This window comes from Lepidochelys kempii, chromosome 1 (assembly GCF_965140285.1).
Source record: "Lepidochelys kempii isolate rLepKem1 chromosome 1, rLepKem1.hap1, whole genome shotgun sequence".
NCBI classification, from domain to species: Eukaryota; Metazoa; Chordata; order Testudines; family Cheloniidae; genus Lepidochelys; species Lepidochelys kempii.
In genome coordinates this window covers 219,859,085-219,980,521 of record NC_136380.1, presented here as the reverse complement: position 1 = coordinate 219,980,521, position 121,437 = coordinate 219,859,085, and the positions used below count along the sequence as shown (strand labels likewise).

The following is a 121,437-nucleotide window of genomic DNA, read 5'->3' as shown; positions in this document are numbered from 1 at the left end:
GTGAGCAACAATAGGGTGTTCTCTACTCTGTTTATATATAAACATTATGACACATTCAGGAACTTGACCTGTTCTTCTTGTACTGCGTGCACTGAGTTTAATCAAAATCAAGTGGAAGATGTTGGCCAAGATTTTAAAAAGTAGCTAGTGATTTTGGGTGCCTCAACTTTGGTGTGTCCAACCTGAGCAATCCTAAAGTGGCCTGATTTTCAGAAGGTGGGCACTCAGCACTAGTCACTTTTGGAAAATCTTGGCCAGTGTAAGTATTTGCCAGTCCTGATAATGTCTGTTACCTACCCAACAAATAGAAATGAATTATGGGAGGGTTTTGACTTTGGACGGGGATGATGAATGAAAATTGATCCCGAAACCGATTGTTCATATTACATTTTGGAAAGCATAAGGGGACACTGTCATTCTAGAATGCCATATATTGAATTCTTTCAATGTTACTAATAACACTGACCCTGCAAGTCCCTCTGTAACAACTGGCAGAGGGCACACCATTTTGTAACTCACATCAGGCCTGACATACTTATTGCCCCAACACACTGTTGTCAGGATAGTCATTTAAAAGGTGTCATATCATATGAAAACTAAACACCACACTGGTCATTACTGCCACTGTGAAATGTATGTAACAATACTGTTATGTGAAATTATGGCTACTCTCTGTTTACAGATCCCAAACAATGTCAGACAAAAGAGGTGAAACAGGTTTTTTCTTAGACAAGGAATGTGTATTTACTTGTCTGACCAGTATGCAAGTATATTTTTATATAAGGTAAACAAGGAGCCATCAAGCTAACAGGCAGGCCAGACCACTTAACAGTTGTGATGGGGAACAGAATCTGCACCCCCAGAAGCCTTCCTGGTCCTTGAGACAGAAACAATGAACTTTGGGGAAACAAGCAAAAAGCCATTTGGGTTATCTATCACCTGGGAGAACAAAGAAGCCAGTGCTTTGTCTTTATGAAAGATGGTTCTCCTGCTAACGTAGTCAGAGAATGCTGACAACTTGGTGTAAAAAATTGTATTAGGCAAAGCTACATCTTGCTAGAATTAAGTTTTAGACACTAGAAAGTGTTTGTTTTGTTTGTACCCTTTCATATTTCTTTCACTCTTGTGTGAAACCACTGGAATCAATGTTCTTATTCCTAGTTTTACTACAAACTATTTGAGTGCTCTTTATGAAGGTTGAGTGTATAGCCCCAGTTTAGTTAACAAGCTGTGGTGTGTTCCGGCTCTTTGGAGACAGCAGACATGATGTTACTGCTGTGTGTGTCCAGTAGGAGGGACTGGACGCAGCAGGGGAGATAGTTTTGGGGAGACTTGGGACCAGAAGAGTTGTTGGGGTCTCTGTACAAGGAGTGACTGGGCTGGTGGAAGCCAGGGTGAGGCCATTGTGCTGTGAGCAGGCTGCTGGTGTCAGGGCTCTGATCCAAAGCTGCGCAGCATCGAAGCACCCAAGGTTACAGGGCAGGTGGTGACAGACCCCTCCTCCCCAAAGTGTCACAAATATCTTTGACTATTAACCCATAGGACTGAGCGTCCTTGTCCTCTGGAATTTTACTGAGGATAAGGAGGTATTCTCAGTACCTTTCTGTCCCGCCCTTTGCACCTGTGCGCTGTGTGTTCTCCAGCTTACTTCTAGCTGTACTGTCAGACATCCAGACCTTCCCGAGGCCTCCCTGTTATGTACATGTAAAGAGTCCCTTCTGACTGGGCCTCAACCCTTAGTCTTCCAGAAGCCTGGTTCTTTGGCTACATATAACCTTCCCCTACTGCTTCAGGCTTGTCTAAACAGCTATGTTAGTGTGCCATAAGCGAGGGTGTGAATTTATAGTGCACTAGCTTCTCTGCACCAGCTCCCCCCATGGACGCTCTTACTGCCCACAAACACTGGAAACTTTGAAGTGTGAGTGTGGCCACGTGCAAGCGCTGGGAGAGAGCTCTCCCAGCACTCCTAGTACTCCACCTCCACGAGGGGATTAGCTCCGAGCTCCAGGAGCCTGTCTACACTAGCGCTTTAAAGCGCTCTGACTTGCTGTGCTCAGGGGGGTGATTTTTCACACCCCTGAGGCAGCAAGTTAGAGCGCTATAAAATGTAAGTGTAGCCAAGCCCTAAGTGTGTCCTCTGGTGGCGTAGCTTAATGCACTGCCGGTGCACACTAAGCTGTTGCACACAAAGGCACTCTTAAGGTATGTCTACACTTCGAAAAAAAAAAAAGAGTGGCAGCAAGTTTCAGAGCCTGGGTCAACTGACTTGGGCTCACGGGGGCATGCGCTATCGGGCCAAAAATAGCAGTGTTAAGCACTGCTGCTCTGAAACCTGGTGAGGAGGGTGGGTCTCCGAGCCTGAGCTCCAGCCCAAGCAGGAAGCTCTAACGCTGCTATTATTAGCCACCTAGCACAAACCCAAGTCAGTTGACCCAGGCCCTGAGACTTGCAGCTGCTTGGTTTCTTTTTTGCTATGTGGACGTACCTGTTTGCACGGTCAGTGTGTCTACATGAGCAGTTAGTGTACATAAACTACTGTGGGCTTTTCCCCATGTAAAAAACCCCTTCCAAGGACAACATTTTCAGGGAGGTAGCACACGATTCCCATAGAATTTCACTAGGATCTGAACATCTCGCTCTCTCAGGATCTTTTAAAAATCCCCTAGCCCAACAATCCAATGACAGGATTGTAATAGATGCAAGGGAATATCTAAATCCAAGCAAAACAAAGCCAAAAATCATAGACAAATCTGCAAAAAAAAAACAACCCTCTATTAACATTTAAACTTTGGCTTTACAAAATCTAACTACTGCACCAGGTGGCAACTTTCCTTGTTTGCAACTTTCCTTGTTTGCTAATGCACTTGGAACAATATGGTTCAACTGATAATTTTTCCTTTGCTTTTAAAATAAATGTAAATGTTTTCTTTAGGCATTATACTGAAACAGTTCATAGCTGGTGGCTCTTAGATATGGAATTACCCTTAGTGAATGCAGGTAAGCCTTGGCAACTGCCTTTGCCCCATACATGTACATTGTAGGTTATTACTCCTTCTGGAAACTATTGAACAATTCTGAACTGTTAAAGGAGAGTGAGGGAGAGAGCAATGGCAAAAATCAGTAGGGTAGTTATGTTAATGGTCACTAGACTAGGACTTAAGTGACCTGGGTTTAATTCCTAGCTCTTCCATGACTTTGCTGGGTGCCCTGGGTCAAGTCATGTCTCCCTGTGCTTTGGTCTCCTCACCTGTAAAATGAGAATAATGCTACTGGCATACTGATATCTCAAAGATGAAAAGTGCTAAGTTTCTATTATCAGATATTTTGTTATTTGCTGTGAAAGTCATTCATTGTTGTAAGTAAGGGCATAATGAATGACAAAGAGGTGATTAACTGAAACAGTAATAAGAAGCCTAATGCTAAAAATACTTCTCTGACTTCCCTGTGTTAACTATTAAGATAGATCTCTATTAATAGCCAACTCAAAATTGATAGGCTCTTATGCTTCCTTAATAAGGTCATAATTAAAATTAAAATATTAAAACCACATTTTGGGGCATAATTTGTTCTAGGTAGAGATGGAGGAAATGAGGTGAGGCCAAGCCACACTATTGCAATCAGGATTGCAAACACAACCTTTAGAGCTGTGATGTTCTAGAGAACTGGTTCTCAACCAGGGGTACACGTACCCCTGGGGGTTCGTGGAAGTCTTCCAGGGGTTACATCAAGTCATCTAGATATTTGCCTCATTTTACAACAGGTGACATAAAAAGCACTAGCAAAGTCTGCACAAACTAAAATTTCATACAGACAATGACTTGTTTACACTGTTCTATGTACTATACATTGAAATGTAAAAGCAATATTTATATTCCAATTGATTTATTTTATCATTATGTGGTAAAAATGAGAAAGGGAGCAATTTTTCAGTAACAGTGTGCTGTGACACGTTTGTATTTTTATGTCTGATTTTGTAAACAAGTAGTTTTTAAGTGAGGTGAAACTTGTGGGTACACAAAACAAATCAGACTCCTGCAAGGGGTACAGTAGTCTGGAAAAGTTAAGAGCCACTGTACTAGTGGGTGCTCTTGTGCTCTGTTAAAATGTTGCTATCGAATTGAGGGGAAGGCTTCAGGATAATTTATCTGCCTGTGACGGAGGAGTTTGCCTCCTGTCTGAATACATCACACCCACCAGATTACTTTTCACGTGGGTTCCTACAAATACTTCTCAGGAGCCAATCTTTTGCCTTTGGAATGAACCACTGCATTGAATGAAAATGGCATTTTGTTTCTCTCCCCTCAAATATTGCAATGGATGAGAATCACCTGCAAAAAGATTCCTTACAAAGTCTTCATCCCGCCTGTCTCCAGTTCCAGGCACACTCCTAGGGCATTGAGACGAACATAGTTTTCAGCATAGTTTTCATAAACAATTGCAGGAAACATTTGTTTTCCCAGTTGTGTTGCCTCCCTACGTGGTTATTTTTATGCAAACAAAACCATTTTCTCAGTCACACCCCCAGCTCTCTATAACCTTATGCATCACTGAGTACATTGCAGGCTATGTTGAGGAAGTTTTGCAGGAGTCCCTTATTATATTTTCTTTATAGCTCTTCCCTCTGTTTCAGGTTGGGGAGGGACTAGGCAGAGCCTGGGCCACATCCAGCATGCGGGACCGTCCTGCCCGGCCCTTGAGCTCCCGGCTGGGGAAGCTAGCCCCCAGCCCCTCCGCTGCTGTCCCTTCTCCCCCACAGCCACTCCACCGTGCAGGGAGCACAGCTTGCGTCCGCCCACCTCCCACACTTTCCAATAACCCAGTCCTGCCGCTCTGAGCGGCATGGTAAGGTGGCGGGAAGCAGAGGAGGCTAGATAAGGGGCAGGAGGTCCCGGGGGGTGGTCAGGGGACAGGGAGCAGGGGGGGTTGGGTAGGGGGTGGGGTCCCAGGGGAGCGGTTAGGGGCGGGGGGTCCTGGGAGGGGGCGGTCAGGGGATGGGGAACAGGGGTCCCCAGGGGGCAGTTAGGGGCAGGGGGTCCCGAGAGGAGGCGGTCAGGGGTCAAGGAGCAGGGGGGGTTGGATGGGTCGGGAGTTCTGAGGGGGGAAGTCAGGGGGCAGGAAGTGGGAGGGGGTGGATGGGGCAGGGGCCAGGCTGTTTGGGGAGGCACAGTTTTGCACTCCAATGTGGCCCTTGGGCCAAAAAGTTTGCCCAGCCATGGACTACGGCATGATCCAAACCCACTGGAGTAAATGCAAAGACACCTATTGCATTCAAGGAGCTTTGGATCAGGTGCTTAATAAAGAGAGGGGGGTCACTTGTATTTAGGTCTGGATTGCAAATCAATAAACCTGTCCCAAAGTCCAATGAGGATGCTAAGACCCAAGGTTTTGTATTGTGCTCCTCCCTAGCTTGTAATTAAAGAAATAAAACAAAGTTCTATTTGTCCAGAGCAGGCTTCAGAGTGATAAGCTATCAATGTTTATAATGGTGTGAAAGGAATTATCATGGTAATCCAAGACTTGGCCTTGCTGTCCAATTCCCCCAGCGTGTGTGCTTTCATAGGCAATTAAAAGAGGTGCATCAGCATGGGAAGCAAAAGCAGAGGGGTTACTTAACAACCTAGCACTTAGAGAAGAAGCTGCACTCTTGCAGCCCGGCACTATGATGGTTCTCAAGATTAAGATAAGCAGCTGTCACAATGAATAAACTGTGAATGTGGTGAGTCTTTATTGAAGGAATTTTTTTTATTGCACTTGGCATTCTTGAGTGGAGTGCTGCAGGCCACTCTCTCTTAAAACCTGCTACTGTTTTTGGCTCTGGCATTGTCATTACCCAGCAGAAGAGACAGTCAGCCAGCTTCCAACTTGCATTAATATTAGTGCGACAGTCAGAAGCAAGCTCCAGTGTTTAGGTAGCAGGTTCAGCTTTTCAGGGTGAGATTTTCAAAAAACCTCAGAGAAGACAATGGAGTTTTTACCCTTGACTTCTGTGGGAGCAGAGTTAGGCCAATACAGAGCACTTTTGAAAATCCCACCCTTTGTATTTAATATGAAAATGTGAGGGGCTTACATGCTTATGTAAAAATGGCCCCTTCTCATTCAACAGACCCCTTCCTCCTTTTTGCAGTTAGATTCATAGCCTCTGACTTCACCGATTAAGAGAAATTTTTATTGCAACTCATTCCTGTTAGCCAGTGCAGTAGGGGAAAGGGAGTTGGGCTCTTTCTGGCTTTTGTGTCATTAACAGAGTTGTGACTGCAGAATCTTTAATGTCAAGTTCTTCCTGGCTCAGGCATCGCCAACTTGACTCTCAGATCTCAAAGGGTATAAAGGCTTGGTAGTTAGTTTTCCTTGAAAAATGAGCATAGCTCAGGAGTGTTGCCGGCACCCAGTGCCGAGAGGCTGAACAACAGCTTGAGTGGTTCGTTACCCGGTGTGCTACACCCAATAATCACAACGGGGTGGAGAAGCAGAAAAGTTTATTTGCAGCTGCAAAAAGGTACAGGGAGAATAAAATCTCAAATCCTGCACACAGAGCAGGAAGTTACACAGGCTTTTATACATTCTTTTTTTAGCATACTTATCCAATAGCAAGCTGCCCCAAGTATCCATATAGCCAGCCAATCCAGTTCCCAGCTAGTTCCCTGATTCTCTGTATCATTTGTTAAACTATACATAAAGCTGCTTTATTCAGCATTGTTTTTCCATATCTCCCCTGTTTGGCCTTGCTTAGTTTCAGGCAGTCTGACTCTGCAACATATTGTTGCAGATCCTCAGCATAACTGCTGTGTGTGCCTCCAGGCGGGGGGGGCCAAGAACACTTGGGCCTAGTACGCAGAGCTGCTGCGAGTGCCTCCAGGCGGGGGGGGGGGGGGGCAAGGACACCTGGGCCTAGTGCGAGGGGGCTTCATCGACACTCGTGGTCTTCCATCCCCTCGAGTTACCTAGTGGCCATGCCCCAGTGTCCCCAACAGGAGCACACGATCAGGAGTTGCTGAGAGAATAAATACTGAGCCTCTTGATGCCCATTAAGGATTCACTTTTCAGAGCAGAACCATTTTTTAAACATTAAACTCTTTATTCAGTCTTTTAGGCTGGGATATTCAAAGGAGGCGAAGGGAGTTAAATGCTCCTCTCCCACTGAATTTCAGTGGGATTGGATGTCTGACTCCCATAGTTTCCTTTGAAAATCCCAGCCTTAAACTATATATGAAAGGTGGGAAAATTGCTTTTTTCAGTGACTCCCCTCTGTGTCTCCCTTGGGGTTTGCTGTGCCTTGACCCTGGCAGCTAGCTACAAACAGATCTCATATGGGAGGGGTGGTAGGATACTGTTTCTGGTTCCTTTGTGTCCTCCTCTCTGTGAATACTGTAAGGACATGGAAATTCTTGTCACTGGCTTTCTAGTAACTGCAGGAGCAGGAAGCACAAGTCTCACAGTCCAGAGTAGGATGGACCCCAGTTGTTCAGATAGCGCCCTGTTCTTTTTGCTGGCTTAAGAAGGGCCAGTGGCCCCAGTTGACTGCTCTGGGACTCCACCAATAGGATGTCAGGGGCCAGCCTCAAACTACGGTGGGCTTCCTGGGTCATCGGTTGTTAGCAGGCTGCCAAGCAGAGAGTGTTGAAGCACGGCTGCTTCTGTGGAGCTGGGTTCAAGACCTGTGGGTCATAACACCCACTCATCACAAACCTTCCTTTGACTCCATTGTATTTACATATCCTAACATCCAAGTGCATTAACACTGTGTCTAAGACAGTGCATTCAGGATCTGATGTCCTTTTGTCCCTTGCAAGTTTGCCTGGCATTTCTTTCCTCCTCCAAGATCATTTCTCTTTGAACTGCATGGATATTCCAAATGTTTCAGCCTGTGAAGCAGCAGCTTCCTTCCACGTAACAAACCCACAGGACTCATTCCAATAACGCGTTTAGAAGACCATCAAGTTAACCATAAGCTGTTTGAATGTCAAGATGCAGACTCTGGAATTTTTTGCTCACGTTAATTTTTGAGAAGATAGTAAACCACATCTCAGCAAAACAAGGGGAGAAAAGAAAAACTCTGAAATGTTTGTTTGCCAAGCTATCATCTTTCAAATTAGGCAATGGCAGAAGCTTGTGTGATGCCTTAAATCTCACTTAAAGCATCAAAAACATGCTCAACCTGATTTTGTGGTGGACAGATTGTCTCTACCATGGCTGATCATCTTGTCGTGCTTTGGTATTTTAAAGTAATGCTGATTTGCTTCAACGCATCCCACCAACTAGTGGAAGTGGTAAATAGGGTATATAATCTCTGAACAATTCAAAAAAATAGAACAACTTATGGAACTACCATTGCAGCAGCTTCTCCAACAAGATTTAGTGAGTGGGCAGCACATGAGATGATAGATGCATATTAATTCACCTGCTGAATTCGATTTTGAGTACCTTTGTATGCTGTGGCCATGTTATTGGCCATCTGTTGTCATAGCTCTGTCCCCTGCAAACAGCTGCATCTAACCTGTCCTTTTTCAGCTTCTCTAAAATAGCCTCCATAATTCCCCGCCCTGGTTTGCTGTGGATATCAATGAACTCCTCTACAAAGCACTCAACAACCTTTGTGCCATCTGTGATGCTGGCAGCCCAGATGCCAGCTCATGTTGAAGGCCCCACGTCGCAACGGAACACTGACAAATACAGAGCTGGAATCAGTCTGGCTCAACTGTGTTAGTATTGTTAAAACAGCTGTTAGAATGATAAAGATGTGTTTAGACCTTGATGAATGCTTGTGAGTTACTGCATAAATTAATCTCACTTGTAACGTCTGTGTCCTATAGTGTAAGGTAATATTTGAGCAGTTGTCTTGTGAGCCGCTGTGACTGTGTAAAGCACCAGACAGGAAAGAGGCCTTAATTAGCGTGAAATGCTGATCTGTAACAGAAGGTGTTATGTCATGCCCAACAGGAAAGGTTCTCTGACACTAGATGGACTATTGTGGGACATTAAAAGGGACAAAAGATATTTGTTTTTCTTCATGGGAGAGACGGGGAGAGCAGATGAGCCAGGCAAGCAGATTCCTTTGGTCAGCTGAGCTTGCAGCTCAGAGCACCTGGCAGCAGGGGGATAACACCCCCTCTCTCCCAAAAAAGGAACTAGGGATTACTATGCTACTACTAGGGATTAAGTGCTACTAGGGATTAAGGTTATGCCTGTATTCCATAGTGTAAGGTAATATTTGAGCAGCTATATTGTGAGCCTCTGTGACTATGTAAATCACTAGACAGGAGAGAGACATTAATTATTGTTAAGTGCTGATCTGCAACAGATGTTGTTATGTCCTGCCTGAATAAAAGGTCCATCAACACCAGATGAACCACTGTGGGTCATTAAAGAGGACACAATACATCTGTTATTCTGCTCTCCCTGCCTCATCTCATGAAGATGAGCCAGGCAAATGGATTCCTCCCATCAGCTGAGCTTGCAGCTCAGAGCACCTGGCAGCAGGGGGACAAAAACCCGAAAGAAAAAGAACTAAGGGTCTCTATGCAGCTTGGACTCTGGAAGGGAAGATTTCTAGATATAAGCAAGAGATTCCCCAGCTGCTTAGCCTGAGTTAGCCCTAAAGGACATATAGAACTTGCTGAATGTAGAGGCTTCTATTACCTTTTGAAAATTAAATTGTAACTCATTTGTGTATCTATGTTTATCTTGTAAATAACTCTGTTTCCTTTTCCTATTTAATGAATCTTCATGTATTTTATTATCAGACTGGCTACAAATGCTGTCTTTGGTGTGAGATCTAAGGTGCAATTGACCTGGGGTAAGTGACTGATTTTGGGGACTGTGAGTAACCTGAATATTGCTGTGGTTCTTTGTGTAAGGGACTATCTATCACAAAGCTACACTCACCTGGGTGGCAAGATAGGAGTACCCAAGGGGACAGTCTGTGACTCCATTGTTAAGCTATTATAGTGCCTGAGGAGTTTACACTTGATACTTGGTTGGTGAAATCTAAGTATAGAACTTACAAGCAATGTGGAGTTTGTGCCCTGCTTCCTAACAGTCTGGCCTGAGATTGGTACGCAGGCTCTGGAGTCACTGCAGGTATGGTTACACTGTCTTTCAAAACCTCAACCTACCTTAACACCTGAGACATTTGTCCCACTTGATAGAGGTCTGGAGTGCAATCAAACATAATAGAGAAGTATTTAGCTTTCATACTTTTACAAAAATAGTCTGCTGTACTTTTATTATGATCTTACTGATAAATTCATTTTAAATTTGGTTTGATAAATAGCTTTGTGGTACAGGCCTTAATAGTTTCCACATGATATCATGGAACACTATCATACCTTGCAAGCAAGTCAAGTGAGCCCTAACATTTATTATTACAAGGTGTCACGGGGCAGAGGTATGAAACCTTTGGGTGCCCTGCTAATGAGCTGGCTTCCCCCTGCTTCCCTGTAGGGTGGCCAGGTGTATGGGCCAGGACCCTTAGCAGGGAGCCCAGCTGCAGGCCCTAATGAGGACAGGCTCAGTGTGATCTGCTGAGCCTAGTGGAACCAGTTGGGTTGATGACTGGGCAGGCATATAAAGCCAGGGAAGAGCTCAGGAAGGGGGCAAGCCAGGCAGGAAGATAGGAAAGTTGAAGCTCTGTCTCTGCTGTCTGATACAAGCCTCAAAGGCCAGAGGACCCAGTGAGGGATCGGAGGGGGGACAGGTGTTGTGGGAATTGGGACTGTACTGCCCCTGTAAATAAAAGAACACAGGTGAAGCACCTGCAAGGGGTGTCTCAGACCCTTTCTTTGGCCAACCCAAGCACTGAGCGCAGGGCCTAGGGGAAGGAAATCTGTGCCACCCTGTGACACAAGGGCTATCTAATTTCTTGTCTGAACCTCTCAAACCTGTCATCTAAGTACAGCAAAATAGCCTAGATGACACAAAATATTATGCCACACATCCTTCTGCATCTGATAGCAGGTCTGCATACCTTTATTCATCATGCAACTCTTTTTCAATCATTCTGCAAGTTCCATCCAGCAAGTGATTGCCTCCATGTGTTCCTTTGAATGTTCGTATTGGTATATTCATGTGCTAAAGTACAAAACCTTCGTGAATTTCAGTTTTACGCTTTGCAAAGGAAGATGAGGCATTTCACTGAAAAAGAAAAGAAATGAAACAGAATAAGGAAGCAAGAATCAAACTGTACATCAACTAAATTCACTGGTATAATCCCCCATTAGGAGTTTGGATGAAGAACCATGATTTAATACTTGCTTTCCTTTGCATTCATTAAGTGAAACATCTTGTTTTAAATTAACAATTGTACCATATTCCATCCACAAACAGTCAACACAATCTGGCTCTTGTGGCCTAGTAGCTGGATCTGTCTTGTCAAAGTCAAAATTCTTCCCCACGCTTTTAATAACTGAACTGCTTTCAGCATCCATGTCTATAAAAATTGCACTAGCAAACAACAGGCAATCTTCTGTCCTAGATTCAGAGATTCCAGCACACAGCAATTCAACACCAAGCCGAGCTCTGTATCAGAATCATACTCTGGCACCCAACAAGCTTGATAAACCCAAATCAATGTCCTTTCCAGCTAAGGAAGGCTAAGAAGCATGAATAGCAGAATCGTCCATGGATTGTGCAACAGGAACACTGTCGAATTTCGCATGTTTCAGGAAACTTTGTAGACCACTTGCACTTTTCTGATCTTTTTTCATGGGTCTGCTGCAGTGTGTGCTTTTGAGCATCACTCTTGTGCTTGAAGGTTGTCATGACAGAAATCATGGTTGACCATAAGAATTCACCCACCAAGTTCTTCATGCATGAATTGCTAGATTTGGAATGATTGCTGTAGTGGGTGAAAGCGCTAACTAATATCTCTATGAAACTGAGAGAAATCAGATGAAAGGTCATAATATCTCTGTGAAATTCAGAGCTATAGCCAGTGGTCAAAGTGTATGTGGGGGGATGTGTCACAGACCCTCCCCCCCCATTCTTTTTGAAGCTCAAGAAGGATCTGCACAGAACTTCTTATAGAACTACTGCTTCAAACAGCTCCCAGGGCTCCTGCTGCTTCCTCATACAGCTTCCCAGAGTCCACTCTATTCCCCCATGGGCAAGCACTGTCTATTCATAGACCTGCCCATCAGTGTACAGGGAGTGGGTGGTGCCTGTGTCCATGGAGGAGTGGAGCAGAGCCCAGGACTGAGAGATGCAGCAGCAGCCCAGGGAGTGGCAGATGTAGCAGCTGCGGGGGAGCAGGAGCACAGCCTAGAAGCTAGGGAGCGGCCAGGAGAAGCCACAGGGAGCATGGTTCCTCCTTCACTGGCGACCCAGCACCTTGTAGGGACAGGCTCAGAGCTGAGCAAGCAGGGAGCAATGGGGCGGGGCAGGGCAGGGAACAGCAGGGACAGAAGGGCAGAGGCGGCAGCCCTGGCATGGGTCCCAGGGACTCAGAAAACCATCCCCGTGGTCACTGCTCTCCCAGCTCCAAAGAGACCCTCTCCTGTTTGGTTTGGATATCAATGATGTAAGCAGGGTCTGAATGAATTCTTCCCTGACAGCTAGCTGGGAGGTGGGAGACTTCAGAAGCAAACTGTATTGACATGAATACACCTACTCTGCTTAGATATATAGCAGATAGAGCAGTGTTGCTCAAAATAATCAGCTTTGGATAGTGTTGGGTTTCAAATCACTGAAGTACTGAATGTAGGGGTAGTGAAATGCTGTTACCAATGTTGTCATTATTGTATGAAAACGGAAGCAGCAGCAGGACTGTGCTTAACCTGTCCCAAATGAGGGGGTCACCCTCAGCTGAAAGGACCTCGTTAAGCCAGGGGCTTGAATGCCAGAGCCCCCTGTGAAAGTAAGGGAGGGGACAGGTGTTCCAGCCAGGACGAGTGGACTCTCTCTAAGGGTCCTGGTTTAACCTGTTCTTCCCCACTGTTCAAAGAAAGAGCTCCATAGGCTTCATTAAGGGCCTCTTTGTTATGTTAAAATGCTCAAATGAGAGCTGAAATCACTTAGGATGGGGCAGTGTTTCTGCCCAGCCTGCAGAGAACTGAAAATTACTAATGCCCTGTCTACACTGGCAAGTTTCTGCACAGTAAAGCAGCTTTCTGTGTTATAACTCCTGAGGTGCACACACTGCCAAGCCACATAATGCGCAGAAACTGCGCAGTTGCCGTGCTGTAAAAATAACACCCCGACGAGAGGCGTAGAGCTTTCTGCGCTGGGGGTACAGCGCTGTGGTGCCACTGTAGACACCCTGGTCGATTACAGCACTGTGATTGGCCTCCGGGAGGTGTCCCACAATGCCTATTCTCACCTCTCTGGTCATCAGTTTGAACTCTACTGCCCTGCCCCCAGGTGACCAACTGGCAGCCCCACCTGTAAGTTCCTTTGGAATTTTGAAAGTCCCCTTCCTGTTTGCTTGGTGATGTGTGCAGTGGTCTCAGTGTATCTTTCCAGATGGCCATGCCTGCTCCACACACCAGGTGATCTCCCACTTGGAGCAATGCCGAGCTGCTGGACCTCATCAGCATTTGGGGAGAGGAAGCTGTCCAGTCCTAGCTGCGCTCCAGCCATAGGAATTATGATACCTACAGACAGATTTCATGATGCATGACAGAAAGGGGCCATGACTGGGACACATTGCAGTGAGGGGTCAAAGTGAAGGAGCTGTGGAATGCCTACCACAAGTGTTGCACCCACAAGCTGCCGGTTCTACAAAGAGCTGAACGTGATACTCAGTGGCGACCCCACCTCCACTGCGAAGACTACTGTGGATACTTTGGTGGCTCGTGTGCCAGTCGAGAGTGGACTGAGCTAGGAGGAGGAAATCTTAAATGAGGGTCTGAAGGGGGGACGGACCCGAGGCAGAGGATGACTCAGCGATCAGAGATGCATGCAACCAGCAGCTCTTTTCTACCCCAGAGGGGGCTAGCCAGTCACAGCAGTTGGAGCTGCTGATATTTTTTTTTGTTTGACTCTTTCCTCTGGTTGTTGTTTTTTAATAAAATAATTGTATTGGTTTGAAAGCAATCTTTATTCTATTAATTGAAAGCAAACAGAGCCCTGCAAAGCAACAGACAATTATGTTAAACCTTGACATTGCATCATCTGCACCAATCACAATCACCTCCTAGTATTAGAAGCACTGCACTCCCGAGCATAACAACAAATATTAGTGGCTTTCAGCTTCAAATTGCTGCCTCAAGGCATCCCTGATCCTTATGTGCCCCTCTAATAGCCCTGGTCTCTGGCTATTCAAACTCAGCCTCCAGGTGCCGAGCCTCTGCAGTCCAGCCCTGAGTGAAGCTTTCACCCTTCCCTTCACAAATATTATGGAGCGTACTGCACACAGCTATAAGCATAGGAATATTGTCATCGGCCAGGTCCAGCTTGCCGTAGAGGCAGCGCCAGCGGGCCTTTAAATGGCCAAAAGCACACTCAACAGTCATTCTGCACTTGCTCAACCTGTTGTTGAACTGCTCCTTGCTGCTGTCAAGTCGCCCCATATATGGCTTCATAAGCCACGACATTAAGGGGTAGGCGGGGTCTCCGAGGATCACAATGGGCATTTTGACTTCCCCTACAGTGATCTTCTGGTCGGGGAAGAAAGTGCCTGCCTGCAGCTTCCTGAAGAGGCCAGTGTTCTGAAACATGCGTGCGTCATGCACCTTTCCGGACCAGCCTGTGTTAATGTCTGTGAAACACCTACAGTGATCCACAAGTGCCTGGAGAACCATTGAGAAATACCTCTTGCGATTAATGTACTCTGTAGCTAGGTGGTCTGGAGCCAGAATTGGAATATGTGTGCCATCTATCACCCCTCTGCAGTTAGGGAAGCCCATTTGTGCAAAGCCATCCACAATGTCACGCACTTTGCCCAGAGTCACGGTCTTTCAGAGCAGGATGTGACTAATGGCCCTGCACATTTCCATCAACATGAGGCCAACTGTTGTCTTTCCCACTCCAAACTGGTTAGCGACCGATGATAGCAGTCTGGAATAGCCACGTTCCACAGTGCAATCAGCTCGCGCTTCTCCAACGGCAGGGCAGCTCTCATTCTCGTGTCCTTGTGCCACAGGGCTGGCGCGAGCTCATCATACAGTCCCATGAATGTGGCTTTCCTCATCCAAAAGTTCTGCAGTCACTGCTTGTTATCCCGAACATCCATCATGATGTGAGCCCACCACTCAGTGCTTGTTTCTCAAGCCCAAAAGTGGCGTTCCACTGTAGTCAGCACCTCTGTGAGTGCCACAAGCATTTTCGTGTCATAGCTACTACGTGTGGTGAGATCAATGTCACGCTCCTCTTACCTTTGTAGTTTAAGGAATAACTCCACTACCACTCGTGTTGTGTTAGTCAGAGCGAGCAGCATACTGCTCAACAGTTTGGCATACATTTCTGCAGACTGAAGAGGCAGAGCGTGCAGTACACAAACCGTTGTAAATGGTGCCAAATGCAGATGGAAGCACAGGGATTGCTGGGATGAGAAGCAATGCATCATGGGGCATTGGGACAGGACCCACGATGACCCGTGACCCCCTCCACCTTCCCACAACTCTTAGTGGCAGAAGAGGAAGAGATGCTCTGTGGGATAGCTGCCCAGAGTGCACTGTTCTGAATACCATTGCAAGTGTCACAAGTGTGAATACGCTATTGCGCAGGCATCTGACAGTGTGAACACACAATAGAGGTTTCCCTTCAGCGCTCTCTGAGCAGTGCTGTAACTGCCGATGCTGTAAATCTGCCAGTGTAGACATAGAGACTGATGTGCAGAGGTCGCAGCAGAGAGGCTGGTGGGAGCAGAAGGTGACTGACAGTCAGCCGGCAAATGAGTGGCTAGCAAGGCCGTGAGCAGAACGAGCAGCTGGTGATGCAACAAGTGGCTGGCGAGGCGGTGAGGAACCACAGCTGACAGGGCGGCCAGCAGAGAGGAACTGCGGCTGGCGGGGCGGCCAGGTGACGAGGAGCAGTGGCGGGCAGGGCGGCCAGGCAGAGCAAACGCAAGCAAGGTGCCTTCTTGCCCAAGTGGGAGGTGAGCTCACACAGATGCACCTCTGAACCCTGGGTCCTCACTGACCAAGGACAATTACTGTGAGTGGGGTGTGGTGAGGGAGCAGAGAGGGGCACAGAAAAGGAACCTTTGGTTGTAGAACTCAAGAAGATGAGGTGGAAGGCACTGCCCCTCGCACGCTGGGGTGGGTGTCCTGCTCACAGTTTTATGATTATGAATCCTGCTTGTGGCATTTTCCCTAATTAATGTCGGGTGACTTCCCTCCATTCATTAAAAGGTTCTTTTCTCACTCAGCCTCTGTGCTTGTGAGTGGGGAAGTCTTGCCTCTCAGAGGCACCCCAGGGTGGTGTGTAATGTTCCCAGGTTACTGGGTGGGGGCTTGAGCTGGTTCTTTGTTGTATTGCTGAATTGAACCCTAGCTATTGAACCCGGCCCTGGTTGCTGCCGGCCCCACCTGGCAGAAGGGTTACAATGATATCTATAAAGCAGTAAGCAGGGCCCTGAATACACCCTTCAGCACTAAGCAGGCCACTAAATAGGGACATTAAAGGGGCCCCTGCATACACCTTTTGGAGAACTAAATGGGGCCCTGAATCGTCCATTTGAGACCCTAAACAGGGCACCGAATACAACATTTGGGGCACTAAACAGCCCAGAGTACGTCGTCTGGGGCTCTGAATAGGGCCCCCTACACACCAGACCCCAAAATATAACATTTGGGGCACTAAACAGAGAAGGCTAGAGTCCCACCATAGAAGCAAAGAGTGAGAGAGTGGGGGAAAAAAGACAGGAGAGGCTCTTTATGGGCCTCTGACAGGCCTGGGTCCAGCTTCCCAGGAATTGTTTGAAACCCCCTCCCTCCCCGCCCCGCTGGTTCACACAGCCCAGCTTCCATTAACCTTAGCTTTACCCTTTCCAGTCTGCATTGTTTTCTTCTTGCTTGGCTGAGACCCTCAGAAATGGCTGTGCTCCCTTCAGAAGTGCGGGTACTCTCGCGCCTTGCTCAAAAGAAGCCACTGCAGACAGCACCTGCAGACAGCACTGGGGATATTGCCAGTGTTGGATTAAACCTGAATAACTAAATACTGATTTTAATTGTCCAAACCCCACCTCACCCTGCCATAGGGCCTGAGGGCTGGACAATAAAATAACTACAAGGGTAATATAATAGTCTAATAAAACACTGCCCTCCCCACCCCCCAAGACCTAAAAATACCTGAAGGGAATCCCCTCAGGGAAGGGTTTGAGAGGGAAGGCAATGAATATTGGCTTGAGGGTTTCTTTTGGTGGCTCCCCCTTAGGATGGGGGATTTTGCTCCCTCCTTCAAGTTGTTGTGGCTTGACAGAGCTGTCTCATGCTGGAGCGCTGAAGAGCAGTGCATAAAATGAAACCAACCCTGCTGCAAAACCACACACGCTAAAGGGAGGTCTGGGTGTGGGTGCCGTGAGGAAGAAGAGGTAGAACGGGTTAGACGTGCTCCAGTCCCGCCCCCTGACTTCACTGTGTTCTCCTTTCCACCTGATTATGCCACAGATGCCTCAGCAAAGTCTGAGATGTGTTGAGCTGTCTGCTCTCTTCCTCTCTCTTCAGCTACAGCTGGGTGGGAAAGGCCATTTGGGACCTGCACGGCCTCTTTGCATGGGCATCTGTGGACACAGGCCGAGGAGAAGTAACAGCGGACCAGCTGCTGGGTGAAAGTAGCCAGGGGGACTGCAGAGGAAACATCCCCTGGAACAAAGTTGTTTGCAGAAATAAATACCAGGTAACAACTTAAACAAGTGTTCAAGGAAGGGTGCAGTGTCTCAATAAGTAGCTCCTCTTCCTCTCTTCTCAGTGTGTTGCAATGCAGCAGCCAGCATGCTTCCGGTGGTGACTGAATTCTGTGGGGACTGTCTTTTTAGACAGCAGTGTTGTTTAGGCACTGCCCTGTGAAGGATGGCACCACTGCAAGGGGGCCTGGCAGCTGGCTGGCCTGGCATCAAAAGATTCTGCTAGGGGCTAAGGATGAGAGAGTGTTAAACAGGGGCTGTGTGTCATCCAGGAGACTACTATATCAGAGAACTGTGTCTGCGTTTGTGTGCGTGCACACACGTATAAAACACCTGCTCAGGGTTTAAATTGTGTGTGTCTAGTCTGCGTGTTGGGGGGGGAAGGGAGGGTGCTAGAAGTAGAGGAAGAGTTTCCTGTTCACCCCTGACAGGAGGGGAAAATGTTTCTCCCAAACTCCCTGTTCCTTGGCTGTTGTGATGAGAGTTCAGCACGCTGTTTCAATCTACTTAACCACTCTGTGTGTGTGTGTGTCCATCGATTTCACTGTGTGTGTGTGTGTGTGTGTGTGTGTACATATCTCTCTCTATGTGTGTATGTGCATACACATATGTTTCCTAGTCAGGACTCTAATCACCAGACAGTGCTGTCTGACTTTCATATTATGAGGCAATACTATCTAGTGTTTAGAGGAGGACTGGCAGACTTCATTCTGTTCTTGGCTTTGCCGCTGATTCACCATAAAAATGTGCAAAAAGAACAGGAGGACTTGTGGCACCTTAGAGACTAACCAATTTATTTGAGCATAAGCTTTCGTGAGCTACAGCTCACTTCATCGGATGCATGTGGGCGACTCAATTAACCTGTCTGTGCTCCACCTTTCCTGGCTGTAAAACAGTGATACTAATACTGTTGAAAAGTTATGTGAGATACTTGGATGGAAAACGCCATGTAAGAGCAAAATAGCATTATAATGGTCTGCAAAATGCTTTTTGGCGCTTTCTGGATAAAGGGTGTTTTACAAGTGTCTGTACCAACAGCACTGTAACTAATATTGTTATTTAATGGGTTTTATTTATGAGCCAAATGTTTCTGTCATGCTAAGATCCAGATAAATATGGTCCTAGTGAAATCACTATTCTGTGCCTTTCTTTGCTGATTTAGTTTTAGGATTGTGTAGCTGTTTTTCTCTGTGCACCTTCTACTCATGGATGAGACATTAACTTAGATTACAGGCTGTTTACTGTGGTCAGTATAGTGGCTGACCGGCAGAGTACCCAATGTACCCAACAGCAGTGCTAACACTGATGCTTGCAAAAAGGTATTTGTCTAGTCCCCTTAACATTTTGGGGCCAGAGTTGCACTCCTGTATCACTGGTATGGCACTGTCCTAAAGTCAGCTTCCCTTCTGGTTGCCTCAGTCTTTTGAACGGAGCAGATAGTAATTTTGAATGTTTTTCTGATTGTAGAGTCAAGATACAGGAAGACCCCATTTACCATCAAAATATGACATGTTTCTCACTGCAACATCAATAGGAATTTGGCTGCTTAAAATGAAGTTTATATAATTTCTCAGTCCAGTCAGTGATCTGACCCCTCTGTAACTGTCCTTGTCAGTATTTTTAATCTTCAGTGGGTCTTTCATCTAAAGACATACTTTCATCTTTTTGATGAGTTTAACATAATTTTTTTTGTGGTTAACAATGTTATCATCTATATCAGTAGACCGTGCATTACTTTCGCTTTAATAATGGGGCTTGTCCCATTTGAAGTAGATTAAATTATTATGTTCTACAATACAGGTAAACTCCAGCTATTCAAAGGTCTCAGGAGATGTCCAAAACCTCAGATAATGGGAGGTTTGGGTTATTGGGGACTTGCCTTGCTATTTTTTAACTGCAGGCTAGTTAAAGGGTGTAAATTAAATGTCTACCTTCCAAAAACAGCTTAGGATCAAAGCAAAAAACTAAGCAAATAAAAAAAATCACCCTTACGTCAACATTTTAAGAGCAAGGCATCATACAAAGCAGCCCTGCCTGAAAGACCTTACAATCTTGGTAATAATATATGCAAATTGCTGGTAACTGAATAGGTAGTGATATTCGTTGGTGATGGAATAATGGTCATTCACTAGTCTTTCATGTCTGGGTTCACTACTGACTTTAGTCACCAGTGAAAGAAGTATACTGGTCTTGGGCAGAGTCCTCTCCTTTTGTGGCTCTGGGGTGGAGAATCATAGGAAAGAGCAGGACTTAATGCACAATGCAGCACTATCTGCAGACTTTTCTTGTGGCTTATTTTCAGTTTGCAAGGTGAGCGAGCAACTTGCTGAGGGTTTTCTCCGGCTCTTCGCCCTCCCACTCTGGCCCCACTGACATTTTCTCTTACATTTTGCTGAGTGGAGGACTGGTAGCTACATAGAGGAGTGAAGAACATGCTGCTTAGCCAGTCTTCCCCTCCATGTGGTCCCAGTGTAGCTTTTTCCCTGGCACTGCACAGTGGTTGGGGACATCTGACCTTTTTTAAAATTTTGTTTTGATTGTAAAAGCAGCCTAGTTAAACCTGAATAACAGACATAACCAGGGACATCCAATTTCATAACACCGATAATAAGCTAAACTCTTAGGTCCTGTTTTCAGGAAGAATTCATCTTATAACGCCTTGTAAAGAGAAGCAGAGAACGCCATGTGGCTGCTTCATGAACTGAAATATATCAGAGGCTGGCTCCAGAATCTCAAGAACTTAATGTGCCCTCCAATTTGCATGCGTGCCAGGTGGTTGCAGTGGAGCATGCGGTCAGACAAGGTTCTGTTGGAGACAACACAACCTAGTGTGTTGGTGTGAAAAGGGGACAAGATATGGGTGTACTTCTTAAAGGCTTCAGTCAATTCCTTGCAAAGCCCTAGGGACCTTTTTACATCATGTTAATGGAGAAGGACCTCATCAAGATTGGCATGTAGGTGTGGCAAAAAAAAGATGGCAGGATGAATGAATGCGGAATTCTTCTTGAAGGGCCTCGCACCACCTTAAGAAGAAGGGTCTATAAGTCACTAGGGAAGCTCACACCCTGCCCTGCCCTCAGGAGCTGCTAGTGGTTTCATCCAACAACAGACCCAGTGCCATACTGCTTGATTTAACAGCTATGAAGGGCATGAGTCCCACTCATGGTAGCAACTGGAAGGTCCCTCAGTACATAGGTCCAGTGTGAGGAAAAACCGGTTGAAACTCAGCTAGAGATGACAAGGCTATCTCTAGACACAGATCTGCCCCCTTGGAAACAGCCATTCCAGGACAAATCTGATTAATTTTATCCACAAAGAAGTTAGAAAACTCATCACAGTGATTAATATTTGACTATGTTTCCAGGCAACCTCAGCCAGTCCTGGCCAGATTGTACATCACCCAGAACAATCCCCCTGGATGACATTTTGAAAACACTACTTTACTTCCATGACAGGCATGCCCCAGGTTTTTGTAAGCTATCGTCTCCTGCTCATGCTGATTCCAATTACTCTCTCTCCATTACTCTCTTCCCTCATTACTTCTCCATCCAACTCTATTCCTCTCTTCCGCATCAAGTAGCCATTAACCACCACTTTTCTGATTCCCCTGCATCCACCTTCCTTTTTGGTTTTGACACCTGTCTGCCCCTGTTGCTCTATTCAGAACCACCCTCCATTTTCAGTGTGGTCTCAGATGCCACATTGCTATCTTGCCTAATCTTTCAGTCTCCCATCACCTCCCTATCACTGCCTTGTTTGAAATTCAGCCCCAGATCAATTCTCCCACTTGCTAAAATGGCCTCTCACTTGTCCTCTTCTTTATTAAACACTGTTTCCTCTCTGATCTCTCAGCTGAGTTCTCTTTTTGGCCACCGGTACCTCTCCTTCACCATCACCCAACTGCCCTCTGGCCCTCCACCCAGTGCTCCTACAATCTCAGATCAATGTCCACGACTTATCTGTCACTCCCACCGCTCTTTGTCCTGCTGTCTACTCCATAGACCTGGTTGTCAGTTCACTCCAGTCCACTCTTTCCACTGTCAGAATATTCTTCAGCCCTGTGTCCCACCATAAAGTCTGTCCCACCTACTCTAACTTCACTTCATGTGGTGTTGGGCACCTCTGGAGAAAATCCCATATCTTCACAGAGTTTCTCCACTGTAAATCATTCTTTCTTCCTTCATTTTTGCCATCCTCCTGGTCAAGCAACTTCACTTCTCCACCCTAACTGAATCCCACACCTGCAATCCCAGATACTTATTCATGGCCCACTATCTGAAATCCTCTTGGGCTATTATTTAGAATCTTTCTTCATTTTCACTCAGTTTTATAAAGAAGTAAATGATTTGCCCTCTCATGTGTATCTGATGGCACATGGACACGTGTGATGCAACTTCCCCATTCCAGTAACTAGTCAGCTAAATTAATGTTTTCTATTCTCATTATAAGGTTTTTTTCCAGGTGTGAATAATTTTTCATCTTCTGCCCGTCTCCAATGTCATTTTAATGGAAAATTGTGACCAAAAATTCTTTCATGATATTTAAACACCCAAACAAGGCAATGTTGATAAACAAGATCAGAGACAGAGGCCTGAAAATGAAGTGAAGAATTATATACAGTAAGCAAAATTTTTTGATTTTTTTTTAGAAACATCTTGATCATTAGCACTTCCTCAGGAAAAGATGTGAAGATGCACGCATTGCTGAACTCTGACACTTGGGAATACCTCTATTGATCATTTTCCAGAATAAAACTGTAACCATGTTTAATGAACTCGCGTGCCAAGAAGTGCTGAGCTGCTATAAATGTATTACAGACTTCTGTATCAGACAAGAAAATGCAAACTATATGTTAGATAAACTTAAAAGATATTGAGTGATGAGGACTGGGTATTTTAGGAACTGGTACTAGGATATGCAGACTTTCACCACAAGGTTATTCATTTGAATATGGTCCAGATTGGTAGTGAATTAATATTGTTACCATCTGATAGATGTTGTTGCCCCTTGGGCAGTTTAGGGGGCCTTGCTGGGTTGTTTCCATATTGAGGGGAAATTGATAACGAGTCAAGTCTTTCTTGGGTGCAATCCTGCTTACTTACAAAGATGTACAGAAAAGTCCTGTTTCCCCTAAACAGTAGAAACAAACAGGAGGTGGTTTCTTTGTTTCAAAGTCCTCGGCTGCATTCCAGCCAGTTTTGTGCCCCAAAAGAAGCTCTTTCTTTTGGCTTCCAGGGCTACAGTCACCAGTACTTCTCTTTCTTTCTCCTGGCTTTCTGGTCACTTCCTGTTTCTGACACACCCAGACACACCAATCAATGCCCCAGCCCCTGCATTTGCAATCAGGGAAACCTCTCTTATTCTCCCTGAGCTAGTTCTTGCTTGGGCCTTCCCAAATGTCCCAGTGCCTTGGGTGGCTTCTATTACTTCAGCTGTTTTATTCCATAAAGGAGCTTAATTGCGTCTTCCATTTAGCCTGAATGAAAGGTGGATAGCATGCTCGACAACAAGATCTGTGATTGCCCATTGATCAAAATACATGCTTGCTAGTAGCCACCTACACCGGGCAGCACAATATTCAGTGGCAGCTGCAATATGAATAAGGGTTTAGATTGAGTAATTGAGTGTTTCTTAACTACTTACAGCTAGCAGTCCCAGTCCATTTCCTAGTGGTCAGGAGTCAACATCACCCAAGAAAGCCACCAACCCATGATAGTAACCCTGCTATCAGCTTCTTCAGAGACAAGGGTCCAGGTTTTCAGAATTGGTCGGCCCCCATTAAGCCACTGAACTTCAGTCACCAGCTTTTCAAAAGTGCATGGCAACAGATTCATTGTTCTCAGTAGGAGCTGAGCACGTTTAAACAGCTGGCCAATTCAGCTTGGTACCTAAATGGGTGCTGAGCTCTTGTGAAAATCTGGATATAAGGCTTTAATGGTCTGTTGTGACTAAACTCCCTTTTCAGTCCAAGAGGACATCTCTTCAGCTCAGGGATCAATCATATTAGGAAAGAGGACATGTTAATCCTGCTGTTGCACATGTTACACTTGTTCCTTTGACAAACAGAAGCAGTTAGTCTCCCGGGCTGTCAGTCTGGTACCATCTTTAGGACTACATTCACTTTATTCTCTCTCTTTTTTTTTTTTTTGACAAAGCTCTGGTAAAAATAAGTTAGATCTTAATTATGATAATAGACCTAATAGAATGTAAAAGAGAATATGGCAAAAGCTCTGCTAAGAGTTAATTTAAGCGGTTGTCTTGATCTGTCTGACCGAAAGGTGGAGTGATATTTACTTGTCAGTTCTATGAATAACACCATATGCTGACATGCCTGATAAGCGTGTCTCATAGTCACGGAGAAGGAAGTAACTTTTATTTTTGCAAAATTATGACCGTCAATAATCCTGCACTAAGTGGAGGGAGATGAACCAAAAGACTTAAGGTATTTTCCACCTTGTCACGGCCATGACTATATCAGACTGAAATCCTGGCCCCACTGAAGTCAGTAGGACTTTGATGGGGGTGAGGGAAAGGATTCTGCCCCATGTATTCAAAGGAAACAGAGAATGGCAAAAAGTACTGTTGTAAAATGCATTAATATTGGTCCTGATTCTACTGTTGCTTATGCTCATGCAAATAAGGAGTAACTGCAGTGAAGTCAATGAAATTACACAGGTATAAAACTAATGTTATAGAAGAATCAAACTACTTTATGGAATTGCATTTAAAAAGGGACATTCAGCAGAGCAATATCTATATATTATCCTTATATTTCAGTCTTTCCCCTACCAGTACTTTTTTTAAAAAAAAACTTATATATTGGTTTCTTAACTCATTTTCTACTGTCTTTCAGTTTTGCAAACACTGACATCATTTAGCGAGAGAGCCCACACTGTGATTAGACTGAAATTAACGTTATGTTTTTCCTGCACATCAGTGGCTTGTTCAGAGTCTTTCCAGGCACGGGGAGTAAATATGCAGTCATCATTAAAGAGTGGGCATGTATTTTATTTCATTACATAGGCCCAGGTTATTCCATCAAGCCACCACACTGGGTAAATCTGGTGTGGGGCTGCACTGCTGTCGTGGATCTTACCCCATTGTAGACACTGCAGAAGGGTCAGCAAGCATTCCCCTATGCAGCTAGTCATGATAGCAACTCTTATCTAATCCAGGGTGAGAATGGATAAGCTCCAGGCATATAAACCAATACACTTTAACACATGTGCAGGCCAGAGCAAATGTGCCTCTTCCCTAGAGCATGTAAATAATCCCCCTCCTCCTTTCCCAGGGCAGGAAGATGTATTCAATTCTGGTCCCCAGAAGTAGCAGTGAGGTGAACTGGGCCTTGTCCCATTCTCTTCATTCACAGGTCAGCCTGCTATGGAACCTGTGGAGCATAGAGGGGAATAGCAAAGGGCATTTTGTGGACCCTCCTCCAGAACTAGTTTATGGCCTTTGACCAGTTATCTCATGGAGAGGGAATTTAGAATTATATTTCCACTTGCAAACAGTGACGAATTAACTGCCCATTCAAAATCCATAGTGATACATTACTAGTTCCTTGTGATACCAGGATATGTTTCTGCAGGTATGACCAGGAACCAGAAGCACACACAACCTGCTAATCAAATACAGATAAGTGGATCTGTGTGTATACATTTCCCATGCTTTGTTTGGAATAGCCAAGCCACACAGAACAAACTGTGTTGAGGGTTTTTTTATACCTCATATTCCTGCATGAAGATGACAGTAAAGATACATGGTGTATTGTATAAAAAGAAAACAACTGTAACAAATGGAGGATATAATCTACCCTAGGTTTGCCAATTTCGGTTGGCCCCATTCCTCGAGGTTTCATCACATGACATAATCTTTAATTAATCTTTAATTTCTGGAGACTCCAGGACGATCCTGGAGGGTTGGCAATCCTAATCTACACTCAGCTGGGCGCACGCTTCCCAGCTTAAGCACACACACACACACACACTAGCTGTATTTAAGCTAGTCCTTAAAAGTAGCCGTGTAGCAGGTGGGTAGCAAGGGTGGCGGCTCAGACTGGCCACCTGAGTACAAACCCATCCAGACCACAGGTACGTACTCAGCCCAGTACCTCTGCTACAACGTGTGCTACCCCCAGCTACAGTGCTATTTTTAGCACAGTAGCTTGAGCAAAGCCAGCAGTGTCTGTCTGTCTTTCTGTGCTGGGAAGTGCACTCCCAGCAGCATTGTAAACGTATCCTAGGGTATGTATACACTGCAGTGTAAACCCAGGGTTAAAACTCAGGCTCTATCCTAACCCCTCTTCTGTCTAGACATGAGTTGCTCTAACCCAGGGCTTGGACCCAGGGTCCCAGGGTCTTCACAGGGTTAGAGGGGCCGAGCCTGAGTCAAGCTAGGGACCCAAGGTTACAAGCCCTATTGCTTTGCAGTATAGACATAGCCCTACCACACTTACGCTCTGGGAGTCTGCCAGAAGTATTCCACAGCCCCATGGGTGGACTTTCTTTGTCCTCTGGACAGTCAAGTTTGGTGGACAGTCAAGTTTTCCCACAGTGCACCACAAACAAAGGGCTAGAGCAGTCACATTTTGGGAAGGTGCTAGGAAGTCTGGGTTATGGGGGGTTTGGACCTGGATTGGTATAATGCAGTACAGATACTGGAGCCCCAGGCTGGGACACAGGTTTCAAAAATTCTTAACCTGGGCTTATACGTAAGTGTAGACGTTCAAGCCCTAGGTTAACAAACCCAGGGTCTGATACCTCAAGTTCTACTAACCCTGGGCTTACATTTCATTGTAGACATACCCTTAGAGGTCTAATCCTCACTCATGTAGTCCTTTCTAGTATAATCTGTTCCACTTACTTCAGTGGGGTGACTTGCATGAGAAAGATCACTTCCAAGAGCAAAAGTATGGAGAATCAGGCTCTTTATTGCAGCTACTCCAAACATAAGGAAACCGAAGAGTGAAATATCTCAGTACTTACAGTTGAAGTACCAAATAACCTGAGAAATGCTTGTAACAGGTCACAGACTGACACAATTAATGTCCATGGATCAGCGCCACAGATGTAGTAAATTGGCTTAGCTCCACTGAAGTCTATGATAGGGCAGGCAGATACATTTCATTGAAAATTTTTATTATTAAAATGGATTTTGACCAAAATGAAAAATTAATTTTCATGAAAACTTTCTTTAGGTGGAATTTTTTTCAGTTTTTTCAATGAAAAAATAAAAACTAAAACCATTTTGAATTTAAAAAAACTGAAACATCATTTTTTAATTTTCAAACACCTAAAATTTGTTGGTTCCTGGATTTCGTTAAAAACTTCAAAAAATCTGTGGAAACCTTTGGGAAAAAAACAAGTGTTCACAATTTTTCTTGAAAAATAATTGGCATTTCATTCATCCAGGTCTAGTCCATGGAGCTATGCCAATTTTCATCAGCTGAAGATCACCCAGTATGTCAAATCATTCTGAAATCAGTATGGAAATAATTTAAAAGTTTTTTTTGAAGTCTTCTACTTTATCTAAATCTTTGCTAATAACTGTTTAAATCAGAGATAATCTATTACTAAAGCAAAGTTTCAGTAACATACCGTACTGATCAATGTGATCCAGTCTATTCCAGTCAAGGGATAAACTGAATGTTATATCTTTCACTAATGTGACACCACATTCTGAGGATTCACATTCGCCTTCACAGTTTGGCACAGTGAAACATAAACACAGTCTGAAATTAAATTAAGACAGCTGGATATTGGCTTCACTTTGCTTGGAAGTCTGCTCTGCTGTTGTCTTGATCTTCTGGCCCTATTTGCATGGTGTTCCTTGTGATCACTGGCTTTATGTCTTTGAAAGAACATTTTCTGTTTTGAAAAGATGTTAATGAAAGGAATAATGCTTTACCTGATAATGTCACCACGGTTAGTGCACCAGCATTTATAAAAACAAACCTAGTTGCAAGTAGTGGCTGACAGTCATTTCCATCTGATGGCTCTTTGGTGGCATGTTTGAAATGAGTTGGGTGGTTCTTGGTTTTGCTCTCCGTGGGCATATAATCACAACCCATAAACTACCACCACGGCTAGCACGCTTGTTAGCTCTCTCAATGGAAAAGCCACGCATTAAAGGGTCATGGAGACTGAACTACCCTTTCATTCCTATACTTCTGTACAAACCACCCAGAGTCCTGGGTATTTACTCATGGGCGCTGAAGTATGCATTGCCACAACTTCTGTGCTACAGCACCCTGGCTATCTCGGATACATATACTTAAGCTTCAATCACATCCTGTGATTTCAATGCACACATAGCCCTTGTCATAAATATAAAGGGAAGGGTAACCACCTTTCTGTATACAGTGCTATAAAATCCCTCCTGGCCAGAGGCAAAACCCTTTCACCTGTAAAGGGTTAAGAAGCTAAGGTAATCTCGCTGGCACCTGACCCAAAATGACTAATGAGGGGACAAGATACTTTCAAATCTGGAGGGGGGGGGGAAAGGTTTTTGTCTGTCTGTGTGATACCTTTGTCTCTTGGAACAGATCAAGGATACAAGCCCTTCAACTCCTGTAAAGTTAATAAGTAATCTAGCTAGAAAATGCATTCGGTTTTCTTTGTTTTGGCTTGTAAATTCGCTGTGCTGGAGGGAATGTGTATTCCTGTTTTTGTGTCTTTTTGTAACTTAAGGTTTTGCCTAGAGGGAATCTCTATGCTTTGACTCTGACTGCCTGTAAGATTATTTTCCAGTCTGATTTTACAGAGTTGTTCTCTTATCTTTTTTTTGTTCTTCTAATAAAGTTCTGATTTTTAAGAATCTGACTGGGTTTTTTGGGTCTTAAAAATCCAAGGGGTTTGTGCTCATCTTGTTTATTTTAAAGGAAAGGGGGTGTAAGGGCTTGGGGGGAATATTTTGGGGAAATAGGAACTCCAAGTGGTCCTTTCCCTGTTCTTTGTCTAAAACACTTGGTGATGGCAGCGTTTTACCTAATCCAAGGGCAAAGACTTTGTGCCTTGGGGAAGTTTTAACCTAAGCTGGTAGAAATAAGCTTAGGGGGTCTTTCATGCGGGTCCCCACATCTGTACCCTAGAGTTCAGGGTGGGGAAGGAACCTTGACAGCCCTAGAGATGGTTACCCTCCATGCCAGGGACGAAGCATATTGGTGAGCAGTATCAGAAACTAGCACTGATGCTCTCCATGCCATACATATCCCGTGCGTAAACAGAAGATATTGGTCTCCCAGTCTGCTGATCTGGCATATTCAACACTTTATATGTTACGATATAAGGGGGATATGTTGCTTAATCTCTGTAATAGAGGCATAGTATTGAGAGAGGGAAATAAAGAAAAAAATCTGTTTTTTTGCTATTCAGGTTGTTTATATTCTAAGTGAATCCTTTAGATCAGTGATACAGACTGAGGCTCACACAAGTGGCTCTTTAATGTGTCTCCTGAGGTTCTCTGCAGCACATGGCATTAAAACACTGTGTGATTTAATTATTAACCAATCTAAGTTATTAACCAATTTGGATGTTTTTACTCTGTTATTAGCCAATTGTAACTGATAAAATAATAATTCTTGGTCAATCATTTTGCTGTGAGAATAGTATACATATATACACACTAAATATTTCTCCTGTCTTACTGTTTAAATATGAATATATAGTACTGTAGTAAATGAAACAAAGGATTCATACTAGTGTGGCTATTTTTGGGTAATGATTTGGCTTCTGAACTGCGGAGGTCTGAGCATCACAGCTTTAGAGTTCCTGGCCTTATTTGTTCAGAGATACTGTGCACCCACAACTCCCATGAATTGCAGTGAGATCAGTGAAAACTAAATTAAGATTGGATATTGTTCTAAAAGATACACTCAAACTAAAACAGGAGTTATCAGCTTGTGTGAATGAAAGCAGCGTTGCCAGCTCTTACAATTTTATTACACGTCTTGCGACATCGGGAAGGGTTTTTTTGAGCACTACCTGCTGTAATGAAGAGATTACATGAGAAACTCAGCTTTCATTTAAAAAAAAAAGTGGGGTTTAGGCATCCTAGTTTCAGAGAAAAAACTTTAAAGTGTGACCCGTGTGAACCATAAAGACTCAGAAACCAGAAGGCCAATAAGTAAAAAGAACTCTGCATTTATTATTTTTAAAAATCCCATGATTTCTGAGGCAGCCTCGTGATTTTTGAATGCTTAGATTTAGGAATACTGTGAAATTCTTGGGCCTGCATTATGCATGAGGTCAGACTAAATGATCCCTTCTGGCCTTAAACACTATGGATTTCAGCTCTGGGTGTTCAGCACTTTTGAAAACTAGTCCCTAAATGTCTCAGGATTCAGCAGCTTGTGAGAAACCTCAGTCGGTGTATTCAATGGAGCTAAGCCAGCTGATGATATTTACACCAGTTGATGTTGTACCCGTTTATATGTAGCTCCACATTTGCTGCAGGGTTGGAGTGGAAAGTCAGGTCTGTGCTGAACTATTGAAGTCAGGGAGGGAGACAACCTGAATTTGTAAGTAGCCAATTAGTTTTCTTTAACGGATGGATGCTTGGATGGACCCATTTTTATTATTTAGAAGTGACCTTGGACTAATTAAATTATCCATCCAATAGCATGCAGCAAACTACAATTTTTCATCTTGGCTTGTATCGGTGTTTGCAAGGTATCAGCAAACTATAGGAATTCAGATGAACAGGACCAGATGTGAAGGCAGCTCTATATATCACGGGATTTAATGCAGCCTCTAATTTCATTTTCTGCTGGCTGGCTTGGAGAAGCCACGTGACTTTCGCTTGCTACATAGCTAGTGTACATGATAGTTGTGGAAGGTGGGGCTCCAGTGATGCAAATCATTTTGTTTTATGGTGCAGGCATATTTTGAAAGTAAGGTGGAGTGTTTTTAAATCATCAGTTCTCCTGTGCCAAAAGGTAAATATTATTATTAAACAATGAATGGCATCTTTTTATTGCATCAGTGCTTTACCTGTGCCCATATTTCTATTGCTTCACATACCATTGACGATTAAGCTTTATTAAAGTATTCTCCTTTTAGAATGAGTCTAAAGAACATTATAAAAACCACAGGAATTGAAGCTTTTTGCTGTGGTGCTCAGCTTGGACTATTTCTGCAATTGTGGCTCTGAGAAATCATTACAGTTCATAGTCAAGGACAGTTTGTTTAGATCTATATCCCATGGACCTGACTGGGATCTCATTTAGACCAGTTTTACACAAGTGTAGCTCTACTTACTTTTGTGGCGTTACATCCGATCTACATCAAGGTTACCGAGAGGAGAATTTGAACCCAGCAGACCTAAATTTGATCTCTCTTACACTGGCATAAATCCAGAATAGCTCCATTAAAGCCCATGGAGTTTCAGCAGTGTAAAATCAGTGTGAGAGGCCAATCAGGGCCAGAGTCTATACATGATATACTATTACATTTTCATTTCTTGGCGATTGCAGCTCCCTTCACTATCACTTCTCCAAATCCTAGGTCTTCAGACTTCAGCGTGTGCAAAACTCCGCTGCCTTCCTTCTCACAGAAGGAAACAGAACCGCATCACTCTTCCAACAACTCTACCAGTCCATTTCAGGATCAAGTTAAAAAAAACCCCTCCCTGGACTTCTACAATATACCCTATGAGCCTTGGTTTTCTCTACTCCCCACTCCCTCTGCTCATTTATCAGTGGCCCTTTGTGTAATCTTGCCTCTCGGTATTATTATTATTTATTATTTGTATTACCATAATGCCAAAAATGGCAACGTAGTGCCGGTATTAGTGTAGTACCAGTGTTACCGTAATGCCCAGTCATGGGCTAGGGCCCCATTGTGCTAGGCACTGGATGAACATAGAACAAAAAGACCAAAGGCCTTACTGGTGCAAGATCCTTGTCTTCTGCAGCTTTTACCTTTATGTGTTGTGTTGTCGTGTCTTCTGCTTCTTAAAGAAACAACACACGGGTACAATGGAGTCCAAATAAACACGTTTACTAACCAAATACAATAGGTGTGACTGAGTAACTCACACACAGTGCTGCTTTGGCAGGGTTCTGGTTACAGTAGAACCTCAGAGTTAAGAACACCTCAGGGATGGAGGTTGCTCGGAACACTGAAATGTTTGTAACTCTGAACAAAGTGTTATGGTTGTTCTTTCAAAAGTTTACAACTGAACATTGATTTAATACAGCTTTGAAACTTTAGTATTCAGAAGGAAAATGCTGCTTTTAAAAATGAAACAAGCACTGAAAGTTTCCTTACCTTGTCAAATCTTTTTTTTAAACTTTCCCTTTATTTTTTTTAGTAGTTTATGTTTAACACAGTACTGTATTTGCTTTTTTCTGCTGCCTGATTGCGTACTTCCAGTTCCAAACAAGGTGAGTAGTTGTCTGGTCAGTTCGTAACTCTGGTTTTTTAACTCTGAGGTTCTAATGTACTTCTGAAACATAGAAGACAGTTAGCACCGCGAGAGGGCTCACAAACTATTGAAAGGAATACCACCTCATTTTTACAGGCTATGTCAGGGGAGGGCAAACTATGGCCCATGGGCTGGATCTGGTCCATCAAGCTTTCAGTCTGGCCCACAGGATTGCCAGTCCCATGGTGCAGCAGGGCTAAGGCAGATTCCCTGCCTGCCCTTGCCCCGCGCCGCTCCCAAAAGTGGCTGGCACCACGTCCCTGCGGCCTCTGGGGAAAGGCAGGGGCAGAGGGCTCCATGCGCTGCCCTCGGCTGCAGGCATCGCCCCCCAACAGCTCCCATTGGCCAGGAACAGGGAACCATGGTCAATGGGAGCTTCGGGGTGGTACCCACAGGCAAGGGCAGCACATGGCAGAGGCGCCTGCTCCACCCCACACCCAGGAGCCACTGTCGGACATGCTGGCCGCTTCTGGGAGCAGCGCAGGGCCAGGGCAGGCAGGGAGCCTGCCTTAGCCCCACTGCATGCTGCTGCCACCCCAGAGCCGCTCGAGGTAAGCAGCAGTGGCCTGGAGCCTGCACCCCACACCCCAGCCCCCTGTCTTGAGCCTCCTGCCACACCCTACACTCCTCCTGCACCCTAACCCCTTGCCCTGAGCCCCTTCCTGCACACTGTACCCCTCCTGCACCCCAACCCCTTGTCCTGAGCCCCTTCCTGCACACCACACCCCTCCTGCACCCCAACCCCTTGCCCTGAGCCCCTTCTTGCACACCGCACCCCTCCCACACCCCGCACTCCCTCCCGCACCCCAACTCCCCGTCCCAGCCCTACATTCATAGCCCTGCATGCAATTTCTCCACCCAGATGGGGATTTCAGGCCAAAAAGTTTGCCCACCCCTGGGCTATATGCATTCTCAGGAATTGACCTCTGCATTTGTAAAGCTCCTATTGCTGTAATATCTAGGCTTTGTTACATTCTTTGAACTCAAAGTGAGCTCTGTTATGACAAATAGTTTCCCAATAGGGGACATTATCATGTGATTACATCTAGAAAATTAGACAGCTCTGCTCTCAGGAAGTGCTTGATGGGAGAGGACCGTCCCTGTGGAGAGAAGACACAGTCTGGATGTTACACTGTCTCAGCTTTGTCTCTTTTTATGCTTGAACACTGAACAAGTTCTCTCCAAAGTGAGACCAAACTCTTCCTCTCAGACCCTGTTTTAGCCACCAGTTACTGTCTTGCAGAAGAACCTCGCTGGGTCTTCTTCCACTCTGTCCCTTGGGGACTGTCTCAGGAAAAAGTTTAGTTTTGGGGAGTGTCCTGAATGTGGTATAACTCAGGCTCATTCTGTCTCTCTTGGTAGGGTGGGTCATAGCCTGGAGCCTTGTGTGTAGAAAACATTGATTTTGGCTGCTGAGAGTTTGAGGCAGGGTTCTGTCAGCTCTAATGTCCTAGGGGGTTTGAAGCTGCCCCAGCAGGTAACAGAGAAGTTGTTTCCAAGATTGTGCCAGCATAGGCCATTAAGGGCCTTAGAAACTAGATTTTTCAAGGGTACTCAAGTGCCTAAATATTTTAAAACGCACCTGAATAGGTTAGGCACTTAAGTCCTAGGCCAGATTGAAACCAGTATGAGTTAGGCACTCAATCTGCTTAGACACGTTTGAAAATCCCATTAGGCACCTATCTGCAATTTTTAGGTGCCTAAATACCTTGGTAAATCTGGCCCTTAGTGATCAGGACAAATATTCCAGAACTGGAACTAAACGGGTAGCCAGTGCAGGCTGACAAGCATATATGTTACATGCTCTCTTTGACCTGTTCCACTAAGGCTATATCTACACTACACAGCTTGTCGTGACATGGCTGTGTTGCTACAGCAGTGCCGCTAAAAGTCATACTGTGCAGCCGCTGTTTGTCGGCTCTCCTGCCGACAAAAAAACTTCCACTCCCAACGAGCGGCGTTTGCTGCCAACAAAGCGCTATTCGCACTGGCGCTTGCCGTTAGCAAAACTTTTGTCTTTCGGGGCGGAGGGGAATTTAACACAGCTGAAAGACAAAAGTTTTGTCGCTCAATTGCCCGTGTAGACATAGCCTTAGGAGTCAGGCACTGTGGAATGGAGAAGCTGCAGTTTTTCTTGGATTTCACTTTCAATCCCAAGTACAGCCCACTGTTATACTTCACTGGAATAGAAGAAGGGAACTGATGCCCCTCTCATTCACGCTAGTTTTACATTGGAGTAATTGCATTGAATTCAATGAAGTTTCTCCTGATTTATACCAGTGTGTGATCAGACCTATTCTCTTTAAGAGACCAAAATATGGAAAGAAACTTCACATGAAGGAACTCAAACTGTGTCTGAGCCCATAGGCATAAAGTTTTTTAAAAAATCTTGTCTTTTGCAAATCCTCTTCTCTTTGCGCTGATGCTCTGTGTAGCATAATTTAAATTGGTGTAGATAGAAAAAGAAAAAGAAAATCCAATGTTGTTTATATCAGACCACTCAGAATAAATTAAGATAAAAACCATATATCTCCAGACTTTTGATTAAGAATATTTTCTTATGGGTAGCGTAAGATATACTTTCCCAAACGCTGCTGGGAAAAGGGCTTGGGTACTATTCAAAATATCAACTCAAAACATGCCAAGAAAATTGACTGTATAATTGTTCTTATGGTTCCAGTGAATATTCGAAAACACATGCTGTAAGGGGCAGCCTAAATAGACATTTCAAAATTCCATATGTCCATTTTCTTGTTCTCTCTCAGCTCCATTTATTTCCTTTAAAAAAACTGACTCATCGATTTCCATCAGTCTTCGTTATTTTGCATAAGAATATGCCATATTCCAAAAGCTTAAGGGACTGCACACAAACTATGAGTCTTGGCAGTCGATAATTAAGCAGAAAGAATGCCAAGTGAGTACTTGTAGTGACTATAAATTGTTCTTTTCCTTTTTTTTAATTTGCCCATACTTTGTATTTTCTTGTTGTTCACATGAATTAGTTGTCTATATTGCTCATTAGACGGGCTGATTTTGTATTGAGATTCCTTTCAGTCGTAGATCTTTTTCCCTTCCTCGTTCACCATTTTCCGTGTGCTCTAGTGTGGTCTATTAATGGAATAGATCATGGTAGGCATTTTCAAAAAGCTTTTTTCTTCTCCTAGGCTTCAGTGGCTAATTAAAGAGGTCGTTGCTAAGAGATGATGGAAAGCATCATTGAGAGGCTCTGATGTGCTCTTTCTTACCTTCAGCATACAGGTTTTGGACCAGAGTCTGGGAGTAAATGGGATGGCAGCGTCCCAGAATACTTCTGTGACCAGACCTGTGACAACGGACAGAATAAAAGGGGACTGTGCCAGTCCTGGGCCACTAGGAGATACAGAGTGGAGCAGGACAGAACAGGACCTTGGGCAACAACTAGCCATGTTGGGGAAAGCACACGAGTTCTTTCAGATCTGTGATGTGGAGGGCAAAGGCTTCATCGCTCGGCGTGACATGCAGGTAAAGCAAAATTGGTGAAATGATGCAGTACAATAGTTTTACCATATACAAACCAACACGTAAAATGGAAGCTCAAAGCAAATGTACAATTTATAAAACGCAAATCAATTGATTTTCCTTTTCACTTTAACTGGAGTAACTCCACTGACTTCATTGGGGGTTACTCCTGATTTACAGCAGAATCAGAAATGTGTTTAGTTCATCTATTTTCTCTTACATATTTTGTCAACAAATGCCATTCCAAGCCATTCATCCTCTTTCCCCAACCAGTAAAATGGTACAAAAACTCAGTCGGAACATATTTCTAAATACACTTATGCAAACAAAAGTGTACTCTATGTTATTTTGATATGTTCACATTGTGCTTATTAAATCAATGTTTTGTGGAAATAATTTTAAAATGTAAGGGGCCTAATTCTGATCCCATTGAATTCAATGGCAAAATGCCATTGATGCTATGGAGAACAGGATCAGGACCATGCTGTGAAAATGTGCAGAGGGATATTCTATCATGTATGTTGTGGAAAACAACAACAACCCACTCTGAGCTAGTCATGTTTTACATGCAGAGCACTCCTTGGGTGTATTCATTAATTTTTTACTTCAGTGCTAATGGATTAAATAGAATTTAGGAGCAGTAGCAAAGTAGTGACAGTGGAAATGTCTTAAATACAATTTTTGGAGGATTTAATACCTTCACATACAAAGCTGCTTAGTGTAATAGTCAAAAGTGCCCAACACATTGAGAATTACCCATTCTGAAAAAACAAATCAATGCTCAGGTTATTGCCAGTTGCAGGTTTTCTGTTGTGTGTATTTATGGATTTTTTCAAGTTACTTGTTTAAAAAAAATGTTAGAATAAACATTTACTGTTGGTTGTAGTGCTTACTACACTGTGTAGTCCCACTGAAGTAATTGAAATCACAGTAGTAAGTGTGTTATTCCTGGTAGTAAATGTTTGAACATTTGGACCATTAGGCATCTTCCTGGATCACCATTTTGTTTTATTTATGTATATGGATTAAAATGGTAAAAAGAAAGTAGGATTTAATTTTTAATACAAGAGAACCCTCACATATTTTCAAACTTTAATGTCTGTTGCTACAGAGAGGGTAACAGATATTTATTCCCATTCAGGTCTGAGTTCTACACTTACAGAGGAAATGTAACTCTATTTGCTGTGAGCTTCTGAGAAGGGTGTTAGAGAACTTCTTTGAGTTGCAAAGAGAAGAACGTAATTTTGTCTTTGATTTCACAACATGAAACAGCTCTTTCAGGAGCTGTTTAGCATGCATGATGAGCTTTATATATGAGTAAATCTCCAATTCATTTAAAAATAGATATAAAGGGCACTAGGACTCAGTGACATGAAACCACTTGAAATGGCATTGCATTTTGCTTATTTTTGTTTCCAGCTAAGCGGATTAAAGATGAAATTACAAAAACATCCTTTTTGAAAACACCGGGCCTGATTCTCCTCTCACTAAACCATTATGTAAATCTAGAGTAATGTCACTGAAATCAATGCAGTTTCACTGGTGTAAAATTGAGGTGGGATCAAGTCTCTCCCTTTGACTTTATATTCTACCTGAGGTTAAAAGTTGAGAATTAAAAAAATACAGAGTCCAGCAAATTGTGAAGTTACAGTTTCTCCATTAGTGTTAGCTCAGATACTCAGAGCCTGCTTGTCACGGAGTGGCTGTCCCCTTTAAATGAGGCAGGTCCAGTTCCCCTGTGGTAGAATCAGTGCTCCCAGCTTGGCCAGTTAGGAGGGAGGGGCAGCACATAGATCTGGGGGAAAAGGTCTCCAGGGAGAAAGCGCAGAGAGCTGGTGCTCAGTTAAAAGAACATAGGAGAATCTTTCAGTTGGCCCTGAAGCAGGAAAGACTGAGAGAGGCAAAGGGAAAATCCTCTGGGAGCTATAGCCCAGGGTGTGCTGAGGAATTGTTTTCATTGGTTGTGGTTTTTAAACCTATGTCTGGGAAATAAAACTGCCTGGAAAGAGACTCTGGATATGGCAGTGGGTCTTTTAAGGCACTGGCTTGTCCTCAGCCCACATGTTGCTCCACTGAAGTCAATGGGAATCTTCTCAATATCCCACCCACATATACAGAGCAGGTCTTGCCCTGTTTATCCTTTAAAGCGAGGTAACCACCACGCCCATTCAGATGAGGGGAGCCTTGCTCTTGCTAGTTCTTTAACTACTACTTTTTTGAATCCCATAATCTATTCATCCCTGAACACAACTCTACGTCTGTGATATCAGACTCTTGCAGTAACATATACTGCAGATTAATTTATATCCCATTATGTCACTCTGATTTTTAAATAACTTTCATATTGTTCTGATCCATTTTTGTCTCACTGATTCCATATCAGATTTGCTCAGTTTCCAAATAAAAGAGGAGACACCATGAAAAAGAAAATATAATATAAAATAGTTTTATGTTTATTATAATAAAAATTAAATTACCCTAGCAAATAATGTACAAATATAAAATATATATTTAAATACATTTCAATAATAAAATAAAAATAATATTTAAAATAATAAAATAGAGAGGTAAATTAAATTAAAAAATAAAATAGTAACATAAAGATTAATAGAATTGTCAACACCAAAATGTTTTATTTAGAAAAATCTGAAATGTTTCATTTCAAACTTTTCAAAATGGATTTTTTTTGGGGGGGGTGAGAGGAATTTCCGTTTTGTAGGAAACTTAAGAGTTCTCTCATTCTAAATTACTGTTGTTCTTGTCTTGCTCTTCAGATTCTTCTCTTCCACTAACCACTTTTATAATAAATAGTGTAATGGAGGCATGGTTTGTCATTTCAGAGACTTCATGGTGAGCTACCTCTTAGCCTGGAGGAGCTGGAGAAAGTTTTTGATACTCTGGATGCAGATGGCAACGGTTCACTTACGCCAGAGGAGTTCACAACAGGATTAAGTGAGTTTTGAAATGCAAATCTGTGTATACCTCCATCCATGTTCAGTACTTCACAGACATGTAAGGAGACATGGTTCCCTAAGGAACCTGCAGTGTAGTTCTGATGCATGCAGTCAACCCTGCACAAAAGGCCCCTCTGACATACCTGAGCACAGTTCTGTTCCACCGTTATTAGAAGACCTCCTCCATTATGCAATTAATTTTTGTCAGGCACTTGATTAGTTGCTTCAGAGAGGTTTCATGGCACCAGAAAGGAGTTCTAGGGGATGCCTTGTCAGTAGGTCTGGTCAAAATTTTTCCATCTAAACTGTTTTTCAAGGGAAAATTAGGTTTTCTACTAAACAACATTTTTCACAAGAAGGGTCAGCTTTCCATGGAAAATTTTGATTTTTCAGCCGCCCTCCCCCCCCCCAAAAATGAATGGCCCAAACCCAAAATATTTTGATTAGGGAAGATTGCCACAGTGCTTCAAGGGAGCTGTAGTTTGGATGCCTCATGTTCCCATTCTCCTCCGTGGCTTGGGCTCCCTGGCTGGACTGCATCTTTAATGTTGCACCATGGCCAAAAACTCCCTTGGAACCACTGCCTCACCCTCCAAGAAGGTGTATCCTGATATCATCATAGCACAGGGAGCCTGGCCTGTAGCCGATAATGGGGGCATGACTTTGTAATGATGTATTACAAAGTCCCATGAGATAGAACAGCAACATTTCTGAATCAAAATATTTTGGTTTTTGTATTTCCAGGGGGGGAAAAAATCAGAATTTTCAGCTGAAAACTTCCCCATTTTTCAACCAATTCTATTTTTAGGAGATGAGTGCTGAAATACTTTGGGGAAGAAGTGTGTTTACAGGACAGGCCAGAGGCTTGCTCAGGCTCCCACCAAAATCAATGGAAAAATACCATTGAAGACAAGAGGGAGGCTGACTGATTTGTGAGAAGGAGGATAGGGTTCCAAACATTCAGGACTGGCATGGAAAAAGACAGGAAGCCAAGAGTGGGAGAAATACACAAAAAAGGGCTGGAAGGAGGGAGGTTTGGGAAGAGTGCAGGGAGTCAGAGGGCCAGTTGGAGTGAGAGAGACTGAAGGGGCAGAGTTCTGAAGGACTGTGAAGATGAAGATGAGAAGCTTTAACTTGATGTCAAATGGAAGAGGAAGCTGCTGAAAGAGATTTGAAGAGTGAGGAGCTATCGGTAGAGCAGTCAGAGAGGAGAAAGATCTTCAGGGCAGTGGTTTGGATTGACTGGAGGGAGAGACAAGGGAAGCTATCCAGTTCTGTGATGAAAATACTGTAGATACTATAGAGACTAACCAATTTATTTGAGCATAAGCTTTCGTGAGCTACAGCTCACTTCATCGGATGCACCTGTAGACACTATGTATTTTGCAGACAGTTTCATGGTCAAATTTTCTTCTCAGATGTACATGGCTCCCATTTACTCCAATGGTCCTGAATCCAAGGCCAGAATGTGGTCTGCTGTTTCTAAACACATGCACTGGGCCAGATTCTTAGCTGGCATAAACCAGCATCAACTTACAGCTAACAATCTGATCCACTGTGAATATTTTAATAATCGTTTGGCCATCATGATGCTACAATTATGATGTGTTTCTGCATCAGCAATAGGCATGAGATTTTAGAAATGTATGTAACTCAAGACAGATACGGAAAAGTCCTGAGTAGGTAGAAGGAGCTTCCTTAAGTCAACAGATTTTTGCAAATATGTAAAGTTGAATGGGGAAAAAGCAGCTCAAGGAAGATCTAAGTTTGATTGAGAAGTACATTAGGGGCTCAGCTGGGGATCCATTGTAGGCCAAGATCTGATAACATGCTGAAAAAGCAAAATATTAAAATATCAGGTAAAATTATTATTAATACCTATTATGTATTTATTTTATTATGCCGGATCCTTCCATTTTTATTCAGTCCTTACTCAGACAAACCCACTTTGAAGTCAAAGGGAACTGAGGATGCTCAGTGCCTCTGGAAATCAAAACACTTATTTATGAGTTTGAGTGCCTGAATCTTGTTACCAGATGTGCCTGTTACTTTGGGGTACGCTCTTCTGGGGGAGTGGGGCTCTGTAATTCTATCAATGTACTGCTTATGTCACTTGTGAGTTCATATGGAGCTCTACTTTTCCCTTCTGCAAGTCCCCTTCCCAATGGAGCTACCCTGCAGGACCTAGGTTCCCCAGGGCTGGGTTCCTCCAGCCCTAGAATGAGATGAACACACACACACACACGCACTAACAGAACCAGTCTGAGCGGACCGGATCAATCAGCACCCTCCAGCTGATCCCCTCATGTGTCCCTGTACTCAATGGGCTGGGTTAAGCAGCACTTTCAAGCTGTCACCCTTATGCGCCCCTGGTCTCAATAGCCTGGACTGAGCATCACTTTCAGCTGCCTCCTGCCCCCATGTACCACAGGTTTAACATGTCCCTATCCCACTTTCACGTTACACTTGTACTGGGAGTAGCCCACTTGATGAGCAAACCCCACAGGATTTTTGGGCACTACAGGGATCTTTAGCTTAGGTAAAAGAAGCGCTGCTGCAGAGTAAATGGGGGAAGCTAAAAACACAAACGAGTAGAGTTCAGAGAGAGAGAGAGAGAGAAGCAACCAGCTTAACCATAAAAGTTATTTATTGAATAATAGTGATGACTACACAAGGAGGGCTAAACCAAGATAACATACATTATTAAAGATTAATACCTGAGGTAGAAAGCAAAATAAAGAGAGAGAGAAAGAGGGGGTTCTCACCCATTCCATGGAGCTTGAACTGGTCGGGGTTCCCAGGTGATGGTGGTAGCTCAGGGTCCTGAGGGCAGGAGACAGGCAGAGCCCCCAGCACAATCAGTCAGGAGATGGAGTCCCAGTGGAACTGATGCAGTTTGGATTTAAGCATCAGAACACGGACTGGAGGGTGAGTAGGGATTTTTGTAGAGAAAATACAATGGTTCAAGAGAGAACACTAGATTTGTTTATTGGTAAACTGATGACTCAAGGGTTTTCTTTAGGCTAGACAATAGGAGCTGATCACTCTTGGCTCTGGGTGGAGTTTTCTTCCAGGGAGCTCACCAGGCAACTAGGCTGCTTCAGTATTTTGGATATCAATCAAGGATTTATAACTAGAATTGGTCTGATAATTGCTGAGCTGGGTGTGTGCAAGCATAGGTTTATTAGCATCTGGAGCAGGGATTCCCATGATGCAGTGCGTGCCTGCTTTTCTGGTCCAGAATTTAGTGCGGTTCTCTGTTCCTCATTCTTTATGCTAATCCCTGTCCCATCTTTCATGCAGATGAGGCTAGGGGAGTTGTCTCTGTTCTTCATTCTGTATGCTAATGGAGATGTCTTAATCTTGTCTCCCTTGTCAGGACGGGTCTAGGTGTGCCTCCCAATGCCCTTCACTGCTCTCTGCAAGTTTTTTTCTCTGATGGATTTTGGTTTAAACAGAGGCTGGGGGAGAGGGGGTGTCTTTCATGAGTCAGACAGGCTGGATACTAGACCCTGGTTCCCCAAGAACACAAAGCTGACTGGTATCAATCTAGGCATGTAAATTTGAAATTTTTGGCCTGTGTGGCTTATCCAGGGTTAAATGGTGAGTTAAGGGCAAACCCAGGAGTAAAACCCAGAAGCCCTGACTCCAGATCTCTTGCTCTAGTTGTGTTACGAATTACACCTGGTAGGACACGCATTCAACTGCTGCGAATTATACCTTGTAGGACACGCGCACAAATGCTACGAATTACACCTGATAGGACACGCGCACAAATGCTACGAATTACACCTGATAGGACACGCACACCAATGCTACGAATTACACCTGATAGGACACGCACACCAATGCTACGAATTACACCTGATAGGACACACACAGTTCAAATCTAGGCTGAGGCACAGAAACAAAGTCCACAACTGCAGAGTTCCCAAAAGACACTCAGTTTATTACAGGTTTCAGAGTAACAGCCGTGTTAGTCTGTATTCGCAAAAAGAAAAGGAGGACTTGTGGCACCTTAGAGACTAACCAATTTATTTGAGCATGAGCTTTCGTGAGCTCACGAAAGCTCATGCTCAGATAAATTGGTTAGTCTCTAAGGTGCCACAAGTACTCCTTTTCAGTTTATTACGCTCAAGCGTGGTGCCCCTCTGCTAGCCAAGGGGGGACCCTGAATACAGATTATACAAAGGTTATATACTTTTTAGCAAAGCATGTTGCCCTTGTGCATCGGAAACCTTAGCCAATAAACAAACCCTTGTCTTATCTACCACCTATCCCTGCTTGGTGCATTCCTCGTGCTATACCAGTATGTTAATTACACAGCGTGGTCCTAAAGCCATGCATCAGTAACTTTTATTATCAGAATGGGAGGCCTCACATCAAGGCCAAGAGACAGGGAGTTAGAGACTGACAAAAACCAGACACTGGGAGTCAAGGCAGGCTGGAGACAAAGAGGAGGATTTTCACAGGGATTCAGTATCTAAGGATCACTCCTCCTGGTGTACGACGTGCTGGCATTTAAACAAAGGTGGGCCCCAAACCAAAATGGAGTCACACGTGCTAACTTTTCCTTAACAAGTTGATAGGCCACATTCCCTCTTCAAAACGAGAAAACTAGCGTTTTCCTTCCTACCCAAACTCTGTTTGTTGTGAAGTTCAGTCGTGGGGACTGTCTGCAGTTGGAGCTGAGGGTGTGACGGCCAGCTCATGTAGGCATAGTTGTACTAGCTCCAGTGTTCGATTTGTCATGAAAGAGGTGCTGGGGCTCAGCTCTGGCCAGTCCTGGCACAAATTAAGCCCTGGCTAGCTCTCATTGAGCTGGCATTAAAAATAGTAATGTAGCAGTGATAAGAGGTGGCATGGGCTAGCCATACAGAGAACAAACCTGCCCGAACCCAGTGGGTACATACTTGGTGCTGCTAGCCCATGCAGCACCGTGCCACTACCCATGCTGCCCCGGCTCCACTACTATGGTTAGTGCTCTAATTCAATGACCACTAGCATGAGTACGTCTACATGAGCTGGAAATCACACCCCCAGCTCTGAGTGTAGAGACAGCCTGGGAGAGCCTGCTAACAAATGTCACTGTTTCTTTTAATGACTTCTAGTTACTCTATAAACGGATTTTTAAAATGATGTACATCTTTAAATTTTAGGTCAGTTTTTGTTTGGGCAGATGGCCTCTGTGAATGAAATGCATGAGTCTGACAATGAAAATGTCTATCAGTCTAAGTGGGAAGAGAACTGTGCTAAAGCTGATGAGGAGGATGACGAGGACCGGCAGTTCTCAGATCTGATGGACCGGCTTGGAACTAACAAGATCTTAGAAGAGTAAGTCATACCAGCCGCAGTATCGACAATGTACAATTCATTATCTTTTATGATTTAGCTCTTCATTTGTTAGAAAACCCTGGGCCTGATTCTCTTCTCATTTACACCCACTGTGCACTGGTGTGTCAACCTTGACTTCAGTGGAGATGCATTTGACTAACTGCACAGAGAGATCCAGAATTAGGGCCCCTTGCGATGTAGCGATCTCATATCATTCCTTGGCTGCTGCAAGTGATGGAATTAAAAAAACCCTGCATGCAAAATAGAGCAGGTCAGAAAAAACCCCTGAGAGCCACGCAGTTGTGCCTCATGAGGATAACACAGTTAAACTCTCATAGTCACATGCCTTTGTGCCATGTGGGAGCAACACAAATGAAGCACTGATGCGGCACATGTTCTGAAAGTACATAATATTGATATGCTATCTGTGTATTCAAAAATGGCATAATTTGCAAATAAAGAATCCTTGGAGAGCAATCCTTTGGCAAAGACCACTTAAATTGCCTTTATATCAATTAAGAATAACAAAAATCGTGAGTTCTCTTTCAGACCGGTGTAGTTATTAATGATTATTAATAATAATCATTAATCATTTACATTGCGGTAGCATCTACGAGCTCCAGTGATAGACCAGGACCCTATTGTGCAAGGTGCTGTACAAAAACAGGACAAAAAGATGATGACTGCCCCCCAGGGGCTTTCAGTCTGTTTGTGTGACATTTGTCAATTAAATAAAATTACTGCTCTAAAATATGAAGTTGTCAGAATGCTGAATGCTGTGATATTTTTTCTTTTTACCTCTAACATCATTTTCATTCTGATCTCTCCAAATGATTTTGAATTAGTCTGTTTGTCTTTCCTCCACTGAAGCTTACCAGGCATTATCCAGTAAACATTAGATACATACTGTTCAGTAAGGCTAATTCAGGAACATGCTGATTGTTAAAATAGCCATCAGGTCTTACATGTTCCTGTGGGGCATTTCAAACACAAACTGTGAGTTTAGTGATTCTCTGAAAGCTCCCATTTGTGAGGGAAACAAGATGTAAAGAAATTGTGCGGAGGGCAAGAAAAGAGACCATAGCTTTGATTTGTTTATTCACTGAAAGACAAGTTTCCTATCCAAGTTTACACAGATAGGCTGTGCCTTACTTTCTTTTTTAAGAGTTAGAATAATTGTGAAATGTTTTGTGTTTCATACTGCCCAGTTCTATGCTGTATATAATTGAGACAAGGTCGTCTACAAGATATATTTATAAGCTAATGGAATGACGTGCAGAAAACTGACTGCAAAAATATGCTGGACATGCAAGAGCCTCCCTAGTTGAGATCACTGAGCAGTGTGGTGTGTAGGCCAAAGTCCACTAAAGTCGGTAATGGGAGTCTTTCTGTTGAGTTCAGTGGGCTTTCACTCAGTCCCTAGATACTTGATTCTAAGGTAGAGTTCAGAATATTAATTTACAATGTGGTTGTCTCTGCTCCTCTAGGGCCTTGATCCTACAGGTCCTTTCATGGTGTACAGAAGTGGTAAACAAGCTTATATTCTAGTTCAAGCGGGAATGGAGGCTATGCAAGTGCACATGTATGGTTGAGCACAGGAGAAAAGAGAGGGTGTGGGTGGAGAATGGGCAAGTCTCACAGGATGTGGCCTTAAGTGATCCTCTTCATACTACAGAGGTTCTTAGCTATCCTCTCTAAATCCTACTCCCTGTAATAGGCAGGAGTAGGTTGGCAGCTGTGCAGCAGGGCTTTCATTCCTGCAGGATCAGATTCCCCTGCTTTTCCTGTCATACTCACCACTTTTTACCTTGAATTTATACAAGCAACACTCCACCCCTGCACTGTCCAGGATGGAGCCTTTAATGTGCATGCAAAATAGAGCAGGTCAGAATAATGGAATATGAAATTCACAGGAATTTTGGCAAATCTGAAAGTGCCTTTTATCCTGTTGTGTTTTGCAATGATCCAATGTTTCATTTTTGGCAAATGTTTTTAAATAAAACATGTTTTGGTTTTGAAATGGGAGATTTCTGAAAATGAAATGCTTCAATTTTGAAACAGTCCCACCCTGGAACTAAGCTGATCAAACATAATTGGTGAAGTGGAAGACCATGGATAAAATTTTCAAGTGTGTAAGTGACTTAGGAGCCCAAGTTGGCACTTCGGAGCTTACGTCTCATTGACTTTCAATGAAAAAGGCTTTAAGTGAGTTTGCCCTCTGTCCAGCTCCCACTGGAAGCAGTGGGAGTCTCTCCGCTGACTGCAATCAGAGCTGGATCAGGGCCTGCATCAGAAGTAATAAAACATGTATCTCTTCTCTAGCCTAACAATAAATCTTTTGCAACCACTAATTAGATATAGTTTCTGTGGTATCCATTATAAAAGGAAGCTCTGACCCCTCCTTGTGGAACAGTCTAAGAGATTTTATATCACAGTCTAGGGATTTCAGTAATGCTCTGAATGACGCATATATTTAGAGAAGACCTAATAACTAAGAATGAGCTGCTGAAATTTTCTTTGTATTACTAGGCTGCTGCAAACATCTCCTAACAAACGCTTTATTCTCTTTTCTTTTCATCCCTCAGCGAGAGAAACGTAAGACAACTTTGGTCACAACTGAGAAAAGATGAACCTCGTTTACTTTCCAGTTTTGAAGAGTTCCTGGTCAGAGTTTTCTCCCAGCTCCAAGAAGCTGATAATGAAAAGAATGAATTGGAGTGTGCCCTGAAAAAGTTTGTACATCTGTTTGTTGTGTTCTTTCTGTAGTGCTTCAGATGTATTACATGCTACTTGCCATCAAAATCCAACAGGGGTTTCATCAACCAGTCAGCTTGCTGGGGAATTAAAGATTATCTACTGATCAGAGGTATTTTAAAGCAAACATTAGCCAGTCATCACTAGAGCTGGTCAAATTATTTGCAGCAGAACTAATTGGCTGGATTTAACTCTTCCTTTCCTATTCACTAATTGTCTTGTCTGAAATTCTTTCACAAATGTCTATTATTTCATTCTGGTTTTAACAAACTACAGCTACAATTATGGTGACCATTCCCAGACAGCCACCATAAAAAAGTATGATTACAAAAGCATAATGCATCAGATTTACCGGTACACTCTGGCTGCTTTGCAGCACACCATGCAAAACAGCTGTAAACCCAGTTTAGCTTGCTGGTTAAATTGGATTTACAGCTGCTTTATGATGATGGAGCAGCACAAAGCAATCACGAAGTTCCAGTGAATCTGGCCCAGTATGATGAAAACACAGACCAACCTTTCTACTCAGTTAAAATTCTGGAAGAGTAATACATAAAACAAGTGGAGCACACAGTGATGCTTATAGTTAAAGTTCCACATACGGTTTCATTATAAATTGTAATTTTCAGATGCTTATAACTTTGGCAAGCTTTTACCTTTCAGGCTGAAATTTAACAAATTTATTCCCAGCCTAGGAGTGTGTTTTCCTGGAAAGTTTGAGCAGAAATGATGTAGTCATTTTTGAGAACAAAGAGTGTGAAATAAGAGACACTTTTTTTTAAAATGGCAGCTCTAGTGCCTTAGTGGAATGTGGTGTGTGACGGGATGTTCCACTCACCGCTAGGATGGCACCTTCTCCTAGTCACACTGGGGAATAGCTAGCCAGGTGAATGCCTCTTCCCACAGTTGCACACCATCTCTCTGCCTCTTTTTCTGGGTCAGAGGCTCCTCTCTCGCTCCACATACTGCTGCTGCCTCTTCATGACTTAGCCCTCCAGCCAGGTCATTGTATGTGCTTCCCCCTTCCAGGATACCAAAGTCTTTCAAAGTGTCTCTCCATACCAGCAGTCTCAGGCAGTCTTCTCCTTCACTGCTCCAGGGTGCCACTCCCTCAGTGGCTGGACGGGGAACCGAGGCCCACCATCCACTTCAGGTTCTGGCTCAGGGACCCTCTAGCCAGTCAAGGTTCCCCCCTGGACCTTACTGGCTTTCCCTGAACCCTCACCTACCATCTGCCACTTCATTTTCTCTGGGTTTCCCAACCTCCTTACTCCTCTCTCCCAGGGAGTAACTATGGGCTACCTGTCCTTATAGCCTCCAAACACTCCTTCCGTCTTCCAAAGAGTAACTGCATCCTTTCCCAGCAGCCCCCTTCTGCTTCCAATTTCCTGTCTTTACAGTCCCAGCCCAGCTCCTTCTTCCTCAGCTGGGCTCCCTCACTCAGTCAGGGGATTGCCGGCCACCTGATTCATAGAATCATAGAATATCAGGGTTGGAAGTGACCTCAGGAGATCATCTAGTCCAACCTCCTGCTCAAAGCAGGACCAATCCCCAACTAAATCATCCCAGCCAGGGCTTTGTCAAGCCTGACCTTAAAAAATATCTAAGGAAGGAGATTCCACCACCTCCGTAGTTTCCCTAGATTCCCCTGAGCTGTGACTTGTTGGGCTAATTAGCCCCTCTTCTCACTCTGCATTAAACCTTTTCAGGGGAGGGCGGAGGTTAAACACCCCATCCCATGGTGTGAACCTGAAATTTGACAGGCACATATTCCCCACTTCCAGGAGTGTCTTTGTGTATTCTGGTGAAAATCAGTTGCCCTTTGATCAAGAGATAATGGCTTAAAGAGCATATTGCAAGCATGCACTCTGGTGTCAATGAACTGCCATGTACATTCCATTGACACTATGCCTGCATGGTATGTAACCTGAATGGAAATTTTCATTGAGTAGGTAATCTTTTAACAGTGTTTTGGAATTGTGAACATGTAAGTAAGTTGAGTGGAATATCATTTTTTATATAAAGGTGTATCTGGATCAAGGGCACCACAAGGTGTGCAGGCAGGGGATCCAGGCCCACTCCCTGCCCTTGGCCACTGATGGGAGCTGGAAATTTGGCCCAGATGCCCCTCTATCATGAGAGAGGGGAGGCCACACCAAATTTGAAAGGCACTGCAACTTCACACACCAGGTCACAATGCTACTTACTCAAATTTGGCTCAGCCAACCCAGCATCAGGATGGAGGGGAGGCCATGTCAAATTTGCATGGTGTTGCAACCCCATGTGCTGGGTCACAATGCAATACACTGAAATTTGGCCCAGTCACACACACGCCCTCAGGATGGAGGGGCAACAGGTCCAAATTTGGTAAGGTCCAAATCTGAGTGGCACTATGACCCCATGCACCTGCTTGAACCCCCATCTTTGCAGTCCTTCCAGCAGCCATGGTGCCAGACACTCCTGGAGAAGCAGAGCAGGGGCACCAGGAACCCCCTAGTCTGCAGGAGAGGGAGAGGATTGGATCCAGCTTTTGGTGTTTCCAGGGGAAGTGGAGACACAGGAGGAAGGATGGGGTCTGGGACTCCTAGAACTGCCTGACCCATGGTGGGGATGATGCTTTTCAGCCTGACCACCTCTCTGGGAAAGAGCCTGGGGCTGGGTGTGGGGTGGGAAGACCTCAGAGCTAGGTAGAAGGAGCGAGTCTGAAGCTGAGTGCAGGGCTGTGTGGGGGGAAGAGTGTGGGGCTGGGGGTGGTAGCAGTGGGAGAGTGTCCGGGTCTGGGTGCAGCGTGAGAGTGTGGAGCTTGATGGAGGCAGGGGAGGGAGAGCTGTGGGCCCCCTCCTTAGAACAATTCTGGTCAAGTCCCTGCTGCAGATTATCATCTGTGATGGTGTGTAAGAAGGATACAGAGCTCCAAAGGAGCCCTGCTTCATTTCATGTGATATCTAAAAATGCATATATTGTATAGGACAGAAAAGATCATTCTGCTGCTATCTAGCAAATAGCTGCATATGATGGAAATTCTTTGTTTTATTTTCTCTTAAAAATCAACTCCCAGGAAATTCCATAAAAAAAACTATATTAAAATAACCTTAAGGTTGCAAAATGAAGCACTCAAAATTCAGGAAATGTCCAACTACCCCATAAAACCTTTACTCTAACAGATCCTTTCCCCCGCTACAGGTGTGAATACATTATGATACAGTCTCTTTAATTACACAATTATATGCTTTTTTAATCTGGGAGACCTGCCTCATTCAGTGCTGGTGCTGGATGGTATGCAGAGTATAAGGCATGAGGCTACACTCTGGATAATAAGGATAAATTTAACTTTTGAACACCTGCCTCATTTGCTAAGCACCATCCCATCTATACACGGAATCGGGCAGGGATCCTGAAGAAAAAATAATGTGTGGGCGTGTAGTTAAAGACTGTATCATACTGTATATGTACCCAGGGGCAGAGTTAAGGATTCACAGGCAATGTTAACGTTAACATTCCCTCACTTTTCCAATTTATCTTTTTTAATGTAGTTTTTTGTACGTGATTTTTATGTTCATTTAGTGTAATAAGCCCATATTGGCACAAATTCTACTTGTGCACCTGTGCAACCTCATTGATTTCACTGAGAACTGCATTCATCCATATGGCTTGTGTTGAGATGCATGTTAATATTTATTGGCCCAAAAGTAGATCAGATCTAATCACGGATTTCTTATACAGAGCATGTTTAAAAAAAACAACAACAAACAAACAAACAAAAACACCTCTAACCCTTTAAAGAGTAAACAAAGTTTGTGGTCCTGGGGAAAAACACTCTTACTGGTCTCTGAGGAGCAAATTAAGAAGAAGAGATTTGCATATGTGATCTGATTGGCTAATATTGACATAGTTCCAGATTTTAGTATTGTTATTCTCTGAAGAAATGAAACATAGAAACATACAGATTTATCTTGTCTGTTTTTCAACCAATCATGCCAAAATTTTCTTGCTGTAGGTTACACTAGCCATAATATAACCAGAATGAGAGATTTTTCTCTGCTAAATGTCTATAGTTTCATCTAAATTGAACCTTTCTGTACTTGCTAGCTGTTAGTTTTAGATAAATGATAATGGTTTGCCTCAATATTTTTCTGTCATCACTTCTAGATCATTACTGGAGCACAAACTCACATTCTATTAGTGTTATCACTTAATCAGACAACTCCATGAAAGGTTTCTGAAGAGAAAGTAAACTGTTTTGGACTGAATTTTCAGATGAGCACACACAGAGCAAGTCCTGTTAGTCTTTCCAAACTAAATACCATCACAGTCTGAAAACAGATGTCTTGCTTTTCCTGGCTGCTCCAGAGTTTTAGCTCAGTAAAACAACAGCCAAAATAATACATGTAAACCTACATAAAACTGAATTACCATAAGGAAAATAAATCAGATTGGTAGCATTGTAACCCAAAATGTTTTTTTCATTGGGGTATCTCCCTAATGAATGTGTGATGTGCATTTCATAGATTTTTTAAGATCAAAGGAGACCATTATAATCATTTAGTCTGACCTCCTGCTCTTTATGTAATTTTTCTTTCTTCCCTTTTTTTTTTTTTTTTTTGGATTCGTACAATACTAGAAAGGATTTACCCCCCAAGAATATATTAAACCAAATATTATCTGTATGTCGTCTCGATTCAAAGAGATAGCTGGGCTGGTAGCCACACACATGGGATAGCAACCTGTAGTAATAGCCAAACACATGAAAAAAGCCGGCCAAATCCAAAACTTATGCTTTTGGCATTGACACAGTATTTGATGTTCTATATTCCCAGTGTTTGTTAACTCACTTACTTTCCAATGTTTTTTTCTTAAATGTTATCTTAATTTAGAATTTCTGGCTTCCAAATACTTAGTGGTAATTATTTTTAAATCATACTGTGATGTTTCGGACAATACAGTGATGTTTTGAGGGGTTTTATCCTTTTAGCTATTGATGTACTTATATCTTGCTGGTTTGAAAAGACATAACATATTTGTGTTATTAAATGCCACACAGGTCCTTGAAGAGTTCATAATCTCTGTGACATTTTTGGTGCCTTTTGTAATCTCTTCAGGAGTTCCTTCAGGGCTTATAAACTTGACTGGAGTCCAGGCTTTCACAGCCTCCATAGTGTTGCGCACAAAGTTGGTACTGTGCTTTAACACAAATATCAACATTTTATATTATTTATTTGTATTACAGTAGCACCTAGATTGGGCAATAGCACCTCAGCTGAGACTGCCCCTCCTCCCCCAGTTGCGCTTGTGAATGCATGCAAACACATAGTGTTTGGACCATTCTCTGTTCCAAAGAGCTTACAGTCTAGACAGACAAGACGGACAGACAAAGGGTGAGAGGAGAAACATGAGCATTCAGGGTAGGATTCACAGAGGAGATTTAGGTGCTCTGCTGCTTAGTGGAATTCACAACCCCGAGTTAGATGCCTAGAGCAATAGGCAACTAAAAGAGAGGTTCAGAAAAGCTAGCATGCTGAGCTGCCTAATGCCTATGCTAGCCAACAGAAATGCTGAATACAGGGAAGTGGCCTAGATCTCACCCCCACAAAAGGAGTTAGGCATCTAATCCTAGGTGCTGGAACTTGGAATGCTGGGAGTGCTACAGCACCCCCGGCTTGAAGTAGTTTCCATCATATACAGGGTTTATAGTTTAGTTCAATGGCTCTCAGCACCCCCACTATACGAATTGTTCCAGCTTCCCTGCAACTAACTTCAGGCCAAAGGGAGGCACCTCCCTCCACTTGGGATTCACAGCTGTGAACCCTCTCGAGGAGTTAAGTGTCTAGGTCAAGTCAGCAGTTGTTCAAGGAAAAACTGAGGAGGAGGCAGAAGAAAAGGTAGTCCCTCCTTCCCCCAATTATAACCTTTAACCCAGTGGTTAGGGTTCAGTGTGGGAGACCCAGGTTCAGTTCCCCCATTTGCCTGATGTGAAGCTGAGATCTCCACTCTTGGTTCTCTTGCTTCCCATGAGAGTGCCCTACTCACTGAGCTAGAGCGTCACTCTGGCCCAAGGAATATCTAATTATTTAGACACAGCGACACCACTTCATCAAGAGACATTAAGACAGACCTTCCCCAGAACACCCTATAGCCCATATCTGGGGAGGTGGTGTTAGGATGTAGACACACCTCTCTACTTAGGACTGTGCACGTGCCCGACTGCTGAAATTTAAGCACCTTGGGGGACTTTACATTTGGAAATGTAGGCACCTACCGGGTTAGATGGCACATGAGTGGGGATTCTGTGAATGCCAATGGTTCCTATATGTTGGACATAGTCATCTTATGAATGCCACCCAGAGAGGTGAAGTGATTTTTCCCAAGGTTACAAAAGCAAGTCAGTAGCAGAACCTGACTTCAAAGAAGGTTGAGGACATTTGGTACCTTGTAGGATCAGCCCATAGAGTACCCAACACACTTACCAATTTTCATTTGAAGTAACGGCTGTTCTGACCAAGTGTCTGTGTGAATAATGATGGACAAAATTCAAATACTGCATCTAAAATAATAGGCAGAAATGAAACCATCCCATGTATGCATTAACCTCGCTATCGGAACAATCATTTTATAAAGATGAACATGGGGGTGTAGGGTGTTCCCCTGAGGTACAGAGTGTCACAATGTCACCTTAGCTATCCTAACCAGAGTTATAGTCTAGTTTGGTTAATGTGTTATAACAAAAAAAAAAAAACAACATTTATCCACAGGATTATTGTAAAGAGAAATTAGCACTACAGCATAGTGTTGGAATTATATAACAGTTAAAGATGGTCAAATTATTCAGTGTGAATAGGTTTCAGAGTAGCAGCCATGTTAGTCTGTATCCGCAAAAAGAAAAGGAGGACTTGTGGCACCTTACAGACTAACCAATTTATTTGAGCATAAGCTTTCGTGAGCTACAGCTCCCTTCATCGGATGCATAGGGGTTTTTGTTGTTTGTTTGATAATATATGTTGGCTTTTTTTTTTACTAAATAAATCACTTGGTTATAATTTCTTTCCATTATTCTACCACCTCTGCAAATGGTTGACAAATATCTAGCAAATAATTTATCTGATGAATTTTTCCCACTACTTGTGGGATAAATTATTCATGATTATGTTATACTTTAAACAACAATGATAAATTTTATTATTATTAATTATTACTATTATTATTATTATTTTATTTGACCAGCTTTAAGAATGGAGACTAAACCAATCATTAAAACTTCGGGTGTGTTTAGCCTGCAGATGTCATCCCCCTGGTAGTATGCTAAAGCAGACAACAAACAAACATGATATTAAAATGTCTCTCAAATGTCATGTTCAGATTATAGCCCTGTTCTGCCCTTGCAAACACAAGTTAGAGAAAATCCAGTGCCAGAAACAATAGTGTATGAATTCAACATTCAGGTTGTTCCTTTTAACCCGCACAAGCAAGAAAATTCATTTATGGTTCTCATGGCAACATTGAGTACTGTGTTCTTTACATACATAGCAATAGGGTCTTTCATTATATAACCAGCCTAACCCTGCTCAGTGTGACATATTATTGGGCAAATATGAGGTTTACAGATGTGATCTTGGCATTCATGTGCTATCTTGTTAAATGATTATCAAGTCTTATATGGTTTCATGGAATTCCACCCACTCAAGGAAGCTCTGAATTTGCTCTATGGATTATTGTTTCTTAGAATAGAGTGTCTTAGATATTTTGGGCCAAAATGTAAATCTGACTGTGCACCTATGAAGGGGAGTAAGGAAGCATAAAATGTCCCTTTATTTTCCTTCACTATCTACTTGCATCATGAGGGAGGATGGGGATTAGCAGCCTCCATGGGGGGGGGGGGGGTCCTGCATTTCACACACAGCTTGAGCTCATTTTGCATAGATGTAAATGACCATGCAAAGTGCAAGACAGTGGAGAATCAGCCCTAAGGAGTTTTGTTTCCAAAAAAAAGTGGGCTTGATTATTCAATCCCTTGTTCTCTGTGTAATCGTGTGCACTTGTGCAAAATGCTCTTAATCTGCTCCCTGACTGGGTGACTAAAACTTTAAACAAGTGTGTAACAAGTGTCAAACTAGAGAAAGACACATAAAGACACAGTAGCATATGAATTTTCAGACAAGTCATTCTTTGTGCTGAAACTTTTGGGATGCATTAATGGTTTCAGAAATAAATCATCAGTCATAGGAATGCTCATGAATAATGCAGTCTTATAAATAACAGTAGCGCAAAGCTGCAACTTGAAAATACTCACAAATCACTTTCATTCCTATTTGATCAGCTCTAATTGAGAAACTTTGTTTCCAGTATTTTCATTGTTGTTATTAGTGTCATGTCTAGGCTCTCCCTTCCTTAGGCTTTAGGTTCCACAGTCATTAAGAGTGCCTGATAAACAGCCATCATATATTGTGCTGGCAATTTTAAAACATCAAATAAACAGCCTTATTAGCTTTAGTGCAGTTACTGCTCTCCCCCATGGGAAACAATTTGGTTTTTATCTGTGATCCTGCTGTATGTAAATACTTTTTTCTGCTCTTGGGATCATTCCCTTGAGTCTTGTGCTAAAACAGAAATGCGATGCTAAGCTGGTAAATTGTGAGCTTTTTACTTGAAATAATGCTACAAAGACCCACTCAGTGTGCTTTTATCTCTTATTAGGAAAATTGCTGCTTATGATGAAGAAATTCAACATCTCTATGAGGAAATGGAGCAGCAAATCAAAAATGAGAAAGAGCAGTTTCTTTTGAAGGTGACTGTGTCTCTTTATTATAGATATGGAAGGCCTAATTCTGCTCTCACACTAGTTTTTACACCAGTGTAACTCCATTGATTTCAGCCAGTGTGAAAGCAAAAGAAAGCCCCCAAAATGACAGTCTATGGAGAAATATAAGATAAAGCATAATTTCACTTACTACCTCATCCAGTGATCTCATCAGATTGCAGGCTCTGGCTGGGTGACTACTTGGATGGGAGACCAAGGTGTACCCACAAACTGTACTAAGTGGTGTTGGTGATATTCAGGAGGTGGTATTATTCCTTCGGAATAACTATGGAACCAATAGCCCACTTTGCTGGTGGAGGTGCCATCTTTTACATGGGTTTTAAAATCAAGGTCCTGACCCCTTGTGATTATAAAAGATCCCCTGGAACTTTTCACAGCAGCACTAGTCTCAGTGTTCTGGCCAAATTCCTTCTTACAGAGTACCCCTGTCCCCTTCCTGGTCTTTCTGAGTGAACCTCTTCAGGTGACAGGTCTTATGACTTTACCTATCCTGGGGTGGAATTCCACCATTCTCGCACTCTTAGACTGGGCCCTACAGTGCCCTGTGTATCTACTGTGCTCACCCAGCAAGTCCAGCTGGGTTCAGTACCTGCCAACCTTCTGTTTGGGAATCTGTGGCCAGAGGTGAATAGAGTGACCAGACAGATGTCTCAAACCAAAGTATTTACCCCAATAGGAACAAAGCATAAGAGAAAAAGGATTTTAAAACAACAAAAAGTCTACACGTACATCTATTGTACCTAGAGGCTGACCATCCCTGATGATAACCTATGCAGGCCTAGTTTCTTCAGACACCCCAGTGGGTGCTGCTGTCACAGCCTGGTTCCTCCATGAAGAGCTCCTCAACAACTATTAAACAACACCCCACTCCCACCCTTGCAGAGAGAGTCTCTTTTTAAATTGCCGTAGTCCTTCTGATGTTCTGGTATCCAGGCTTTTCCTATCCAGCATTGTCTCCTAACTCCCTAGTATTTTATCTTGAGCCATTGTTTCACGTCCTGCTTGTTTTTTCCATACAGATCCCTATTGGATTAAACCAATACAATAAACAGTCCAATAATCTGGCAAACACAGTATTCAGAAATACAGAGCAACACCATGTATGTCACACGTTGTCTAAAGAGTTGCCCTGTAGTTTCAACTGGATACGTTTTTCTTTACTTCCTGTCCTAAACTGTTGTGTAGTGTGTATTTTACAGTTACGTTCCACTAAAGACAGTGGGAATCTTTCCATTGACTTCATTGGGCATTGGATTAGACCCTCACACAGCAGATGTGTTCCATTGCAGAGCTGGGTGAATTTCAATGCTGGGTCAAATGATCTCCTTGTATAGAGTTGAAGAGCACTTGAAAGTTGTAAAATGCATTATCTTTCATAATGAAGGTTGATATGGAAGAGATTGGTTTGTATGCTCTAATAAAAAGAGTGCACTATTTAAATTATACTGTAAATCCAAAAATAAGACATAAATATTCTTACCTATAAGAAACTATAGCAGTAACTGGTAATTAACTTTATCATTAAGGTAGCATAATCAATTCCATTATTAATCCCTATCACAGCCCTTTGTAGGTTGCCAGGTAAACCTCAATTTAGCTCTTTAAAAGTTAGTCAGCAGCCACACTAATGGTTGTCAGACACTCAAGAAGTATTATTTCTCGGAGTGACTAATTTATTTGTTGGTGTTTGGAGTTTAAAACTCTTTCCCTAAAGCAAAAGTTCACAAAGGCTCCAGAGAATGCAGAGACGTACAGATGCCATATGAAAAAGAAAATGATTGCCTGTTTCTGGAAAAGCATAGCATTTGAAAAATACATAAAAAGAAATTGTTAAGAAGGCAAATAAGTACAAGCTGTTGCTATTTAAGATATTTGGTACCCTGCCGATTAAGGACTGTGTTAGAGGAATGGTTATTATGTCTTATTCATTTGGATATATATTTTTCTGAATAAGAAGCCAGTTAAAGTACACTAAATTGCCTCATTAAATATATTGTTAGGAGTGAGAGGAGTAGTGGGGGAACATTTCAGTGTTTCTGCACCCACCCCTTTGAGGGAGGTTTGATCTTTAGATCCATTTGCCTGAAGAACTAAAGGAGTAGATTCTCAGCCGGTGTGAATTGTCAAGGCTAGATCGATGGAGCTGTGATAATTTACACTCAGTGGTGGATTAGCCACTGGGCCAATGGGGCTTGTGCCCAGGGGCCCTGGCCAATTGGGAGGCCCCCCAAAAAATGGGCACCCCCATGCCCAGACCTACTCCACCATCCCACCCGGTGCTGTTGCCAAGGAGCAGGGTCAGGGCACGGGGGCTTGCCCCACTTCCCCCACCCACCCAGCGCTCCTCACCGGGAACAGGGGAAGTCCCCGCACCCCAACCCCGCTCCCCGCAGGAGCGCTGGGGGCAGCAGGCAGTGGCAGATATGTGTTGGTTGGGCCCTGGGCCAAAGCAAGTGGGGGCCCCTCCCCACCCTTTCAGCCTGTAGGCTGCCCCATTCCCCCTGCACCCCTCCCTAGCACTACTGAAGGGGTGGTGGAGAGGATTGCAGGTGGAAGGGGTAGGGAGAGGCCCCCAATTGCTTTGGCCCAGGGCCCCACAAACCCCAAATCCGCCACTGTTTACACCATCTGAGAATCTGTGCCAAGGAGTAATTCCAAATGAGAGAAGGCGTAGTTCTCATTTATTCAAATGCTGTTCTAGAATATTTGGGTAACCACCTGCTTGTGGGGCCACTGCAGTAACTGGGAGGTCTGTAAATACCCAGGGCCTAACTCTCTTCTCACTTATATCAATTTTATACCACTTCTGTTAACTTCTGCGGAGTTGCTCCTGATTCACACAATTGCAAGTGGTAGATTTTAAAGCTAGAAGGCACCATTTATGATAACCTGCATAAGAAAGGCTATAGAATTTCACCCAGTAATACCTGTATTGAGCCCAGTAACTTGTGGCTGAACTACAGGAAATCCTTTAGAAAGACATCCAGGGTAAAATTTTCAAACACATGGAAGCAATTTAGCAATTTCAGAACCATTTTCAAAAGTGAGATAGATTCCTAAGTCTCACAGACATAGGTTCAGATGTGCCTAAATCACTTTTGAAAATGGGGCTTAACATAAGTCCCTTAGGCACTTTTGAAAATTTTACCTCTTATGTGGGTGAGAAACTGGGCTGGTGTAACTCAGCATAGATGCACTAACTTCAGTCATTGAGGTCAGTGGAGCTATGCCAATTTACCCCAGCTGAAGATCTGGCCTCCTAAGTGATGGAGAATTCACCACATCCTTAGGTAACCTGTTCCATTGGTTAGTAACACTCACTGTCAAAAATCTACCCCTTATTTCCAGATCTGACTTCTAGTCCTATGCCCTGTCCTCTGGACCACACTGCCCTGATGATGAAGACCCTGCCTTTTTGCTTAATGTTCATGTCTTTTGATTTTGCAGGACACAGAGAGGTTTCAGTCCCGCAGTCAAGCGCTGGAACATAAACTCGTTTCAAAAGAACAAGAGTTGGAACAACTGGTTCAAAAACAGAAAAGGGTACTTAACAGCATTATACAGAGAAAGAACTGTAGATAACTCTGATTTGCCCCTGCGATTTTCCTTCATAGTTTCTCTTCTTTCTTTCACATATTTAGCAATATTTCAACTCAGATAATATTTTTAAAATAAAAGCCATTTGAAGTGATTGGTCACCATGAAAGCTGCAGTTCCACACTGAAGTCCTTTATAAATTCATAAAAAGAAAAGGAATACTTGTGGCACCTTAGAGACTAACCAATTTATTTGAGCATAAGCTTTCATGAGCTACAGCTCACTTCATCAGATGCATTCAGTGGAAAATACAGTGAGGAGATTTATATACACACAGAACATGAAAAAATGGGTGTTTATCATGCACACTGTAAGGAGAGTGATCATTTAAGATGAGCTATTACCTGCAAGGCGGGGGGGAGAAAACCTTTTGTAGTGATAATCAAGGTGGGCCATTTCCAGCAGTTAACAAGAACGTCTGAGGAAGGGGGGGGGATATGGTGGAATAAACAAGGGGAAATAGTTTTACTTTGTGTAATGACTCAACCACTCCCAGTCTCTATTCAAGCCTAAGTTAATTGTATCCAATTTGCAAATTAATTCCAATTCAGCAGTCTCTCATTGGAGTCTGTTTTTGAAGTCTTTTTGTTGAAGAATTGCCACTTTTAGGTCAGAAATCGAGTGACCAGAGAGACTGAAGTGTTCTCCGACTGGTTTATGAATGTTATAATTCTTGACATCTGATTTGTGTCCATTTATTCTTTTACGTAGAGACTGTACATTGGTCAAACTGGATTCCTGCCACTTTAATTAATGCCAGGGACTACCCTAGTGCCTGGATGGCATGGGATCTGGAGACTGCTATGATATCTTAAAGCTATCAGTGCACACCTCCACTCCAGATTGCTTCTGTTTTGTACTGGAGAATCAGTGCCATAAACTTTAAATAGTCTCTTCTAAACCCACTGGACCTGATTCTTTTCAGTCACATGTCAGTTTTATGGCAGTGTATCTCCACTGGAGAGCCCCGATTTACAGGCATGTACGTGAGAATGCAATGATGCTCACAGTTCTCATCAGCCTGTCATGTTTCCATATCAGGTGCCTGCTGTATTTTGTTCCACAGTCTGGGGAAGCACGGTACTTTCATTCTGTAAAATTGCCATAAATCCCTGCAAAATATATCCATGGGGGCGGATTTAATACAATTTAAAAAGTGAATTCACTGCTGATGAAAGGCCTGAGACTGACAGCTCTGGAGATAAATCTTCTCTATTTAATTGCAGAGTAAATATAACCATCTCTCGCTGGCAGTGCTGAGCTGAAGGTCCATTCTAGTGAGGAGCAAGAGAAGTTCAGTCTCCACTGGTTTTGTGATGTTTGGATTCTCCTCTAAGGAGTTGATCCAACTCCCACTGAAGTCAATGGGAGTTGCACCTGGTACCAGAGAGATAACTGGGTTTTTAGTTTGCTAGTTGTGATAGCACATTTTTATGTGTGATGTGGAGACCGACCCCCTAGGGAATTGAACTAAGACAATCATTTTATTTCATATGTCACCAATCTGCCAACTGAGACACCGAGTCTCAGAGCCTGGGTCAATTAACTCTCATGGGGCTTGAGCTGCAGCATTATAAACAGGAGTGTAGATATTCCAACTCAGGATGGAGCCCAGGATCCAAAACTAGGCTCAGTTCCTGACCTGGAATGTCTACACTGCTATTTTTAGCCCCGCAGCCTGTTGGACCCGAGTCAATTGAGCTGGGCTTTGAGACTTGCACCACAGGTTTTTCTTTACAATGTAAACATACCCTATTGCTCCAAATTGTAGCATTTTTCTCCATTGCCTGTTGCAGCCTGTTGTGCAGTGCTGCATGGTAAATATCTGCCACATTCCACCCAAGAGGTAATTGTATTTTAGCAGTGGATTAAATTAACTGTTTCTCTGTCTTTCTCTCTCTCTCTCTCTCTCTGTGTGTAGGCTTATAAAGCATTTCGGGTTCTTTCAGTACGCAACTGACTATATATATATAAGATATTATTACTCATCATTTTATAATGGTTTTATTTTAATCTTCGCTATCTGTTGCTTTCCAAGTAGATTTAGACATCTGTTATCAATGAGTTACACAAAGGTTGTTCTTCGAAAGCCTTTAGCTGTGTCTTCTTCTATATATTTGTTTTCTAAACTGTTTGATGTAAGAGCCAGGGCAAACTTGAAAACTTTATACTTGGATTTTAATCCTTGCTTATTGAGACAAAATTTACAGTGACTTCAGTGGAAGTTTTGTCTGAGTAAGGATGTCATGATTTTGACCCCAACAACTAACTGGGGAACCTGAAATGACAGTTGTATACACACACATACCTGTCCAAGAACCAGGCTGTGGAAGGATAGGATTTATTCACTACTATAAAATCCAAACGCCCCTTTTATTTTTATGGGCATGCTGTTGAAAAGAAGCCAGCCCTGGATAGACCGGATTTTCTTCTTTTATTTTGATTGTCACTGAAAGGTATATTGAGTCAGATAATAAACTGCACTTGAAACTTTTGTCATTTTAACAGCTGAGTGGTGCCTTTTGCCAGCCTAAATTATAATCTGTGACTACTCTCCAGCGGGGTAGTCCACTCTGATTTTTCCACCCAACAGCATAATTCAGTGCAGAGTTTAATGTTCACATTTATCTCTTTCCTCATGTCCAACATTTGGGGCCCAACTCCCCTTCTTCCTTACACCTGTTTTTATAATGGGATAACCTCCATGATTTTGTGGAGTTACTCCCGATTTACACCAGCATCGGTGTATGTCGAGTCAAGCCCTCAGTGTCTAATTTGTGCCTTAGTCAATTCCTTCTCTCTTCCTCTTAAATTGAAATGCACTTTTTTGCCAATTACATTTATTCTTTAAATGAGTGATGGTAACTTTATTTAATTACAACATCCTTGCTGGATTATGAAGGAAGCTCTTGAGAATAATACAAATTCCTTTTTCCAAACTGCATTAATTAGGCAAAGTTGTTCTTACATTTTTTTTTTCCTGTAGTATGAGGGATTGTAAAATACGTGAAGAGAAACTGCCAGCCAAGAAATGCTCAGGGCTGCTCCTACTGACTCAGCCAGATGGAAGCTCCCTTAGGGATCACCTGGCAGAGCTGCTATCTATGGACAAGGGTGGATTAAATGCTGATCCAAACTTGTGCTGACAAGGAACCCAGAGGCCAACAGAGTGCGGCTCTGCAAATACAGAGGGGCCTATCTCCTTGCAAATGTAGGTCCAAGATCATGCTTCAGGGACAGTGAGCCACTGGAAGCCAATAGATTCTTTGGCTCAGTCCCTTCTGCCAGCTGCCACCTTCTTGAATTGTCAGCATGCTCCCATCCTTCATATTACAGGGGTGTTATCTGTAATATCCCCAAATCCATAGCAGGCTGGCATTTCAAAAAGTAGGCAACAGGGCTCAGCACAGAGACCGCTGGGCCTGCCTGGCTAATGTGTGTTCATATGGGCGGCAGCATGGTACTGTACCATGGCCCACCAGAAGTCTTGCACTAGGAGAAGAAGGTAGCTAGGATCTGTGCTTGGGATAAAGGGTAGCTGAATTTCTGCCCTGTGAGGAGGTTGGATGGATGGTCAGGTGGAGGTCTAGGCCAGGAAGGGGAAGGCATGTGTGGATCTGGTTAGGTATACAGGAGGGTAAGTTGGGGCTGGATAAGGAAGAAGAGGGGGTTGTGGTTAGGGAGGGAGAAGGAAATGAAGAGGATTCTGAGTTCAGGAGGAAGGAAATGTCAGCCACTGTGTGTGTTTGGGAGGCAATTACAGGAGAACTGTTTGTGGGGCAGGGTTCCAACATTTGATGAAGCTAGGTCTCATTTTGCCTTGAGGATACCTTCCAGTTAAGTCTTAGCTGGGGTAACAGCAGGATTTATGGTGGACCAGATTCTCAGCTCCAGTGAGCCCTGACTTCATTGGACCTACTCTGATTTACAACAGCTGAGGCTCTGACCCAAAAAGTCTTTCCACCAAAGGGAAAACTTGCCAAATTAGAAGTTTCTAGTCCAATGTCTAGCGAACACTTAGCAGATACCCCTGGGGTCATGTAAATAATTTGTTTTGCTGTGTTAGCATAAAGCTACACATTTCTGTGACATACTCACTTCTCAGTCTGATCATGTCCAATTGATCCATTTACTACCATGCAAAATTTGAACTGAATCACTCTATACTCACAGTTGTGCCATGCCCACTAGTAATCATGTCCAAGATTAGTACCTGTGTTACTACAGTATTATAATGGGTGCTCCATAGAACCTGCCATAATTAAGTTTCCAAACCAATTACCATTGCAAACTTTTGTTTTCAGATGGTCATAACTTCCTCACATATTCACCTTTTGGCACTGAGATTCTCTGTACTTGAGCTCTGCTTGAAGCTTTTGCTATTCTCAAGTTTTTGGTATGGAGACAATTTGCATGAAAAAAATTGTCTCATTAAAACACACAATCATAAATACATAGGGCTGAAAGGGACCTCAAGAGCTCATACGGACCAGCCCCTTGCACTGAGGCAGGAACAAGTAAACCTAGACCATCCCTGACAGGTGTTTGCCTCCATAATTGGCCAGTTCTGTATGCTTTCCCTGAAGTTCCAGTACAGTCCACTGTTAGAGACAGGATACTGGGTAAAGTGGACCATGGTCAGACCCAGTATGGTAGCTCTTATATACTTAGAGTCAGGAGCAGCGGAAGCTTCCTAAAAGTGGGGGGGGGCTACCGGACCCCAAACCGGGGCCCCTTCCCCCATGCCACTCCTTCCCCTCAAGACACTGCCCCCGCACTGCCTCTTCCCCATATACCCCATCCCCACCCCACTCCTTCCCCCAGCCCCCGTCCTCACGCTGCCCCTTCGCCCTGAGGCCCCACACTCGTGCCGCCCATTCTCCTGAGACACCGCCTTCACAACGCCCCTTCCCCCGAGACCCTCCTCCTGCACCACCTCTTCCCCACAAGGCCCCACCCTGCTCACCCCTCTCCGCCCCCTCCCCTTCATCACTGACCCTTGTGGCCAGTAAAAAGTGGGAGGGCCATGGCCTTCTGGCCCGGCCAGTTACAGCACCCCGGCTTAGAGTATTCCAGGCCCTCTGTCTTTTCTCATGCCAAAAATACAGCGCAATCAATATCACTGATAAACAGTAAGCTCTATTACATTCATCTCAGTGGGCTGTGAATGTTAAAGCTCAATTTTGAACATTCAAATGCTCAAACTGTTAACTACAGGAAAAATGTTCTCCCCCTCTTTATTTGCTTCAAACATGAATTTACATTAAAAACACCCAAACAAACCCAACCCCAAACAAAACCAAGCCCTTACTTTAGTCCAGTGTTATGATGGTATAATTAAAAATCACAAAATTTTAGGAAATGCAAAAGTTAAAGTTCCGATAGTAATCTTAACTGATCTTTGTTCCATATTTAAGTTTGGCAAAGTTATAAGCAACTGAAAACTTATAAAAGAAAGTTTTGAGCTACCTGTCCTGCCTGTTGCTGCTTCCTAATTGTTATATCACCATTGTTATATTATAAAATGTAAAAAAGTATGCAAGATGCTTAATGCAGACAAATTAATGTTAGCAATCTGAGTTATCATTGCTGTTGGAATCTCACTTTTCGCAATCTTGATTTTCCCTGACTACATTTTTGCCTGTAATCCATTCTTTATCAAAAGCAAATCTACACATCAAGTTAATACACATCCATCTATTGTGTTGTGTTGTTTGGTGGGAGGCACAGTGATTAATGCCACAGCCCAAAGGTTCTCAACTCACAGTCCGTGGGCAACTTGGGGCCCAATCAGCACACAGCTGCAGCTCATGTAAGATCCTCAGGGTCATACAGGTAGTATATATATTGTGTGGATGCAGCCCACATAACACATAGAGAGCTGCATATGCAGCCCATAATGGTAAATAGATTGAGAACCACTGCGTGTAGCCTTTCCTCTGCTGAGACTAGAGCCAATTCCGATTGCGATTCTGTTCACAAGCAGAGCTGGGTGAATACGGCAAAGCATTGTCCGTGAGTATTCACGCGAATGTGACAGTGAGTTTGCTTGGGCTGTGCTCGTGTCCCGCTCCTGTTTGCTCTTTGGGTGAAATTCACCCCAGTCCCACTTTCATTACTTAAATGGGATTTCGGGCAGGGACAGATGCAACCTCCCAGTTCAGAGGGTGCACTCTACTGCAGTCAAGCAGAGCGCCGATCACTCTCAGCAGCACTGTTTGCCCTGGCACTGCATTGCTAATCCTGGCCCAGTGTGGCAGGAATGCTGAGGTGGGGAGGAAGAGGGGCTAGAGAGTGAGCATTCTCCCCACCTGCTGCCTACTCCACTTTCACTCCACACCAGTGGCTCCTGTCTTGCAGGGCAGGGCCCGGCTCCCCACTCCAGGCATTGTGACCTGGCACAGGGGGTCACAGCGCCACTCGGGTTTGGCCCCTGGGTTTCCTCATTTCTGTGGGTGCAATTGAATACACGTTCCCTTGGTAAAGCCACCCCTGACTGAAGTGGTGCTTGTCCTCTGTGCAGGGATGTGAACAGTCACACAGTCTTGCTTTACTTGCAAGAATCTCGTGGAAAGCAAATCTGAAACTTGCACTCTTGTGCATGTGCACGGGAAATGGTACATTTTACGTGGGACAGGACACTGCTGTGGGCCAGGCTTCCCAAAACCATATGCCAAAACCCTAACTATTCTATTTATATACCTGCCTGGTCCCCACCCTTGTAATACCTGAGCACCTGGCAGAGAGCCAATAATACAATCCGACAAGCATCTGACTAGACACTCCGCAACCAGGACTGCATGCTCAGAGGCAAATGCAATTACTTTATTACTGACCGCAAAGATGACAGTGCAGAGATACCACTGTTATGTATCCCTAACAGAAAAAGATAGACCAGCAAATGAAATGTATTTGTTCCTGATTTTACACAGTAACTGAGTTGCCATTGACTTCAGTGGGAGTTGTAAGTGCTTAGTACTCCTGAAAATCCAGGCTTTTGATCCATTTTGAACAGGACAGGGCACCGTGCACCACAGAAAGGGAATGGTGTTCCTTTAACTTCCCACCAGAGCTCTGGTACAAAAGAAATTAATTGAGGCAAGGATCTGACTGTACCATCCACAAATAGGACCACATGTGCAATTACTTGGTGTGAATATGAAGGGGGGCAATTAAATTTAGCTCTTCACCCACACAATACCTTTTACACAAGCCTAATTTTTCTAGGTGGAAATGGACCTGTGCCAGGAAAGAAAGGGTATGAGCATTTCTAAAATTCCCTTGTCATGGTATTCTGCTAACTCTGCCAAAATGGCTCCTCTTCCTGAGAGAACATAAGGCTGGCTATACTGAGTCAGAACAGAATGGTCCATCTAGCCCAGTATTGTCTTCCAACAGTTGCCAGTGCCAGATGCTTCAGAGGGAATGAATCAAACAGTACAAGAGGATTAGGGGTACTCAGAGCATGTGGTTGCATCCATGACCCTCTTGGCTAATAGCCATTGATGGACCTATCCTCCAGGGACTTATCTAATTCTTTTGTGAACTCTGCTATATGTTTTGCCTTCACAACATCCCCTGGCAATAAGTTTCACAATTGACTATGTGTTGTGTGAAGATGTACTTGCTGCTGTTTGTTTTAAATCTGATGACTATTCATTGATATCTCTACTTAAGTAAAACTTTTGATACTGTCAAAACCTTCCCATAAACAAATTTGAGAAATATAGCCTAGATGAACCTACTATAAGGTGGGTTCACAACTGGCTGGAAACAAGTACTCAGAGAGTAGTTATCAATGGTTCACAATTGCCTCAAAGAGCATATCAAGTGGGTTCCTGTAGGGATCTGTCCTGAGTCTTATTAATATCACCATAAATGATTTAGAGGGCACAGAGAGTGCTCTTACAACATTTTCAGACTATACTAAGCTGGGAGGGGTTACAAGCACAATGGAAGACAGAATTAGAATTCCAAATGATCTTGACAAACTGGAGGCAGTGTGTGAATTAAATAGGATGAAATTCACTAAGACAAATGCAAACTACTACACTTAGGAAGAAATAATCAATTGCATAAATACAAAATGGGAAATGACAGCCTAGGAAGGAGTACTGCAGAAAGGGATCTGGGAGTTATAGTGGATCACAAACTAAATATGGGTCATCAATGTAATAGTGTTGCAAAAAAGTGAACATTGTTCTGGGATGTATCATTGGGAGTGTTGTAAGCAAGACACAAGTAATTCTTTTGCTCTACTCAGCACTGAGAAGGCGCTAACTGGAGTACTGTGTCTACTTCTGGGCACCACACTTTGGAAAAGAGGGACAAACTGGAGAAAGTACAGAGGAGAGCAACAAAAGTGATTAAAGGTCTAGAACACATGACCTGCCAGGAAAGATTTTTTAAAAATGGGTCTGTTTAGTTTGGAACAGAGAAGACTGAGGTCGGACATAATAACTGTCTTCAAGTATGTAAAAGTTTGTTATAAAGAGGAGAGTGATAAATTGTTCTCCTTAATGATTGAGGGCAGGACAAGAAGTAATGGGCTTAAACTGTAGGAAGGAAGATTTAAGCTAGATATTAGGAAACACTTTCTAACTGTCAGGGTACTTAAACTCTTGAACAGATTACCTAGGGAGGATGTGGAATCTCCATGACTGAAGGTTTTTAATAAGAGGTTAGACAAACACCTGTCAGGGATGGTCTAGATCAGGGGCGGGCAAACTTTCTGGCCCGAGGGCCACATCTGGGTAAGGAAATTGCATGCAGGGCCATGAATGTAGGGCTGGGGCAGGAGGTTGGGGTGCAGGAGGGAGGGAGGGAGTGTGGAGTGTGGGAGGGGGTACGGGGTGTATGAGAGGGCTCAGGGAAGGGGGTTGGGTGCAGGAGGGGGTGCGGGGTGTATGAGGGGGCTCAGGGCATACGTACAGGGAGGAGTGCAGGAGGGAGCTCAGGGCAGGGGGTTGGGGTGAAGGAGGGGTGCAAGGTGCAGCAGGGGGCTCAGGACAGAGGGTTGGGGTGCAGGAGGAGTGTGGGGTGCAGCAGGGGGATCAGGGCAGGGGGTTGGGTGCAGGAGGGGTGCAGGGTGCAGCAGGGGGCTCAGGGCAGGGAGTTTGGGTGTAGGGTGCAGGAGGTGTTCAGGGTGAAGGCTCTGGCCCGGCACCACTTACCTGGAGCAGGTCTGGGGTGGCAGCGGTGCGCTCCCTGCCTGCCTGCCCTGGCCCCGCGCTGCTCCCAGAAATGGCCAGCACCACATCCCGGCGGCCCCTGGGGGAGGGGGAGCAGAGGGCTCTGCACGCTGCCCTCGCCTGTGGATACCTCCCCCAAAGCTCCCATTGGCTCCAGTTCCCCGTTCCCCACCAACGGGAGCTGCCGGGGAGGTGCCTGCAGGCGCCTGCAGGCGAGGGCAGCGCACAAAGCCCTCAGCCCACCCCTCCCCCAGGGTGCAGGGACATGGTGCCAGCCACTTTTGGGAGTGGCGCGTTGCCCGTGGTGCCACAGGGGTGGCAATTCCGTGGGCCGAATCCAAAGCCCTGATGGGCTGGATCCAGCCCACGGGCCATAGTTTGCCCACCCCTGGTCTAGATAATACTTAGTCCTGCCTCAATGCAGGGGTTGGACTAGATGACCTTTATTTCTATGATTCATTGGGTGACCCTTGGTTCTTGTGTTATATGAAGGGGTAAATAACACTTCTCTATTCACTTTCTCCACACGATTCATTATTTTATAAACCTCTGTCATAACCCCCTTAGTCATCTCTTTTCTAAACTCAATAGTCCAAGTCTTTTTAATCTCTCCTCATATGGAAGCCTCATATGGAAGCCGTTCCATACCCCTAATCATTTTTGTTGCCTTTTCCAATTTTAATACACCCTTTTTGAGGTGGGGTGACAAGAACTGCAAGCAGTATTCAAAGTATGGGCTTACCTTGGATTTATGTAATGGCATTATGATATTTTCAGTTTTATTGTATAACTCTTTACTCATGGTTCCTAACATTCTATTAGCTATTTCTCACTGGCACTGCAGAACGAGCAGATGTTTTCAGAGAGCCATCCACAATGACTCCAAGATCTCTTTCTTGAGTGGTAATGGCTAATTTAGAACTCATTGGTTGATATGTATATTTGGGATTATTTTTTCCAATGTGCATTATTTTGCACTTATTAATATTGAATATCATCTGCCATTTTGTTGCCCAGTCAGTTTAGTGAAATGCCCTTGTAACTCTTCATAGTCAGCTTTAGACTTAGCTATTTTGAATAATTTAGTATTGTGTGCAAACTTTGCCACCTCACTATTTACCCCCCTTTCTAGATCCTTTATGAATATGTTGAACAGCACTAGTCCCAGTAAAGATCCTTGGGGTACCCCACTATTTATCTCTTTCCATTGTGAAACTGTCATTTATTCCTACCTTTTGTTTCCTATCTTTTAACCAGTTACTGATCCATGAGAGGACCTTCCCTCTTATCCTATGACTGCTTACTTTGCTTAAGAGCCTTTGGTGCGGGACCTTGTCAAAGGCTTTCTGAAAGTCTAAGTACACTGCATCAAACGGATCACTTTTGTCCACCTACTTGTTGACCCCTCTGACAATTCTAACAGATTGGTGGGGCATATTTTCCCTTACAGAAGCTGTGCTGACTCTTCCCCAACATATCATGTTCATCTCTGTGTCTGGTCATTCTGTTCTTTACTGTAGATTCAACTGGTACTGAAGTTAGTCTTACCGGCCTGTAGTTGCCAGGGTAGCATCTGGAGCCTTTTGTAAAAAATCGACGCTATATAAGCTATCCTCCAGTCATCTGGTGCGCAGGCTAATTTAAGTGATACGTTACAGACTACAATTAGTAGTTCTGCAGTTTCATATTTGAGTTCCTTCAGAACTCTTGGTTGAATACCATCTGGTCCTAGTGATTTAGTACTGTTTAATTTGTCAGTTTATTCCAAAACGTCTTCTATTAACACCTCAATCTGGGACAGTTCCTCCAATTTTCACCTAAAAAAATGGTGTGAGAATCTCCTTCACTTACTCTGTGGTGAAGACCGATCCAAAGAATTCATTTAGCTTTTTTTCTGCCATAGGCTTGTCTTCCTTCAGTGCTTCTTTAACACTTCAGTTGTCCAGTGGCCCTGCTGATTGTTTCCTGCTTCTGATGTACCTCAAAAATTTTTGCTCTTTAGTTTTTGTGTCTTTTTCTAGTGGCTCTTGAAATTCTTTTTTGGCCTGCCTAATTATACTTTTACACTTGACTTTGCCAGAGTTTATGCTCCTTTCTATTTTCCTCAGTAGAATTTTGGTCTTCTTACTTTTTTGCGGGTCCAGGGGGCAGTTCATATATTTAGTTTGAACCTGTATTACGATGTTTAAAAACAGTTTCCATGCAGGCTGCCGGCATTTCACTCTTGTGACTATTCCTTTTAACTTCCATTTAACTAGTTTCATCACTTTGTGTAGTTCCCCTTTTTGAAGTTAGATGCTCCTGTGATGGGTTTTTCTGACATTGCTCCCCAACAAGAATGTTAAATTTAATGATATTATAGCTACTATTACTAAGAAGTTCAGCAATATTCACCTTTTGGACTAGATCCTTTGCACCACTTAGGACTAAATCAAGACTTGCCTCTCCCCTTTGGGGTTCCAAGTTAGTTGCTCCAAGAAGCAGTCATTAATAGCATCTAGAAATTTATCTCTGCATACTATCCTGAGGTAACATGTACCCAGTCAATATGTGGGTAGTTGAAATCCCCCATTATTACTGGGTTTTCTGTTTTAGTAGCCACTCTAATCTCCCTGAGCATTTCACAGTCACCATCCTGGTCAGGTGGTCAGTAGTTTATTCCTACAGCTATACTCTTTTCATCTAAGACTTTAAAAGTCTTCTATCCATAGAGAGTCTACGGTACAGTTTGGTTCATTTAAGATTTTTACTATATTTGACTCGATTCTTTCTTTCACATATAGTGCCACTCCCCGACCAGTGCAACTTACTCTGTCATTCTTATATATATAGTACCCTGGTATTACCATGTCCCACTGATTATCAGCATTCCACCAAATTTCTGTAATGCCTATTATATCAATATCCTCATTTAACACCAGGCACTCAAGTTCACCCATATTAGTATTTAGACTTTTAACATATGCATACAAGCATTTATAAAATATGTCAATATTTACTGTACCAGTGTATCAAAAGCTTCAAGCCTTCTCTTAGTTATAAAAGTTTCCCTTATTCATGCAGGGAAAGAAAACAATGCCTTGTAACTTATGTGATCAAAACTAAATAATGTAGCTCAACTTTCAGTGGTCCGGTAATAGATACTCCTGGTGAATTGTTTGTGAGCCATCTGAAGAAACTCTGGCCTAGTTGTTTACACTCAGCAGGGACCCATGATTGGAACAATAGAAGTGTTCAAGGCTGAGGTACAAGTTGGTAGAGGAACTGGGCAAAATTTTCTGGACAAATAGTCTACTTGCTGAAAAATACAGTTTTAGGTCGACTAAAACTATTCTTAAATTTGAGTCAAATTCAGCAAACGATTTCAGCCGCGGGGGAATCCAGAAAGTCAAATTGTTTCATTCTATAGAAAACCATTTTTCTGGACTTTTTTGGTTTAGCCACTGATCTGAAAAATCAATTATTCATTTAGCTCTAATTGGCAGAGCTCTCTAGGTAAAGCAGCCCACTCTGTCCCAGGAGCTGTTGGTCTCTGCCTTCCAAGAGCACAAAAATTCAGAGACATACAGAATTTGTGTCCCAATCCTTTCATTCTCCGTGTGTCTGTCTTAAAGATGAATCTAGTGTTACTTTAAAGCTCGCAACGTACTTGACATCCTTTAAAAAACTTGTTTGCTAAAAACACAAAACACAAGAAGAGCTTTTATGGATTTCTGGATGGCATTTGCTGTCTATGATTTTAGTTCATAGGCCCTTTTCCCCCACATCTTTCTCCTCCCCTGCTACCACAGTTAGATGCTCTCCCACACTAGGGCCCTTTTGCACCACTGGACCAGCACAAAGGGCCATAAACTGACCAGATCTACCCAGATGGGAATTCTCCTGATGTGCGGGAGTCCCCAGTGGTGAAGAGCTGGTGTAGTCAGCTGTAATTCTAACCCCTCAAGCCCCACTGTAGGGGGTGAAGAAAAGCAGTAACAGGTTTAGAGCACCTCTGAGGTGGTTCTAAAAACTAAGGCAGGGCCCAGGTCAGCATAGAACTAGTCCCACAAGCACCCTCTTTAAACCCTCCCCAACCCCCATCAGCTGCAGCCAGAGCTTACTGAGCACAGATGATAATCTAGCCCTCAAGATTGCTAAATCGATATTATATGTATTAAGTAACAGGTCCCATCTCCTAACATAAAATAACTACATGCTGCATTCAAAAAACCATGGTCCAAACAAAGCTGCTACCCTGGCTCTCTGAACCTACTTTACCATTGCTGTTTCATCCAGGCAGTAGCAGGTTGAACCATGTGCTACTCTTTCATACACACTAAGGGCTACTGTTACCTTCTTATCAAATTCTGTGCATTCTTTTCTTGCCTCCACTTTGGAGAATGAGTATAATTTTAAATGGGTTCATTTCAGTTTTAAATTTTAAGTCTTCTTAACACCAAGCTAAGATAGCTCCGTGAGTTAGAGGTATTTTCTCTTTTCCTTTTCTTCCCCCTCCCACCACCCCTAGCTGGAGGGTCAGTGTAAGGAACTCCACGACGACAAACAGGAGACCAAAGTGGAGAACACCAAGCTGAAGCTAACAAACCAAGAGCTGCTACAGGAACTGGAGCGAACGTCTCAGGAGTTAATAGTCGCCCAGCAACAATTACAGATGCTCCAGGAGGAGGCTTCAAGACTACATGAAGAAAAAGAAATGTAAGTGACAGCTGCCTGTGGCACCACTATGCTTGCCTGAAGTGACAGCAAGCTTGATTCTCCACATGCACAGCATCTTCTGGAGGGACTTTAACATCTGTTCAAAATGCATGTGATGCTGATGGAGTAATATGCAAGGTCAGACCAATGCAAGAATCATTGCAGGCGGTTGTATCCCTGCTTTACCCTGTTTACATTTTTCACATAAGGTGTTAATGTACCTTGCTTCAAAGTGGTTAATGGCAACATGACAAATCTGCTGCCACCTTGCGCTGTTGTGGGCTGTTGCTGGGGGTCAACCTGACATGCTGTTAAGTTTGACTTCAGTGTGTTTTGATATCGTTTGTATTAGCCATCATAAGAAAGAGCTTGACTTTCGCTAACCATACAATATGGCCTTGGATATTCTCAAGTTGATCATATGTATGAGATGCCCAGTCCAATTCAGTTTAGCTTTTATGAGTATGCTTTGAGTGCCAGACATCCAACAGTGATTGAGAATTGTAAAAGCACTACCAAAACACAACTTTAAACTCACAAAAGTGGACAAGTTTTACACCTGTTTTGAACTCGCTCTTTTCACAAGCTACATATAGTGACTACAGAAGGTTCAAGGTGGTAGAGAATCATTCCCACTTTTTGTACCATGTTTGTTTAAATATTATTATTTTGCTTTAAAGAAGCAAATTCTTAGTGCTATGTACTAAAATAGACAACATTAATAGTATTGCACACCACAACATAGTGGACCAGATCCTGAGCTGTGCCAGCTGCACAAGAAAAGGTGGGCAAAACTGTCATTTGTTTCTTGATTTTCTTGACTCCAGAGGAGCAGAACAAGGCCTGTGCAACACTTAAGTCCATTTAAAGGAATATTTAGTAGAGCCAGTGAAAAAATTTCCACTGAACCTATTTTTCAACAGAAAAATGGCTTTTTCAATTAAGCAGAATTTTCATGAAAAGTGTCTGCTTTCTGAAGAGAATTTCAATTTTTCATTAAAACAAACCAGAACAGCTGCAAGCCAAAAAGTATTTTTTTTAGCTGAAAACCAAAACATTTCTGCTGAAATTTGATTGAGAAATGCCTCTGGGTTCCCCATGGGAATTGTAGTTTGGCTGCCTCAGGTTCCCATTCTCCTCTATCGGTTGGATTTTTGGTCATACTACATTTCCCATGATTCATCATGACTATGGGACTGCCATGATGCACCACCTTCCCTAATCAAGAGAGGAGACCACGGTGCAACATGCAAAATTTAGTCCAACCAACGAGCTCAGCCTATAGAGGCAAATGAAAGCATGAGGCATTCAAACTACAGTTCTCAGGAGATATTGTGGCAGCATTTCAGAATTTCTGTTTTCAGCTGAAATATTTTGGATTTCAATTTTTTGCATAAAACTCAAAAATTTTCTGCAGGGAAAAGATATTTTCCAGCCAGATCTAATATTTAGCGGATGGAAATTGGACTGAAGTGAAACACAAGTCTTGTGTTGTCCCTCTGCAGTGGAGTTATTATACCTTAATGCTGGAATTTTCAGAAGGGTTCAGATTTTTACCACTAGGGCCAGATTTTCAAGAGTTTAGCTCCATCTGGGTACCTAAAAACACCCTAAATGTCACAGTAGGAGCAGCTGGGTGCTGAATACTTTTTTGAAAGTCCGGTCCCAACTGCAGGGTCTGAGCACTTGAAAATCTGGCCCTAAATGAAGGCCTGCTACAGGCCTCAAATTTTCTTTCCATGAGCATTTATTCCTAATGAGTCTTACCTCCCACTAATATTCATGAAAAACAATCAGAGAAACCTGAATTGGATTCAGAATTAGCAAAAGTTTCATGACTATTTCTCCCAGAAATCCAATCATTTCAGCTGCAGATAATGTAACTCGGTGCAGGGAACTGTGGGAACTCAGCACCTCTCAGGGTGGGGCATCATCTTGGACTAAATACTGTTTCTTCTCTTCAGAATGCCATTGGACCAAACTCTACATAGCTATTGCTAATTTAATCTATCTTGAAAATATGAGGAGTATTCCTTTGACTATAGCCACCCAGAGCTGAGCCCATTTCAAACACAAGGGCCAGATCCTCAGCTGATTTTCATCAGCTGAGGATCTAGCTCTGAGTTTTGAATGCTGCCTCATTTTTACGTTTGTATGTTTCATTTACAGTTTTGAAATGAACAGTGGCAGTATTTCTCCCCTTCCCCCCCAAGACCATTTCCTCTTTGAGGGGGCCTCACTTATGAGCTACAGAGAAAAGGCAGTGTTGCAATCAGTTGCAGGCTGATTCCAAAGGAAGTGAGGAAACCAGTAGGAAATGGGTCTGGTGATATCTCAGCTGCTCTCCATTCTTGTGGTCAAACTGCTGAATGATGATGATAATTTTACATTTGTAAAGCAGTTTTTATTCCAAAGTACTTTATGAAATTAGCGGTGGATTATGTCCAGCTCTCCCTGCAATGGTGTGGCTCAGAACTGCCCCCAGGGCAGGCCAGAGACTATAAGGCACAACTGAGCTGTTAAAAGCTGATCCACTCTTCAGACCACACAAAGGTAGCACTTCACACACCATTAAAATGCAGGAAACAACATGGACCAAATCCTCAACTGGTGTAAATCCATGCAGCCCCATTGAAATCAGTGGGATTATACTAATTTACATCATCCGAGGATCTGACTCCCTGTGTTTAATGCTGCACAACAGTTTAGGTCAGGAAAAGGGGAGAGGAATAATATATCCAATAAGGGAAAACTGGGTTAGCCAAATGTCATTACCCGTTCTGAAACTTGGCCAGCAAAGGAACGTTAACTCATCTAGCCTTGTGAAAAGTTTCATGGGATTTTTAATGATCACAAGTGACTAGGTCCTTAATTTTAAGTTTTATCTGAAAGACACCAGCTCCAGCATCACAGTGTAGTAAATTGACTGGATGAGAATCCTAAAAAGGCAAATCTTCTAACTCCTTGGTTGTTAGTTACTACTGGTAGAATCCAACCTAACCCCTTCCCCCTCCTCCCCCCAAAAGTTATAATAACTTGATTATGCAGTCCTTACTGTGGCTGAGCTCCGTTGACATCATTGATGGTTTAGCCAGAGTGAGGACTGCAAAATGGAGCCTCAAGTGGCATTCTCTAAGGGTTGTAGGAAGCAGCCTATAACTACTATGTTAAAAGAAAAGGAGTACTTGTGGCACCTTAGAGACTAACCAATTTACTGTGTATGCATCCGATGAAGTGAGCTGTAGCTCACGAAAGCTCATGCTCAAATAAATTGGTTAGTCTCTAAGGTGCCACAAGTACTCCTTTTCTTTTTGCGAATACAGACTAACACGGCTGTTACTCTGAAACCTGTTACTATGTTAAAATGTCCATGACAGATAGATTTCTTTGTTTCCCTCTGTTGTAGGGAGGTATACAGGGTGACAGAAACTTTACAGCGAGAGAAGTCAGGACTCCTTAAGCAGCTGGATTTCTTAAGGTAACACACACAATCATTTGCAAGATTTCTTGCATTATCATTATAAAACTATGTGTTTATTTTAAAGCTCGTAAACTATGACCCTAACCCTACCAGAAATGCCATTTTGGGACTAACCCCAGCATATGGAAATTCCTCAGGGGCCTAGAGAGAGTGGAATATCCTTACATCATCTGTCCCGTCAGAGCTCTCTGCCCCCCACCATAGGGGGCCTGTTGGGGAAAGACAGGGGTTTTATCAGGACATGCTGCACTGTGGCTATTCTGTGCTGTGGAATAATATCTAGGAGGCTGTTTCAGCCAAGTGCAAGTCAAAACAGCTATGAGGCTGCTCTGATTTATGTATTGGGCCAGGCCTTGGATACAGGAGATTCAAAGGCGGTGTAAAGCTCCTTTTGCCTTTCATTGCTGCGTCAAGCGTAGTTCATTCAGAATAGAGACTGTTAGTTTATATATATATATATATATATATGGCTGATTTTCTGCCTAACAGTTTTCTGTTAGTATAACGGACAGCATTTGAAGCTAGTTCTGGGCATTGTTTAATGTCCTTTGTAATGTGAAATAGTATCTAACAAATATTATTGCCTCATTTTTTTTACTAGATTATTCAATGTATATGAGCTAATTATATGTGCATTTGAGCAGTAGTCTTTCACCCAGTGTGCATTTAAAAATATTTCAGATGGACTTATATACAATTACATCAGAGTCTCCCAAATTGTAGCCTGAGACCCGCTGTTGGTTTGCAGTGCATTTGCCAATTGTGATACAGCATGGCCAGAAGGCAGCGGGAGAGTGATCTAGGAGAGATATGTAAACCCCAGGATGAGGAGAAGCCTTATTCCCTGTAGAGGGAAGAAACGTTGCTATAGATTAATTAAAGGCCCCTGAAGCCAATTAGAGCACCTGAAGCTTGTCACCTGATAAACCCCCCCTGCTTCAATCAGCCAGGGAAAGGAGTTGGAGCAGAGTGGTTTGGAGTTGGAGCAGAGAGCAGTTTGAAGGCATTGAAGTAGAGGAGAGTTTGGAGATGTGCTGTGGCTGGCTAGAAGACAAAGACCCTAGATAAAGAGACATCCGGCTTGTGCAGAGAGAGGGCAGGAAGCCCCACAAGCTGAAGAGCAAGAGAGGGAAGTAGCCCAGGGAAAGGAAGCACGAGTTCAAGTGGTTTACCACTATCCCTAGGGCCCCTGGGCTGGGACCCAGAGTAGAGGGTGGGCCTGGGTCCCTCTGTCTCCACTGCCCTTCTCTGGGTTACTAGTGGGACAATAGATACCCTAGTTCAGGGGCAGGAAACTGCGCCCTGAATCCCCCCCTTCCCCCCAAGAAGAGAAAGCGCGGGACCCATCATAATCGTACCGGCAATTTGCCACACAATGTACAGCATTCTGTCCCCCTCCATTGGTGGTTGGGTCACAGAGAGAGGTTGATGAGTCTGCTAGAGCTTTGGCTAGCTAACCTGGGTCTTTCTGTGAGCCCATGCAATAGTAGACCCATTAATTGCTTCATGTGACCCAGCCGCTATGAGAAAGTGACAGAGTACCATCCAGAGTGGGTGTGGCTCAGATCTGCAGAGAGCTGGCTTGTCACATGGAGCACCTCTTCTCCATTATTTCCAGCAGCTAAATCACATTAAGAGAAGCTAAACACATTTGGTATTTTCTTAAAGCTGCTCTTCGACATCAGCAATCACAGTAGTTGTAACTGGGATGTTACATGGTCGTGACAGGTCTACGCAGCTGTGGTTGGGAGGGTGTGCACCAAACAATCTCTCTATTAAGAGGTGATCTTAACTATGGAAAAGTTTGAAATCCCTTGATTCAGAGTAAATGAAGTATTGTTCATGGTTTGTTTCCATGTGTTAGAAGCTTTTGCTTTGACATTTATAGATTGAGAGCCCGATGGTCTAAATTAGGGTAGTCCCCACTGAAGAATTACACCAGCTGAGGATCTGGCCCTGTCATAATATAGATGGAAAGCAGCAGAATAAAGACAATGCACTTCAAGAAGGCAGATTTTATCAGACACAGAGAATTGGTAGGTAAGATCGAGTGGGAAGCAAGTCTAAGGGAAAAAGGAATTCAGGAGAGTGGGGGTTGTGGAATCTCCAGCATTAGAGGTTTTTAAGAACAGGTTAGACAAACGGGGATGGTCTAGATCAGGGGTCGGCAACCTATGGCACGTGAGCCAATTTTTAATGGCACGCTGCTGTCTGCCAGGGATCCCGACAGACAGCAGCGTGCCATTAAAAATCCTGCCTGGCCCGCTCTTCTCTGTCCCCTGCCCACCGCTCTCTCCTTGCAAGGCAGGCAAGCTTCCCCCTCACCCCCCCTGCTGGGTTCCTGCCCCTCCTCCCCTCCCACACATACCCAGCCCCCCCTACCCCATGCCCTGACTCTTGCACCCCCCACATTCCCACCCTGAGCACCAAACGGGAGCTCCTGCACGCCCCCCCACACATTCCCACCTGCACCCCTCGCACCAAATGGGAGCTGCCCAAGTAAGCACTCCACACCCAAACCTTCTGCCCCAACCCTGAGCCCCTCTCCCTCATTCTAGCTCCTGGCCAGACCCTGCACCCCAACCCCCAGCCTGCTCCTTCACCCCCAGCCCTGTGTTCAACACACTCCCACCCTCAGCTCAGTGCAGAGAGAGAGGAAGAGAATGGGCTAGAACCAGGGAGACGGTAGGCACCTACTCTATGTGGACAGGGCCGGGACCCCAGACCGGCAGCAGGCTGAGCGGCAGCGGGCTGAGCCGCTCACTCAGCACACCATTTCTAAAAGGTTGCCGACCCCTGGTCTAGATAATCTTAATCCTGCCTGAGTGCAGGAGACTGGACTAGTTGACTTATTGTTGCTATGATTCTTTGGAGAAATACCAACGTAAAAATATATTAAAGACATATTAAAGTGAAGACCCAAAGATCTGGATTTGATACTAAATTTCTACCATAGTTTGCTGGTTCTTTTACTTGTTTCCTTTCCTTACAGAGAAAGGAACAAACATCTCAGAGATGAACGAGACATGTTTTTACAGGTACACAAATACCATTTTATAACTCTGTAGTTATCAAACAGAGATCAGAATGGTCTAAAAAATGGGGACCAGAATGTTGTAGGGGCAGGGGCGACAGGTTTCTTTAATTTTTGGTGGTGCCCAGAATGGGTCCAATTCCCCACCACCACCACACACACACACCTGCCTAAGACTCTGGGAGGGAATTGAGGTGCAGGGTGCAGGCTCTAGGAGGGAGTTTGGATGCAGGCTCTTGGCTGGGGCAGGGGGTGGGGGTGTAGGAGGAGGTGTGGGGAGCAGGCTCTGGGAGGGAGTTTGGGTGCTGGAGGGGGTGCAGGCTCTGGGAGGGAGTTTGGATGTGGGAGGGATGTTGGGGTCTGGAAGGGAGTTTGGGTGTGGGCTCTGGGCTGGGGCAGGGGGTTGGGGTGTAGGAGGGGGTGGGCTCTGGGCAGGAGTTTGGGTGTGGGAGGGGCTGCAGGGTGCAGGCTCTGGGAGGAAGTTTGGGTGTGGGACAGGGGTCGGGCTCTGGGAGGGAGTTTGGGTGCAGACTTGGGGCTGGGGCAGGGCATGGTTGGGGTGCAGGAGAGGGTGAGGGGTGCGGCGTTTACCTCAGGTGGCTCCCCAAAGTGACTGCCACACCCCTCTGGTAGTGGCTCCTAGGTAGAGGGGCTGGAGTCTCCGGGAGTCTCTGACCAATGGGAGCTGTGGAGTCAGCACTCGGGGTGGGGGCAGCACACAGAGACCACCCCCACCTCCTGGGGCCACCAGGATGTGCCAGCTGCTTCCAGGAGTGGCATGGAGTGGGGCCGGACAGGAAGCCTACTTTAGCTCTGCTGTGCTGCCGGTGGCTCCCCGGGCCCTTTTAAATTGTCCGGGGGCAGCAGGCAGGGCCGGGGGATGCTCCGGGAGAGGCGTGTGGGGGCGGCAGGTCATGCTGGGGGAGAGACCCAGCCCCGAACATTGGTGGAGCCGGGCACCCAGGCCCTGAATATTCCTGTAGCACAGGCACCACGGGCCCATATAACTTGCAGCCCCTACGTAGGGGGAAGAGATTCTTGTGTCATTTCTCTCCCCTCCTGCACTCGCCACCTTCCCAGTTAAAAGCAAGGTTTATGGCAACAAAAAGTATTTATTAAATAAAACTAAAAGGCCCTGGAAGCCAAGTATTTAGGTTACTAAAACTCAAGCTATTTTAGGAAAAGGGAATGAATACTAATGAACCTAGTTTATAAGAAGCTAAGGAGGCAATCAAGAGGGAATAAGATAATCTTCAAATGGAATAATTAAAATGCAAGTGTTTATCCAATCAACAGTAATCTCTTTAAACATCTATACATCAGTGCAGTATCTGAGTATTGAACAAAGAGAATTGCATTCTAAGAGTCCTATCCTCCTGCTAATGGATACAAATCAATCCCATTGACTTTGTATCCTGCATTAGGAGACTAGGTCCCCAGGACCTGAAAGATACCATGGCTTCCTTTTCTCGACTAAAGACAATTCAGAATTATGGTGTCTAATCATTTGCAGAGGTGGTCTGTGTTTCCCTTCTCTATAAGAAGGAGTGATACTGGGTCAGATTGTCAGTTGGTATAAATCAGCATAGCTCTGTTGGTTTCATTGATTTCAATGGAACTCAGCTGATTTACACTGGTTTATGATCTGGTCCACTGGTTCTGTAAGGAAGATTAATTGTTGTAGAATCTGGATTTTCCATGTTCTTTTTATTTATCACTCAGGATTTTGAAACATTTGCTTCTCTGCTAATCCATCAAATACTTTCTGTCGCTTCCATCACTGTATTCTCTAAACACTAGCAACAAATAGACTGTTTTATTAACTGTAATGAATAGCAAGAGTACACTAGTAAGATAAATAATATAATTTCTGCAGAAGAGTACAACAAATGCTTCAAAAGCCAACTGGAAAAAAAGATCAGGATCTATCATTGGCAAATATGTAGAGGGAAAGGCATCACTTAAGAGGTAAGGACTTCATTTTGCTATTTGGCATATGTTTGATAGTTATCGGGAAAGTGCACAAAAGATGTAGAATGCTCATTTCACCACGATTGTTCTTGAAACCACGGCAACTTGGAATTGTAAGTGTAGTATTGATGTTGCATGGATCTCTGAGGTGCCAATTAGTATGTCATCTGAGTATCTGTGATGGGGGCAGATTGGCCACGGGCATAGGAGGGCGGGTTCAGCTGGATCACAGGGTCTCCTTAACCCCTTTGTTGCCAGTGCGTAGTCTATCTGCCTCATTAAGCCGCTTGTTGCCAGCGTGGGGCCTATGTCAGGTGTGGAGAGGGGAGTTAAAAGGAGGACATCTAGCCCAGTTGAGGGTTGACCAGGAAGGAGAACAGAGCTCTGCTACTGTGCTCAACAAGGCAAGTCTGGCTATAGCCAAGAGCATAGGGCAACTTGCTAAGTGGATAAAGCATTTGGTAGATGGGATGACTGGGCCCAGGAAGATGGACAAGAAGGGACTAGGGATGTGCAAAGACAAGCCTGGAGCAGAAGAGTAGCATCCTGCCAACAAATCTTCAGATGCACCTGATTTTTAGTTCACTGTTTTCCTTTTTGTTTTGTTTAACACACTGGAAGTGGTCCGACTCCAGTGCGCCTTAGTTTTGGCCCGGGGGGGGCGGTTAAGGCACCATGGCACAATCATCAGGGACCTGCAGTAGTGGAGTTGTTCCCTGATAGGCCGCTTAGACAGCCCAGTTACAGTGATCTTTTAAAAAATTAGAAATCTAGGGTCAGATCTTCAGCAACGGCTAATACACAGACCATGCTGCTTTGGCATGGGGAGCTTGTGGGAACAGCAGAAGCCAGTCCAGTACTGGTATTACTTGAATCAGCATTAATAGGGCATGATATCTTCAGGAACTTTTGCTGGAGGAGTGCACTTCCACAGCACCCCTTACTGCAGATAGTAGCCGACTAGCTGGGATGCATAAGAACATGGGATAGATAGAAGACATAAAAACATGGAGAATTTAAATCTAAATTATGTGATCGTAAGTATGAAATAAATGGGAACAGGATTAAGGCCTCCATGTCAGAAAGAACCTGAGAAGAGCAGTAGAATGTCACCTTGGGGATAGGGACCACAGCAAGAGTCTGAAAGAATATGGACATGCAGCTAGTATAAACGGGCATAGCTCCATAGAGTTCAATGCTGATTTATACCAGTTGAGGATCTGGCCCGTACTGCTCTAGCCAGAATTAGGTCACAGATGGAAAGTTTTGTTCACTCTACTCTCACCATTTTAGGATGAACCTAAATCCAGTTGTTCATCTCTGAATTTTCAGCCAAAATATTAATATTTGTTATATTGCCTTCTGTATGGGTTACATATGTATTATGCTGATTTTATACACACACATATAATGTTTAACTTACTTTTCAATAGTCAATTGATTGTACAGTCTAACGCTGATCTACATAATAGATAGTGTAATGGACCTGATTCTGCATCCTGTTACATTAAGTCAGGAGTAACTCCACTGGATGGAATTACATCAATGTAAATGAGATAAGAATTAGGCCTAATGTTTTTTTGTAACCTACTTATATCTGATCTTTATCTAGCCAATCCTCCGAAGAAGATGATGCTTTCAATAGCTTAACAAGGAGAAGGAATTCTATTGGTTTGAATGGGTATCTTTCTTCAGAGTCTGACCATGGTACTAGTGGGGGCATGACTCAAACAAAACAACTGCAGAGAATAATCTCCATTGAAGAAGATCCCCTACCCCAATTTCTTGAGAGGCCAGCTGAGAAGCAGTACAGCAAGTGGACAGAAGAAAATGACAATGTCTCCCCAGAAAAGGAAATGGATGAGAAGCAAATTGTGACATCGTTGGACCACACACCCTTGTCTCTCAGAGAGCAGCCAGTAGGGAAAGAAACACAATCAAATGTAAGGGGACAACTTACCTTAAATGGAGGTGGAGGGTATCATGTAATAAATTACTTTCACAAGCCAAAATCATTTGGCTTCCCTTTTTGTAGACACAAGTTCCCCACCTATACAATTTGGATGCACATTTTGCCACCTTTAATTGATTTGTTCATGCAAATCTGATTACTTCGGCCTCTGGCTACTTGATTGCATAAGGTACCTAAATGCAGATTTGTGCCTAAAATTAGTTTTGAAGGTGCAAAACAGGGAAGCCAGGCGTCAGCTGAAAATATACCCAAGAATTAGGATAGTGAGGAACTGAACAATTGTGTGAATTAAATTATACATTTTGTATAATCGCATGAGGCCATTTCTTACAATCTTTATAAGATCAAAATCAGGTCAGCATCAAATCAAGGTACTGAAGGTGATTATGGAAAAATCTCACTGGATATGTTCAAAGTGGAGATGAGACAGCCAAATATAAGGGACTGTTTAGGAACATTGAAATCAGACCTAATGATGATACCGGGAAATGGGACTAGAGGATCCAATAAAGGGTAGAGCTGGATTTTAAAAAGGAAAGCTTTTTGTGACCATGTACCTGGAAAATTTGTCCTTTTTGGGGGTCAAAATTTGAAACAAGTTTTTATAGCTGATGGGAAAATGGGATGAAGTTTTTTGTTTTTGGGGGGGGGTTGCAAAACTTTATGAGAAAAAGTTACCCTCCTTTTTGGGACAAAATGTGAACAATTGTTTTCACTGTAAAATCAAAATTCAGAAAATTTCTTCTAGCTCTGCTCTCTCATTAATGTTTACATCAGAAAACTGAATTGTGTGCACAGCCCAGACTTTATAAAATAATATCCAGGAAAGGGTAACTCTGCAGTCAAAAACCTTACTCACATTCTTACTCCCTTGTAGCTTTCAGGCTAATTTTAGTATAGCTATTAAGTGTGATCCATTGTCTGATTCCTGAAATATATATTTAAAAAGATTAAGGTATGGAGAAATAGGTATGCTCAGTCTTAATTACATAGTTTGTTCTTCTAAAAGAAACGGGTACTATGCACATCTTTAAAATGATCATAAAATGACGCCATGATTACATAACTGTTATAATTGGCACACTTTTGTTACAAAATATACTCTAGATAGAGACAGGTTTCAGAGTAGCAGCCGTGTTAGTCTGTATTCGCAAAAAGAAAAGGAGGACTTGTGGCACCTTAGAGACTAACCAATTTATTTGAGCATAAGCTTTCGTGAGCTACACATCCGATGAAGTGAGCGGTAGCTCACAAAAGCTTATGCTCAGGTAAATTGGTTAGTCTCTAAGGTGCCACAAGTCCTCCTTTTCTTTTTTCTAGATAGAGAAATGCCTTTCCATTTAAAAAAAGGAAAGCTGATCAAAACTACTTAGATCATTAATGTGATATAGCCACAGCATACTTTGTACTGTTCTCAGAATAGAAGTATCCTCAATTACTGGGTATTCCTTACTCTGGACAGCTGGATCTTTTCTTCACTTATGATCAAGTGAACCTTTCTCAGAAGAAAGCTACTGAACTCACTAGCTACTTAATTAATAGTAAGATGTCCTAGCACTAGTTAGCTGTCAGAAAGTGTATTATTATCATGCTGTTGTATATTAAAGACTTAAATCAGAGCATTAGCTTATTAGTGACATTAAATGACAATTGGAAAATCTATTAGCTGGTTTCTTAAACAAATTGATGCCAGGATCTTAAACTATTGAGATTGCTCAGGATTTCTCTCAAGTCCTTTTTATTTTAGAAGAGAAAGGCAGTAAAATTTTACTCAAGAAGTACCATAGTGTAGCGGCTCAGCCACATGGGTAGGACTCAGGGGATCAGGGTTCTATTCCCAGCTGTGTGGCTGACCTAGTGGGTAATTCTAGGGCAGTGATTCCCAACCAATTTACCATTGTGGCCCACAGTGTGTTATGTGGGCTGCATCCAACTACCTGTATAGCTCTGAGGATGGGCTGCAGCTGTGTGCTGATTGGGCTGTAAGTGGCCCATGGGCTGCAGGTTGAGAACCACTGTTCTAGGGCAAGTCACTTTCCCTCTTTGTGATTCTGTTTTCCCTCCCACGGCTTTGTTGGTCCTGTCTATTTAGAGTGTAAGATCTTTGGGGTAGGCACTGCCTCATGCTGTGTGTTTGTACAGCGCCTAGTCCAATGGGACCCCAACCTCAGCTGGGGGTTCTAGGATCTACTGTAATACAAATTAATAATGATAATCAATATCTGTGCCAAAATTTTGTCCTCACATGGGTACATTGACATCCACTGATATCAATGACAGCTATTCATGTGCACCCAAGGGATGAATTTGGCTCCATGGGTGCTTTTTATACACTGCCCAGCACATTTTGTATAACCTTGGTTCCCAGAGTCTAGGCCTCCCCAAAGTATGTCACCGAGAGGGAAAAGTCCAACTGGGTCATCTAACCCAGCTCACTTCCAGTAAAGAACTGTCCCATTATAGCCCTACAACCCCAGTACTGGAGGTCATGCAGAGCCTCCTTACCCAGCAGGCTCCCTGGGAAGCCTGGTTGAGGGCAGGGAGCATGCCCTCTGCTATATCTCATAAAAGGCTGGAACACGTGTTTCCCTGTATGGTCAAACAAGCCCACTGACAAGTTTGGAGGGTGGGGGCCCAGGACGCTTCTTCTTCCTGCTCCCTTTGAGGTGATTACCACCCTAGGTGGGGCGCTAGCAGTGAGAAGTCCCTGTATTGAGTGGAGCCTAGAGGTTGCGAGTGTGACCAGTGCCAACCTGTGAGGCACAAGGTGAGGGGGGAGGGTTAAATGTTCTTAGTGCTTCCCCTGTCCCTTTGTGCACCCTTTCAAAGCAGCCAGAATCTGGCCCTGAAGTCTATTTCAGTTTGTTTTTCTAGTTTAGCTTTAAATTTCCCAAGCAATGGAACTTACCATTCTTCCCTGGGGAGACCTCTCCATAGCCTAAGAGATAGCACAGTCAAGTCATTTAAACTGCAGCGGCCAGCCACTCTGATCTCATGCTATCCACTGCTAGGACTCTGCCTCCCATTCCCTTCTGGCTTTTCCCACCAGCACTGGCAGCAGGGCTGGGGGCATTGTTGCTCCATCAGTGAGGGCCCCTACAGGCTGCTGTCTGTGCATGGAGACTCCCTCTGGAGTCTATTAAAGCTGCAGAGGAGGAATTACTCCTGCCACTGCATCGTAAGTTGCAAGGAGTCCCCTGGGGGATGTGTCTTGAAGAGTGGTGGTCCCCCTCGTTCTCCAGTCAATCTCATCCCATATTATGCTATACAGTGGATCTACAGTGTAAATGCCATGCAAGGTCTAGAGGTGGCTATGTTATGGGGGCAGAATTATACCATGTAGTCATATAGCCCTCCCATAAGGCCACCCACGCCCTGTTCTCAACAGTGAAACCCTTCTGTTCTCCACTCTGCCTTGGGGAGGGGAACATAGAGACCTAGATGTTTTTAATTCCCTAGAGTTTGCTCTCCTGAAGTCTAACACCCTTATGTCTATACATTCTGTGGTCCCAGCCCTTTCTGCACCGAGTTCAAGGAGCTCCGGGTTGCTGGTAGTAAGCTTCTCTAATCACCTGACATTCTAAATCAACTCTGAGAGCCCCTTATCAGAAGGGTGTGGGGGGATAGAACTTGTGTAAATCAGTTCTCTTCTAGAAATGAATGAGTCTTTTTTGTTCCCGGGTTCTCATGTCCCGGGCACAGATGGAAAGTTTCCCAGAGAGGGCACTGAAGCAGTGCAATGTGCCAGCAACCTCCATCTTCAAAGCGGGTGGCACTGGCTGGGATGTTGTAGCTAGGGTGCCCAAGGATGTGCTGAGGCAACCTTTTGTGGGGACCCTGTTAGAGATGAAAACTATGCTCCCAATCCAAAGCCCGTTGTCTGCACTCCCTCTGGTGAATCATCTAAGAATCTGCAAGCCAGGCAGGCACAGTTAGGTACAGTTCTGCTCCAACAAGATGGAATCAGGTCCACTGAGTGTGTGCCTTCCGCCCCACCCGTTTCTATTAAATCTGCCAAAAACCGACATGTTACGTTGGTTGTGTGCTGTGTGTAGGAAGGTCAGTAACAGCACATGACATCGAGATAAAAATCTGAGACGATATTATAAACTAAGAGAAATTGATATTCCAATAGCATATGGCAAAGTACCTTTCCAGTTCAAGATTTAATAATCTGAGGAGAGTTTGTAATTTGTTTCTGCAGATCATAGGTTTCCAAGCAGTGGCTGATTCCCACGTTGGGATGGGGAAAGACATTTTGCCCATAGGACAGATTGATCAGTCCTTTCAGGGCATCAAGTTAGACTTTGGGTGCATCCAGCAGGGAGTCATCTGTAGCCAAGAGTTTCACAAAAAACAGCTTGAGACAGATTGAGGTGTTAGCTGCTACATCTCCTTTGCAGCTTGAATGGCTGGAATCACTAGCAATAGCTGTTGGATGGCTTAGTCCTGTCATAAGTATTCAGCAGGGGATGAAGAGGCTCATCTTTATGCTCGGTTTAGAAGTGGCATTGGAGCCATACGTTTGATTACAAAGGTAGGTTTCCCTCATGAGTGGGCCGGACGCATCTCATAGGCAAATGGCTGACTGGGCAATCTGTGGGTTGAGCCGAGACCCAATGGTGCCCTCAGGCTGTTAACCTGCCGATTTGTGTGTGGCCACTGAGGACGAGATTAATTTCTGCTGGCTAACTGCTAACTGAGCTATTGTTATGAGCTAAGAGAGTTGCAGTTTAGGGCCTTTCAGTCCAAGCTGGAGTGGACGACTGTCTGTGTGTATGTGTGTGTTAATGTTATTTCCCAGCACCCAGATTACACACACACCATGATGATTGCTGTTGGAAAGAGGATAGGTGATTTTCAGCAGATTTGAGAAAGTGGCTTATATAGAGAGAAGCGTGCTTATTGCTGAAAGCCTAAAGGTGCAACGCAGTTTGAGTTTTTAATTTAAAAGGATAAGGGAGCGATGCGATAAGAGATCTCAGTACAGTTATAACAATGGCTGTTATTCTAATACATGAAGATAGATAACGAGATAGCTATTTGCTCCAAATGTTGACCCTGGTGAATGGATTTCTTACAGTTAAGGGACAGAGTGGAGGGCTTTTTTTCTCTAGTACAAATACAACTATTTTTCCCCAGGATAATTCAGTATTTTCTTCACAGCAGTACAGAATAGTGGGTGGGCTGGATTTCAACCTTGTATTGAAGGGAACACCAGGCAGGCTGCCTGCTGGAAAATCTGGGACAGCCCCCAGCACCCTTGTGCATATGTTGGAGTGCTCACTTTGCATTATAGGGGGAATCACCCTGCTGCTTTTTCTACAGAATTAGTATCAAGCTCCCCACCTTGCCTTCCCCCTTCAGCCTCTCCGTCCTACAGCAGCAGGATGGCTCTGGCCCCCACTGCAAACTCACTGGTGATACTCCATTTTTACCTAAACCACTGCAGCTGAAAATACAAGGGAAGGGATTTTAGAATAATGATGTACCTAAAATAGAGCAGAAATAGTCTTCTCCAGCATCCTCACTCAATTTAATCTACCAAACATGGAAAATTCCCTCATACTTGAGAAGCTAAGAGGTTATCACCTTCACCCTGCCAAACATTAACAGCTTAATTAACTGGGCCTGGTTCTCCTCTCACTTATACCAATTTTACACTGGTGTAAATCAGGAAGCTCCTGGATCTACACCAGTAGCAACTGAGAGCACAATCAGGCAATATAAAGCATAAGACAGTTTATAAATTTGCTTGTGTTCTCTAGGTAAAAACACACGGTCTATGATATGCATAAAGTTTAGTGTGGGGCGGATCTGAACAGAGCTGTGCAGAGCTTGTTGGTTTGGACTTGCAGGGGTAAATGCAAACCTTTTTGTTTCAGCTCCCATGGGGCTTGCATCCCAAAATTTGGCTGGGAATCAGATACAACTGCTAAATCCATGGAGTTGTAAAATCAGCGTGAGAGCTGTATTTTTTCTGTTTTGGACTAAAAAGAAAATTACAGTGACACAAAAAATTGAGCTCAAAGATGCTAGAAATTCTTGGGGAAAAAATACAACTTTGATAAAAATTCAATACTTCACCCTTTCTGTTACGTGACAAAAAGGCTCACAGTTCACAGCTAAGAACTCTACAGAGTCTTCCACTAAAGCCAAAAGAGGCCAGACTGGACATTCCTAATATCATTAAGGTAAAAAACAAACAAAACTCTTAAAAAAAATGCCAACCAACCAGACAAAAAACTCTTAAGGTTAGTTCATAAGTCACCAAGAAGGAAGGGTACAGATTCAATATTTTTCCCCTTTGCAGGTCATCTTTAAGTCTTTGCAAATCAGAAAAGGCAACAGAGTTAGAGTTAAAATTGCCAACTAACTTTTGTGCTTGTTTGAAGGAGGAGAGAATATACTCTGCCCCTGATCGCTTATTCAAGATTGTTTTTGTGGGCAATTCAAGTGTGGGAAAGACTTCATTTTTAAAGCGATTCTGCGAAGACCATTTTTCCCCAGACACATCTGCTACTGTAGGTAAGTTTAAGAAACATTATGATGATTATTACAGTAATATCTAGAGGCTCCAACCAAGACTGTGGCCCTGTTGTGCTAGGTGCTGTACAAATGCATAGTGAGAGAAAGTCCTTGTCCCAAAGAGGAGAAGCAAAGGGACAGAGAAGTGATGTGTTACCTGAGGTCACAGAGCATATTAGTGGCAGAATTGAAATTAGAACCCAGTGGTGGAATCCTTGGCTCATTGAAGTCATTGGCAAAACTCTCATTGATTTCAGTGGAGCCAGGATTTTTCCTCAGGTCTCCTTGCTTCTCATCTAGTAACTGAGACACTAGATCACACTGCATCCCAAAGGATAAATAAGATTTGGCAAACGTCAAATGCCCTCGTGACCATTACTGAAATCATAATTGCCTATTTTTCCAGGAAAAAAAGCTTTGTATGGAGCAAAAGAGAAAAATGTTAGTGATACATTTACAAAGCTGTGTGCTTAACTGGTGCCAACATAGCTTGTGCTTGCAACTGTTGCACTTACGAGTCAGACCTTCAGACTATATGTATAATTTCCTGGGGCTTCCAGAAGGAAGGCGCCAATGTTGGGGGCTGCAGCTTAGATGGCAAGTTTTTAAACATAACCTCTAATGTGCAACAATAACTCACTATCTGTGTGAGTCACACCAGGATGTGGGTTATTTGGCTGGCCTGCACATACAGATAAGCCAAAAGTAACATTATAAAAATAAGAACTGCTGATAAGACTGACAGAGCAGACTGTGCAGAACAGCTGGTCATTCAAAACCTTGACAAACCCAGATGCAACTCAAACCCACTTCCATTAAACTAGATTCTGGTGGTGGAAACATCCTCCACAATCCCTCTGAATGTTCTGATTACTCACGGAAGGCAATAGGACCAGATGCTACATCCATTAAAGTCAATGACAACACTCCCACTGACCTCAGTCAAGCAGGAGCAAATCTTAGAAGAATGTTTCAGTAGAGTGTTGCAGAAGGAGGCAGTGTAACCTAATGGCTAGAGCAAGTATCATTATAAATATCCAAGAAGTGTATAAACCAAAGCTAGAGAGGACTTATTTAAGCATACAAGGCAACATTTTTCAAAAGTGCCTATATGGCTTAGCAGCCTAAGTCACCTTGACTATCAATGGGACTTATGATCCTAAATCACTTGGGCTCTTTTGAAAATTTGACTCATCCTGCCATTTTGTGAATTAAATTTATTTGTTAACACATTTACATTTAATATGTTTATGTTACTACTTTAAAACTATGGCAAATAAAAGCTTCTACCTGTTCTTATTATCAGCCTGTTGTTAAGGGCCAGAATTTATTGTGTGCCTTCTGAACCAATGAACACAGGTTAGAAATATTTGTGGCTTGTTTGAACATAACACTGTTACCTTAAACTACCATGAACCTGATTAGACTACCAGAATGAACCTGAGACAACATGTGCTATGTTTATAGGTATAGATTACAGCGTGAAAACAGTGACAGTGGATAACAGCCAGGTAGCCCTGCAACTCTGGGACACTGCTGGGCAGGAACGGTGAGAAAATGTCTTAACTTTCTACTCTCCTACTCCGTGCATTTAGAAAATAGCAGCCTTGGGCTCAATCCTGCTCCCCAGAAGTGGGGAGAAATGGCGAGTTCTCATTTAGTTCAATGAAAGTGAGAGCAGGCCTTTGATCCTTTCCCAGCAGGATCAATATCGGCTAACAGGGTGGGGTGTGTCAGGCAAACACTGCCAGCCTGTTGTAGAGCCTCTTAAAGAAATAGTCCCATAAGCTACTATTAAGGAGTGGAGCAGGTTGAAAATGTTCTGTCAGAAAGGTTTTTTCAACAGAAAATTACTTTTTAACAAAAAATGGAGATATTCACATACAAAATACCTTTTTCCATTTAACTGTTTCATGTTTTCATTGAAAGACCAAAAAAACAGAAACCATTGATTTTGGTTGGAAAAAAACAATTGCAATTTTCAGGTGCTGAAAATTGAAAAGTTTGGGTTTTTTTTCAATTGAAGCCTGAATAATTTTTCACACACAGGAGTGAGGAATTCCTGAAATGACACACCAGGTGAGGTTAGGAGGGCGTGAGGCATGGGTCAGAGCGTACATGCTACCGCCGGTAGTACAAGACCAGGAAGACAAGGGAAAGGGTCGGCAGCAGGATTTTTCCAAACGCTTACTGCACATTTTTGTTTACTTTACCTTTTAGTCATTGACAGTGTGAGTTCCATACATGGGATTGCCACTGAATGAGAAAAAGAATGAAATATTTAGGGGTAGAGAAAAAGGAGACTGATAAATCCAGAAAGCACTGAACTTGCTCCCTCACCATATTTCACAGTACAGCTCAATTTTACCTTCAGATCTACACTGTACTCTATTGCAAATTTTGCACTCATCTAGTAAGTGGGATTGTCAGTGATAACAATGGAGGTTTCATGTGTAATATAAGTAGGAAGAAAATCCACTCTGCTTGTCAGAGAGCAGAAATGTGTCCCCTGACTGTAAATTCATATGTTAGCTAAGTAAATGAAGCTTTGGTCCTCCAGCTCTTACTCATGTGAATAAACCTTAGTATGGCAACATGGTGAGTTCTTTTTCCATCTCTGCCATTGACTTGCCACTTAAACCTTTCTCTGCCTCCGGTTACTGCACATTTGTAAATGAGTGTAATAAGCTTAACCACCTTTGTAAATTACTGCAAGATCTATCAATGAAAAGAGCTATAGATGTATTGGTCTTACAGCTCATGTGTATAATCCCGTTGACTTCAATAGGACTACTTGAGTGAGTAGGGATTACACATGTGAGTAAGGGTTGCAGAACTGGGCCCTGATATAAGAGGATATTTGGCTCCACATGCCCATATATCTGTGGCTCAAACTGAGCTTATAAGAATACAAATATTCTATCTAGATCCCTGTGTATATATCTTCAATGCTGCAGGACTCAAGGGTTGGCGTACTGACTACTATACTTTAATCATATTGTCACACTGCTACTGCTCTAAGGCAAAGGGCTATAAACAGATTCTTGTTTGCAGGTACCGCAGTATTTCCAAGCAGTTTTTCAGAAAAGCTGATGGTGTCATTGTGATGTATGATATAACAGCAAAAGACACATTCACAGCTGTCAAACAATGGTTGGTGAGCATTGAGGTAAGAGGACATAGCTTTCAATCTAAACTACTCTGGCCACATGCTCTAACTTCTTGAGGTGTTCCCTCCAGGTGGGGGTTATGGGCAGGTCAAAAAGGAGGAAGTAAGGTCCTACCACTTCTTGTGCTGTAGCAATTACTCTGTTATATATAGGACTTCAGTTCACAGAGTTGCCAAGCCAGCTCTTTGCAGAAGCCCTTCTTTCATTTTATAGGGAAAAAATAGTCATTCTAAAATTTCAAGGAGTAAATCTCTTCAGTGGCCACCATTGATTGGATGTATGTCCATCTTTCCTGGTACCTGGCTTAATCTGAGGAAAAGAATTCCCAGCATGCACGCCTCTGCTTCCCATATCAGGACACATTTTATTAACGGTCATTCAACTGAGGGTTCCTTGGTTGTCATTGGAGTTGAAAGATGCATCAGTGCAGTGATGTAATTCATAAGAGACAGTTTTGCAACTGCTACATCTTTAAGTTAGGAGATTTTAAATAGGTTGCTCATGTAAATCAATGGTATCCATAGTAAGTGCTGTAAAACTGGTTTATTTTATAGGATTCAGCTTCCTGGAAAAAATTCTGTGGAATATCTTGTTTTTCTCCCCCTGCCCACACCCAGTCATAGTCCCTGCCCCAGAGAGCTTTTTGTGACTTAAAAATGCTATTGTCTATTCAAATCTTATGGCAATAAGCACAGCATACTAACATATGAAACACTGTTATCTGTACTGGCTACTAGGTGCCCTCTGTACTTTGGAGTTAGGCCCCAGGGCCAGATTAACTCTCCTGTGGGCCCGGGGCTATTAGATTTTGTGGAGCCCCTGTATACAAGTCTTTTTCTTGATTTCAAACAAAATGATCACAATTATGGCATCGAGGCTATTAACGCTATACTAAACTTGCCTTTTAATTAACATAAAACCACTCTGTGGTTACATTTCAGTCTTAAAACATGTAGAATAGAGTTAAGTTAATTCAAAATAGCCTACTTCTTACCTTAGAACAGCTGTTATATTAGTTTCTTTCTGGGAGAGATTTTGGGTGCAGGAGGGGGCTCCAGGCTGGGGCAGAGTGTTGGGGTGCAGGAGAGGGTGAGGGGTGTGGGCTCTGGGAGGGAGTTTGGGGTGCAGGAGGGGATTCTGACCTGGGGCATGGGTGGAGCATAGGGTACAAGGTGCAGGCTCTGGCTGCGATGCGCTTACCACAGGCGGCTCCCGGCTAGTGGTGCAGCAGGGCTCAGGCAGGCTGCCTGCCTGCGATAGCCACACGCCGCTCCCAAAAGTGGCTGGCTGCTGGCACGTCTCTGCATGCTCCTGGAGGGAGGGGGACAGTGTGTCTCCGTGCGCTGCCCGTGCCCACAAGCACCGCCCCCGCAGCTGCCATTGCCTGGTTCCTGGCCAATGGGAGCTGCGTGGATGGTGCTGGGGGCGGGGGCAGAACGTGGAGCCTTCTCACCCCCCACGAGGGGCTGCAGAGATGTGCCAGCAGCCGGCCACTTCGGGGAGCGGCGTGGGGCCACAGCATGCAGGCAGCCTGCCTGATCCCTGCTGCACCGCTGGACTTTTAGCGGCCTAGAGATCGCGATCGACTGGCAAAGGCTCCAGGATCGACCAGTCAATCGTGATCAATGGGTTGGTAACCACTGAATTGTATATAATTATGGATTTATTTTTGCAGGGCCCCCCTTAGCCTGAGGCTCTGGGCTGCAGCCCCTAAAGCCCTGCGTTAATCCAGCCTTGTTAGGCCCCAATTGTTCAAATACTTACCACTGTCAGTAGCCCTGACAACTGTGAGTAGCCCCATTGAAGTAAACCCAGTATTAAGTATTTGGAAGATCAGGCCCTTATTTAACATATTTTCTGAACAATTCAACATTTATAACAATTCAGCACATTAAAAAATAGCTTTAGAAGAGAATTTTAGTTTTGATAAGGAAATATGGTCTTCTTTTCAATTCTAATATTTTACATATTTGATTCATCTTGAGTGACTAATTTTGGGGGATGTTAACTAGCGCTGAGTTCAAGACATACAGCCAAATCCATTGTCTTTAACTCAGGCAATGTGCATAGTTAATCCCTGGTGTACTTTTGGTAATATACTCATTCAGATAGTGTTTTACTTGGTAATGTATCTTACCACTTTTCAGAATTACATTTGATCAAATATATTATCTCCATTTACATTATGTACTTTGATTGATATGATTGCATCCAAATGCAGTTGTGTTCATGCCTATCTAATTGGAAAAGTAGGGTCAGATACCTGTGGTTTTATGTAGCACAAAATTTCTTTTTTTTTTTTTCTTTTCTTTTTTTTTTAAATGTGTTTAAGTCTGAATGATTTCTGAGCTGTTCTGTTATTCAAGGGATGTGAAGGATGGTAATGCTTTTTTAGCACAGAATGTCTCCTTTATTCCTTTTGTCCAGTTCTGATGCCTGAGATAGTTCTTCATAAAATAACATTTTACTTGCCTGATTCGTCTTCAGTATTTTCATGTTGGCACCTGGTGTGTCTCGGCTTTGCTTCATCGGTAATCATTTTTTAAAATATTTGAATGATGTTGACATATTGTGTGCACTATGATGTAGTGTTCTTTGCTCTGCAGGAGGCAACTGGAGAGAATATACCTGTGCTTTTGCTGGGTAATAAAACCGACAATGAAAAAGAACGAGAAGTCCCTTATGGACTAGGAGAACATCTAGCCAAGGTACAGTATGGAGAAGGGAATCCATAATAAAACTAAAAGATGAACGTGTTTAGTGGGTGTTAGATTATATCTAGAAACTCAGAAATATAAGTTATTATTTTTAAGAGGGCAATTGCTTTTAGAAGGGGAAAAAAAACCTTAATACTTATTAGTAGATCCTGGTGAACCATTTCTAGTGAGCAATTATTTGATTAATTTTGTCCCTTAATGAACTACCTGCAAAATGAAAAATGTCCTGCATTTTTTATTATTTGTAATTGTTTGTCAAATTATTTATCAGAATAACTTACAGCCTGTGGTTTTCCTGTGAATTGTAACTACTGATAATTATTACTGTGTGGTTAGTCACCTAAATCACATGGTGGAATTTCTGATCCATGACTGGATGATGAACTTTTAAACAGGAGAATAATGAATGATGAATAGTGAATGATGGGATATCTCCTCAGGTATTCTTTTTCCCTCCCACCATAGTGTAGACAATTTCTTAGTAGATTGTCTTGTGGACACCGTCCTCCATTTACAATCCATAACATCCCTGTGACACTTAGACAGCAGTTACTTCCCTGGAAAGTCATGATAGAAAATTATGTATTTTTAGCTTCTTTTACTGTGATTTAGTAGCTGGAAACAACAAGAAGAAGCAGCACTCTGTGGAGTACCCACAAGTGCTCTTCAAACCACCCATGATCCATGTGCCATAGTTTGAGAACCAGTGGATTTAGGATGACCAGATGTCCCAATTTTATAGGGACAGTCCCGATATTCAGGGCTTTTTCTTATGGAGGCACCTATTGCCCCCATCCCCTGTCCCGATTTTTCACACTTCCTATCTGGTCACCCTAAATGGACTAGCAAATAACAAGAGCACTTGCTTACACACAGATATCATTATTCAAATATTCTTGAATTCCATTTTTGCATGTGTAGTGAACATGAATTCATATGAATAACAACACCTCCAAAAAATTATCTACATGGAAATCAGTTGTCCAAATCTTCATGAGAAAATGAACTAAAAGGGGCAGAAATATGACTGAATCAAATCAGATATCTGATTCCACGAATATGTCTGTAAATACATTTTCCCATTATTCATTACTTATTCCTAATGGATTTACTAGTTTGTCCAAAATGCAATGAAGTCAATGGAATTATTCTGTATCTGCACCAATATAACAGAGCAATATTTGGCCCTGTGAATATAATTTAAAGAGTTAGGGCTATATACTACTTTTGACCTATACACAGACTGATAATAATACATTGCCATATATAGGTCTTGTGTTATTATATGGCTTTTATTTTGTGTTTATAAGATGAAGAAGGGTGCTTTCTTATTTAGGGCCTGATCTTACTCCCATTGTAGTGAGTTACAAAATTCCCATTGACTTCAATTCCCATATTATCAGCCCCTTACTCAGTACCTAAAAGTTTCTGTATTTAGCAAATCTGTTTGATTTTTGTGTAAGAATCCAAAATGCAGGCATAATTTCAGGCCCTGCAGGTTACTTTCTAGGAAAAACTCCAAGGTATTATTACTGTAGCCTTATGCAAAAAGCAAGTGACACATGAAAGGTAAATGGAGAGAGTGGGTGGCTATTTGTCATTTAGCTCTTTTTAAAAATGGGCAACTAGTAAAGCGAAGATGAATCACGCTGAGATGCAGAACTTGCAGCCCACCAGGTCATTAGCTGTAACGTGGCATGTAAGGAAATAAAATGTTTTACAAGAGTAACGTAGAACAATGTCAAATGAAAAATGGTAACATTCAAATGAATGAATACTCATTAGAATACATTGCTTCATGGAGCAAAAGTAAGGAGTGATCAGTAACAATTTGCCATCCGAAAAGCTGCAGAGATTTAATTAAATTATAGCAATTTGCTTGTTGAGCTTATAATAATTTATTTTAATGGATATTAATTACTGTTAAATGGCAATGTAATTCCTAGGAAACCACATATGACATCTCCATTAACAAATCCACTTGAGTTGCTTACTTACATGAATTACTTGTACAGCACTCAGACTACATTGGGTGAGATCCTCATCTGGTGTAAATCTGCACGGCTTCATTAACATCAAAGGAGCTAAGTCTATTTATACCAACAGAGGATCTGGCTCATTGTCAGTAGGTTTTCAGGAACGTTGATGGATCACATTTAAAGTACCGTAGGTCACATAGTGCAGCTCTCATTGCTTCATGAAACTTTGGTAATTAGCAGCCTGGAGCCTTACTAGCTAGATAATGTGGTGTAGAAATCAGCCAGAAGTCTTCCTGGGGATTCCTGCTGTAGGGCAGCCTTCCTGCAACCCCTCTAGCATGCCTAAGGATGCCTAACATTGCAATGTTGGCACACCAAAGAAAGTCCTATCAAATCCTCATCACATGAAAGGATTGTAGGATGCAGTGCAATACCTCAGGGAATGGATAAAGTGAGCTAGGCACTTCCAACGAGGATAGGGAAGGCCCTGGTGGGAATGATTGGGGAGGAGGGGCAGCTAGACCTTGAGATAGCTGCTCCATAATCAGCAACATGAAAGAACAAGCACCTCAACATTAATCAACGCTGTCTGGTATGCAGCCTTGACATTGCAGAATGGGAGCGATCGCCTCAAAGAAAAGTACTCATGTTTAACATAAATCTGATAGTGTCCAAAATGCTCTCTCTAAGAAGGCAGTAGAGTTACTGTCACAGATCAGGGCAACTGCTCCTGTATTCCTCCTCCAGGGGCTCACACGCTCAGGCTTCCAGTCATCCCCTCTCTTGGCCAGAGATAAGTCTCACTCACTCGTGGATGGGGTTTTTCCAGACTGCATAGTTCCCTGCCTACATTGTGATATGCCCAGCAAGCCAGACTGCCTAAAAAGGCCACTGTCTGCACTTTGCTTTCTCTTCAGAGGCTATGAAGAGTTGTAACTGTCGCCAGTTACAAGTCACCACACAGCTCCTTCTAGGCAAGCACTTTTATTCGTAAAGTGAAAACATTAAGAACATAAGAACAGTCATACTGTGTCAGACCAGTGATGCTTCTAGCCCAGTATCCCGTCTCTGACGGAAGCAGAGTTAGAGGTTTTGGGTCACCCCAAGCATGGGGATACATCCAGTGGTGAGCTGGAGCCGGTTCGCACCAGTTCACTAGAACCTGTTGTTAAATTTAGAAGCCCTCTTAGAACCGGTTGTTCCGTGAGGGACAACTGGTTCTAAAAGGGCTTCTAAATTTAACCAGCCAAAAGTGGTGCCTTAGGCACCACTCCACGGGTGCTCCAGGGCTGGAGCACCCAAGGGGAATATTTGGTGGGTGCAGAGCACCCACCGGCAGCTCCCCGCCCCGCGCCTGGCCCCAGCTCACCTCTGCTCCGCCTCCGCCTCCTCCCCTGAACGCACCACCCTGCTCTGCTTCTCCGCCCTCCCCCCACCCCCAGGCTTCCCGTGAATCAGCTGTTCATGCGGGAAGCCGGGGCGGGCTGAGAAGCAAGTGGCAGCTTCCCGCTCAGGCCCAGGGAGGCAGAGTGGAGGTGAGCTTGGGGGGGGGGGGGGGGGCGAGGAGGAACGCCCATGCCACAGCAGGTAACCCGGGGGGGGGGGAGGGAACGTGCAGGGGAACCGCTCCCCGCCCCAGCTCACCTCCACCTCCCTGGGCCTGCTTCTCAGCCCTCCCCGGCTTCCTGCCAAACAGCTGATTCGCGGGAAGCGGGGGTGGGGGGAGGGCGCGGAGAAGCAGAGCAGTGCGGCACGTTCAGGGGAGGAGGCGGAGTGGAGGTGAGGTGAGCTGGGGCTGGGCACGGGGCGGAGAGCTGCTGGTGGGTGCTCTGCACCCACCAATTTTCCCCGTGGGTTGCTCCAGCCCCGGATCACCCAGGGAGTCAGTGCCTAAGGCGCCACTTCTGATGTGATCAGTGAGGGAGCAGCCGCTCCCTCTGCTCCCCCCCAGCTACACTCCCCCACCCCTAGGAGCCAGAGAGACCTGCCGGATGCTTCTCGGGAGCTGCCCTAGGTAAGCACCCCTGGGACTCCCCACCTCGCTCCCCGGCAGGTGCCTCTGGCTCTTAGGGGTGGGGTGGGCACCCACTATGGTGGCCCACGAGACCCTCCTGCCTGGTTCTGGGGTCAGTCAGGGGACAGGGGAGGGGGGTAGATGGGGCAGGGTTCCTGGGGGGCAGGCGTCAAGGAACGCGGGGGGGTTGGATGGGGCAGGACTCCCGGGGGGCAGGGGTGGGCAACGACCCCCTCATGGGGTGAGGAGGGAACCCATTGTTAAGATTTTGGCAGCTCATCACTGGATACATCCCTGACCATCTTGGCTAATAGCCATGGATAGACCTAACCTCCATTAACTTTTCTAATCCTTTTTTGAACCCAGTTATACTTTTGGCCATCACAACATCCTGTGGCAATGAGTGCCACAGGTTGACTGTCTGTTGTGTGGAAAAAGTAATTCCTTTTGTTTGCATTAAAGTTGCTGCCTATTAATTTCATGAGGCGGCCCTGGGTTTTAGTATTGTGGGAAAGGGTAAATAACACTTCTCTATTAACTGTTTTCCACACCATTCATGATTTTATTGACCTCTATTATATCCACCCTTGATCATTCCTTTTTAAGATGAATAGCCCTAATGTTTTTCATCTCTTCTCATATGGAAGCAATAACATTAATCATGTCTGTTGCCCTTCTCTGAACCTTTTCTAGTCAGGCTTCCAGCTCCCAGCCATCACCTATCTTGATGACAAAAAACATATTAAAAATAATAGAAGAACCTACCTGAACATTAATAAGCTTACCAGAGATCACCCAACTCCAACAAGGCTCTGGCAGGAGTCAGTCCTTCAAACCCCAGTGAACGTTTTTTCTGTGGTTACAAGTTCATAACAGCCTTGGCTCAAAACAAGCTCACCCATGAATCAGGTAGTCTTTCCTTTATACAGCTTAGGCCTTTGATCTTCAGCCTCCAGGAACAGGTAATCAGCAGGCAAAGATCTTTTCCTCAGGATGTTGCTTCAAAAGGCAGGGATTGTTTTTGTTCTTGTTTTTTTGTTTTGTTTTTTTGTTGTTGTTGTTGGGTTTTTTTGGCATAACCGGAGGCAAAGGGGGTGGGGATTTGCATTAACCTTCCCCTAGATATTTCCCAGGAAATCCATTTCACACGTATTGTCTCATAAATCCATTCTTGTCTGACACATTGTTCAATATAGTCCTTTGACCACCCCAGCCCACAAGAATACATAAACCTTTCCTTTAATACAATGGACCCCAAAGATATGTGAACTCAATTCAATAGGGTCTCCTGAGCACATTGCAGGAAATTGCCATATCTGTCACTGCTACTATCAGCAAAATAGAGAAAACACAAGTCCATTTGCCTTTTCTAGTAGATTTACAAAGAAATCTCCATTCAGTGAGTTTCACTGTAGCATGATCTCCTAATCAGTAAACAGTTCAGACAAACAAAGCTTTGCTTGCCTTCATTAGTTCAGGAGGCTATTCCACAACTAGACTTACAGGACAGTAACCACCAAGATCACTCCTTTTCTGTCCTTGTTTGTTGATTTTTTTCCCCCCATTCTTTAGGTGCCTCCTTCTTTGTCCATGATTTTTCAAAAATAATTGTCAGTGGCATGATGCGTTCATTAGCCAATTCCCTTGATAGTGTAGGATGCGTCTCAGATGTTTAATTAGACATAACTTACCTTCTGCTATGGAGGGTTTCCACTGTACATGCTGTCAGTGAATTTTCCCTTCAAAGTTCAAAGGCATGGCTCCTTCTGCTGCAAGACTGACTGCATCATCAAGAGAAGGATCTGTTTGTCAAAGTGATGAAGATGAATGATTAGCATCAGTTAGGTGTAACTCAGAAGCAGGAAGCCTGCTAAACAACCAGTGCGGCCCCTGGACGATTGAGATAAAACAGGAGCACTTAAAGACGATAAAGTCATTGCGGAGAAACTAAATGAATTCTTTGCTTCAGTCTTCACGGCTGCGGATGTTAGGGAGATTCCCAAACCTGAGCCGTCCTTTGTAGGTGACAAATCTGAGGAACTGTCACAGATTAAAGTGTCATTAGAGGAGGTTTTGGAATTCATTGATAAACTTAAGAGTAACAAGTCATGGGGACCAGATGGCATTCACCCAAGAATTCTGAAAGAACTCAAATGTGAAATTGTGGAACTATGTAACCTGTCCTTTAAATCAGCTTCTGTACCCAATGACTGGAAGATAGCTAATGTAACGCCAATATTTAAAAAGGGCTCCAGAGGTGATCCCAGCAATTACAGACTGGTAAGTCTAACGTCAGTACCAGGCAAATTAGTTGAAACAATAGTAAAGAATAAAATTATCAGACACATACAAGAACATAAATTGTTGGGCAAAAGTCAACATGGTTTCTGTAACGGGAGATCACGTCTTACTAATCTATTAGAGTTCTTTGAGGGGGTCAACAAACATGTGGACAAGGGGGATCCAGTAGACATAGTGTACTCAGATTTCCAGAAAGCCTTTGACAAGGTCCCTCACCAAAGGCTCTTATGTAAATTAAGTTGTCATGGGATAAGAAGGAAGATCCTTTCATGGATTGAGAACTGGTTAAAAGACAGGGAATAAAAGGTAGGAATAAATGGTAAATTTTCAGAATGGAGAGGGGTAACTAGTGGTGTTCCCCAAGGGCCAGTCCTAGGAACAATCCTATTCAACTTATTCATAAAGGATCTGGAGAAAGGGGTAAACAGTAAGGTGGCAAAGTTTGCAGACGATACTAAACTGCTCAAGATAGTTAAGATCAAAGCAGACTGTGAAGAACTTCAAAAAGATCTCACAAAACTAAATGATTGGGCAACAAAATGGCAAATGAAATGTAATGTGGATAAATGTAAAGTAATGCACATTGGAAAAAATAACCCCAACTAGACATACAATATGATGGGGGCTAATTTAGCTACAACTAATCAGGAAAGAGATCTTGGAGTCATCATGGATAGTTCTCTGAAGATGTTCACGCAGTGTACAGTGGCAGTCAAAAAAGCAAACAGGATGTTAGGAATCATTTTAAAAAGGATAGAGAATAAGATGGAGAATATCTTATTGCCCTTATATAAATTCATGGTATGCCCACTTCCTGAATACTGCATACAGATGTAGTCTCCTCATCTCAAAAAAGATATACTGGCATTAGAAAAGTTTCAGAGAAGGGCAACTGAAATGATTAAGGGTTTGGAACAGGTCCCATATGAGGACTGATTAAAGAGGCTAGGACTTTTCAGCTTGGAAAAGAGGAGATTAAGGGCGGATATGATAGAGGTATATAAAATCATGAGTGGTGTGGAGAAAATGAATAAGGAAAAGTTATTTGCTTGTTCCCATAATATAAGAACTAGGGGCAACCAAATGAAGTTAATGGGCAGCAGGTTTAAAACAGATAAAAGGAAGTTCTTCTTCACACAGCACACAGTCAACCTGTGGAACCCCTTGCCTGAGAAGGTTGTGAAGGCTAGGACTATAACAGGGTTTAAAAGAGAACTAGATAAATTCATGGAGGTTAAATCCAATAATGGCTATTAGCCAGGATGAGTAAGGAATGGTGTCCCTAGCCTCTGTTTGTCAGAGGGTGGAGATGGATGGCAGGAAAGAGATCGCTTATGTTATATGTTATGTCATTATCTCACATTCAGGATTTACTCTGCCACATGGCATTTGCTGAGAAATCTGTTCTGATTCATGCCAGTATCCCATGGGTGATTTCTCCTCAGACAAGATGCTGATGTGCCATAGGAGAGCAAGGGAGGGCCAGTGCCACTCACAATCAGGCTCATGTGCATCATCCACATGCTGGCTAGATTTCCTTTTACAGGTCTAACTGCATTCTTATATAGAAGAACAAAGGGTGTTGCCCTGAGCTTATATTTGATGTCAAATTTGTATTTGTGTGACTATTAAGCTGGAAATTTCACCAATAAGAGACATGCTTTTCAGCTATCAATAAAATACAAATTTAAACCAATATTACTAATCAATCTTCCTTTCTTATCAGGCCTCGCTAGGTGCAGTATAATAAATTAAAATCATGACATTCATCAAAATGTAGAAAATTAAACACTGAAAAAACACACTGCTAAGGGCTCAAAGAAAACCACTGTGTAAACTGCAAAGGACTCCATGGACTGACAAGAAATGGATGTTGGTTGTGTTGTTGTTCTGGTGACATCTTTATTTATTGTCTAAGGTTTATCCCAGAACATAGGTTCCCAATTTTTCCCATAATCGGAGAGACTCAAATGACCAATTTGTATTCCTTTTTTCCTTGTATATCCCAATGTTTCCACGGTGCCTTGTAAAGCTAGACTGGCACATTATGCAAAATTGACTGAAATGGTCTTTCTGTCTGATCTAGGATTACAATTTAATTTTCTACGAATGCAGTGCCTGTTCCGGTCATAATACCCGTGAGTCAGTGCTTCGCCTAGCTAGGTAAGGAAAACATCTTTTGCTTTTTTAAAACATGGACTATTGTATGGGAAAAATCAAACTAGGTGAAATGAAGTCTGCAAAGGACACAAGAAGAAGAAAATTCAGTGCAAGAAGATTTGTAAGTGAACATAATGGATCCCTATCACAGATGACTGAATGGATTCTATTTGCTAAACTAATTGTCTCTGATAGGAACCAACCTTCTGCTGTCTGAATGCTATCTTGTGCCTTTTCAGTGATAGTCAACAGTGCTGATCCTGCAAGAAGCTCCAAGTGAACAGACCTCTGGAGCTCCACTGAAGTCAGTGGGGCTCTGCATAAGGAATAGGGTCCGTCTATGCAGAGTCAGTTGCAAAATAAGGGCTTCCGAGAGGAGGAATGTGTGTGGCAGCACAACACACAGTGATGGCTCCCAAAGGCAGACAGTGGGAATGCTGAGGAAATGCACACGGCCATAGACATCGCTATGCTCTTTAACCGGGTGCAGGGTGTGCTTCCCCCCCTCCCCCATGCCAGTTCAGTTCTACCACCTGATTGAAAGACTGAGGAGGATATTTTCAAAAGTACCTCAGGGATTCAGGAGCACAAATCCCACTGAAATTAAAGGGGACTTGTGCTCCTAAATCCTATGGGCATTTTTGTAAAGCTTCCCCAATACACTTTGAACAGGAGGGAAACTAATAATGAATGGCAGATATTGGAGACTGTACTTCCGGGCAGGAACCTTCAGGCAAATCATCATTCCTGCTGAAGTTTGTGAAACTTTGGGGATTTGTTGAACTTTTTGACCAGTGGCTGCAAACAATGAATAATACAAACCCTCCAAATAACAGCAATGGACTCGCTGCTTTGATTCACAAAAATATTCACAAGTTGCAAACGATCAGCGCTAACTGCAGCTTTCCAAGTAAACGAACAAAATAGATTTTGCAATATAGCAGCCTTGATTTTTGTTTTATGCGGTGTGCTCACTTCCTCATTAACTCACAAAACTCTGTTGCTTTCAATTCACCTCCCAGTCATCAGTGCAAATTAGCCATGTCCAACTGATGCTGTGGGGTTTTTTTCTTGTAGCTATTATTGCCTTTTCCTGAGCATACTTTCTTTTTGCATCTTTCCTAGGATTTTAAAGGAACAAGAAGATAAAGTGAAAGAAAAGACTGTTCAGCTCCTGCAAGACACAAAGAAAAAGTCTTGTTGTACCAGACTGTAGAAGACTAGGGTACATTTAGACAACAATCACACATCTTCTGTCACACTACAGTGCATCATCACATCTGCCTTACCTTCAAACTATGTCTTATCCTACTTTGTGAATGTAGCAACAGAAAACCTTTAAGAACCTACTGCACACTTACTTCTCACTCTTTGCAAAGATGAAGGCCTTAGGATTACTTAGATTGTAAAGGCTTCAAGGCAGGGGCCATCTTTCTGTTATGTGTTTCTGTATCACTTAGTACCATGGGGCCCTGATCCATGACTACCGTGGGGCCACGATCCTAGACGCTACTGCAATACCATGAGCCACGATCCTGGATGCTACTGCAATACCAATAAGAATAAGGAATCTACTTAGAATAGGAAGCTAATTCTCAGAGGGCCTAATCATAGACACTCTTACTTGAATAGCCCTTACCTTTTGAGTAGTCCAGTTGGCTTCAGTGGGATCGCTCATATAAGGTTAGCGTTTGCAGGACTGGAACCCTAATCTTGTAGCCTCAAATCTTGGTTCCATGTTGATCTTCTCTAGTTGTATCTGGTTTGGGTTTTTTATAAATTATTATTATTTAAATTTTAAGCACAAACAACTAAATATAAAACTCTGTGTTAAGGTTTTGAGTGTCAATATACAAGAGTGAAGGAAAGAAATACTCAGGATTCTCAGCGTAACATTAACTTATCCACACTACACATCTCTAGTATGTTTATTACTCGTGATGCTGTTTGCACATGGAGCCTCATTGTGGGCCCATAACTCATGCTGGGGTGCCTTTACATGACTCAGTGATTCCTGTGGGACTATTCATACAAATAGGTTTTCACCAGTGCCAGTGTGGGTTTTACAAATGGCCTATACAGCAAGCCAGACTCTTAGATGTCACTGGCAGATGGCTGTTGTATCAGACTTATGGCTGACACAACTCCTCCCTCTCACAAGGCTCCATCACAGAAGGTTTAGCATAAGATAGTCCAGGGCCGAAATTTTTGAAGCTGTCTGCCTAAAGTTAAACCAATGTGTTTGGAGAAATTTTCAAAAAGCATCCAAGGGACTTAGGAGCACAGACCTCACTGAAATTCAGGGGGATTTATGCTCCTAAATTCCTTAGGTGCTTTTACAAAAATCCTCACTATGCACCTAAATAAATGCCCTGATTTTCAGCAGTGCTGAGCAGCCAGCAGCTCCCTTTGACTTTAATCAGAGCTGCTGGGGTCACAACACTTGAAAAATCGCACCCTTTCTGTAGGTGCAGGCCCGCCGACAGCAATTCCGGGGCCCAGGGCAGAACAGTCAATGGGCCCCCCACCCCGCACGCACAAGCCTGACATTTGGGAGGTGCTGCGCCTGCATTGGCTGGTGCTCAGCGAGCTGCCAGCTGCACTGCTGGGCGCGCTCTTCCGGCATGGCCAGGGCTTCCACATGCCTGCCCGGTAGGGCTGCCAACTGTCTAATTGCACAAAGCCAAAGACCCTTGCCCTGCCCCTTCTCGGAGATCACGCCCCATCCCACCCCTTCTCTGAGGCCCCGCTCCCTGATCACTCCATTCCCCCTCTCTCTGTCGCACGCTCTCCCCCACCCTCACTCACTTTCACCAGGCTGGGGCAGGGGGTTGTTGTGCGGGAGGGGGTGTGGGATACAGGCTCTGGGAGGTAGTTTGGATGTGGGAGGGAGTGAGGGGTTGGGCTCTGGGAGGGAGTGTGGGTGTGGGGTGTGGGCTCTGGGTTCGGGCAAGGGGTTCAGGTGTGGGAGGTGGTGCAGGGTGCAGTCTCTGGGAGGTAGTTTGGGTGCAGGGTGCAGGCTCTAGGTTGGGGCAGGAGCTTTGGGTGCAGGAGTGGGTGCGGGGTGCAGGCTCTGGGAGGGAGTTTAGGTGCGAGCTCTAAGCTGGGGCAAGAGGCTGGGGTGCAGGAGTGGGGCAGGGATCAGCGCTTACCTCAGGCGGCTCCCGAAAGCAACCAGCACACCCCTCTGGCAACAGCTCCTTGGCGGGGGGCCCAGAGGGTCTCCACGCGCCGCTTCCCACAGGCACCATCCCTGCAGCTCCCATTGGCTGCAGTTCCCAGCCAGTGGGAGCTACAGAGTCGGCGCTCAGGGCGGGAGCAGCAGTGTGCAGAGACCCGCTCCCCAGGGGCCGCAGGGACATGCCGGCTGCTTCCAGGAGTGGCACAGAATGAGGGCGGGTGGGAAGCCTGCCTTAGCCCTGCTGCGCTGCCAGCAGTGGTGGCAGCCTCTGGGGGCCCCCCAGGCTCTTTAAAATTGCCTGGGCCCCTGGGTAATTACCTCTTTTGGGGCCACACCCCTCCATCAGCGGGCCTGTGTACGTGCCTAACTTTAGGGACCCATCTTAAAATCTTGGCCTAGAACAACACACTGAATTCATTTTTCCCTTTTGGACACCCTGGCGGAATATGAATGAAATGAGCAACTTCCAGCAAGAATCTGAATCATTCCTGATGGTATTCTTCTGCATTGCACACAGAGCGGTACTTCTATGCTTTCAGGAATTGATGTAAATGTGGATAAGCTTGCACAGAAGAAACAGAACCTGTCTCGGTTTATTTTATCCATAGAACAGAACAAAACTGAAGACTGTTTGCTATAAAAAAGGAAGATGATTTAAACATTATATTTTCAATCCATTTTCTAACTTTCAGACATTTTTTCTTAAAAAAAAACTTGAATAATAAATAGATTTGAAACCAATTTAATTAAAAATAAGAGACTGTGCTTTTATAAAAGACCAAAAGGCTAAACACTAGTTGTATATGTAGCTATTTTATTTTATTTTTTGAATAAAACCTTTAAAGTAATTCAATTTGCTGTTGGAACGCCTGTCTCTCAAAAATATTCATCTCGATGCCAGTCACTGGAGAACAGGAGTTTGCAAACTTTTCCTTAGAGCAACCCCTCTCTCCATACGGCAAACCCACTTTGATACTCTCTCAAATAGCTTAGGCCCAGAATGTCTCCTTCCATCAAGATGGGATCTAATTCCTATTTAGCATTGTGGGATGGGCAATATGGTCCATGCAAGCCTTTCCCACTCTGGTGGGTCATGACACCCAGGTTGCGAATCCCCACTGCAGTGTTTAACAACTGAAATACAATGAAGAAGAGCAGCACAAGATTCCAAATGAGGGCAGGCTATTTCCTTGGCTTCCCAGGGTTATGTCTTTATACATAGAACCATTTTCTGGAGGTCAGCTATTGTGGGGAAGGGACACATTACCGTTGCACTGGGTTCTGAAGGTTGTTCCCACTGGGGATTTGCCCTAATGACAGCCATCCGTGCCCAGCCCTGGAAAGGAAAGCTGCTCCTTACTCCAGCTTGAAACTGGGGTAAGCGTCAGCAGGTCAAGGAGAGGCTTTGCCCTTCAGCTACACTGGGGATAAATCTCCAGTGCAGCAGCACCTCAGACTCATGCCCATCCTGTTCTCCTCTGGTTCAGAGTTCCATAGCCCAGCACTCTGCTGTCGGAAATCAGCCAGCTGCAGAGCCAGTCTCTGGGCAACCAAACAAGCGCAGCTGGCCTGTAGTAGCCTGCATGACTGGGGAGAAGTGTCAGCAGGCCAGTTCTTGAGCCCAGTTTTGTGGCTGCTCAAAGAATTTGCCCATGGCTGTGACGGCTCCTGTGCCCGCTTGTTCCCAGTCCAGCGCCTGCCTTGCCCCACTAGAGGTAACCTGACTCAGACCCTTGGCTCTGATTTCTGCCCTTGCCTCTGGCATCTGTGACCCTAGACACCTATTCCTGGCAGCTGACTCTTGTTCCAACCTCTGGGCATGGCCACCCACATCCCGCTTTCTGTAACCAGACCTTAATGTCTTTTATCCAGTTTCTGTTAGACTCGGAAGGGTGGTTTTAGGTCCTGACTCTGATCTCACCAACACTGGCTTTTCCCTTGTGTAGCTCCAGAATCCGGCCCCCTAATTTCTGGTTCCATGAAGAGCAGACTTGTCTCAGAGGCTCCACAGATGGGGGTGGTCTCCGAGGTAGCCTGGTGCTAGTCCTCTAATGCTTTAAAGGCTAAGACAATATTCTGGAACTGGGGCAGGAAGCAGTAGGGGGAGCAGAGCACAGGTGTAGTGGGGCCTCTGCATCTACTTCTATTCAGGAGGCCAACTTGTTGGGGGTAATAACAGTATCATGTGATGAGAATGAATTGCTGATTCAGAGTCCTTGACTCCAGACCTCTGCAACACTTCAGAACACTTCTGTTACTGGATTTTGTTAAGTACTATTTATTTTCTTTCTTCCATCAGACATTTACTACTAGTCATTGTGCCAGATTCATCCCTGGTGTAACTATTGATTTTAATGGAGATCCTCCAGGAATGAATATCAGTTTGTGTTCCCTGGGTCTGAATGATGCTGAAACCTCGTGATTGAGACACTCCACTGAGGAAGTATTTGTTACATTGAGTGAGTCTGATTCTGATCTCACTTCCACTGGTGTAACTCCATTGCATCAGTGGAGCTATTCCTGATTTACACAAATGCTCAGTAAGAGAGATCCAGCTCAACTTGTATCACTTCCCATTGTGGTTAGCTGACAAGAGACAGTGTGATTGACAGTGTAAATGAGAAATGGAGTGCATCATTTCAATCTGTGTGAAAGCACTTGGTATTGATTGATCCTCTTCATTTACAATATACGTTATCAAGAGCACTTTAATTGCAGTGACAATAATTATGGAAGTGATGTTTTTATATGCCCAATCCTAGGTCAGAAGAATATTACTCCATCAGAAAGCATTAATGAAGAGTTCCACTTCATCGTCAGCACAAGCGGGAACCTGCTTTATAAAGTAGATATATGCAAATACAGCTGATTAGCAGCACCTTCCTAAACTCATCTTAGACAAAATGGAAAGATGCCCTTTTGATCTTTAAAATGACAAAACTTACAGGCATGAGTACTTGCAGTTTTGAAAACTTTAAAAGCTAGTACTTCAGCCTAGTTAAAGCTAAAACATAATAAACTCTGTTAATTTGAAAGGGGTAAAAAAACTGACTCCCCAGCTGGTCATGTTAGGATTGAATGGATTTCAATCATTTTTTCATTCCAAGAGGTAATTTCTCCAGGTTAAATTTAAGGGGCATCGTGACCAGGCAGTAGTCCTACCCAGTGGTTAGATTCTGCAGCAGCAACCTCACTCAGGGGCTGGGAGCAGGGGAACTTGGGCCATCTCACTCTCCTGGGTCTGACCCAGGGGCGGGGGTGCCAGAACACAGGGGCAGGGGCTATGGGAACATGACCCCATCACTTTTTACTGGCCGTAAGGGCGAGTGAAGGGGGAAGGGGCGGAGAGCAGTGAGCGGGAAGAGGAAGGGGGAAGTGGCAGCACAAGGGTGGGGGCTTAGGGGAAAGGGTCATATTACTGTAATAAGCTTTGTACAAAATATGCCTTGTAAGGTATCCTTTGAAACTTGCTGGTCAATAATAGCATGGTGAAATGTATATAGCAACATTATATATAAAGTTATGAACATAAATGCACTTCAGGCATGATTTCAGCTTACCAGACAAGTCTGGGGAGTAGATAAACCTGTTTCACAAAGACAAAGGACAAGCTGATGCCCCAGCCAGGTGTCATGAAAGCTGATGGGCCATCACCCAGGCCCACCGACAGCAATCCTGGGCCCCAGGGAGAACAGTCAATGAGCCCCCTAGAAAGGGATGGCTGAGGTTTGATGTGTGCAGGGCAAGCTGAAGCCAGGCCCCACACTGCTGCTGGCCCAGCCCCTGCGGACGAGTTTCGCCTAACATTTGGGAGGTGCTGCGCCTGCATTGGCTGGTGCCCAGCGAATTGCCAGGTGAACTGCTGGGTGTGCTCTTCCGGCATGGCCAGGGCTTCCACATGCCCGCCCGGATGCCTTCATCACTGCTGGTACCACCCTGCATGCGCCGAGGAGCCCTGCGGCCCGTCCGGGTGATTTAAAAGGGCCTGAGGCTCCCAGCCGCCGCTGCTGCTACCGTGGCAGCGGTGGTGGCCAGGGGCCCCCAGACACTTTTAAATCATCCAGGGCCCTGGGCAATTGCCCCTTTTGCCCCCCACTGTCAGCGGGCCTGCCATCACCTAACAAGTGGCCATTCTTTGGCAAGGAAGCAGGACCAGGAAAAAACAGATCTGCATCTTAGCAAACAACATAGTAAACCTCTCCCCCACCAGACTACATGCCTCAGCTGGAGAGAACTTCATCTAAGGGTCCCACTCAGGAAAATGCAACTGAAAGAGTGACTGAACTATAAAAGTGAGGGGCAAAACCACATCATGTTCTCTTGCTGTCTCTTTTCACCTATGAAGACAAAAGAAACGGCTGTTGGACTTTGGAAGCAGATCCTGACGTGAAACTTGATCAGCAATGCTACTGAAAACCTGTGGAGCTTTCACTTTGAGCCAAGTCTAGTTTGTTACATTTTGTTCATTTAGGAAACATTTTATCTTTATTGTTCTTGTAACCATTTCTGACTTTAATGCCTCATTACTTGTACTCACTTAAGTTTATTTAACAAAAGCAGATAGGATTTTGTTTTATTCTTTATAAGGTGACCAGAACGCAAGAGTGAAATATCAGGACACATTGGGCGAGCTGGTGCGGGGGGAGGGGGAAGAGAGAGACAGACACAGGTGCACAGCCCCGACCAGAACCAGAGGCACACTGGTCCGCCTGGCCCTGTGCTACCAGCATGCCCCTTCCTGCCCAGCGCCCCCTGGATCCACTATGCCCAGAGCCCTCCTACAACCCTTCCACCACAAACGCACAGTGCTGTGCACACACACACCCCACCCAGCGCCCCTCTGCCCACAGCCCCACCACAGCTGCCCAGCACCCCACACAGAACCCCCCACTCGCTAGTTTCCCAATACACACAGATTTCTCCTCCCATTCTCCCTCCCAGTGCCCTTCCCCACAGCCCCACCGCCACAACTACACAATGCCCCACACAGACCCCCACTGCCCAGTGCCCTGACACACACTGATCTCCCCCACTTCCCAGCACTCCCCAACAGGCCCCCACTGTCTAGCACCCCAAAACACAAACCTCCCCCACTGCCCAGCGCCCTCCATGCTCTCACAACCCAGCACCCCCCACAGACCTTCCAGACACTCACCATCACACCCTGCCCCCTTCCCTGGCCACACTCACCAGCCCTACTGGGAGGTCTCTGGCTCCTAGGGGGAGAGTGGCGAGGGGAGTCTCCAGACTCTCCACATGCTGCACCTGCCACCAGCGCAAGCTCCGTGGCTCCCATTGAACGGGAAAAACACCAAAGGGAACTGCTGGAGCCGCGGAGTGGGGCTTGCAGGCGCTGGCAACACGCAGAGCCCTCCCCACACTAAGAGCCAGAGGGATCTGCCAGGGGGCTAGGTGGGGAGTCCCAGCAGGGCTCACCTGGGGTGGCTCCCGTCCCGGGAAGCATCCAGCAGGCAGGTCCCTCTGGCTCCTAGGGTCGTGGGTCGGGTGGGGGGGGGCAGAGGGCTCTCTGCCCACTCCCAGTGCCTGCAAGCCCCACCCCTGCAGCACAAGGCGCTCCTGCTGGTGGGCAGGTGCTGGGAGAGGCCCCAGGAAGCAGCAAGTGGCAGCACCATGGCTGTGGTCCGGATGGTCTCGATATTGGGACAAAGGGCATTCTGACCAATGTAAGGTCGGGACACGGGGCAAGTCCCCTACAATTGGGACTGTCCCGATAAAATAGGGCCATCTGGTCACCCTAATTCTTTAATCAAAACTAATCCAATGTTGCAAACTGTGTGGGTTACTCCAGTTAAGGTGGCAAGTTGTTGTATATTGTTCCCTGACAGGGACAATGGACCTTTGTCATCTGAACTGTCCAGGAGAGGGCTGGACAGTGTAGTATAGAACAACACATTTTTAGGGAAGGTCTGAGATTGGGAGCGTGTTGGAGTCTCCCTGCAACTGATAACTAAGGCTGGTGGAAACCGGAGAGTGACTGAAGTGTGGCTGGCAGGCTGCAGCTACACACAGATGCTCAAGGTGTAACCTGGATGCTGGAAGGCTGTTTGTGAGCAACCATAGTGGGAGCTACAGCAACAAAACATAGTGAGGCACCCCAAAATTGCAGCCCAGGGGTGGTCTGAATTGCATCCCAAAATGTCATCACAGCCTCTTTTGTTTTCTTCTTCAGGCAGTGGTCTCTCATCAATCCTTCCTTGAACTTGCTCTCTGTTGCTAGTAGTCCATTTATTATAAATACTCTGGGGAACTCCTTTACCAGACACAATTTGGGGAAAAGAGAGGCCCTAATCAGAAATGATCAATATGAAATACTATCTCTACCAAGTTAAAGTAAATCTCATCATGTGTGATGGATGGTTAGTGCTTCCTTCACAATGTGACAATTCTCCAGAGCCTTACTCCATTGTCTTGTCTGGGGGTTTTGAAATTATTTTCTTAGAAAGATGTTTATCTTTTAGGGGAATGGATCTCTAATAACTAGCAGTCAAGTGTCTTAATAAACCCTACTTGATATACCCCCCATGTTATTTCCACAGTCAATATTTTTCTATCATATATTTAGCATCTTACATTGAATTTTCTCACAATTCTCTATTCATCTGGTTTAATAATAAAAAAAAAGACCAAAAATTCAGCCTCCTATTTAGACCTGTAGGGCTAGATTCAAAAGAGGAATGTAGGTGTTGCAATACCTAACTTCTAGGCACCCTGCTGCCTAGTGGAATTCACAGCCCTGAGTTAGGTGCCCAGACTCCCCATAGACTGTGTGGGGAGGATTCAGCTATGTTTACACTATGAGCTAGGGATGTGATTCCCAGCTCGAGGAGACATACTTGGGTTGGCGCTCCTTAGAACTAGTAGGCATAAAAGCAGTAGTGTAGCTACTATGTAGTGCTGTGAATTCTGGGCACCTAGCCAGCGCCATTGCTTGCCACGGCCCGTGCTAACCCTGCTACGCTAAAAGAAAAGGAGGACTTGTGGCACCTTAGAGACTAACCAATTTATTTGAGCATGAGCTTTCGTGAGCTACAGCTCACTTCATCGGATGCATACCGTGGAAACTGCAGCAGACTTTATATACACACAGAGAATATGAAACAATACCCCCTCCCACCCCACTCTCCTGCTGGTAATAGCTTATCTAAAGTGATCATCGCTAGCTCAGATGAGAGCTAGTGCGAGCACGTCTACCCACGCTGGGAAGCATGCCCCCAGCTTCAAGAGCAGACGTAGCTTTAGGCACCTAAAAGAGGGATTCACAGAAGCTAGAAGCTGAGTGGGAAGACACCTAGCCTAGCCAATAGGAAATACTGAGGAGAGGAGTAGAGCCTAATCCCCTCCCTCAAAGGAACTTTGGTGTCTAACTCCAATTTTACTGAAGCAGGGACTGGACCTTGCATCGCATCCCTCCTGGGTGAGCGTTCTATAGAGGCTATAGAGTCAGCCTCATGCTCTCCGGCCCAATAAATATTTATATAAACAGGAGAGAGCCCTCCCTTTCCCCAGAATAGCCAATAGCCCAATGACGCTCACCTGAGAGGGGGGAGATGCGGGTTCAAATCGCAGCTCCAAATCAGGTAGAGGAAGGATTTGAAGCTGGGTCTTGCATCGTGTTTCCTCAAAGCTGTGCGGTTGTGCGGCCACCCAGGAGTGAATCAAGTGCCGTGCGCTTCATTAGCAGAGCTGCGCATGGCGGTGTGTGCTCAGGTGCCCCTCCCTCCGCTGCTCTGCTGCTGCATCATTGCTCCTGCCCTCTGCCTTGGAGCCCCTGGCCAGCTGCTTCTGGGACCTTCCTGCTTGCTGTGCAGGGGCCGGGGGCTCTGATGTCCAGGTATCCCCTGCCCCTGTACCCCAACTCTGCAAAGTGGGGGAGGGGAGACAGGGCTCAGGAGCAGGAGAGCTGCTGGCAGCTGCTGTGGTTTGAGGTTTCCAGTGAGTGCCTTAAAGAGACAGTACACAGTCTCTCATAGACTTCCCCAGCAGCCAGCACACACACACAATCTGTGTGTGTGTGTGTCTCACTCTCTCTGACACACAGATTGTGTGTGTGCTGGCTGCTGGGGAAGTTTATGAGAGACTGTGTACTGTCTCTTTAAGGCACTCACCAGAAACCTCAAACCTTTCACGCTCACCTCCCAACACATACTTCTGTTGTTGTTGTTGTTACTACTTGGTACTTCCTCCAATGCACATATATTCTCTGCAATTTTATTCTGTCACAGTGCTGTTTGCCTGGTCTATGCATTTCATAATTTTATTTCTCTTATGCTTAAATTTAATTCTTTGAGTAGTGAGTTCCAAAATGCCTAACCTGTCCTGGCTGGAGTAATTATCCCTATGGTAAAGGCGGTGTGTGTTCAGGTGCCCCTCCTCTCACTGCTCTGCTGCTGAATTGCTCCTGCCCTCTGCCTTGGAGCCCTGGCCAGCTACTCCTGGGACCTTTTGGCTTGCTGTGCAGAGCAGGGGGAGCGGGGAGGGGGGCATAGGGGACTTTACCAGTGGCAATGTCGGCACCTTCAAGGTTAGGTGAGCAGTGGTTTTGCGAATGTCAGTGGTGCCTAAATGTTGGACTTAAGAGCCTAAAGTGGCAGTTAGGTGCCTAAATCCCTCTTTTCAGAGTAGCAGCCGTGTTAGTCTGTATCCGCAAAAAGAAAAGGAGGACTTGTGGCACCTTAGAGACTAACAAATTTATTTGAGCATAAGCTTTCGTGAGCTACAGCTCACTTCATCGGATGCGTGCAGTGGAAAATACAGCGGGGAGATTTTATATGCACAGAGAACATGAAAAAATGGGTGCTACCGTACACACTGTAACCAGAGTGATCAGGTATTACCAGCAGGAGAGCGGTGGGGGAAGGGAGGGGGCGGTGGAATCAAGGAGGGCCATTTCCAGCATTTGACAAAAATGTGAGAGGAACTGGGGAGGGGTGGGAGGATAAACATGGGGAAATAGTTTTACTTTGTGTAATGACCCATCCACTCCCAGTCTCTATTCAAGCCTAAGTTAATTGTATCCAGTTTGCAAATTAATTCCAATTCAGCAGTCTCTCGTTGGAGTCTGTTTTTGAAGGTTTTTTGTTGAAGAATTGCCACTTCTGGGTCTGTAATCAAGTGACAGAGAGATTGAAGTGTTCTCCGACTGGTTTTTGAATGTTATAATTCTTGACGCCAGATTTGCGTCCATTTATTCTTTTACACAGAGACTGTCCAGTTTGGCCAATGTACATGGCAGAGGGGCATTGCTGGCACATGATGGCATATATCACATTGGTAGATGTGCAGGTGAACGAGCCTCTGATAGTGTGGCTGATGTGATTAGGCCCTATGATGGTGTCCCCTGAATAGATATGTGGACACAGTTGGCAAAGGGCTTTGTGGCAAGGATAGGTTCCTGAGTTAGTGTTTTTGTTGTGTGGTGTGTGGTTGCTGGTGAGTATTTGCTTCAGGTTGGGGGGCTGTCTGTAAGCAAGGACTGGCCTGTCTCCCAAGATCTGTGAGAGTGATGGGTCATCCTTCAGGATAGGTTGTGGATCCTTGATGATGCATTGGAGAGGTTTTAGTTGGGGGGGGAAGGTGATGGCTAGTGGCTTTCAGACTGACAGAGCCAGAAGAGTACCGAGAAGTTACCTACTACAGGACAGGCCCAACAAAGAAAATAACAGAATGCCACTCAAGGCTTAAAAACATGCATTTAATTCATGTGGTGCAACTTTGTGTTTAGACAGAGCCTAAAGTCCACCAGTCATAGATTCATAGATATTTAGGTCAGAAGGGACCATTATGATCATCTAGTCTGACCTCCTGCACAATGCAGGCCACAGAATTTCACCCACCACTCCTAAAAAAGACCTCACACCTATATCTGTGCTATTGAAGTCCTCAAATTGTAGTTTGAAGACCTCAAGGAGCAGAGAATCCTCCAGCAAGTGACCCGTGCCCCATGCTACAGAGGAAGGCGAAAAACCTCCAGGGCCTTCCAATCTGCCCTGGAGGAAAATTCCTTCCCGACCCCAAATATGGCGATCAGCTAAACCCTGAGCATATGGGCAAGATTCATCAGCCAGATACTACAGAAAATTCTTTCCCGGGTAACTTGGATCTTACCCCATCTAAAAACCCATCACAGGCCATTGGGCCTATTTACCATGAATATTTAATTACCAAAACCATGTTATCCCATCATACCATCTCCTCCATAAACTTATCGAGTTTAATCTTAAAGCAAGATAGATCTTTTGCCCCCACTACTTCCCTCGGAAGGCTATTCCAAAACTTCACTCCTCTGATGGTTAGAAACCTTCGTCTAATTTCTAATCTAAATTTCCTAGTGGCCAGTTTATATCCATTTGTTCTTGTGTCCACATTGGTATTGAGTTTAAATAATTCCTCTCCCTCTCTGGTATTTATCCCTCTGATATATTTATAGAGAGCAATCATATCTCCCCTCAACCTTCTTTTAGTTAGGCTAAACAAGCCAAGCTCCCTGAGTCTCCTTTCATAAGACAAGTTTTCCATTCCTCGGATCATCCTAGTAGCCCTTCTCTGTACCTGTTCCAGTTTGAATTCATCCTTCTTAAACATGGGAGACCAGAACTGCACACAGTATTCCAGGTGAGGTCTCACCAGTGCCTTATATAACGGTACTAAAACCTCCTTATCCCTACTGGAAATACCTCTCCTGATGCATCCCAAGACGACATTAGCTTTTTTCACAGCCATATCACATTGGCAGCTCATAGTCAACCTATGATCAACCAATACTCCAAGGTCCTTTTCCTCCTCCGTTACTTCTAGTTGATGCGTCCCTAGCTTATAACTAAAATTCTTGTTATTAATCCCTAAATGCATGACCTTACACTTCTCACTATTAAATTTCATCCTATTCCTATTACTCCAGTTTACAAGGTCATCCAGATCCTCCTGTAGGGTATCCCTGTCCTTCTCTAAATTAGCAATACCTCCCAGCTTTGTATCATCTGCAAACTTTATTAGCACACTCCCACTTTTTGTGCCCAGGTCAGTAATAAAAAGATTAAATAAGATTGGTCCCAAAACTGATCCTTGAGGAACTCCACTGGTAACCTCCCTCCAACTTGACAGTTCACCTTTCAGTAGGACCCGTTGTAGTCTCCCCTTTAACCAATTCCCTATCCACCTTTCAATTTTCCTATTGATGCCCATCTTATCCAATTTAACTAATAATTCCCCATGTGGCACAGTATCAAACGCCTTACTAAAATCTAAATAAATTAGATCCACTGCGTTTCCTTTATCTAAAAAATCTGTTACTCTCTCAAAGAAGGAAATCAGGTTGGTTTGGCACGATCTACCTTTTGTAAAACCATGTTGTATTTTGTCCCATTTACCATTGACTTCAATGTCCTTAACTACCTTCTCCTTCAAAATTTTTTCCAAGACCTTGCATACTACAGATGTCAAACTAACAGGCCTATAATTACTTGGATCACTTTTTTTCCCTTTCTTAAAAATAGGAACTATGTTAGCAATTCTCCAATCATATGGTACAACCCCTGAATTTACAGATTCATTAAAAATTCTTGCTAATGGGCTTGCAATTTCTTGTGCCAATTCTTTTAATATTCTTGGATGAAGATTATCTGGGCCCCCCGATTTAGCCCCATTAAGCTGTTTGAGTTTCGCTTCTACCTCAGATATGGTGATGTCTACCTCCATATCCTCATTCCCATTTATCATGCTACCATTATCCCTAAGATCCTCTTTAGTCTTATTAAAGACTGAGGCAAAGTATTTGTTTAGATATTGGGCCATGCCTAGATTATCCTTGACCTCCACTCCATCCTCAGTTTTTAGCGGTCCCACTTCTTCTTTCTTTGTTTTCTTCCTATTTATATGACTATAGAACCTTTTACTATTGGTTTTAATTCCCTTTGCAAGGTCCAACTCTACTTGACTTTTAGCCTGTCTCACTTTATCCCTACATATTCTGACCTCAATAAGGTAGCTTTCCTTACTGATCCCTCCCTTCTTCCACTCCCTATATGCTTTCTGCTTTTTCTTAATTACCTCTCTAAGATGCTTGCTCATCCAGCTTGGTCTACAACTCCTGCCTATGAATTTTTTCCCCTTTCTTGGGATGCAGGCTTCCGATAGCTTCTGCAGCTTTAATTTAAAATAATCCCAGGCCTCCTCTACCTTTAAACCCATAAATTCTTCAGTCCAATCCACTTCCCTAACTAATTTCCTTAATTTTTGAAAGTCAGCCCTTTTGAAATCAAAAACCCTAGTTGCAGATTTATTTTTGTTAATCCTTCCATTCAGTTTGAACTGAATTAGCTCATGATCACTTGAGCCAAGATTATCCCCTACAACCATTTCCTCTATGAGATCCTCATTACTCGCCAAGACCAAATCTAAAATGGCATCCCCTCTAGTCGGTTCAGCAACTACTTGTTGAAGGAATCCATCAGCTATCGCATCTAGGAAAATCTGAGCCCTATTATTATTACTAGCACTCATCCTCCAGTCTATATCTGGGAAGTTAAAGTCTCCCATGATCACACAGTTTCCATTAGTATTTACTTTATTAAAAACATTAAAAAGGGCTCTATCCATATCCAAATTAGATCCCGGCGGTCTATAGCACACCCCAAGCACTATCCCAGGGGAGGCTCTAATAGTTTTCTTCCCCAATTTAATTATTGCCCAGACAGACTCAGTCATATCCATTTCATCGCTTCTTATTTCTTTACATTCTATCTCATTGATATACAGTGCTACTCCACCACCTTTACCTTTATTTCGGTCTTTCCTAAACAGCACATACCCTTCAATACCTGTAGCCCAGTCATGACTACTATTCCACCAGGTCTCTGTTATACCTATAATATCTGGTTTCACTTCCTGCACCAGTAACTCTAGTTCCTCCATTTTGTTACCTAGGCTCCTTGCATTAGTGTACAAACATCTTAATTTTTGCTGTTTGGCCTCACTCACATTCTGTACCCTATTAGGCACGGTTATTTTACTACCAGTATAACCTATTAGACTTGTATCTACACTGCCCTTCCTCCTACCTACAGCTGTATCCACTCTTACTTCATTTTCTTTCCACTCTATGCTAAATTCTGGCGTGGAGATTACCTGGACATCTCCCAACCATCTCCCCCAAATTCCTAGTTTAAAGCTCTCTTAATCAGTTGTGCCAGCCTCCATCCTAGAAGTCTATTTCCTTCCCTACTCAGATGAAGTCCATCCCGAGAGAACTGTCCTCTATCCATGAATGCCTCCCAATGGCCATACATCCCAAAGCCCTCCTTATAGCACCACTGCCTAAGCCATCTATTGATAGTCATAATCTTGTCACACCTTTGTTGCCCTTCTCTAGGAACAGGCAGAATCCCACTAAAGATCACCTGAGCCTCAATTTCCTTAAGCGTCCTCCCCAGCCTAACATAGTCTCCCTTAATACTTTCCAGTGAGAATCTAGCCGTATCATTTGTTCCCACATGAAGGATAATTAGGGGATTCTTTCCCGCTCCCTTTAGAATCCTTTTTAACCTCAGGTCTACATCCCGTATCTTAGCACCTGGAAGACAGCACACCCTCCTATTTTCTGGATCAGCTCTGGTTACAGGCCTATCTATTCTTCTCAATAAAGAGTCCCCAGTCACATAGACCTGCCTTTTCCTAGTGACGGTGCTATTCTCCAGTCTATCCCCTGTTCCCTCTGGCTGCAAGTTTTTTCCATTCCCATTCTCCCTTGTAATCCTTTTTAACCCATCCTGTATCCTCCTGGGGCTCATATTTGGTGTAATCTCCATTAACTCTTCCCCTTTTCCTATAGGACTAACCGCTCTTCTCTTCTTCCTTGCCCTGTCACCTT

The 121,437-nt window shown here is 44.0% G+C and overlaps 1 protein-coding gene and 1 long non-coding RNA gene across 2 annotated transcripts; one reads left to right on the top strand and one right to left on the bottom strand.

The window, feature by feature from the left end:
• The first annotated feature begins 17,545 nt into the window (after positions 1-17,545).
• Positions 17,546-106,637, top strand: CRACR2A (calcium release activated channel regulator 2A). The gene is made up of 18 exons (XM_073314558.2): positions 17,546-17,772; positions 35,458-35,707; positions 38,545-38,656; positions 43,818-43,992; positions 46,578-46,724; positions 55,435-55,525; positions 59,006-59,101; positions 72,857-73,044; positions 76,451-76,522; positions 79,518-79,563; positions 81,436-81,527; positions 83,143-83,473; positions 89,898-90,030; positions 91,498-91,579; positions 93,085-93,199; positions 95,807-95,908; positions 104,298-104,374; positions 105,497-106,637. The coding sequence occupies exons 2-18, from the start codon at positions 35,495-35,497 to the stop codon at positions 105,585-105,587; spliced, it is 2,163 nt and encodes a 720-aa protein (XP_073170659.2). The 5' UTR covers positions 17,546-17,772; positions 35,458-35,494; the 3' UTR covers positions 105,588-106,637.
• Positions 104,985-115,296, bottom strand: LOC140899297 (uncharacterized). Its single transcript, XR_012155267.1, has 3 exons — positions 115,107-115,296; positions 106,011-106,130; positions 104,985-105,545 (listed from the first exon to the last, which is right to left on the bottom strand). It is a non-coding gene; the product is annotated as an uncharacterized LOC140899297 (long non-coding RNA).
• Between the last annotated feature and the right edge of the window lie 6,141 nt (positions 115,297-121,437).

What these genes read in the sequence shown, in the direction of transcription:
- CRACR2A (XM_073314558.2), top strand. Translation starts at nt 35,495, where the DNA reads ATGGCAGCGTCCCAGAATACTTCTGTGACCAGACCTGTGACAACGGAC. An exon ending in TTGGAGTGTGCCCTGAAAAA is followed by an intron (nt 46,725 to 55,434) that starts GTTTGTACATCT and finishes ATCTCTTATTAG; the next exon opens with GAAAATTGCTGCTTATGATG. An exon ending in AACGAGACATGTTTTTACAG is followed by an intron (nt 79,564 to 81,435) that starts GTACACAAATAC and finishes TAATTTCTGCAG; the next exon opens with AAGAGTACAACAAATGCTTC.